Below are 121,896 nucleotides of genomic sequence, written 5' to 3'. Positions count from 1 at the left end.
GCACAACACAATAAAAAACATTAGGGACATACAAAGACAATAAAAGGAATGCACAACAACCTGTACCAAAAGCTGTGCCAATGTTACAAACGAAATCAAGCAAGGGATTTTCTGCTTTGCCATATATACCTAATAGAGCAGCCCATTTAATGGTGCATTACAATTGCCACTACTTTCCTTTGGAAGCCAGTGTGGCGATGTGGCAGGCAGAGCATTGGACTTGGACCAGGGAGATGTGGCTTCGTGCTCCTGCTTGGTTCATGAAGTTTGTGGGGCACAGCCTTTTCCAAGCTGGTGCCCTCCAAATCTTTTGGACTGTGGCTCCCATCAGGCCACGCCAGCAAAGTCGTATGATGCTGAGCTAGATGGGAGCTGCAGTCCATAACATCTGCAGGCCACCAGGTTTGAGAAGACTGCCATAGGTGGAACATGGTCCAATCGCTACCCCATGGATGCTTCCGTTCACTCCTTGGGGGAAGGGTGGGGTGCAAATGTGACTCAGGGTGAGACTTGCCACCACTAGGCTTATCCCAAGCCACAGAGGGGTTCTCTATTCTGAGAATCATTGGCATCGTTCCTAACACAATGCTGAATCTCCTTCTCTAGGGCTTCTTTGCCTGTTGCCCCATAGCAAAAGAACTTGGTGTCAGCCATGATGCAAATACGAGCTCTAAGCGTGCATAATGCAGTTTCAGAACTCAGGCAGCAGCTAAAGCCAAGAGCTTGCAATCTCCTAATGACAATTGGCTGGCTTTCTGGCAGGGACGAGTCTCCGCGAAGCCACAATTTCTCACTTTTATTGCTTTTGTGCATTTAGCAGATGCCTCTCATGAACCAAGTGCCCCTGTTTAATTACATTAATGTAATCTAGGACTTCATGCAGCAGAGTTGCCAGTTCATCAAAAGTTCTGCTGACTCGTTTCCACAGAAATAGCCATCCTCCCTCCACCGCCACTTCAGGCTGCCAAATATTCAGAGGCCGCTTCTGCGGCAAATAATCCATCACGGGGTATCCTGGCAAGAGAAGGATGTCAATGGAAGAATGGGGCAAGGAAGAATGGGTCAAAGTGTGCGTGTGAGAGAGAGAGACAGAGAGAGAGACAGAAAGCGAGATATAGTGAAACTATTTATTTATTTATAATTGAATTTATATCCCACCTTTCCTCCTAAGAGATCAAGGTTGCGGACATTGATCTCCTCATTCCAGTATTATATTCACAACAACTTTGTGAACTTTGGATTAGGCTGTGAACTGGTGACCGGCCCAAGATTACCCAGTCACCTTCATGAACGAACAGGGACTTGAACCCTGGTCTCTCAAGATTAAAATTTGTGAGCCCCTCACACATTTGCCTAAAATAAAATAAAATAAATTGTCCTGTTTTTTTTTCCATTTGGGCCAGCAAAGTGAAGTGAATAAATATATGTTTTTGGAGGCCAGAAGGCTGGATTTAAATTTCTGCTCAGTCATAAAGTGGATAAATGTGGTCAAGATTTGCAAAGTACTTTCTTCACTGAAAGCTGCTACTGAAATTATAAACCACAGTCTCACCAAGTTGGAAAAGTGCACCTCACCCGACACTCTGCTGCGACAAAACAGCACCCATGCAATCCAGGACAAAGCAAATCGCTTTTGAGAGAGTGAATACACGTCATGGAACAAGCGATGCAGTTCTACACGACTACAGAGTGATCAAATCCTACAGGAGGGAGAGGCAAATGGTCACCTTTCCCTGGGACTTGTTGGGAAATGTCCTTCCTATCTCTCCACTACCACAGTTAGACAGTAACCCACCCACTCAATAAATCCCTAGGTAGCAACTAAATTCTAAAAGGGACCACCAGACGGCCACTTTCCCCAAATCCGAACATTTGTTCCCCATTCCCTTCTACGTCCAGGCCCTGATTTCAGAGCTCTCCATGACCTCACTGCAACTTAAGTTTCTTTTTCCTTCTTTCTTTTATATAATTTTGCTACATTTTCTGTATTACAATTTTGAATACTCATTTAAACATATTTAAATTATCAGTGACTTCCCTTCTTCTCTTTCCATGGTTCATTTTACATATCCTAAATCCCTGCATATTTTACATAAACTAAACCATTCAGTGTTCCAATATTACATCCATCAAAACTTATTTAGACTTTTGAATTTATCTTAATGCTGCCAACATTTTCAAGTGTACACAATTCAATAAACATTTCCCAATCTTCTCTAAACGTTATGTTCTTCTTATTCTTATTCTATGTGTTAAGTCTGCAAGCTGCACATATTCCATCAGCTTAAGTTGCCATTCTTCTTTAGTTGGGACCTCGCTTGTTTTCCATTTTGGGGCTAACAAAACACAGGCCGCAGTAGTGGCAATGAAGCAATGATTCTTTAATATCAACTTTGTTGGACTGGTCATGTTGTGTGGATGCCTGATTATCATCTTCCAAAGCAACTACTCTATTCTGAACTTAAAAATGGAAAGTGTAATGCTGGTGGTCAACAGAAGAGGTTAAAGACTCACTCAAGGCAAATCTTTAAAAATGTAGTATAAACACCAACAATTGGGAAACGCTGGCCTGCAAGCGCTCCAATTGGAGAACAGCCTTTACCAAAGGTGCCCTGGGCTTTGAAGACACTTGAACTCAGGACGCAAGGGAGAAATGTGCTAAGAGGAAAGCACGCTTGGCTAATCCACACCGTGATCAACTCCCACCCGGAAACCAATGTGCCCACTGTGGAAGGACGTGTGGATCCAGAATTGGCCTCCACAGTCACTTATGGACTCATTGTTAAAACCATTATGGAAGACAATCTTACCCGGCTACGTTGTTGTTTAGTCGTTTAGTCGTGTCCGACTCGTGACCCCATGGACCAGAGCACGCCAGGCACTCCTGTCTTCCACCGCCTCCCGCAGTTTGGTCAGGCTCATGTTTGTAGCTTCGAGAACACTATCCAACCATCTCATCCTCTGTCATCCCCTTCTCCTTGTGCCCTCCATCTTTCCCAACATCAGGGTCTTTTCCAGGGAGTCTTCTCTTCTCATGAGGTGGCCAAAGTATTGGAGCCTCAGCTTCAGGATCTGTCCTTCCAGTGAGCACTCAGGGCTGATTTCCTTAAGAATGGATGCGTTTGATCTTCTTGCAGTCCATGGGACTCTCAAGAGTCTCCTCCAGCACCATAATTCAAAAGCATCAATTCTTTGGCGATCAGCCTTCTTTATGGTCCAGCTCTCACTTCCATACATCACTACTGGGAAAACCATGGCTTTAACTATACGGACCTTTGTTGGCAAGGTGATGTCTCTACAAGGTGATGTCTCTACTTGTACCCGGCTACGAGTGATCGCCAAAGAAGAAATACATAAATAACCAACTTACCTTTCTGCCCTTTATTCTTCCAAAGCTCCCAGGCAGTTATTCTAGTTTTGTTCCTGCAATTCTGCCCCCTTCAACTGGTCTCTTACATGTTGTAAACAAAATCTGCTCCTTTTCCCTTATGGGGTATCCAAGAGCCCGTATAGAGTCCTTAAGTGGGTTCCCTATTGGTAGGAGAAAATAACAGAGGCCAACCAGAGAATATTGAGAAGCAAAGCAGCTTGTAAACCTGATCTTTATTACACTGTTGCAACAGGGTGCTCATCACCACCCCGGGCAGGAGGGAGAAGGAACCCCGAACATTGGTGTGCAAGCCCTTATACAGTGATACCTTGGGTTAAGAACTTCGTTCAGGAGGTCTGTTCTTAACCTGAAACTGTTCTTAACCTGAAGCACCACTTTAGCTAATGGGGTCTCCTGCTGCCGCTGCACGATTTCTGTTCTCATCCTGAAGCAAAGTTCTTAACCTGAGGTAGTATTTCTGGGTTAGCGGAGTTTGTAACCTGAAGCGTCTGTAACCTGAAGCGTCTGTAACCTGAGGTACCACTGTATACCGTACTTTTGAAATTGCCACCCTGTAGCTCAAGGCCACCCCCCAATACATACATACATCACTGAAGGAGGCGGTCTACAGCAGAAATCCTGCCTGCCAGGATACCTGATAATGGTCACTGATTGCATTACCTGGGCAGCCTGGCCATTCTTTTGTGATGGTAAATACTTAGTTCCTGAATCCAGGTCACAGGCTCACCCTATTCATATACAGATACACCCTTAAGACAGGATTTGTGAGCAAAGAGACAATGGGGAGGCTTTCCCATTTCCTCCCTCCTTGCAGAGAAACATTTGAGGTCAATTTGGGAGAGTCAGAAATGGTTTCAGGACTGTCTTCCTGTACTGTTTCAGACATGTGGTTTATATATTTATGTATGTGTTTGCCTTGTACATTTATGAACTTTTAATTTATATACTGAACTGATTTTATAATGAATTGATTTTAGAATTTGTATTTTACTGTTGCTAGCTGCTCTGAGCCCAGCTTTGGCTGGGGAGGGCAGGATATAAATTATTATTATTATTATTATTATTATTATTATTATTATTATTATGAGACCTTAAATTCCTATAACATACGTAATTCTGAACATGCTCCCTTGCTGCTCCAAACGCTCTCTAGGTCCTCCCCTCTTCCTTCGGACCCCTCCTCAAAAGCCACCCCCTTTAAATCCTATGAAGGTTTACGTGTCTACTCAGAAGCCAGTCCTATTGGAATTCAGTGTAGAGCTTGCTCCCAGGTAAGGAGCTGCAGCCTTGGTCTTGCAGTGAGTCCGGCTGGAGAGCCATCGTGGTGCAATAGCGTCAGACTACCAGGACCTGGAGGAAGACCAGGGTTCGAATCCCCCACTCAGCCATTAAGCTCACTGGGGGTGACCTCCCTCAGCCCAACCTACCTCACAGGGCTGTTGTATGTGGATAACATGGGTGCAGGCCTTTTTGGGAAATGCCGCCGCCAAGCATACCCTGAAGCGAAGCCCCCCACCCCCAGAAAACCCTTTTTCTTTCTTTTTAAAGTAGTTTTTGTTGGGTTTTACATTTTTATCACAATCACATCATAACAAATACTACCAATTTGAATTCCCCAACCCCCCTGACTCCCCTTTCTAGGTTTCTTTTACGTCTAAACTTCCCCTGCTTGCAATACTTCAAAACTGTAAAACCCTTTTTTCCATGGTGTTGAGGACAATAAGCATTTAAAATAAAAATAAGAGTTCTTTTAGCTGTGGAATTTGTGCATTACAGTATTTGTATTATTAGGCTGTCTGTCAGTTTGTTTTTACAGTATTCTGCTTTTATTCTGTTTTTTTATCACCGATGTTCTGTAATGTAAAATTATATTTTAAAAAGTAAAAAAATTGCCCTGTAGCACCTTAGAGACCAACTAAGTTTGTTCTTGGTATGAGCTTTTGCGTGCATTGAAAAGCTCATACCAAGAACAAACTTAGTTGGTCTCTAAGGTGCAACTGGACGTTTAAAAATATTTTTTAATATATTTCTACTGCGTCAGACCAACACGGCCACCTACCTGGTTCTCTAATGTTTTTTTTTTTTAATGTTGTACACCACCCTGGGATCTTCTGATAAAGGGCGGTATATAAATTGAATTAATAATAAATAAATGATGATGATGATGATTGTTAATGATGATGTCAGGCAAGTTCTGCTTGCATTTTCAAGGCGAATGCAGAGTTGCAATTCTTGTGCTGTTTTCATTACTGCTTTTTACTTGCTGCTTTGAAAAGAAAAGAAAATACATATAATATATATATATAAATAATATAATGTAAACAAAGCGGCATTTCCCACGGAAGAGCAGCAAAGCCCTGAAGTTTTAACGGAGCCACTTTCGCTCTCAGGAGGGCCACCCGGTAGCGGGACGGTGCGGGGAAGCCGGCTACCGCCTCGCCCAGGGCCGGGGCCCCAAGGGCGGACCGGGGGGACTAGGAAAGGCGGCGGGCCGGGCCTAGCCGGGTTGCCATGGTGACCGCCCTCCTGGAGGCAGGCGAGGCGCCTGCGCGGAACGGCCTCCGACTAGGCCTCTCCTCCTCCTCCTCCTCCGCGCCGCGGCTCCCCTTCCCTCCGCGCCGCCATGGGCGAGCTGGAGCCGGACGTGGCGCTGCGGGTGCTGGCGGAGGTGGAGGAGCTGGCCGAGGAGGTGATGGGCGGGAGGCAGCAGGTAGGCCTCGGGGCGGGAGGAGGGAGGAGGAGGGAGCGGACGCCCCCTGCCCGCCCCAGACACCCCCCCCCATCTCAACCGCCCCCCTGAGAAGTATAGGGTTAAGCTCCCCTTCATGGCAATGTTAGTCTTCCTCAGCTTCCAGGTGGGCGGAGGATGCCTTAGCTGATTGTTTTATATGTATATATAAAATAATATATATATATATACACACACACAAACACACACAGCCCATGGGGGGTGTAATATATATATGTGTGTGTGTATATATATATATATATATATGTGTGTGTGTGTGTGTTTGTGTGTGTATGTGTATGTTGTTGTTTAGTTAGAGTGTGTGTGTAATATACACACACACACACACACACACACATACATTGTTTACTGCTTAAACAATATATATATATATATATGTGTGTGTGTGTGTGTGTGTGTGTGTGTGTGTGTATGTATGTTGTTGTTGTTTAGTTAGTCTGTGTAATACATATATATATATATATATATATATATATACACACACACATATTGTTTAAGCAGTAAACAATATAATACTAATAATACTAATACTAATAATAATAATAATAATAATAATTTTTATTTATACCCCACCCTCCCCAGCCAAGGCCGGGCTCAGAGCGGCTTACAAGCAATAATAAAAACAAGTTGAATGATTACAACTTAAAAACAAAATTAAAATACAACATTAAAACATGGAAACATTAAAATATTAAAATGTAGCCTCATCGCAGGAGGAGAAGGAAAGGAAAAAAGAAAGAGAGGGAGGGAGGGAGGGAGGGGTGTGTGTGTGTGTGTGTGTGTGTGTGTGTGTGTGTATAACACACACCATGGGTTTTGTGTGCATTCCCTTGTTGCAAACCTGTTCCCCCTCCTCCGCCCCAGATGCCTTCAGGGGTGGCTGGAGTTACAGTTCCACAACATTTGGACGACCAACTACTGTTATCATTTATTACATTTCTATTTCGGCCGAGGACCACAGTTACCCACCCACCCACCCACCCACCCACCCACGCATCATCATTATTATTATCAGTGCTGTTTTTCCTAGAAAAAGAGGTGCCAGAACTGACCATGAATGCCTCCCTTGTTCTCTTATTTAGGCAAGGCTGCCCAGGTGTTTAGAAAGTTGGTGCGTGTTGTTGTTTTTTAGTCTTATTGTTTTAACTTTTTGAAAACTTCAGATTACTGTTGTTAATTTCTCCCAGTGATAATTTTATTGCTTTACCTTTTTTTGTAAATTTCTTTGAGGGTGTGTCTTTTTTACGGTCATAATTTTTGCTGATTGCATTGATTTCTTACCTGCCCTTTTCTGTAAGGCCTTAGGAACAGTTAAAAGGTAAAGGTTAAGGACCCCTGATAGTTAAGTCCAGTTGCGAATGACTCTGGGGTTGCGGCGCTCATCTCGCTTTACTGGCCGATGGAGCTGGCGTTTGTCCGCAGACAGTTTTTCCGGGTCATGTGGCCAGCATGACTAAGCTGCTTCTGGTGAAACCAGAGCAGTGCACAGAAACGCCGTTTACCTTCCCACCAGAGGGGTACCTATTTATCTACAGTCATACCTCATGTTACGTCCGCTTCCTGTTACGTTCTTTCAGGTTATGTCCTGTGGCGACCTGGAAGTACTGGAAAGGGTTACTTCCGGGTTTCGCCGCTCGCACATGTGCAGACGCGCAAAATGACGTCACGCACATGCGCAGAAGCAGCGAATTGCAACCCGCGCATGCGCAGATGTGCCGCTGTGGGTTGCATTCTTTTCATGTTGTGAACGGACCTCTGGAATGGATTCCATTCGCAACCATAGGTACCACTGTACTTGCACTTTGACGTGCTTTCGAACTGCTAGGTGAGCAAGAGCTGGAACTGAGCAATGGGAGCTCATTCGAACTGCCAACCTTCTGATCAGCAAGCCCTAGGCTCTGTGGTTTAGACCACAGCGCCACCCGCGTCCCATTTAGGAACAGTTGGAACAACATAAAAATACAATACGGGGATCAGGGGAGTGCTTGTGAACTGGCCTTCACTGTAATCTTGTTGTGACACACCCTGAAGGTTTTTTTCCCCATTTCTCCCTTAGATTGTGGATCTGGGTATGAAACAAAATCAGAACCGGGAGGCCTTGAGGGCCCTGAGCAAGGACATGGAGACTTCAGGTGAGAGGTCTTTTCGAACATCACACATTGCAGTCCATTGTAATTGGCGACAGTTCTCCAGTGCCTTAGGCAGTCTGCCTTTCCCATCCTGCCACCTGAGATGCTTATAAAAGGAGATGCCATGGTCTGAACCTTGCAGTTCCTTTGTGCGCATATCATGTGTGCTGTTGTTGAGCTGATAGTCTCCTGTCCCTTTTCAGTCTGTCTACAGAAACCCATTGCTTCCCAGAAGCATATGGCACATGGCAGTTTGAGAGCTCTGAGGTCTGTCCAGGTCTTCCTGTGTACAGTGGTACCTCGGGTTAAGAGCTTAATTAGTTCTGGAGGTCTGTTCTTGACCTGAAACGGTTCTTAACCTGAAGAGCACTTTAGCTAATGGGGCCTCCTGCTGCCGCTGTGCCGTCGTCGTGCGATTTCTGTTCTCATCCTGAAGCAGAGTTCTTAACCCGAGGTAATATTTCTGTGTTAGCGGAGTCTGTAACCTGAAGCGTATGTAACCTGAAGCGTATGTAACCCGAGGTACCACTGTACCAGGGTTCCAATAATACCAATGTACCAAAGTATAGGGCAGGTATACCTTGTGCTGTGCTGCTTGCTTTGTAAGTTTTTTTGTTAAAGCAGAACATAAAGCAGAACATAAATGTAACTTTCTCCAAGGACCCCAGATTTAGCATGTTTTCCTTGCGACTATCCTGTAAATTACACAAGGCTGACAGCTAAGGAGTTCCCAAGACCTCTTGCTTGGAGAAGTGATTTGAACTTGGTACTCTGGCCAGACAGGCCTCTTTACTTGTGAATGAAGTTCACATTTGTTCCTGCAATTTCGATGTCCTATATGCCTCTATGCTGAATCTAGATTGTCTTGAGACGCCTGTAGATAGATAGATAGATAATTTATTACAGTCGGAGACTAGCTTATAAAACACACTTGGGGGTACAATCCCAGAAGGAAAACAAACATTTAAAATAATGTACAACAATAAATTTAAAATTTATAAATGCAATAAGCGTATAGACACTTAAAACTTTAAGATGAGCTGCCGCAGAGAGATGACTCAGAGTCACCCATGGAACCAAGTTTGGGGATTTTCTTAACAAACTAGTTTGGGTCGGGGCATGGTCTGCGCCTGCAGATCTGTACACAGAATCTGGCGACCATCTGGGTCGTCTTATGATCTTTGCCTAACAAGAAAAGGTCAATTTTTTTGCTTTTCCGGGAGGTCAGCGAGCCTCACCAGCAGGGGAATGGTCTCACTATGTGCCTCTTCATAAAAGGGACATCAAAAGAACAAGTGCTCTGGGCTTCCTACCTCCCCCAATGAACAGGCGCAAAGTCTCTGAGCATATGGGACTTCTTTAAAGGATCCTTCCAGGACCGGCGAGGGCAGAGCCAAGCTTTTGAGACTCCTGTATTTTCTCTGACCTCCGCCTATTTTATTATTTACTGCTGGAACTATAACTGTAGATGCCACTGTAGGCATCCCAGAGCTAAACCTAATAGAAACTGCCCCTTGCTAAGCCAGCATTATTTTGAAGGATGCGATAGAAAGAATTCAGATAACAGCAAGGGCAATTTTGTTATGTGGAATAACTCTTTCATTTCTTCTTGAGCATTTTGACTAGAGCAAGCTTATCAAATGCAGCTGTCTCCTTCATGCACTGTAAGAGAGCCTAAGATGGTCACCCCAGCATGAAGTGAGAAACAAGCTCATAATTGTAGAAATGAATAATTGGCTGCAGATGCCGCTGTAGAAGTTGAATGCACCGTGATTACAACAAGTTCCTGTAAGTAGCCCTATACAGCTCAGGACCAAGTTACTTGTTGACAGACAGCCTTACCTCTTCTGGAAATGTTACAACCGCTTTTTGATTTTGCCTTGGACTTCCTATATTTGTTAGGTTTTGTTTAAATTGCTTGCATTTGTATTGTTTTGGGATGTGGTACACTCAGGTGGAGAGGAAATCATCTGAACACCTAGAAATGTGATGCTTGGAAATTTGAAATATGTCTTCAGCTCTGTGTTGGGCTGTCTCTTAATAATTAGATCCTTTCCCTCCACACCTGTATAAATAAATCACTTTATAAGGTCAGAAGAATGGCAGTTTCTCTTCTTTTCTTGGTATCCGCTCAATAGAGCAGACAGCAGAAGTTTCATAATCCTGCTTAGTAGCAGGACAGGGAATCAGCCTGATCCCAGTCACGTCTTTTGCGTCATGAATTTTTGCAGTGCTGCTGGTAACTATAAATGCAGATGCCACTACGGGAAATAATGCAGTAACCGTAGTGTTTAGTGATAACTTATAATAGTTACTGTTACATTTCACAAATTGTGCTGGCTCCCCGCTCCCTTGCTGCCAGCCTTGAGCCTGCCCGTCCTATCCAAATGTTTTCTGGTGACACGTTAAGTTGGGTGACTAATGTCTGCCGCAAGTGGCAGCCGCGTCTCCTCTTCTCCCCAGGGAAAGATTGTGCTCAGCAAATTGCCTGGCTTCCCTCACACGCAGCAAGCCTTTTGCATTAATGAGGGCAAGGCGGAATAAACGCGCTGGGCCTGCGATGGTGCTTTGCTTCATGCGCGTCTTAGGCCAGGCCTTTGTGCTGTGTCTTTGTCCAACGACAGTGTCTGCTTTACCCCTCTTGTGGAATATTTCTCATTCTCAGGCAGCTTTTCCATTGACTTACTCCCATCCCAGCCCCACCAATGGGTTTGCATTCAAGTGTAGTGCTAAAGAGACCATTCTGTCAGCCCAGGAATTTCTGTTTGCCCAGTGGAACCATTTCCCCTCAGCACCACCACCACCCCATGTGCTGTTCTGGGGGTTCTCCCAGCCCTCTTGAGCAGAGTTGAGGAGGGCACAGAGGGAGGAAAGGGTGGGAGAAAGTCCTGTTGTGCTAGTGAGAATTCCCACGCTCATGTCCACTAGCACAACAAGTTAGTTGAATACGGCTTCCAGTTTGGTAAGGGGTAGGGCAGATCTGGGTATACAGTCATACCTCGGGTTAAATGTGCTTCAGGTTGAGCATTTTCAGGTTACGCTCTGCGGCAACTCGGCAAATCGCGACCAGCAGGTGCGGGTTGCGTTCGCTTCAGGATGCAAACGGGGCTCCAGAAGGGATCCCGTTTGCATTCCTCGGGTTACAGATGCTTCAGGTTACAGACGCTTCAGGTTACAGACTCCACTAACCCAGAAATAGTACCTCGGGTTAAAAACTTTGCTTCAGGATTAGAACAGAAATTGTGCTCTGGCGGTGCAGTGGCAGCGGGAGGCCCTATTAGCTAAAGTGGTACTTCAGGTTAAGAACCATTTCAGGTTAAGAACAGACCTCCAGAACGAATTAAGTTCTTAACCCGAGGTACCACTGTATTTATTTTGTTAGGTGGTTGTTCTAATGAGACTTAGAAAGAGACTTAGAAGGTGTTCATGAGCTTTAGGTCAGGCATGACCAAACTTGGCCCTCAAGCTGTTTGGGGACTGCAATTCCCATCATCCCTGACCACAGGTCCTGTTAGCTAGGGATGATGGAAGTTGTAGTCCCAAAACAGCTGGAGGGCCAATTTGGCTATGCCTGCTTTAGGTAATCACGTAGGACCCGAACCAATGGATTCAGATGACAAGCAGGGAGATTCCAGCTAAACATTAGGAAGAACTTTCTGACGGAAAGAGTTGTTTGGCAGTGGAAGGGACTCGCTCAGGAGGTTGTGGACTCTCCTTCGTTTCCTTGGAGGTTTTTAAGCAGAGATTGGATGATCATCTGCCATGGGTGTTTCAGTTGAGATTCTTGCATTGCATTGGGTGAGACTTGATGACTCTCGGGGTCCCTTCCCACTCCACAATTCTATGATTCTTTAATGCAGATTCGTTTTCTTGTTTTCAGATAAAGTCATGGTTTGCTTTGGGAACATGTTTATGCAGTTTGGGAAAGCAAAAACCAAGGACATGTTGCAGAGAGGTAAGAGCCCCGTTATGTTTTCTGTCCTCTGCTTGGAAAAATCTGTGGTTTCGAGAGCCAAGTCAATTTGCAGTTCATCATCTTGGTTCTCTTTTTCATAGTTTGTACCATCTTGGCAGCTTTGTGCTGATGTGGTAGATGCCGTCTGAGTGCATGCTAGCTTCTAAGGTTTTGTCACATGCTGTTAAACTTTTGCCCGCACCCTGCAGTTATGAGGCCTGTCAACCAGCTTGATATTATTTAAAATGAAAGGTGAGATTCTCAAGGTGCCGGTTGGGGGATAATTGTCCCCAGAGGCAGAGGTGGGAAGAAGCTGAGTAACTGGCCACAAGGGGAAAGAGGACATTGTCAAAAGCCTTACTGAAATCAAGATACACTATGTCCACAGCATTCCCCTGATCCCCCAAGCTTGTAACTCTACGAGAAATGAGATTAACATGCCATGACTTGTTTTTGAGAAACCCATGCTGCGTCTTAGTAATCACAGCATCCTTTTCTAACTGCTAACCGTTTAATTATCTGCTATGGGACCTTTCCTAGTATCGAGGTCAAGCTGACCAGTTGGTAGTTACCTGAGTCTTCTCTCCCCCCCCCCTTTGAAGATGGGGACAACGTCGTATTAACTGTGTGTGTTTCTAGAGAATCTAAATAATTTAAATAACAACAACTTTTGAGGCCTAAAGTGACTGAAGCAAATCAGCCAAATTGTACATTACACAGAGCCCCTGAACTGTTACCCAGCCAGCCTTGAGGGGAAATCCCATCCTCCTTTCAAATGCAACTGTATTATTTATTTGCATTTATTTATAAAAATATTTTTATACCGTTGTATCATAGAAATATATCTGCAGTTTACAACAGTGTATTAGTTTAGTATTCGTGTAATTAGTAGTAGTGAAGGTAAAGGTACCCCTGCCCGTACGGGCCAGTCTTGACAGACTCTAGGGTTGTGCACTCATCTCACTCTAGAGGCCGGCAGCCAGCGCTGTCCGCAGACACTTCCGGGTCACCGGCGAACCGGCACCAGAGCAGCACACGGAAACGCCGTTTACCTTCCCGCTATAAAGCAGTACCTATTTATCTACTTGCACTTAAGGGTGCTTTCGAACTGCTAGGTGGGCAGGAGCTGGGACCGAACGACGGGAGCTCACCCCGCCACGGGGATTCGAACCGCCGACCATGCAATCGGCAAGTCCTAGGCGCTGAGGTTTTACCCACAGCGCCACCCGCGTCCCCAATTAGTAGTAGTAGTGTACAGCAAAATCCATGTGTTGGAATTTTCTTGAAATTGTTGGTGTGCAAGAGCTGTCCCCAAATTGTTGTGTTTAGTTGCAGTAAATAAAAATCTTTGGCTTGTAGTCGCCAGTGAGATGTAATTCATACTGGTTTAAACTGAAGCTTAAATGGGAACTGCCAACCTAGCAGTTCGAAAGCACGTCAAAGTGCAAGTAGATAAATAGGTACTGCTCCGGCGGGAAGGTAAACGGCGTTTCCATGCGCTACTCTGGTTTGCCAGAAACGGCTTAGTCATGCTGGCCACATGACCCGGAAGCTGTACGCCAGCTCCCTCGGCCAATAAAGCAAGATGAGCGCCACAACCCCAGAGTCGGCCACGACTGGACCTAATGGTCAGGGGTCCCTTTACCTTTAACGAGTTGAAAGTTGGGGCAGCATCTTAATACAACACAACGGCAAGCTTTCCAGTGCGGAGAAAGAGTCCTTCTACCACAATGCTTGCAACCGAGAGACAAAGCAGGGTATAATAAGAGTTAATTCAGGTAGTGAGTCTTAAATCTTCCAGATGACATGTCACTGTTTTTTCTCTAGATCAAGAACTCCTAGATGAAGAAATAGCCAAGTTGCGGAAGGAGCTGAAAGTGAAGGTCAACCGTCTCTTGGAAGCTCAAGGTATTTGCCAGACAGGCTGGAATAAGGTGGCTGCGTTTGATGGGGAACAATGGGTTGGCTGGCTCTTGATCAAGTGCTCAGGGCTTAGAAGTTGCCTTCTTGCCTCCATTCTTCATGCCATCTCGATCAGTGATAGTGGTTTGGGATAACCATAGTGGTTTGGGGTGAGCAGGATTATTCTTTTAAGAGCAAGTGTACGCTTATAAATATCTGAGAATAGGCTGGTTCAAGTCTACTTATTGGGGTGTTCTCTATAAGCTAAGCAAGGGGCGGAGGAGGGTAATTTTATTGGTTTAGTATAGTTTAGTTTAGATCTTGCCCTTCCTCTCAAAGGACCTCAGGGCAGCAAACACATCAATAATCAAACAAAAGAAATACAACAACCACGCAACACTCTAAAAACAGCGATCTCAGGGACAATGTCTTTCAACCATCAAATGTCTGGGTGAACAGGAACCTTTTGAGATTTCCCCCAAAGTCAGTAATGAGGGAGACAAGTGCACCTCATCCGGGAGGTCATTCTACAAATGGGGAACTACCAGTGAAAAGGCCCTGTCACTGGTCAGTATCAACCAGGCAGCCATGAGACCTGGCAGAGACCCAGAAGAACTTGGAGCTTCCCTACTGCTGGGGAGTGCTCTGGAACAGCCTACTTTGTGGTCAAAGTGTTTCCTCCATGGAATGAGAAAATTGTAAGAAAAGGTTTCTGCGGAACAACAGCAACAACAAAATTTGTTGTACCATGTCTATCTGACTGGGTTGCCCCAGCCACTCTGGGCGGCTTCCAACAAAGTGTAAAGGAAAGCTATAAATGAGCTAAAAGTTTATAGCAGTTACAGTGGTGCCCCGCAAGACGAATGCCTCGCAAGACGGAAAACCCGCTAGACGAAAGGGTTTTCCGTTTGCGATGTGCTTCGCAAGACGAATTTCCCTATGGGCTTGCTTCGCAAGACGGAGACGTCTTGCGAGTCTCGCCATTTCCCCCCGCTTCCCCCCCTTTTTCTAAGCCGCTAAGCCGCTAATAGCCTTTTAGCAGCTAAGCTGCTAAGCCTGTAATAGCCGCTAAGCCGCTAATAGCGCTAAGCCGCTTAGCCGCTAATGGGGTTGCTTCGCAAGACGGAAAAACCGCTAGACGAAGAGAATCGCGGAACAGATTTTTTTCGTCTTGCGAGGCACCACTGTACAGGATTCTAGATCAGAATCCTAGCATGAGGTAGGGAGGTTTTCACCTTGGCCACCCCTGCAGCAGTCTTGACCTGAGATCAGGCCCCACACACCTACTATTTGCACTGGAGTAAACGCTCCCATTTCTGCCCATCAAAGCTTTTCTTTCAACGCAAATAGCAGGATTTCTTTTGGGGAGGGGAGATCCGATTTGGGATCGCAGCGTGGAGCAAAAGGTTTTGAACTTCCGTTTTGGGGAGGGGCGTGGGGTTCCCCCACCTGCCCTGTACCTTTTGAAATTCATCCACACAATGGTTAGCTGTGTGAAGGATGCCTCGTGTGTGAAGGTGTCCAAGCGAGGATGCATCATTAAGCAAAGCTTTAGCCGCATTGCCACAGTGGAATGTTTTTTTCTTCTTCATCCCTTATTGACAGTTCATAAAGCTGCAGGGCCTGAAGGTCGCCGAGTCCCTCGTGCTATTCCAGAGCAGGCTCCTTCTTTCCTTCCCCCGTCCCCCACCAATGGGGCTGTAGTCTTCTGAGCATCCTTTGGCAGAAACTGAATCAATTCAAACTGTATTTGCTCACCTCTGTCCCAGCTCTAAGCTTCATGGGCCAAATGTTTGTCCTTTACCGCTGAGCACTTCACAGCCAGTGATGGCACATCTGGTCCCCAGCAATCCAGGCAAGGGAGCCAAAGCCACACTTTGCAAAGGAAGCTGCAGTGGCTGGGCTGGTGCTTCTACTATGGCTCCTCCCAACCTTTTTAACACTCTTCATCTCCTTGCTCTTTCCTATTTTTTTTAAAAAATATATTTTTATTAAGAATTTCAACATAACAATTTATCAAAAATACATCACCCTCATCCCCCCCCCATTTTTCCCCTCCCCAAAAAAGAAAAAAAAACCCTCCCACACCCCAGACTTCCCTCAGCTCCTCTATCTGGTTTTTCAGCACATATTATTCTCTGCATATTATAAAATTGTAAAGATCCTTAATTTATCTGTCCATATGTTACCAATTAAAAAATTGTGTATGTTTATTCAAACCCTGCCAAGGAGTCCAGTTCATTTTGTTGTTTCTTTAAATACTTTGTAAAGTATTTCCCATTCGTCTTTAAAGTCACAGTTGTCCTTGTCACGTAGTTTGTGTGTCAATTTCGCCAATTCCGCATAGTCCATCAATTTCTCTTGCCACAGTTCTTTGGTCGGGATTTCCTCGTTCTTCCACCCTTGTGCTATTAAGACTCTTGCCGCCGTTGTTGCATACATGAAGATGCTTTTCAGTTTCCTTGGCAGGTCCCTAACAAAAATGATTCAGGCTTTTTTTACAAATGTTAATGGGAACATTTTCGTCAACTCGTTATATATCATTTCCCCAAATTTTTAAATTTTACTACAGTCCCACCACATATGGTAAAAAGTCCCTTCTTTTACCTTACATTTCCAACATGTCTTTGAGCCGGTTTTATACATTCTTCCTATCTGCACTGGTGTTATATACCATCTGTACATCATTTTCATGTAATCCTTGCTCTTTCCAAAGGTAAGCCAGAGCTGAAAGGCTACAGCCTGAAGCCTTTGAGCGCTGAAGAGATGCGGTTCATGAGAAACGTGGTGGACGGTTGAAGCGGCTTCCTGGTGTGGATTTAGCAGCCGCCTCCTGCACAGAAAAAACTCGAGAGAACTGCTCGCTTTTCAAAAGACAGCTTCGCGTATGCTTGAAGAAGGGGGTTTCCTGAGCTGTTGAGCATCGGGTCCCTGGCGTCCTTTGTTGGAGAGGTTTGGGCTTGGGTGAAGCAAAATGCTCAAGCTGGTGTCCTTCTGCGGTTTTGACAGCCTGACTGAAGCACAAGCATTGAAGCCCGAAGAGTAAGAGGTTGCAATGTTGTCGTCGTAAGATGGGTTGCTGAGTTCCGACTGCTGGAAAGGAAGCGGCAGGAACAGGACACGGAATGCACACGTCTTTGTACTAATAAATTGTATGCTCAAATCCAAAAGCAGTGTGGCGATGGAAAGTGTTCTTTTGTGCAGCTTGCTCGTGTTAAGATTCTTCGCCCGAGCTCATCAATTCCTATGTGTTGAAACTCTGGGCACAAAGCCCAGAAAGCGACACATGCCCCTTTTGCCCAACAGGCTGTCTTGCTGTGGGAAGGGGCTTGTGAGCCAGGTGTGCGAAAACGCCAAACGGCGCAGCTGGGAATGCTTGCCTCCTCCCTCAGCTCCTGCCAAACACCTGGCGCTTCTGCACAGCTTCTTCCAGCTTAAAATTGGGCGTGCGGTATGGAACTGTAGGCGCTGGTCATTGGTTTAAGTCAAGGTAATCAAGCCTGGGAATCCTGGCTTTGCCAGAGTAACAAAGTTGTGAGCTCTTGTCTCTTTCAACCTGCACCTTGTGTTACCAGTAGGTGGCAAACTTCTCCACTCCCAGCTTTCCAAAAGAAACTTCATCCTGTACGTTAAATGACCGCATTAACCAGTACAGTGGTACCTCGGTTTACTAACTTAATCCGTTCCGGAAGTCCGTTCTTAAACCGAAACCGTTCTTAAACCGAGGCGCCCTTTCCCTAACGAGGCCTCCTGCTGCCGGTGCCCTTCCACAGTTCGGATTCCGTTCTTAGACCGAGGTAAAGTTTGCAAACCAGGACACTACTTCCAGTTTTGCGGAGTTCATAAACCGAATAGTTCGTAAACAGGGCTGTTCTTAAACCAAGGTACCACTGTAGTTTCAATTTTTACACGGGGTGCTGAGGAGTCTAGTGGGGATGTACGTTTAGAGATAAGATTCTGTGAAGTCACTTGTAATCCTCCAGGTACATTTCTGCTTCTTTGACGATGGAATCACCAGAGCTTTATGGAATAGGCGCCATGGCAAGCTCACCCACATGTCCATCAACAGTAGGCAGATCCCTTAAGCTCCAGAGAAGACAAAGAGCTCGGCAGCAACGGAACAGAATGGAAGTTACTGTGGTGATTTGTCTTGGCGCTAGGGAGCAGCTACTGCAGGTGGCATTGCCTAAGCGAGTAGGGAAGCTACTGGTTCTTGCTTTTATTAGGTATTTTGTGTTTTTTTGCTCTTGTATTTTTCTCTTGTGACCCAGCCTGAGATCTACAGATGAAGGGCAGTTACAAATTTAGTAAATACATTTTTTAAAATTCAGAAAGAATGTCAAAGGGTTAAGCGGACGGACCTGTGTAGTTGGACAAAGGTCACTTGTGACCACAAACCCTGGAATGAGCCCTCAGCAGCAGTCATGCTGCCTGGGGCTGATAGGAGTAGCATGTGGAGGCCCACAGACTTCTTATCACTGCTGTTGTTTTCCTGTGTCTTGAAACTTTCAAAATGTCCATTGAGCCCAAACCTGTAGGCGAGCTGGACTCTTGGAGCATTCACAAGACCAGCCATCAAGTGGCAGCCCGTGATGCGGTGAAAGCTGATCGGTGCTGCCAGGGGACGGTAGCAATGCGCGCCCATCCTCAGAAATAGTGTCGAGATAGCTTATCTCACTGGCGGGGGTACAAACACTGCAAACCCAGAAGTGTGTGTTCCGGTTTGTGAACTTTTTTCGAAAGCCAAACATGCTGTTTTGAGTGTTATGCTTCCGATTTGAGTGCCACACTTCCATTTTGCGTGTCACACTTCCGTTTTGAGTGTTATGCTGAGGTCTGTGTGTTTTTGCTATTTATTTTGCTTTTTTCAGCTACTGATTGACTCAGCTACTGATCCAGTTCAGCTACTGATTGATTGTGTGACTGCAGTACATGGTTTATTGCTTTCATTTTATGGATCAATGGTCTCGTTAGATAGTAAAATTCATGTTAAACTGCTGTTTTAGGGGTGGTTTCTAAAATTCTGGAACGGAGAGATCCATTTTGCATTACTTTCTATGGGAAAGTGCACCTTGGTTTTGGAACGCTTTGGTTTTAGAACAGACTTCCGGAACGGATTAAGTTTGAGAACCAAGGTACCACTGCATGTATGTCCACCCTTTAAACTGGAACCGGAGCAAACCCATCCACCGAAGCCTTGTGCTTTGGTTATGAGATAGGTAAAGGGACTCCTGACCATTAGGTCCAGTCGTGACCGACTCTGGGGTTACAGCGCTTATCTCGCTTTATTGGCCAAGGGAGCCGGCGTACAGCTTTTGGGTCATGTGGCCAGAATGACTAAGCTGCTTCTGGCGAACCAGAGCAGCGCATGGAAACGCCGTTTACCTTCCCGCCGGAGCGGTACTTATTTATCTACTTGCACTTTGACGTGCTTTCGAACTGCTAGGCTGGCAGGAACAGGGACCGAGCAATGGGAGCTCACCCCATCGCGGGGTTTCGAACCGGCGACCTTCTGATCAGCAAGTCCTAGGCTCTGTAGTTTAACCCACAGCGCCACCCGCATCCATTTGCTTATGAGATAGTTATCTCCAAATAGTTAGATCCTATAACATGGCAGGCTTGTTCTAGACCTGTAAGCTTAGATTCTTTAGGTTCAACTTCATTCCTTATAGCAGTGAGTGTGCAAAAGGGAAGGAACAGATGCACTTCCAGGGAAACAGTTATTGAGGACCAGCAGGTGGTTCTGGTGTGCTCTGCCTCGCTGCCACCCCATAACATTATTCTCTAGTCAAGAACCAAAGGGACATGTTTCTGGGTCCTTAGCAGTACTAAGCCATTAATTTTTATTCATGCTTGCTGCAATGCATTTTAGTCAAGGCAGTGGGTCTTTGGGTGGGACGCATCACTCTTTTCAGCCTTGCATGTGGATGGTGCCAGTTGATTTGCTGCAATCAGTTGGCAGAGCAACAATTGTGTTCCTCCCCTGCCTCTCGCCCCCACAGATGCTGTCCATGTTAAGCACTGCTTGAACCTGGCCAGGTGAGTAGCGCACCATCTGCCTGCTCAAAAACACTGTGCAATAGATCCGACTTTGCAACACGCCCAGGTTAAAAGCTGTTCTGTGTCCAGTGCTTGGTCAGTCTGCTGGGAAAAGGAATCTTCTCAACAGCGCACCTGAAGCTCCCCAAAGTGGAGGAAATCCCCACAGACACATAATTGAGGCAGCAAAGCCGGCAAGGACCTCACTTCAGCTCCAGAGCCCGGAAACACACACACACACACCCGACCATTTCTCCGCTGCAATGTTTAAACTTTCTGCTGCGTCTGAAAAGACTTGAAAAGCTGCCTCAGCTGTTTCTTCCTGTCATTGTTGTAGCCTGAAATGAAAGCGATAACAAGGTGTTACATGTGACTTGTCCCCTCCACGGAGCGAGGAGATAATCTGCCTCTCTGGCTGAGCTGTGGTTCAGTCAGTTTGAAAATGTGCCCCCAGGAAACGCTGCAGGAGCTTCTCGCCCCCACCTTAGTACTACCTGACAGCCTGTGATAGGCGCTGAGACTGATGGAGTTGGAGGTGGGAAGAGAGAGCCGAGTCTCCTCAACTCAATATCAAGCAAAGAACGGACCACAACACCGTGATAATCTGTACTGTGCGCCTTTTGGGAAGCTATTCAAGTGAAATGGGTGGTGAAGTTGAGGGGCTTGCGGTGGCTTAAAGCAGCAATGCATAAGGGATTTTTGAAAAAGAAGTATGATAATATCAGTATCATCTCCAAGAATATTGAATGAATCGCCAGCAGCAACTTAAAAGAGCTAGGCCGGTTCAGAAACAACTACTCTGAATTAACCTGTCAAGATCTATTCCCATAATTCCTGCTCTGGACTTGAACCAATGGATTCAAGTTAGGGGTCGTACCTCGAGTTGAATGTGCTTCAGGTTGAGAGCTTTCGGGTTGCGCTCCGTGGCAACCCGGAAGTAACGGAGCACGTTACTTCCGGGTTTCGCTGCTTGCGCATGCGCAGATGCTCAAAATGATGTCACGCGCATGCACGGAAGCGGCAAAACGCGACCCGTGGCTTTTCAACATCTACATGCAGCCGCTGGGAGAGATCAACGGGGTTTGGGCTGGGTGTTCACCAATATGCGGATGATACCCAGCTCTACCTCTCTTTCAAATCAGAACCAGTGAAGGCGGTGAAGGTCCTGTGTGAGTGTATGGAGCCGGTTGGAGGATGGATGGCGGCTAACAGATTGAGGTTGAATCCTGACAAGACAGAAGTACTGTTTTGGGGGGACAGGAGGCGGGCTGGTGTGGAGGATTCCCTGGTCCTGAATGGGGTAACTGTTCCCCTGAAGGACCAGGTGCGCAGCCTGGGAGTCATTCTGGACTCACAGCTGTCCATGGAGGTGCAGGTCAATTTTGTGTCCAAGCCAGCTGTTTACCAGCTCCATCTGGTGCGCAGGCTGAGACCCTCCCTGCCCGCAGACTGTCTTGCCAGAGTGGTGCATGCTCTAGTTATCTCTCGCTTGGACTACTGCAATGCGCTCTATGTGGGGCTACCTTTGAAGGCGACCCAGAAACTACAACTAATTCAGAATGCAGCAGCTAGACTGGTGACTGGGAGCGGCCGGCAAGACCTACATTGGATCCCAGTACATTTACGAGCACAATTCAAAGTGTTGGTGCTGACCTTTAAAGCCCTAAACGGCCTCAGTCCAGTATACCTGAAGGAGCGTCTCCACCCCCATTGATCTACCCGGACACTGAGGTCCAGCGCCGAGGGCCTTCTGGCGGTTCCCTCACTGCGAGAAGCCAAGTTACAGGGAAGCAGGCAGAGGGCCTTCTCGGTAGTGGCACCCGCCCTGTGGAAGGCCCTCCCACCAGATGTCAGAGAGAACAACTCTCAGACTTTTAGAAGACATCTGAAGGCAGCCCTGTTTAGTGAAGCCTTTAATGTTTAACAGACCACTGTATTTTAATACTTTGTTGGAAGCCGCCCAGAGTGGCTGAGGAAACCCAGCCAGATGGGCGGGGTATAAATAATAAAGGATGCTGCTGCTGCTGATGATCCCAGCCACCCCTCTCCAGTGCTGAGATGGGTTTGACACATCTGGGGGTGGGGAAACAGCAACGCCTACAGCCCTCACCCTGCCTATGTCTCCTAAGAGCCACTTGGCTGAATACCTAGGTGGGTGTTTGCAACGAAGCCGTTCATGGGTGTGTCCAGATTCCCATCTTCTCTGCTGACTGGACCATCGTTCCAGATTAGGTCAAAGCCTCCGACACGCTTCTCCTTCCCCGTCAACCTGTAGGAGCAAAGGCTTGAGAGTCAATGGCAGGCCTGTATCCTTTGCTCTGCATCTCCCTTCCTGAGATGGATTTGCTCATCCAAGCTCCAACCTTGGAGGGGATGTCGAGATGGCAGCTTGGGAGGACAGAGACGAGTTTAGCACTTATCCATCTCCTGTACAAGGGATGCATGCCACTGAGAATTCAGAAAACTGAGAAAGGAATGTAAGCTCTTTTTACATGCAATAACAGCAGCTAGAATATTACTGGCCCAAAAATGGAAGCAAGAAAAATTACCGACGATTGAAGAATGGAGGATGAAGTTAATGGAATAGATAAACTAACAGGAAGGATTCGAAACAGGCAGGACCAGAAATTCACGGAAGACTGGAGTAAATTTACGGACTATTTGAAAAGTATTTGTGAAGATCAGATGACGTTTGTAGGTTTGCAAGAATTTTTGTGAGGAGTAATATTGGAAATATTGCAAAAATGGAGAAGGGGAAGGGTGATTTGTTAAGAGATGTAAAAGCAATATAAAGTTAAGAAATGCATAAGAAGTTAAAATGGTGGATCATCAGAGGTGCTGATGGAAGTCTAAAAAGATTGTATAAGTGATAAGTTTTGTGGTACGTTTTATAATTTATATGTTAAAATATATATATATATATATATATATATATATATATATATATATATATATATAAAAGAATTCAGAGAACTGCTTCTGATGATCACCCTAGAACAGAGCGATCCACCTGGTTTATTGACCCAGTGCTTTCCTGGCAAGGTGTGTTGGCATATATCGTCTTCCTTAATTGCCCCGAGTCTTTTAAAGGGAGTGGATTAGGAACACAAATAAACTTTGCTTCGGCTGCCCGATTATTAATTGCATCAAACTGGAAAGGGGGGAAAGTACCAACAGTAAGGGAATGGCAGAATAAGTTATTAGACCATGCAGAATTGGCCCAATTGACAGATAGATTAAGGGGAAATACAAAACAATCATTCACGCAAAAATGGGATATGTTTAAGAAATACCTACAAAAATATAACAACGACATAACATCTATAGCAGCGTTTGAATGACCCTTGTGTAAATTAAATACTACTAAGCAAGGAAAAACAGTATGGTATGTTATAAGAAAGTACTAGAAACTATAGTAAGAGTAAGTATAAGTAGATACAATGTTGTAAATGTAATTTACATCGGGAAATGATGGGAGGTCTGTTTTCATATAATTTAGTTTACTGGATTTTTATTTTGGTTTATTTGTTTAGTTAGAAATTATAAGAAAAGAGCACGTACAAATACAAGTTTAAATCAATATTTACCGTAATGGTGTAATTATGTAAGGCTGTACATGTACCTAAGATTGTGTATGGGTGTCAATTAATAATAATAAAAAAATATTTAAAAACAAATAAGCTTTACTTCAAGAGGAATCCAGGAAGAAGTTCCTGCAAAAGGAGGTTGGAGAGACCAAGGAGGACTGGGTGGTTTTGCAGAAAGATGGTCGACACAGGAAAACAAGTGGTTTGAAACATCTCCCATGAACTTGCACTTGGCTTTGGTGCACTGCATAAGATTAAGGGTTGCAGCACTTGAGAATGCAGGAAAACTGGGGGAGTCATAAGCAGTGCACATGTCTTGTTGCTTATTTCCATAGGGCAAAGACTCCTGCTGCACCCTAAGGGGGATTGACAGTGCGGAAGGCACACTATAAAGGTTAGTAGAGCCAACTGAGAGTCCCATGGACTGTAAGAAGATCCAACCTCTCCATTCTGAAGGAAATCAGCCCTGAGTGCTCACTGGAAGGACAGATCCTGAAGCTGAGGCTCCAAGACTTTGGCCACCTCAGGAGAAGAGAAGACTCCCTGGAAAAGACCCTGATGTTGGGAAAGATGGAGGGCACAAGGAAAAGGGGACGACGGAGGACAAGATAGTTGGACAGTGTTCTCGAAGCTACCAGCATGAGTTTGACCAAACTGCATTGGAAGACAGGAGTGCCTGGCGTGCTCTGGTCCAGGGGGTCACGAAGAGTCGGACACGACTAAATGACTATACAACAACAACAAGAAGAAGCGGAGTCCTGGGAGTCCTGAGAGTTGGACACGACTAAACGACTAAACAACAACATTGTGCTTTAATTGCTGTAACCCATTGTGGGGCTTTGATGTGGTTTTATAATTATTAACAACTGATTTGTCATCACCTTGCTGACAAAGGTCCGTATAGTTAAAGCTATGGTTTTCCCAGTAGTGATGTGTGGAAATGAGAGCTGGACCATAAAGAAGGCTGATCGCCGAAGAATAGATGCTTTTGAATTCTGGTGCTGGAGGAGACTCTTGAGAGTCCCATGGACTGCAAGAAGATCCAACCTCTCCATTCTGAAGGAAATCAGCCCTGAGTGCTCACTGGAAGGACAGATCCTGAAGCTGAGGCTCCAAGACTTTAGCCACCTCAGGAGAAGAGAAGACTCCCTGGAAAAGACCCTGATGTTGGGAAAGATGGAGGGCACAAGGAGAAGGGGACGACAGAGGACGAGATGGTGGGACAGTGTTCTTGAAGCTACCAGCATGAGTTTGACCAAACTGCGGGAGGCAGTGGAAGACAGGAGTGCCTGGCGTGCTCTGGTCCAGGGGGTCACAAAGAGGCGGACACGACTAAACGACTAAACTCATCTGCTCTACTCACCTGCCCTCCATGTCCACTATGTTCAGGGTATCCTCCAGAAGATGGGTCTTGAGTTCATAGTCCTCTTGGCTGCTGGCCGTGAGGGAGGGGGAAGCATTAACTTCGAGAAGCCACCTGCCAAAGACAGCAAAAGAGAGCAGTGGGAGCTGGAAGGGGCTGCTTTGTGTGCTTAATGCACCCGGAGCTAAGGAGATCGGGCTTTGGCTTGTCTTTTCATTGTGGGTCCGTGCGGTTTGGTGATGGGGAGGCAGTTCACCGATGCAAACCTGCCCTGTGGAGGCTGACTGGTTGATACGGGTGCGAGAGGTGCATTCCTTTCTCCTCCTGTGATGAGGCTGCATTTTAATGTTTCAATGTTTTAATGTTGTATTTTAATCTTGTTTTTAAGTTGTACAGTGGTGCCCCGCAAGATGAATGCCTCGCAAGACGAAAAACTCGCTAGACGAAAGCGTTTTCCGTTTTTTGAGTCATTCCGCAAGACGAATTTCCCTATGGGCTTGCTTTGCAAGACAAAACGTTTTGCGAGTTCTTGCGAGTTTGTTTCCTTTTTCTTAAAGCCGCTAAGCCGTTAATAGCCGCTAAGCCGCTAATAGCCGTGCTTCGCAAGACGAAGAAACCGCAAGACGAAGACACTCGCGGAACGGATTAATTTCGTCTTGCAAGGCACCACTGTATTCATTCAACTTGTTTTTATTTTTGCTTGTTAGCTGCCCTGGGCCCGGCCTTGGCTGGGGAGGGCGGGGTGTAAATAAAATTATTATTATTATTATTATTATTAGATGAAGCATGCAGAATCCTGCTTCATTCATTGGCCAGCCTACTCTCTTTGAGGAAGTGTCCCCACAGGTGAGGAGAAAGTAAAGGGGTGTATCTGAGCACGCTACCAGACTGTGCTCTTAGTGCCATCAGTGGCTTGTAGGGGAAGCAAGTTTGGGGCTCTCCCCAAGAACCTTGGCAACTGCTTCAACCCATAGGGCTTATTGGGACTACGGAGAATTCAGCCCCTTCTAACCTCCATAGACCCTCCCTTCTTCTGCTTGGTCACAGAAGGAAAAGTGTTTGGGCTTGATATCCCGCCTTTCACTCTCCTTAAGGAGTCTCAAAGCGGCTTACAATCTCCTTTCCCTTCCTCCCCCACAGCAAACACTCTGTATACCTGAAGGAGCGTCTCCACCCCCATCATTCTGCCCGGACGCTGAGGTCCAGCACCGAGGGCCTTCTGGCGGTTCCCTCACTGTGAGAAGCCAAGTTACAGGGAACCAGGCAGAGGGCCTTCTTGGTGGTGGCGCCCGCCCTGTGGAACACCCTCCCAGCAGATGTCAAAGAGATAAACAACTACCTGACATTTAAAAGACATCTGAAGACCGCCCTGTTCAGGGAAGATTTTAATGTGTGACATTTTAATGTATTTTTTATCTTTGTTGGAAGCCGCCCAGAGTGGCTGGGGAAGCTCAGCCAGATGGGTGGGGTACAAATAATAAATTATTATTATTATTATTATTAGTGAGGTGAGTGAGGCTGAGAGACTTCAGAGAAGTGTGATGAGCCCAAGGCCACCCAGCAGCTGCATGTGGAGGAGCGGGGAAGCGAACCCGGTTCACCAGATTACGAGTCCACTGCTCTTAACCACTCCACCATGCCAACACTCATACTACAGTGGGCACAATGTACATGCTGTCGAGATGGGCAGAAAAGACTGGCCCGCTCTCCTCCTCCAAGCCAGAACCTATCTCAGCCTTCGCCAACTTGGTGCCCTCCAGACGTTTTGGGCTACAGCTCATCCGTGGCGGTCCCAAACATCTGGGTGGTACCAGGTTAGTGACGTCTGCCCAATCCCAGTGGACTGGCCCTGGGTTCCATTCCCTAGTCTATGCTAACTGCCTTTGGAAGGTGGCTGGCACCCATCTCTCTAGAGAGGCAAGTGAGTGCACCTCCTCTCCTGGGTGCAAGGCTGGGCAGGGTACATATGGAGGTCCTGGGCTGCCCAGGCAAGACTCCCCTCTCAGCCTCGCTGATGCAATACATCTGGCACCAGCCTGGCTGCAGTTGCAGCAAGGTGCCATTGAACCATGGCCACAGTCAGGATTTTTTTTTGGGGGGGAGGACTTTTGTTAGGGGGGCAGAACTGACCTGATTGGTCAGTTAATTAATTATTTCTATGGTTTTACTTGGTCTAGGGGAGGAGCAGCAGTAATAATAATAATTATAATTATAATTATACCCCGCCCTTCTGGCTGGGTTTCCCCAGCCACTCTGGGCGGCTCCTAACAGAATACAGTGGTACCATTGGTTGCGAATGGGATCCGTTCCGGAGTCCCGTTCACAACATGAGCAGAACGCAACCCGCATCTGCGGGTCGCGATTCGCCACGTCTGCGCATGCGTGTGACATCATTTTGCGCACCTGCACCTGCGCAAGTGGTGAAACCCGGAAGTAACCCTTTCCAGTACTTCCGGGTCGCCGCGGGACGCAACCTAAAAAAACATATCACGAAGCAAACACAACACGAGGTACGACTGTATTAAAAGCACAATCAAACGTCAAACATTAAAAACTTCCCAAAACAGAGCTACCCTGGTGTGGAACACCCTCCCACCAGAGGTCAAAGAGAAAAACAACTACCAAACTTTTAGAAGACATCTGAAGGCAGCCCTGTTTAGGGAAGCTTTTAATGTTTAATAGGTTATTGTATTTTAGTGTTCTGTTGGAAGCCGCCCAGAGTGGCTGGGGAAACCCAGCCAGATGGGAGGGGTATAAATAAATTATTATTATTATTATTATTATTATTATTATTATTATTATTATGCCCGTTCTCATGAATCCTGGGAGGTTTAGGACCAGAGTCTTCCTTCTCCTAGATGGGCTACCTTCCTAGGTAAGCAAGCCCCATCTGCCCCAGACTTTTGAAGACCTGGGTGCAAATTTCCACCCAAAGGCTTTGGGGAAGAGCCAGATAAATAATGCGAAGAAGCTGGGCTGCAGTCCTCTCCTGCAAGGCCCCGGGATTTGCTACTCGGTCTCTGTCGAGTGCCGAGGGAGGCAGGCTCCATGTTCCTCTGAGCGCGTCAGACAATGCAGAGTCACTGCTCCAGACGGTGGCTGCCTGGCGTCTGCTTATCGGCTCCTTTTAAATAGAGCTGTCCCCAGGGTTGTGGCAGAGGCACCGGAGCAATGCTGACAAGCCACCAAGGCGCTAATTGAACCAGCAGCCACAGCAGAGGGAGGGGGGGGGCAAGGCCAAGAGGGCAGAGCTCGAAAGCAGAGTGGCAGGTCTGAAATTGATTGTGCCAGATTTCCTTGCCAAGGGCGGAGGGGAAATAGGGGTGGGCAGGCGAGAGGATGGCTGGAGGCTAGAATGGCGAGAAAAGGCACAATCCTGCCTTGCTGACCTCTTCTCCCTTTGGACAATGTAAGGGAATGGCAAGAAGCAAAGGTTCCCCTCCAACGACATTTGCCCCTGCAAACGAAAATTGGATTTAAACCAGTTTCAATTTCCCCAACCCCCTGAGACTTACTGCATTGTGAGAAAACTGAGAATTCTGTTAAAGAGTCCTATTCCCTACGGATCTACGCTTTCCCCTCGGAATACAGCAGTTAAGACAGCCAACAGCCATAATTCAATATCCACCTACGTGGGGGAACTCCCCCCCCCCCCCGCGAAACCCATAGGGACTTCCTTCCGAGTATGCATGGATAGGATTGTGCTGAAAACTCTGTAGTGCTCCGAATATGCCTTCCCCAACTTGGACTTTATATGTAGGTTGGGGGTGGGGGTTGCCCCTCCAGCAGATATCCTGCACGTGCAGCCCACTACCAAAACCAGCACAATCACTTTTGTGACTTTTGTGATTTGTCCCCTGTTACGGAAGGGGGGGGGGGCATGTCTTCACTACAAATATTTGCTCAATTTCTCTAGGACTCCATCACCCCTCCCCTGTCCTCCATAATCTCTCAAGTGTGTCAAAATCACTCTGCCAAACCTTTCCTCCGGGCAATGCCAGGTGACAGACTACGCATACATGGACCATTGTCTTCTCAGGATGTGCTTATCTGCGCATATCTCCAGCTCTGCATATTCCCCCCTCCCTCCTCTATATCTCCAGCTCTCTGCATATTCCCCCCTCCCTCCTCCATATGTTAATCCAGTGTAACCCAACCTTTCCTTAATGTATTCATGATGTAACTGGGATGTATTTTGCACTGTATTCTGGGACATGGAGGGAGTTTCAAAAGTTCATGCCACCCCTTTCTCGCTGTTCAATCTCGTCTTGAACCTGTTGCGCAATAAACTTGGATCTTCTGCAGTTTGCTCCTGTCCGGCTGAGCTCATTTTCTTCCGCAGGGACGCGCGGACACTTAGTCCGACGAGTTGGGTGGCAGAATAGCCCCGCACCCAGATTTTAGCCGTAACACCCCGCAAAACACTTCATCACAGTTTCTTCCTATCTATTCAAAGGACCTCTGCTGCACAATACCAAGTGTAAGAATTCACTGATAAATGTATCTATGTACTGGCTCACTGGGGAAACTTCAGAAATTCATATACAGTGGTGCCTCGCAAGACGAAATTAATCCGTTCCGCGAGTCTCTTCGTCTTGCGGTTTTTTCGTCTTGCGAAGCACGGCTATTAGCGGCTTAGCGGCTTTAAGAAAAAGGAAACAAACTCGCAAGAACTCGCAAGACGTTTCGTCTTGCGAAGCAAGCCCATAGGGAAATTCGTCTTGTGGAACGACTCAAAAAACGGAAAAGTCTTTCGTCTAGCAAGTTTTTCGTCTTGCGAGGCATTCGTCTTGCGGGGCACCACTGTAGACATGTGAGATCAGCTCCTCAGCAGCCCCTCTGCCTGAGTGATAATCCCTGGCATCCTGCTACCTGAGTGCCATTCCAGAAATAACAAACCCAGATGAAGACAAAAGGATGTGATTAACTTGGCTGGGAAACAGGGAAATGTAAATATCTTTTTTGTTACACTCCATGGGTGTTTGGTGGAGGGCAAGGAGAACCATGGGGCAGGGTCCAGGATGCTCAGATTACTGCCACCAGACCTCCCCTTTCATGATGTAACCGCGATGTATAAGTGGTGTAGTTTGGGGGGGGTGTAACATGGGGATTAGCAGCTAATAAAAGTTGGGGTTCTCTTTTGTTCGGGGCTTCCATCTTGTTCCACCTTGTGGCAGGTGGGAGTCCTGTCGCGACAGTCTTCAACAAAGACCAAGCCTACTGGCTGCTGTTTTGCTCTGGTATTCCTGGCTGGTGTCCTTGTTTTTTGTCCAAGGGAGCCCTCAGATTTCTCCATTAGCAGTCGGTACTCCCAGCTCCCAGCAGCCAATGGTCAGGCATGATGGGAGTTGTAGTCTAGAGCATCTGGAGGGCACCAGGTCGCAGAAGGCTGTTCTTAACCCTCCTTCTACTTTGGTTATCTGAATCCACTATGTGGCGGCCCTGTTGTGTGATATTGGAAAGAGCCACATAACTGGATATTGGGAGCAGGCGAGATACCTATGAACCCTTAAAAAATCTCCTGTTCCCAACGCCTTGCAATCTTTCCTTCCTTCCCTTGAACTGTCTGCTGCCCAGCTAGCCCTTCCAGTTCCTGCTGTCTCTCCTCTTCCTCCTCCTCCTCCTCTTCTGATCCAGAGCAACTGAGCTATCTCCCTTCCCTTGGGAGTATCCTCTGACCCTCTCCCCCCCCTTACGGCTTGAGGTCTTGGTCGATCAGGATATCGTAGCCGTAGAGCTCAAAGCAGTGCTTGTCGCTGATGATGACTTTCTGGACGCTCTGCAGGCTCTTGATGAAAATGTTGTCCATCTCGGCGAAGAGGTTCTCCACGGCTTCCGCCCCGTGCTTGGCGGTCAGGTAGAGTCGGAACTTCTGGATCATCCACTTGCAGCCCTGCCAACAAAGAAGTTGCACAACACAAATGAAATACAGTGGGACCTCGGGTTAAGTACTTAATTTGTTCCGGAGGTCCGTTCTTAACCTGAAACTGTTCTTAACCTGAAGCACCACTTTAGCTAATGGGGCTTCCAGCTGCCGCCGCGCTGCCGGAGCCCGATTTCTGTTCTCATCCTGAAGCAAAGTTCTTAACCTGAAGCACTATTTCTGGGTTAGCGGAGTACGTAACCTGAAGCGTATGTAACCTGAAGCGTCTGTAACCCGAGGTACCACTGTACCGTGAAAATCCCTGAAACGAGAAGTAATCGACTAGAAATATTATCTTATGAAAATAAACTAAATAATAAGAATCAAAGAGTTTAAGGGGGAAAATCTAAAACAGCTTATCTTGTATTCCTTTCTTTGAATTTGTGCCATTTAGGTTTTTTAAACATTTTTGTAAAGGCAACACTAGAATTTTCACAGCTGAGTCCCCAACTCTTTACTACTGGGCTTTGCTTCCTCTAAATTGGCTTTGTTTAAAACTTGCCATTTAGGTTTTCAAACCTTTTTTGTAAATTCAATATTAGAAATTGTACCTTTGAGTCCTCAGTCCTTTATTGCTACGCTGTGCTTCACCTAGGTCGGCCCAGGATTATAAATATTTCAGAATTTTTGGGAGTTCTAGCCCCTTCTTGTGAATTTTGGTCATTTAAGGTTTATGATTTTTCTATTTCCTTCTGAGGAAACTGAATAGTTCAGGGAAACGAGGTTTGTAGCCGGCATCCCGTTAAGGCTTCGTTCAATTTGAGGTTTTTCTCATTTTCCCCTTAAACTCTTTGATTTTTATTACTGAGTTTATTTTCATAAGATAATATTTCTAGCCGATTACTTCTCGTTTCAGGGGTTTTCGCGGTATTTCATTTGTTTTGTGCAATTTCTCGGTTCTGTGACTGTCTTTTTTCTACTGACTGCCAACAAAGAGGTGGGTTTGGGCTGGGGAGACTCGAGTTCAAATCTCCACTCATCCCCCGCCTCTCAGTTTACTCTACCTCTCAAGATTGCTAACAGACCAAAAGAGATCAACTGTTGCTCTGAGCTCTGTGGGAAAAGGGTGAGCCATAAACGAGATCGATAGAATGGACACAGGCCAAAACAGCCAAGAGTGACAGTGGCAGCTGCTGATAAAAACCCAACTGGACATCTAGAGTTGTTGGGTTTTTTAAACAGATGGGGTACTCCATTTATATCACAAGAATGTTTCCATGAGGCTGGTAGCCCAGCAGCTGGTGGGACGGCAGTAATGTCAATTACCTTACAGGAACAGCATGGTACTGAGGCAATCCCCGCACCTAAAGTATTGCGCTCGGAGTGGGGAACCTCAGGCCCAGAAGCAGAGTGTGTCTCCTCAGGCCTCTTCAACTAGCCTTGCGCAGGGCTGGGCAATCTCTGGTTTTCAACATTGCGATACAGTGGTACCTCTGGTTGCGAACGAGCATCATGAGCAGAACATGTGCGTCTGCACATGTCACGATTCACTGCTTCTGCGCACGCGCGTGACGTTAAACCAAAGAGCCTAGGACTTGCCGATCAGAAGGTTGGTGGTTCGAATTCCCACGATGGGGTAAGCTCCCGTTGCTCAGTCCCTGCTCTTGCCAACCTAGCAGTTCGAAAGCACGTCAAAGTGCAAGTAGATAAAGAGGTACCGCTCCAGCGGGAAGGTAAACGGCGTTTCCGTGCGCTGCTCTGGTTTGCCAGAAGCAGCTTAGTCATGCTGGCCACATGACCCAGAAGCTGTACGCTGGCTCCCTCGGCCAATAAAGCAAGATGAGTGCTGCAAGCGACTGGACCTAATGGTCAGGGGTCCCTTTACCTTTACCTATGTGCAGGGCAAGTTGTAAAAACAGGGTGAAGTGGCACCCCCAAAATGCAGAGCCCAAAGGGGCTACAGTTAACATGTTTCCTCTATCTTGACTCTTAACCCATTGGTCTTCCTGCTACAGCCACTCCTTGGGTGAGGATTTGAACTGTGGCCTCTCTCATCCCCCAGCCAAACCACCCCGGCCCCTGAAACAGAAGGGTTTGGGTACCTGGGCCCTCATTCCTCACCTTTTCGGGGTCATAGTCAGGGGCTGTCTTCTGCACGGCTACATTTGTCAGGTGAACATCTGGCAGGAGGCGGGAGATAAGGATGATATGAAAGGAAAGAGATGCTCCCAGAATCCAAAATATGAACCTGGCATCCAAAACGGCTTCCCTTTGCCCTGGCTACTCAGTTCATCTATCCTCCTGCCCATGGGGTTGCCATGGGGATTAAATGGGGAAGGGGAGCACCTTGCATGCCACCTTGAGCTCCTTGGAGGAGAAGTTGTTGTTGTTGTTGTTTAGTCGTTTAGTCGTGTCCGACTCTTCGTGACCCCATGGACCAGAGCACGCCAGGCACCTCTGTCCTCCACTACCTCCCGCAGTTTGGTCAACCTCATGCTGGTAACCTCGAAAACACTATCCAACCATCTCGTCCTCTGTCGCCCCCTTCTCCTTGTGCCCTCCATCTTTCCCAGCATCAGTGTCTTCTCCAGGGAGTCTTCTCTTCTCATGAGGTGGCCAAAGTATTGGAGCCTCAGCTTCACGATCTGTCCTTCCAGTGAGCACTCAGGGCTGATTTCCTTAAGAATGGATGAGTTTGATCTTCTTGCAGTCCATGGGACTCTCAAGAGTCTCCTCCAGCACCATAATTCAAAAGCATCAATTCTTCGGCGATCAGCCTTCTTTATGGTCCAGCTCTCACTTCCATACATCACTACTGGGAAGACCATGGCTTTAACTATACGGACCTTTGTTGGCAAGGTGACATCTCTACTTCTCAAGATGCTGTCTAGGCCTGTCATTGCCCTTCTCCCAAGAAGCAGGCGTCTTTTAATTTCGTGGCTGCTGTCACCAGGAGGAGAAGTTAGGACTCGGCTACATCAGCCATGTTGCAACGCTATAACTTCGTTATAAACATGCGACACCAGAGGGCGATATAGAGCACAAAACTTTGCCCATGTGGTTTTACATACAGTTTTTTTCTTTCGTTATAACAATTTAATTTATGACTTATTTATAGCGGGTTTTTCTTGTGTGTAGATCCAGTCTTAGTGACTGAATGGGTTAAGATCACTGAGTTAAATTCCTACACTCAGTTACGTAAGTCACGCCCACTCCTCTCCAATGAGGGAGGAAGTGAAGACTTCTTTTCCTGTTCCCTCACTCTCTCTGCGTCATGTGACTGACCAAGGAAGACATGCTTAAGCAAGCAACAAGCTTAGAGCACGTGTTTGGCACTATCTTTCCATTTTCTACCCAAGATTATTCTGCCTGTGTTCTCTTTGCTGCTGCTTGGATAAATGCATGAATCTGACCTATGGAATGTTTTGTAAGTAAATCATTTTAAACAGTGTGTGGTCTGTTCATTGCAAACGCGGTAGAAAGAGAGAGGCGCTGTTCGCATGCAGACTAAAAAGTTCTAACAACCTGCCCTCCTAACGCTATATTGCTGCTTGACTTTTGTGTGTTTAAACTCTGCTAGTGAGGTCTCATTCCTGCTGGAGCGTGAGTTTAGCCCTGCATTTTGAATCCAGGCACCCAGCCAATTCACCCCACACATGTGGGTCACAGGGATTAATATTTTCCTCCCACATAAAAGGCATATTGTATAAACGCAATAAATAGAACATATAGAAACAGATATGAAGTAGCTTCCTAAGCAGTGATGCATTTAGCATCACACACAGTTTGGTGCTCAGTGGTCCCAAAATGGTCTGGAAAGGCTGTTTCAGTGCTTGCAGCTGCCTCAATCTGCCAGGGACTTCAGGCAAGGCTGCTCACCTTGGCTGCCAGACCTGCTCAGCGTGAGTGGGCTCTGCAATCTTCCTGCACCAAGCACACAAGCATCTTATTGCAAATGTCCCTCTCCACCCCCACCCAACAGCTGACAAAAAGTTGTTCTGTCCTAAAGCAGCTCATGCAATGTGCGGACAGGTCAGGATACAGTGGTCATCGATGGTGTTCAGGGTGAAGCGGGTATTGGAGAAGCGAGCAAAGCCGTCCCGGTAAAGCCAGGCTTTGAGTGGGATATACTGGGAGGAAGAGAAAGCGGTGGTGAGCAGCAGCAGCAGCAGCAACAACAACAATTTATCATTTGTACCCTGCCCATGCAGGGATGCGGGTGGCACTGTGGGTTAAACCACAGAGCCTAGGACTTCCCGATCAGAAGGTCAGCGGTTCGAATCCCTGCGACAGGGTGAGCTCCCATTGCTCAGTCCCTGCTCCTGCCCACCTAGCAGTTCGAAAGCACGTCAAAGTGCAATTAGATAAATAGGTTTCGCTCTGGCGGGAAGGTAAACGGCGTTTCCGTGCGCTGCTCTGGTTCTCCAGAAGCGGCTTCATCATGCTGGCCACATGACCCGGAAGCTATACGCTGGCTCCCTCGGCCAATAAAGCGAGATGAGCGCCGCAACCCCAGAGTCGGCCATGACTGGACCTAATGGTCAGGGGTCCCTTTACCCTTTACCCTGCCCATCTGGCTGGGTTTCCCTAGTCACTCTGGGCGGCTTCCAACAAAGACCAAAAACACATCAAAATGTCACCCATAAAAAACTTCCCTAAACAGGGCTGCCTTCAGATGTTTTCTAAATGTCAGGTAGTTGTTTATCTCTTTGACATCTGATGGGAGGGCATTCCACAGGGCGGGTGCCACCACCAAGAAGGCCCTCTGCCTGGTTCCCTGTAGCTTTGCTTCTTGCAGTGAGGGAACCGCCAGAAGGCCCTCGGCACTGGACCTTGGTGTCCAGGCAGAATGATGGGGGTGGAGACGCTCCTTCAGGTATAAGTCCCTCCCAGCTGGCTATCACGTCAATTTAGGGGACGGGCTAGGCACTGCAGGGGCGAGGGCCTGTTTACTCACCGACATGACTAGGACGTACACTCTCAAGTCAAACTTCCGGCCTGTGAACCCAAGAGAAATAGCTTTATGAATTACTGCTCCACCTGTGCTATTTATTCCTCATTCTCAGGACTGAAGGATGGCATTACATTTGAGCTAGTTCCCTCCATATGTCCTTTCGTTTGGGCTCTCATGGTGATTTGTGCTCCTGGCAGTATCAGGGCGGTTATACACAATCCCACGTTCAATACTGTTTGTGTCTGCAAAGGTTTTGGGGGCAAACAAAGCGCTTCACTTCCAATCAGTGCTTGCCCCGTTACTTCCTCCTGAAGTCTTGTAACTTTTATACCACAAATATTCCGGGGTGGGTGGGTTGTCCACTTTTGTTGTGCTGGGACGCGGGTGGCGCTGTGGGTTAAACCACAGAGCCTAGGACTTGCTGATCAGAACGTCGGTGGTTCGAATCCCCGCGACGGGGTGAGCTCCCATTGTTCGGTCCCTGCTCCTGCCAACCTAGTAGTTCGAAAGCACGTCAAAGTGCAAGTAGATAAATAGGTACCACTCTGGCGGGAAGGTAAACGGCGTTTCCGTGCGCTGCTATGGTTTGCCAGAAGCGGCTTAGTCATGCTGGCCACATGACCCGGAAGCTGTACACCAGCTCCCTCGGCCAATAAAGTGAGATGAGCGCCGCAACCCCAGAGTCGGCCACGACTCGAATTAACGGTCAGGGGTCCCTTTATCTTTACTATCACAATAGTGCCCCTCCAGGCAGCACTAATGCAGCAGCATTGGGGAAGCATTGGAGAACAACTGAGAGGGTTGTGTGGGTGGTCTGGTACAAATCCACCACTAGCACACTCTTACTGCATCAATGACATGTTGCAGAATACACCCGTACTCCCAGTCTGGAGGTACTCTTAGACTGTAAGCACCTTGGGGCAGCAAACTGTCTTTTTTGCTTATGTAAGGACTATTATGTACATGCAGGTCCCACTTACAGAACAGAATGTATTCCCTGGATATCATCGGTTAGGTGAGCGTTCACATAACGAGTTGGTGATTTTCACTGATTCCTATGGGGAGATTTCTAATGCGTTCCCAAGCACAGAATGTTGACCTCCAAAGGGCAAAAAGAGAGAGGAAAACCCAGGAAAAAATCGCTCTCACCACTCCCTCCCTCCCCTGTTCTTCAGTCAACCAGCAAAAGGCCAACAAGAAAGTAAAAATGCCCTCTGTTTGAATATCTGAATCTGCAGTGTGTATAGCGAGGTTTGGGTACTAACTCATGTTTGGATAAGTGAATTTTCTCATAGCAAATGTTTTTAAAGCAGGACCTGTGTGAATATTTACCGCATAGAATCATACATAGAATTTTAGGTTTTGAAGGGACCATGATGATGATGATAGATGAAAGAATTGAAACATGGGAACCCAAAGCCCTGCTGGGATGTTTTAGCCTCATCAGCGAAGCGGCTGAAAGGTAAACAGAGGAACTGAAGGTTTTATCGCCCAAGGCTGTGCAATTGCTACCAATAGCTGTCACGGCTAAGCAACAAAAACCACAGAAACAGATACTTGTAGAAAAGTCAAAGTCAATCAGAAACAATAGAAGTGCCTTATCCGCTACAGAACAAATCACCGGATAGTTTACTGAGCGAGCCGCAAACATCATTCACCTCCGTCGGAGCACACAGTATCAATTGCAGGCAGCTGGAACTAGTGGGAATTAGAGCTTCTCTCTGACTTCCCAAAGAGACAAGTTATCTGCTGATCTACATGCAGAGGGCAAGCGTGGGAACTAACCATTCATGACACACGCACATGCACATTTAGACTAGTACAAATGGTCATCTTAAGTCTGATGTAGGAAATGCAATCTCCATTGGGCAGCCTATCCCAAAAAGGGGGCTGTGTGTGCATATGCCCCACCTTATTAATGAGGCTGTGGCGGTCAGGGAAATTCACTCCAAATTTGGGATGGAGGCGCAGGATTGTGTGTCTGTGTGTGCACACATATTCTGGGCTGATAAGCAGGCAACTCACCACCGACTAAATACGGGTTCTCGATGTAGCGCTGCGCTACATAATTCTCTACCGGAATTTCATCTTTCTGGTCATCCACGCGGACACCGTCCTGTGAAGGAGATCGGGTGATTTGCTTAGGTCAGGAAGAATGGAAGCACTGTTTAACATTCTCCTGTGGGTTAAACCACAGAGCCTAGGACTTGCCAATCAGAAGGTCGGCGGTTCGAATCCCCGCGACGGGGTTAGCTCCCGTTGCTCGGTCCCTGCTCCTGCCAACCTAGCAGTTCGAAAGCACGTCAAAGTGCAAGTAGGTAAATAGGTACCGCTCCGGCGGGAAGGTAAATGCCGTTTCCGTGCGCTGCTCTGGTTTGCCAGAAACGGCTTAGTCCTGCTGGCCACATGACCCGGAAGCTGTACGCCGGCTCCCTCGGCCAGTAAAGCGAGATGAGCGCCGCAACCCCAGAGTCGGCCACGACTGGACCTAATGGTCAGGGGTCCCTTTACCTTTGCTCTTGTCTACCTGTGGGGTCAGGTTGGCATGTGCACTGGGGGCCTGGGAAGGACGTTTCCCCTGAGGTCAGATTCAGCCTTAAATATGGGAAGTGTTTTTGCCTTCGCTCAGGGCTGCTTGCCTGCTATTGTACAAAGCAGAGAAATACAGAGACACAGGAAGGGCCAGAATGGCCTTTAGACCAAATTGCCTCTCACACGTTGACCCAGACATCCAGGCCTCAGTGGGCTGTAAAGAGGAGCCAGAAGCTGAATCACCAAAGTCCATTTGTGTCTGTTTGCATTTTGTTTCCGTGACACTTCATTTTTGTATAAAGCGACTAACAGATGCAACAATAAGAAGAACAATGGCAGTAACAGGCTGCCCACAATATGCTTTGGATGACAGCTCCAGCCAGCAAGGCCGATGGTCAGGGGCGATGGGGGTTGTTGGCCAAAACATCTGGGGAACATCACATTTGGTAAATCTGATATAGCAGGAGGTATATCCCACCTAACATTGGTAGGTTTCTAGACCTGGAGGAAAATTCGTTTCAAAAGTCAAATATGGAGATAGCTATGGTCTGAATTCGGGACGCAGGTGGCACTGTGGGTTAAACCACAGAGCCTAGGACTTGCCGATCAGAAGATCGGCGGTTCGAATCCCCACAATGGGGTGAGCTCCCGTTGCTCTGTCCCTGCTCCTGCCAACCTAGCAGTTTGAACACAGGCCAGTGCAAGTAGATAAATAGGTACCACTTGGGCGGGAAGGCAAACGGCGTTTCCATGCGTTGCTCTGGTTCGCCAGAAGCGGCTTAGTCATGCTGGCCACATGACCCAGAAGCTGTACGCCGGCTCCCTCGGCTAATAAAGCAAGATGAGCGCCGCAACCCCAGAGTCGGTCACGACTGGACCTAATGGTCAGGGGTCCCTTTACCTTTATGGCCTGAATAAGAGGAAGAGGGAGACCCCATACACCTAAATTTGGGCGCTCTAATCTAACACACTAGGGCACCCCAAGACACCTCCTTCAGCACCAGCAAGTCCCCTTAACCCTCCCTAATTTTGAATAAAATGTTATTTACCAGGCAGGCAGTTTGTGCTGCTACGCCAAGCCCTGACCTTCAGCTGCCATCTCTGTTTCCCCAGACTACATCTGGGCATGCCTAGAGGCATTCTCAGGAAACAAAGATGGTTCCTCTTATTTTCCACCATATGAACCTGACCAATAAGAATGTCTAAGCTGGATGCTCCAAGCTCAGACCGTGTGGCTTTAGTAAGTCATCTTTGTGTTTCTATAAAAATGATTTAGAAACATTTACCACTTTTTGAAACTAAGTTGTTCTGCCTGTCTTTTATTGCTGCTGTATGGAAAAGCACATGAACCTGACCTTTAAAGAGTTTGTAAGTAAACCATTTTTAACTTAACAAACATGCTCTCTTTCAATGCTGAAGGAAGTGGGAAACTTGGAAGCAGCTTACAAGGGAATGTTTTAAAGGTCTAACAGCCTATGTTTCCACACTTCACTTTGCTGCATGGCTTGCAATTTTAAATCTCTGCTGTGGCTCTCTCACCAAAGAATATTTGCCCCAAACCTGGATCTAGACTTTCAGGGAGTTCTCCTTTTATATTTTAACCATATTACAAAAACCAACAAAAAGGACCAAAGTGTGCAGCTGCACATCATGGCAATTAGAAGAGTCTGGTTGGTTTTAAACTGAAGTAAGATTCTGGGTGTGCTGTCCAGAGTGAATACAGTGGTGCCTCACAAGACGAAATTAATTCGTTCCGCGAGTTTTGTCGTCTTGCGATTTTTTTCGTCTTGCGAAGCACGGTGTCGGAATAGTTTCGGAAAAGCTTCAAAAATCACCTTCAAAAACCTCAAAAAAGGCTACCACACCGTGTGCTATGAGTTGCTCCTCGAAGTCAAGTCGCAACTGTATTAACGTTGTTAAGAAAAAGGAAACAAACTTGCAAGACGTTTCCGTCTTGCGAAGCAAGCCCATAGGGAAAATCGTCTTGCGAAGCAGCTCAAAAAACCAAAAACCCTTTCGTCTTGTGGGTTTTTTGTCTTGCGAGGCATTCGTCTTGCGAGGTACCACTGTAGTATTATCGTCAGCCCACTCGTCGTACTAGAGCTCTTGTGTTTTTCTGGTGTGAGCCAAGTTACATCTGAAAATCTCCCAGGGCTCAAAGAAACCAGAAGCTTCCAGGGTCACCCATGATCTCCATACACAAGCCACCCTAAACAGTAGAGGGCAGGAAGAAATATATGGGGCCCCAACCCCTAAGCAGCTGATGCAAAGGTGCTGCTCACCGGGCAAAACTGTATGGTAGGCTGTTCCCAACTAATCCCTTCCTGAGAGGTGAGAAGAAGGAGGCATCTCACCTTCCTCCAATCAATTACATCCTTCAGCTTCCGGAAGAGAAAAATGCCTCTCCCTTGAGACCGGGCAACCTGCAAAAGAGAGGGAAAACGTTACTAGCCCTTCACCCGCCCGGCATTTTCCTCTCTCTCGGCCTGCAAAAAAAAGGAAGCTGTGAAGTGACTGTTTTGCACTCTGTCCTTCGCAGAGAAATAAAACAACAACTTTCCCAATAAATTCTACTCCAAAGCAATCCACACGACGCACCAAGAGGAAACGGATTCTGAAAACCTGCCCCAGTTAAGCAAATATCGGAAGCTGATCATTTTGCATCGTTTTATCCTACAATTGGGGGACGCAGGTGGTGCTGTGGGTTAAACCACTGAGCCTAGGGCTTGCCGATCAGAAGGTCAGCGGTTCGAATCCCCGCGACGGGGTGAGCGCCCGTTGCTCGGTCCCTGCTCCTGCCAACCTAGAAGTTCGAAAGCACGTCAAAGTGCAAGTAAATAAATAGGTACCGCTCTGAGGGGAAGGTAAACGGCGTTTCCGTGCGCTGCTCTGGTTCGCCAGAAGCGGCTTCGTCATGCTGGCCACATGACCCAGAAGTTGTACACCAGTAAAGCGAGATGAGCACCGCAACCCCAGAGTCGGTCATGACTGGACCTAATGGTCAGGGTTCCCTTTACCTTTTATCCTACAATTATTTGGCTAACTTGGCTGTTCAGAGTTCAGAATCCAAAGCCACTTGCTGGGTGACCCCTGGCCAGTGGCGTAGCGTGGGTTGTCAGCACCCGGGGCAAGGCAAGTAATTTGCACCCCCTAACCCGTGGATTTGCGCCCCCTAACCCGTGGATTTGTGCCCCCTAACCCGTGGATTTGTGCCCCCTAACCTGTGGATTTGCCCTAACCCCAGGTGTTGCGCCCGGTGCGGCTGGCCCCCCCTGCACCCCCCACGCTACGCCACTGCCCCTGGCCAGTCATCATCCCTCAACGTTTACAGGTTTCTTGTTAAGAAAAAAAAAGCATAACCTCATGCACTTTGCCTTGAGCTCCTTGGAGAAAAGATGGAATGCGGACGTGATAAATATTACTACGGTCCCTTTGCTAACACTGCCCATGAAAAACTGCAAACATTGCCCGTGGAAGAAAACGACGCATTCAATGCTATAAAGTTATTTTCTGCAAAATAAGCATGTGGATATACATGACCGAATTGAACCATTTGAACAGGTTTTTCATTTGTTTGTGTTTTAGTGCAGAACCTGAATCCATTTCTTGCTGTGTGGACGGGAATCGCACTTCGGCTTAGGGGCCCCTGTGTCCCTTATCACGTAACAGGCACCTTCTGGGACCCAGCAATTAAGATATTTGTGGAAAGCCTTAAGTCGTTTGGGAGGAAGGCTACAAAGAGGCGCCCGGTTTGTCTTAAAACCAGCCACCCACAAATTTTCCAGCTGCAGCTCAGCGGAACAGCTCTCCGCCTCCTCCCTGCTGTGTTTCTCAAGCTGACGATGCTATTTTATTTAGCAATATAAAAGGGAATGCTTGATGGTGTGCCATGATATAAAGGTTTTACGGGCACAAATTTGGGATGGTGGCATTACTCATGAGTGGTGGTGCCACGGGTGAGTTATGCCGGCCATCCCAGAGGAGAGCTGGTAAAATCTTTATGGTTCTGCATGTTGCTATGCAGCCTGTCTCTCCAGCGGTGCAGGCAGAAAGTTTCCCTTGCTCTTGCAACTATGGGGGGGGGGGCGGTTTTAAATAGGACTGCTTCCACCCCCACAGATGTTTTGGTTGTAAATCAAGGACAGCTAAAGTTATGCTTGCAGTCCATGCTGATGAGAAAACCACCTTGGAGGTAGGAATTGATTCTGTACATTGAAGTTCCCCTCTATGTGGCGCTGCCCTTGAGACTGACCCAGAAACTCCAGCGGGTGCAGAATGCCGCGGCGAGACTCCTTACGGGGTCCTCGCCACGGGATCACATTCACCCGGTGCTATACCAGCTGCATTGGCTCCCGGAGGAGTACAGGATCAGGTTTAAGGTGCTGGTTTTAACCTTTAAAGCCCTATACGGCGAGGACCCTCGTACCTACGGGACCGCCTCTCCTGGTACGTCCCACAGAGGACCTTACAGTCTTCAAACAAAAACATCTTGGAGATCCCGGGCCACAGAGAGGTTAGGATGGCCTCAACCAGAGCCAGGGCCTTTTTGGCTGTGGCTCCAATCTGGTGGAACGCTCTGTCCCAAGAGACTAGGGCCCTGAGGGACTTGACATCTTTCCACAGGGCCTGCAAGATGGAGCTGTTCCGCCTGGCCTTTGGGCCAAGGCACAGCCTGACCCCCTCCTTCTGTAATCCTCACAGAACTCTAGCCCAATGGTTGCCATGAATTTGATTCTGAATTGATTTTAGATGGAATTGATTTGGGTTCTTCAGGTCAGCACTGTGGGGTTGGTGGGTGTTAACCTTCCCCTCCTGTGGCAACATCCCTTGTGAAACAACCACTTGAGGCTATTGAGAGGAAATTTACAGGGTCATTTCAACGAGGAAAGGGTTAAACCTTTCTCCCAGATGCTTTGGCCCAGCCAACAGCTGGATTATATGCCAATCAGATGGGTGGCATATATATTTATTTTTGTTATCACCACCGCCACCATCATCGGCCACAGGAGATCCAATCACAGATCTCACACCTTCTTGCCTAATCTGACTCTCCATCTTGGAAGAGAAATGCGTGGTAAGGCCAAAACGAAAGTTGGGGGCTGGAATTTGCCCACCCTCCCCCATTTCTCTCAACCCCTTTATTGCCACAAACATTCCTACCCAAAAACTGTGGAATCACCTGGGACTACAGTGGTACCTCAGGTTAAGAACTTAATTCGTTCCGGAGGTCCGTTCTTGACCTGAAACTGTTCTTAACCTAAACAAAAAAATTCCTTCCAGTAGCACCTTAAAGACCAACTAAGTTAGTTCTAACTAACTTAGTTGGTCTTTAAGGTGCTACTGGAAGGAATTTTTTTGTTTTGACTATGGCAGACCAACACGGCTACCTATCTGTAACTGTTCTTAACCTGAAGCACCACTTTAGCTAATGGGGCCTCCTGCTGCCGCCATGCGGTGATTTCTGTTCTCATCCTGAAGCAAAGTTGTTAACCCGAGGTACAGTGGTGCCTCGCAAGACGAAAAGAATCCGTTCTGCGATTCTCTTCGTCTTGCGGTTTTTTCGTCTTGCGAAGCAAGCCCATTAGTGGCTTAGCGGATTAGCGCTATTAGCAGCTTAGCGGGCTTAGCGGATCAGCTGATAAGCGGTTTAGCGGCTTAGCGGATTAGCTGATAAGCGACTTAGCGGCTTAGCGGATCAGCTGATAAGCGGCTTAGCGGCTTAGCGGATCAGCTGTTAAGCGGCTTAGCGGATCAGCTGATAAGCGGCTTAGCGGATCAGCTGATAAGCGGCTTAGCGGCTTGGGGAAAAGGGGGGGGGGGAAACCTGCAGGAACTCACAAGACATTTTCGTCTTGCGAAGCAAGCCCATAGGAAATTCGTTTTGCGAAGCACCTCCAAAACGGAAAACCCTTTCGTCTAGCGGGTTTTCCGTCTTGCGAGGCATTCGTCTTGCGGGGCACCACTGTACTATTTCTAGGGTAGCAGAGTCTGTAACCTGAAGTGTCTGTAACCCGAGGTACCACTGTACATGCAGCTCTCAGGCTCCTTGGATGTCAGTGGCCAATCCTGTAAGTGGGCAGCCTGATCCTTACCACCTGAGCCCCTGGCTGTGTACGGAATCATCTAGAGCCACACACAGCCCCCCTGGATTTCTGGGGCTGTGCCCTCCTCGAAACCAGCTCTGAAATCCCGGAATCCCAGCTCCCCCAGGTGATAAAGCAAGCTTTCTGAGCCTTGCAGGAAGTGAGATATTGGGCTGTTAAAACGTCCCTGTCTCGGTCTCGTATATTACCTTCCTAGTTTTAAGGCCCGTGTATTCCCCCCCGCCCCCCCAAGCAGAACATTTTGTAAGGCAAAGAAAGAAATATTTTTATTGCCAGCTCTTTTCACGAGATTCTCCCCACCTCCCACCCCTCGTTTAAGCGGCAGCTGCTTAAATCAGAACAGAGCTGAGCAAGGCATGGAGCCTTCTGTGCCGAGATGGTCAGACTTCGGGGGCCTGGGAGAGGACTGACAGCAAAGGAAGGTGGTTCATGCACTCTGGGCTGGGCTGACACTGCAGAGAACTGTGCTATCTACTGCAGTATTCATTACTGTTTAGGGAAGCTTTCAATGTCTGATGTATTGTTTAGTCGTCTTGGTGGTCCCAAGGATCACACTTCAAAACGACCTTGACAGATTAGAGAACTGGGCCAAAACAAACAAGATGAACTTTAACAGGGAGAAATGTAAAAAATTGCACTTGGGCAAGAAAAATGAGAGGCACAAATACAAGATGGGCGACACCTGGCTTGAGAGCAGTACATGTGAAAAGGATCTAGGAGTCTTGGTTGACCACAAACTTGACATGAGCCAACAGTGTGACGCGGCAGCTAAAAAAGCCAATGCAATTCTGGGCTGCATCAATAGGAGTATAGCATCTAGATCAGGGGAAGTAATAGTGCCACTGTATTCTGCTCTGGTCAGACCTCACCTGGAGTACTGTGTCCAGTTCTGGGCACCACAGTTCAAGAAGGACACTGACAAACTGGAACGTGTCCAGAGGAGGGCAACCAAAATGGTCAAAGGCCTGGAAACGATGCCTTATGAGGAAAGGCTAAGGGAGCTGGGCATGTTTAGCCTGGAGAAGAGGAGGTTAAGGGGTGATATGATAGCCATGTTCAAATATATAAAAGGATGTCATATAGAGGAGGGAGAAAGGTTGTTTTCTGCTGCTCCAGAGAAGCGGACATGGAGCAATGGATCCAAACTACAAGAAAGAAGATTCCACCTAAACATGAGGAAGAACTTCCTGACAGTAAGAGCTGTTCGACAGTGGAATTTGCTGCCAAGGAGTGTGGTGGAGTCTCCTTCTTTGGAGGTCTTTAAGCAGAGGCTTGACAACCATATGTCAGGAGTGCTCTGATGGTGTTTCCTGCTTGGCAGGGGGTTGGACTCGATGGCCCTTGTGGTTTATTCCAACTCTATGATTCTATGATTCTATGGTGGGACGACGGAGAAGGAGAAGACTGGGAGAAGGAGGTGTCAGAAGCTGAAGAGGCAACAGGGCTTAGTGAGCGGGGAGAGTCTGTGGCAGAGAGAAGTTCAGACTCAGAGGCAGAAGCTGAAGCGGGATAGAGGCCAAGAGACAGAGATGGGTCAGGCTGGTGAAGACGCACGGGTGGGTGTCTCCCACTCTTGCTGCGACAAGCCCCCCACCAGTCTCCCAGACAGGGCCGTCTTACCCATAGGCACTAGGGGGGCGGGGCACCCGGGCGCCGGGTTTTCAGGGGCGCCAGGCCGAGAGTCTGGGGCCAGATACTTGAGTCTGGGGAAGAGCCCGCCCGTCAGTTGGAGTGCCGTGGTGGGCTCTTCTGTTGCGGGCAGCTCTGCGCTGTGAGTTCAGGGGTGAACGAGCCAGCAAAATGTTGAGGTGGCCAGCTGGCTCCGCCCTCCTGTGTGCCTAGGACTGGACAATCTTGGGGGGGTGCCAGGTAGATCTTTGCACCCCGGTGCTGCATGTGCTTAAGACAGCCCTGCACCCAGAACCAGAAGAGGCATGAAGAGGGCGAAGGAGAAGTTATCTTCATGCAGGCGTAGTGTGCTGGTCCCAGGAGGTTACCGTGCGGTGTGGTCCGAGTCCAGTCCGAGGTCGAGGGTGTGGTATGGAGGCTGTCCATCAAGGCTGAAGCGGGGTCCAAGGCAAGGAGTCGGGTGTGGTCAGGAACTCTGGCAGCAGAGCAGGACAGGGTCCGGCAGGAACAGGTTACCACCAATGTTGCTCCCGCAACCTGGGACTGGGGCTTGCTGGCTTTTATCTGCCCCGAGGCATAGGGTGGCCCCGGTCCACAGGTGACTCGCCTCTCCTGGCCTGGAGGTGAGCACTCCTCCTGCGGGAACTTAGTTCCCTCCGCCTCTCTGCCCTGAGCCTCTGCAGCTCAGGAGAGGCTGGAGGGCTACCGGACCCAGAGGCAACCTCACCTTCCCCTGACGGGGCTGAGAGTGGAGCACCTGCAGGCAATGGGTCCTTGATCACCTCCGGAGCCAGAGCGGATTCAGCTGGTGTCTGCTCCTGAGGATCCGGCACAGGTGAGGGCCCTTCAGGTTCAAGCCCCAGCCCCGGCTCAGCTGGATCTGGAGGCGGGGACTCCTGTGCAGGCTGGGATTCCTCAGGTTCAGCCTCTGAATCCGATTCCCAAGCCATCACACGCAGTCTCAGATTGCTTGGGGAAAACCCTGGAGAGGTGGGGACTTGGGGAGGTGGGGACCTTCAGTCTGAGCAACTGCTTCATGGGGGCAAGACCTATTGGAGTGAGTTGCCGTGCTCATTAGGCACTCCTGTGTTGATTGTGTTTTTGCTAATTAAGAGTTAACTTCAACTTGCAGGGTGTGATTTACTGCTGGCTGGCTCCTGACACCGGAAAAGCAGGCCACTGGGTTAGCAACCAGGTTGGCTAGCGAAGTGAGCAGGTTGGCTGCTCCTTGTTCCCGTCCTTCTTTTCCAGACCCTCTTCCTGTTCCAGACCCTTTGCCTAATTATTTCCTAGATCCCAGGGCTGCCAACACTACAAAAGCTCTCTTTTGTGTCTCCATCTGTTCTGCTCTTCTGCATCCCATTCTCTAACGACGAAGCGACAGTGAGATATTCCGCCTTGATACATCGCAGGCATAAAACTCCGGGTTTCAGCTCGCAGAATTTGCAGCGCAGAACTCCCAGGTCCTTCTCATTAGGCACCACTCAAATCCAACCCCTCTGAGGAAGCACCAACTTCGCCTGCTATTCCAAGTCCTTTCTAGAATACGCACCGTGAACGAGGTATTTAAGCGAATATTGACTTTTAACTTAATTTTCCTCTCCCCCTTCGAAAGGGAGAGGGTAGTAAAAAACGGATCTATTAACCTGAGGAGAACTGAACTCCTGCCTCCACCTCCAGAGCCTTCTTCAACCCGCGTCTTTCCACTTGTCGGCGCAACGTTGGTAATTGCAACCTTTTTAATACAGTCTCTTCCGCGTATCCCGCTTTTCCCTCCCCAATGTTAATTGAGGATGTGGGCCCAAATCAGCTTAATGCAAGGTTTCTTGCTGGCAATTAACACAAATTATCATTTGTAGACTTAGATAATCGCTGGCTGTTATCCTCCTGGCAGTAATTCACACGCTCGTTTGCATAATTGCCTCCCATTCCCCCACTCGGAGGCCTGCCCCTCATTTGCAGGCGGGAGGTGAAAAGCGGCTGGTGCCAGCTTTTATCGGCTGGCAAACGACCTGCCCCACTGCGAGCCTCGCAGATGGGTGTGGATGTAATTATGCGCGGAGGGGCCCGTATCCATGATGCTAAAACGTCTCTCATCATCTGGCAGCGATGGCATGCCTTGCCTCGCCTCCTCTCGGCTTCTTTGCTAGCCTCCCAAAGAGGCAGAATTCCTCCCCTGCTCCCTTGGGGAAGCGAGTGAGCAGAATCAATTATTACATCCAGGAAAAGCTTGTTTCTCTTAAGGTCTGCGAAAGGGGCAATCGGAGCTCCGGGGGATGGAAGGCGACAGAGACCCGTTGAAGAAAATTCAGAGTGTTTCATTTATTATATATATCTACGCGGGTGGTGCTGTGGGTAAAAGCCTCAGCGCCTAGGGCTTGCCGATCGAAAGGTCGGTGGTTCGAATCCCCGCGGCGGGGTGCGCTCCTGTTGCTCGGTCCCAGCGCCTGCCAACCTAGCAGTTCGAAAGCACCCCTATTGTTACATACGCTTCAGGTTACAGACTCTGCTAACCCAGAAATAGTACCTCGTGTTAAGAACTTTGCTTCAAGATGAGAACAGAAATCGCGTGGTGGCTGCACAGCAGCAGCGGGAGGCCCCATTAGCTAAAGTGGTGCTTCAGGTTAAGAACAGTTTCAGGTCAAGAATGGACCTCCAGAACGAATTACGTACTTAACCCGAGGTACCACTGTACTAGCATAGAAAAAATGTGTTGCTTTCTTCTTTCTAAAACTGAATGTTGGGTAAAATTATTGCATGCAAAACTGTGTATATTAGGAGAAATTAGGTTTGCATAGGTGGGCCCTGCTTGGGTGCAACGTTCCTGAGCTAAGAGCAGCGGCGGAGGGAGTCTCTCAGGCACCTGGAATGGTGCACTCATCGGGGCGGGGCAAACCGCCCATTGGGAGGAACGGGGTGGGGCACACGATGCCCATAGGGACAGCCCGGCCCATCCTCTGTCCACCCACTGCTGCCCCCCCAGCTGTAGGGCGGCTGAGGCCCCGCGGTGCCCCTCTTCCCTATGGGCGCCGTGCGTCCCGTCCCTATGGGCACAGTGGCGATCTGCACACGGGGGATTTTGTCACACACACCCCACAGGGATGACACCCGTAGCATGCCGCCCCACTGCACCCCCCCCTTCTCCACAACTGGCTAAGAGAACACAGCAAAGTCAGCTTGCCTCCCTTGCACACAACCAGAGTTGAAAACACTGCCCCACCTGTTTAAGACGCATGTGATTTGGAGCAGCTGCCGAGACCACATAACACCAGTCCTGCAAGACCTACACTGGCTCCCAGTATGTTTCCGAGCACAATTCAAAGTGTTGGTGCTGACCTTTAAAGCCCTAAACAGCCTTGGTCCAGAATACCTGAAGGAGCGTCTCCACCTCCATCGTTCTGCCCGGACACTGAGGTCCAGCGCCGAGGGCCTTCTGGCGGTTCCCTCGCTGCGAAAAGCCAAGTTACAGGGAAACAGGCAGAGGGCCTTCTCGGTGGTGGCACCCGCCCTGTGGAACACCCTCCCACCAGATGTCAAAGAGAACAACAACTACAGTGGCACCTCGGGTTACATATGCTTCAGGCTACATACGCTTCAGGTTACAGACTCCGCTAACCCCCTCGGGTTAAGAAATTTGCTTCAGGATGAGAACAGAAATCGTGCGACGGCAGCGTGGCGGCAGCAGGAGGCCCCATTAGCTAAAGTGGTGCTTCAGGTTAAGAACAGTTTCAGATTAAGAACGGACCTCTGGAAGGAATTAAGTACGTAACCAGAGGTACCACTGTATCAGACTTTTAGAAGACATCTGAAGGCAGCCCTGTTTAGGGAAGCCTTTAATGTTTAATAGATTATTGTACAGTGGTACCTCACAAGACGAATGCCTCGCAAGACAAAAAACTCACTAGACGAAAGGGTTTTTTGTTTTTTGAGCTGCTTCGCAAGACGATTTTCCCTATGGGCTTGCTTCGCAAGACGAAAACGTCTTGCAAGTTTGTTTCCTTTTTCTTAACACTGTTAATACAGTTGCGACTTCGAGGAGCAACTCATAGAACGCGGTGTGGTAGCCTTTTTTGAGGTTTTTAAAGACTTTGGTGATTTTTGAAGCTTTTCCAAAACTTTCCCGACACCGTGCTTCGCAAGACGAAAAAAATCGCAAGACGACAAAACTCGTGGAACGAATTAATTTCGTCTTGCAAGGCACCACTGTATTTTAATATTTTGTTGGAAGCCGCCCAGAGTGGCTGGGGAAACCCAGCCAGATGGGCGGGGTATAAATAATAAATTATTATTATTACATTATTATAAGCACCACACACCCCTCCCTACCTGAGATCCTCTCCCTAAATCAGAGGCTCCCCCCAGGCGAAGCGTGCTTTCTGCGCCTTAACTGTAACCTTCCTCGCCACAGCCGCCTTTTCTCGCCCGCCTGCCTGGAGCTTGGGAGCAGCAGCACCATGGACCCTGCCCTAATCTCCTCCAGAGAAGGCGTGTGCTTAATTTGTGCCAGGACGATGGTGGAGCCACCTGGGTGTCTAGCAGCCGCCCCCCTCCAGGGCCCGGAGGGGGGAGAGTGCGGTCTCCAAAGGCTGATCGATCGCCAAATGACTGATATTTGTGGAATACAGTTTATCTATATTGCAATATTGCAAACAGTTTTGCCTAACAATTTGACTTGGAAGGTCCTGGTTCAATAAAGCTCAAAAGGAAGGTTTGGACAATTATCAGTGGTATCTGAAGAAGTGTGCATGCACACGAAAGCTCATACCAAGAACTAACTTAGTTGGTCTTTAAGGTGCTACTGGAAGGAATTTTTTTGTTTTGACTATGGCAGACCAACACGGCTACCTATCTGTAACTTGGACAATTAATGTTTGGGAGTTGCTGCTTCAGATAACAGACTTGGACAACATCCCAGATTGGAATGGAGTCAGAAGAAGCTGCGCTGATAAAAAGGCAGTTGGAAAAATATATACTAATAAAGCTGTATTCGACGGTTGAAAGTATATGATGTTTGACATGACTGAGAATTGTGGACTCAGGGATGGAGAATTATAAAGCGTCAAAATTGAGATGTGCAAAATGTGGAAACAATGAGGAAAGGCAGGACTGAGATGTGGAGATATGCTTCAGAGATCCAGACCGTGGGGAGCTCCAAAAAATAAATAATTATAACTCTGACTATGATTTGGTCTCTTTTATTTTAGTTTTTTATTTTAATTGGAGTACAGTCATACCTCGGGTTGAATGTGCTTCAGGTTGAGCGCTTTCGGGTTGCGCTCTGCAGCAACCTGAAAGTAACGGAGCGTGTTACTTCCGGGTTTTGCCGCTCACGCATGCGCAGACGCTCAAAATGACATCACACGCATGCGCAGAAGCGGCAAAATGCGACTCGTGCACGCGCAGACATGCAGTCGCATCTTACGTTCTATTCAGGATGCGAACAGGGCTCCTGAACGGATCCCTTTTGCATCCCGAGTATTATGATTGGATATATTAATCGGATGTTTTTTATTGGAAAATCAATAAAAATGATTAAAAATAAATAAATGGTGGCGCCACCTCGTCCCGTTTCCCCTCGGCCATAAGCCATCTTACCGGCTTCATAATCCAGGTGATTCCAGGGTTCTTGCGGAACTCCTCCACAAACAAGTGGTACTCCGAGGGCATCTCAAAGGTCTTGGGGAAGAAGTCGCATTTCATGGCTTCCAGCTTCCCAGAGTCCCTCTCCAGTTGCTTCCGAAACCGCTTCAGGTTCTTCACGATGTAGTTCTTCCGAGTCAGCTGCAGGGGCACGCAGGATGAGAAAAAACCAGCTCATATACTATACAGTCATAAAGGTAAAGATAAAGGTAAAGGGACCCCTGACCATTAGGTCCAGTCGTGGCCGACTCTGGGGTTGTGGCGCTCATCTTGCTTTCTTGGCCAAGGGAGCCGGCGTACAGCTTCCGGGTCATGTGGCCAGCATGACTAAGCTGCTTCTGGCGAACCAGAGCAGCGCACGGAAACGCCATTTACCTTCCCGCTGGAGCGGTACCTATTTATCTACTTGCACTTTGACCTGGTTTCGAACTGCTAGGTTGGCAGAAGCAGGGACCGAGCAACGGGAGCTCACCCCGTCACGGGGATTCGAACCGCCGACCTTCTGATCAGCAAGTCCTAGGCTCTGTGGTTTAACCCACAGCGCCACCCGCGTCCCAAGAGCAGTTCCCACTACCCTGCCCTATAATAATAATAATAATAATAATAATAATAATAATAATAATAATAATTTATTTATACCTCGCCCATCTGGCTGGGTTTCCCCAGCCACTCTGGGCGGCTTCCAACTGAATATTATAAACAATACAGCATCAGACATTAAAAACTTCCCTAAACAGGGCCGCCTTCAGTTGTCTTTTAAAAGTAAAAAACTAATTTACTTTGCATCGTTCAGAACAGCCGTTTGCACAACCCGCTGAGGAAGACAGCAACACAACACAGTTCAAAACAGTAACAATTAGCTGCGCATTTATTCAAAACCCAATTAAAACCACTTTGTTTGATTAATTCAGCAAAACAGATGATTCACTGATCACAGACACTGCGTGAAAAATGTTTTTATGCCTTCTTCCTAATGAAAACAGAAGGGCGAGAGAAATTTGTAGCCTCTTTATATAGAACGACTTACCTAACATGCACAGACCTTCACCTATCGCAGATGTACTGTAAGTAATTTATAAGAAAAGAAATAGCTATTACTAATAATTGGCTATTCTTCGGCTTGTGACAACTCAGAATAGTAAAAGGGGGGGGGGAGTGTCCAAAGGAAATAGGTTTGAAATCAATGAGAGCTGAAAATGCGAAGGGGTTTTGCTCTAACCTTGTCAACTTCAAATAACAACAACAACAACAACAACAATAATAGTAATAAATGTTATTTATATCCCGCCCTCTCCGGCCAGAGCTGGGCTCAGGGCGGCTAACACCAGTAAAATTCAAAAAATAAAATAAAATAATAATAAGAAAGAAACCCCCAATATAAAATACAGGTTAAAATGCAATTTAAAATGCAGCCTCATTTTAAAAGTAGCCCATAGATCAAAACCAGAAGGGGAGGGAAGCATAAGGGTCAGACTGAGTCCAAACCAAAGGCCAGGCGGGACAGCTCTGTCTTGCAGACCCTGTGGAAAGATGTCAAGTCCCGCAGGGCCCTAGTCTCTTGTGACAGAGCCAGTACTTAAAGTTGGGGCCAGTACTTAAAAGGCCCTGGCCCTAGTTGAGACCAATCTCACCACCTTGAGACCTGGGACGTCCAAAATGTTGTCCTTTGTGGACCTTAAGGTCCTCCGCAGGGCATACCAGGAGAGGCGGTCCCGTAGGTACGTGCGTCCTAGGCTGCATAGGGCTTTAAAGATCAAAACCAGCACCTTAAACCTGACCCTGTACTCCACCGGGAGCTAGTGCAGTTGGTAAAGCACTGGATGAATGTGATCCCGTGGCAAGGACCCCGTAAGAGTCTCGCTGCAGCATTCTGCACCCGCTGGAGTTTCTGGGTCAGCTTCAAGGGCAGCCCCACGTAGAGCGAGTTACAATAAATAAGCGATCAATGTACTTGTAGGGGCCCACCTTCAGTGCTCCCATGGCAGCCTCTTGCCTCTCTCTCTCCCCCCCCCCCCCCGGCCTAGAGGGGATGCATGGTGTTATGTACTGAAGTTCTCACCCTGGGCCAGCAGGGGGATACTGTGGATAGTTTTCACTCAGGTCCACATATGCAAATAAGGGATTGAAAGTGACGTTCATTGATTGGATATTTACAGAAAGTGGTTACTGTTGTGTTGTACTGGAGCTCTATATAAGCAGGCTGGCTGAACCCTTCAGTTCAGTTCTGTTCTGGCCTGTGAATAAACAAAAGCTGTTTGAAGAATCGCTGTGTCGTCTGATATGTTCACCCACAACTTAACACATGTGGCTCTGGTCTAAACCACCGAGCCTCTTGGGCTTGCCGATCGTGAGGTCAGCAGTTCGAATCAGCGTGACGGGGTGAGCTCCAGTTGCTTTGCAGGCTTCGCACTGGGGGATCTGGTAGGTCACCGAGAGACTAAGTGGACTGATGGCCTGATCCCAGCAGGCCCTTCTTATGTTCTTATAAAGATGCACAGCTCAAGGCTGTTTGCATAAAATGGTTAATCGACACAATAGACACTGCCCCCTACTGGAGGAGGAAGAGGAGTGCGGGGGAGCAGACTGCCCGTGGGAGCACAATCCAGGCAGGGTGCCATCGCAGCCCCACCTGTTCTCTGCCCGCCCCCACCTGTTCTCTGCCCCCCCCCCCGGTGCTGGAGTATGAAGCTCCGCCACTGCTGCCCCCATCTCTACAACCGTGAAGGCCAAACTCACGGCAGAGGGCCCTGTGGAACGCCCTCCCATAAGATGTCAAGGAAATAAACAACTATCTGACTTTTAGAAGACATCTGAAGGCAGCCCTGTTTAGGGAAGCTTTTAATGTTTGATGGTTTATTGTGCTTTTAATTCTGTTGAGAGCCACCCAGAGTGGCTGGGGAAACCCATTACATTATTATTATTATTATTATTATTATTATTATTATTATTACTCTTGTTTTTAAGGAAGACACTCTGATTCTCAGAACAATGGATGGGTTTTGAGGAAGAGGTTGTGAGCTGAGCCCCAAACCTGGTGATTCCATGGGGGACCATGTTATCCAAGTTGCTTTCAATTCAAACCAGGGTTGGGTGATATATTGATACATCAACCCAAACCGGTTTGAAGTCCGTATTGTGATATCAGTTTCATAGTTTTTGACCTGGCGATATATTGTGAATTGTGGTCTGTATGTTCTATGTAAAAAAATCCCAATGTGGGTGAAACCGTGAAGCCAGACTTTGCATAAAGGTAAAGGTAAAGGGACCCCTGACCATTAGGTCCAGTCGTGGCTGACTCTGGGGTTGCAGCGTTCATCTCGCTTTACTGGCCGAGGGAGCCGGCGTACAGCTTCCGGGTCATGTGGCCAGCATGACTAAGCCACTTCTGGTGAACCAGAGCAGTGCACGGAAACGCCGTTTACCTTCCCACCGGAGCGGTACCTATTTATCTACTTGCACTTTGACGTGCTTTCGAACTGCTAGGTGGGCAGGAGCAGGGACCAAGCAACGGGAGCTCACCCCGTCACGGGGATTCGAACTGCCAACCTTCTGATCATCAAGTTCTAGGCTCTGTGGTTTAACCCACAGCGCCACCCGCGTCCCTTTAGCTTTTGCATAGTCCATCCTTATTTCACAATGTATATCACGATGTTTAGGGATGCGGGTGGCGCTGTGGGTTAAACCACAGAGTCTAGGACTTGCCGATCAGAAGGTCGGCGGTTTGAACCCCCGTGATGGGGTGAGCTCCCGTTGCTCGGTCCCTGCTCCTGCTCGGTCCCTGCTATGTTCAGCTGGTGATATATTGCGATGTTGAAAACCAGGTATCGCCCAGCCCTACTCCGTTCTAGTGTGACCCAGCTGGCACCAAGGCACCAAGTTCCTCTCACCTCGTAGTGATTGCGGAAGTGGCTGATGCGCACATGCTCATCCATATAAGTGTGGTCAAAGTTCTCCTGGAGCCAGCGGACGTCGCACCAGTAGAAGTCCCACTCCCCTTCGCTGTCGGGAAAAGGTCAAAGAACATCGAGTTGGGCACAAAAAACAGCACATCAAGGTCCCTTTCGCTCCTTCGCTGCGCCGCTTTTATGGATCCGTTAACTGGCTGGCTTAAAATGCCATAAACATCCTGGGCCTTTAATTTAAGAGCATATGTCGCTCCCAGGACTGCTTTCATCCGAGCATATCAATTTTCTAGAACTATGAATAAAGAGGCATTTTATGTCAGTGTGTTTATTGCAAACTGTCACATGAGAGCCTATCAGTCGCTCTTGGAACAAAAATCATTTCAGTTAAGACTTAAAGGTGCAACCTGAGCCCTTTTAATATATGTTAAATAAAGACTCGACGTGGCTTCCTTGACTGCCAAATGAGGCGGCTATCAGGTAACATGTTGTGTTTCTGATATTCCGCACTGTTTCATCTCCCAAGACTTGCAATGGAAACAAGGAGTCGCAGAAAACTTCTCATCTTCCTGCCCAGAAAAAACACATCCAAGGAGCTCTCCTCATTTTTAACTGGCAGCAAAAGCATATTATGGAATGGCCCTCTGAAGATTGTTCTTAGGGGACATCTCACTGACAGGAACAATTTTAGCAAAAGCTTTGCCAATTCTCATCTCGTTTTATAAGAACTATAACTTTGAAGAACTGATGCCTGAGCTTGCTTTCCCCCTTCTCCTCTGCTTTTCCTCATGTGTCACGTATTTTTAGATTGTATGCCTGAGGGCAGGGAACTATCTTATTACGGATGATTGTTAAGTTGCTAGGGGAGCCTTTCCCACTAAAGAGCGGGGTATAAATATTTCAAATAAATAACCAAAAAATGTCAATGCAATATGAAGCATAGGATTAACATGGAGAGCAGCACTAGAAATCAATGGGAGGGCTTCAAGGTGAGCTGTGGACCCCAGAGCTGACTTTTATGGCCACAAAGACCAACAGGAAATGGTCCCCTGCAGAAACAAAGCACCCACTTTCTGTTAGGACATAGTTCTGTTCCACCTTAAAAGGGTACAGGCATGACTGTTGTGCCTGTTTACTTCCAGCACAGTCTCGCTGGGAACTTCCGTTTGTATATAGCTTTTGCTTTGTGCTGTTTTGCTGGAGACGAAGGGAAGCAGACATGTTTTTCTTTGTTCCTGAACTATACTAAATAAAATGCTGTACATTATGCTTACACATTTCTCTGTCCGCCTCTTCTGATGCAAAAGAGGTCTTATCTCTGCTGGTTTGCGTGCTCAGAGTCTCTAAAGGAAACTGAGGCTTGAGTCGCAGTTTTGATGCTGTTCTGAGAACTGGAGTATCGCCCGGCTACCGGCTGGTGGCTGGAGCCTTCTGGGGGCCTTCCAATTGCCCCCAACTCCCAGCAGCATCCCAACACTTTCAACAGGTGTGGGTAGAAAAAAAGTTGACCCATCTACTCACTGAGAACCTTTACGCCCCATCATTCAAACCCCAGACCCCAACAAGGCCAGAATCAGGGTCTCCACATATTTAAGCAAGCAGATTGTGTGTGTGCAAAAGGGGATGAAATAATAATAGTAACGAGCAGCAATAGTTGAAATCATCATTGCGGAAATTACATCTAGGAAAAGGGTGTTCCTCTGCTGTGCCGTCTCTGCAAGTTTTCTATACAGCTGCAAATAAAACGTTTTAAGTGTGTTGTAAAGTGCAATATGCAAATCTGACACTAGATGGTGATGGTGAACTACGGCAAGTTCAATATATTTTTCAAAACGTTTATTATAAAAGCATTTTCACAGCGTTGTGTTTTTTTTACGTGTTTAGATTCCACCATAGTTCCTCTTTTTAAAGAAGGAAATGGCCACAGGTCTCTTCACCCATCACCCAATCACAGGTGGTTTGATTTTAAGTAGTTCTGCAGAAAGGACCATTTGCTGGGGGAGACGAAAGTCCCTCTTTACATGGCTGTTCCAGGACTCCATTCTGGAAATGTAAATACAGCAAGCATACGCAGCACAAAGACATCCATTTATCTGCGCCTAGGGAGGCATCGCTGCTCAGGCATGTATGATCTCCAGCCTGAATGGATCCCACACATTTTTCATTTCCGAGGAGTAATCCTGGGACTGGAGAAGAATATAGCTAGCGACTGATGTTTGGGAAAGGCCAGAGAGTGGGAAGAGAGAAGCGTGTTTGCATTTATATCCAGGACTTGAGGAGAAATAGGGTGTGTTTAGTGAGGAAAGGAGATGCAGCTTTGAATGTGGGGCTTTGAGGAAAGATATGGAGAACACAGAGGCTTGAAAAAAGAAGCCCTTGCCTTGCTGGGAATCAGGGCTGGATTTAGGTTTGATGAGGCCCTAAGCCTTGGGTAGGCAACCTAAGGCCCGGGGGCCGGATCCGGCCCAATCGCCTTCCACATCCAGCCTGTGGACAGTCCAGGAATCAGTGTGTTTTTACATGAGGTAGAATGTGTCCTTTTATTTAAAATGCATCTCTGGGTTATTTGTGGGGCATAGGAATTCGTTCCCCCCCCCCCGGCCATATAGTCAGGTCCCCCACATGGTCTGAGGGACAGTGGACCGGCCCCCTGCTGAAAAAGTTTGCTGACCCCTGCCCTAAGCCACCAAACGTAATGGGGCCCTCTATATGCCCAGCTGTCCTTTGTGGAATATATGCCATATGGCAGGCGTGTCCAAAGTCCATTTTGGGGGCAGTTTATTTATTGGAGTCAAATCCTTAAAAAAGCTCAACAAGTTCAATCCTTAAAAAGAGCTCAATAAGTTCAATCCTAAAAACGTTCACCCCTGCTTTATGGTAACTGATGGACCTAACAGGTATCTAAAGCCATTTGCACATGTTGCCCTGCAACCAGTCCATGCAGAATGTAGGCACCCTATAAATAGAAAGGAGCAAACCAGTGATAGTTTAGGGAGCAGGCTAGCAGGAAGGGCCCATGACTTACATCATAGGAGCCTACGCAACACAAAACACTGTTGCTGTATGTAGGTTTTATTTTGCTTCGTTTTTATCTTATATTTTGGAAATGTACATCCAGGGTTTTTTTTCCTTTAATTTTTTTTGGGGGCCCCCCAAGAGAGTGGGGAAGGGACGCGGGTGGCGCTGTGGGTTAAACCACAGAGCCTAGAATTTGCTGATCAGAAGGTCAGCGGTTCGAATCCCCGCGACGGGGTGAGCTCCCATTGCTCGGTCCCTGCTCCTGCCAACCTAGCAGTTCGAAAGCACGTCAAAGTGCAAGTAGATCAATAGGTACCGCTCCGGCGGGAAGGCAAACGGTGTTTCCGTGCGCTGCTCTGGTTCGCCAGAAGCGGCTTAGTCATGCTGGCCACATGACCCGGAAGCTGTACGCCGGCTCCCTCGTCCAGTAAAGCGAGATGAGCGCCGCAGCCCCAGAGTCGGTCACGACTGGACCTAATGGTCAGGGGTCCCTTTACCTTTACCTTTAAGAGAGTGGGCCCTAAGCTACAGCTTGTTTAGCTTATACGCAAATCCGGAACTGTTGGGAATACAAACCCCTTGCAAACATCCATATAGGATGATCACCTGCAGCTGCTTTGATGGACAATACAGAATGAATCTGTCCCGCTGGCTGACCTCTAAGCTGCAGCAGGCAGACAGAGGAAGCAAAATTAACTCCAAACTCCACAATTTGGGATCCCCATCATTCCCATTTCTTCCTTCCACGTACTCAAATCTCTACATGAGCCCAGAGGTGGTTGCGCTCCCTGCCCTTAGTAACAGTGTGCAGTGAAGACAATGTATTTCTCTGGGACTGAAGCCAGAAGAAGGGGCTGCTGGGAGCGATGAGAGAATCCCAGTGAACTAGGACTCTTTTGTTTAGTGCTGACTGTGTGCATTGTTCTCTGAGCATGTGCAAATGTCTGAAAACTGTGTGTGTGTGCAATCTCCTTCCTGAAAGCTATCCCTGGTAGGAATTTCAGAATCCATTTTTCCCCCAGCACACAAAAAAGAGGAGGAAGCTTCATCTTGGCTGGGGTGAAATCAACACACATATTAAAAAAAATCGTTGTGAAAATGCTTTTAAAAAAATGTTTTGAAAAATATATTGAATTTACCATAGCTCACCGTCGCCATCTAGTGTAACGTTTGAATAATGCACATTACAACCCACTTAAAACGTTTTATTTGCAGCTGATGTTGGGAAAGATGGAGGGCACAAGGAGAAGGGGACGATAGAGGACGAGATGGTGGGACAGTGTTCTCAAAGCCATGAACATGAGTTTGACCAAACCGCGGGAGGTAGTGGAAGACAGGAGTGCCTGGCGTGCTCTGGTCCAGGGGGTCACAAAGAGTCAGACACGACTAAACAACAACAAATAGTGGAGTCCTGGAAGACCTGCTTCCTCCTGCCCTGCAGACCTTTTGCCACCCATCATGCCCTTAAGAAGAAAACCGCAAGCCTTACTCTTTCACTTCAACCCATCCTGGTCGCTGTCGAAGGACGTCTAAAATGGTGTTTGTAAGAGCACACTTGAACCGGATGCAAGCTCGGGGTTCTCTGGGTATAAGCAAGACACATGGATCCCGTTAGATGATGATGATGATGATGACGATGATGATAATAATAATAATAATAATAATAAATAATTGTATTTATATCCCACCCTCCCCAGCTGAAGCCGGGCTCAGAGCAGCTAACAACAATAAAAGTAACACAGTTTACATAAAACCACAATCAATTAATTGAAATGCATTCAATTCAATAAAACATTATGCTATAATAAAATCTGTTGGCATTTTAAGGTTTAAGCTATAGTTTTCTTTTTGTGTATATATTTTGTGGGTGTATTCATGCAACCTGTTAACAGTTCTAGTTGCTGTCTTGACTCAGCTCCAGGGCAGCGGTGCATTGCATTGCAAATAAGTCATCTGAGGAGACTCTTGAGAGTCCCATGGACTGCAAGAAGACCAAACCTCTCCATCCTGAAGGAAATCAGCCCTGAGTGCTCACTGGAAGGACAGATCCTGAAGCTGAGGCTCCAAGACTTTGGCCACCTCATGAGAAGAGAAGACTCCCTGGAAAAGACCCTGATGTTGGGAAAGATGGAGGGCACAAGGAGAAGGGGACGACAGAGGACGAGGTGGTGGGACAGTGTTCTCGAGGCGACCAACATGAGTTTGACCAAACTGCAGGAGGCAGTGGAAGACAGGAGTGCCTGGCGTGCTCTGGTCCAGGGGGTCACGAAGAGGTGGACACGACTAAACAACAACAACAAAATCTCTCTCTCACCTAGCAAATTACACAACAAATGCAATTAAGATGCATTTAAAGGGCGATGGTGGCTCTGGCAGGGAGGAAGATGCAAAGCGCTCACTCTCCAGACCTTCTCCAGCCTGGAGCTCTGCAGATTTTTTGGAGTACAACTCCCATCAGCCCCTGCCAGCCTGGCCACGATGGCTGAGGGTCATGGGCTTTCTAGTCTAAGTTATGCAGCTGCAGCAGAACTGTAAAGGACCTTCTAAGTCAGTCTTGTTTCGTAAGTTGCTTAGTGGCTCCATGACTATTAAGCGGTATATAAACGCCATGAAATAAACAATAAATAAAATACACTACTGGCCTGTAGCAATAGCAATTTACCCATCACAGCTTTCCACCAAAGAATTATCGGACTCCTACAAAAGCCTGCTATGGATTGTTTATGCAGCGCTTCTCATTTCTTTTTATTTATTTCTTTTATTTTTTATTCACGATTTTCAATAGTTTTACAATCATTCTAACATATCAAAACTCGACTTCCTTCCTCCTCTTTCTGTGGTCCCTTAAATTAATTTTTTTACAAATTAATCTAACTTATTCTTTTATTCATCTGCTTTAAATATATGCTCTTACGAAACTGCAGGTCATTACAGTAATCCTGCCAATATCTTTATCTGTTTACAGTTTGTAAATATTCAATAAACCATTTCCATTCTTTTACAAAAAGTTTGTTATCTTGATTTCTTATTTTTCCAGTAAGTTTCACTATTTCTGCATATTCTGACTGACTCCAGCTACAAAAGCTGAGGCTGTTGAACAGATTCTTAGGCTGAAGTATTGTTTACAGAGGATTGAGAGAGCTGCTGCTGTTATTGATATTATTGTTGTATCTTTCGTTTTAGATCTTATGATTTATGTGGAAATTGTTTCCATTTGGTTGTGTACGTTTTGTTGTGTTTTATTTATTGTTTATGACTGCTGTTATGTTTGTAATTATGTAAATCTTGTCATGTTGTAAGCCGCTTTGAGCATAGTTTCAACTATGGAAAGGCGGCATACATATAAAATGATGATGATGACGATATTCCATAAGTTTTTGTATCCATTCTTCTTTTGCTGGTTCTTCTCAATTCTCAGCCACCATCCTGAACGTACTCTGTCACACCTTTGTGGTTTGTTTGCAAGGCACATGAGACTCAAATGGAAATAGGAAACGTGAGTTTTCCACTCCATGTGGCAGAAAAAGGGCTTGTGTGATATAATAATAATAATAATAATAATAATAATAATAATAATAATAATAATAATATATTTTATTTATACCCTGCTCTCCCCAGCCAGAGCTGGGCTCAGGGCAGCTAACACCAATAAAATCACAGTAAAAACACAGGGGGGAGGGGAATCTCCAATTTAAAATAGAGGTTAAAATGCAATTTAATATGCAGCCTCATTTTAAAATAGCCGATAGATCAAGACCATAAGGGGAAGGAAACATAAGGGTCAGACTGAGTCCAAACCAAAGGCCAGGTGGAACAGCTCTGTCTTGCAGCCCTGCGGAAAGATGTCAAGTCCTGCAGGGCCCTGGTCTCTTGGGACAGAGCGTTCCACCAAGTCAGGGCCAGGGCTGAAAAGGCCCTGGCCCTAGTTGAGACCAATCTAACCACCTTGCGACCTGGGACCTCCAAGGTGTTGTCATTTGTGGACCTTAAGGTCCTCCGTGGGGCATACCAGGAGAGGCGGTCCCGTAGGTACAAGGGTCCTAGGCCGCTTAGGGCTTTAAAGGTCAAAACCGGCACCTTAAACCTGACCCTGTACTCCACTGGGAGCCAGCGCAGTTGGTAAAGCACTAGGCTCAGGAGCCAAAGCAGCCACACAGCCGGGAGATTGGGCATTCCTGGAGGTGGGGCAGTGAATGCAAAGCCCCCACCCTGACCCCCGCTTTTAAGTCGCCTCTCTGTCTCCAAAGAAGTGCTCCATGCAGATGAGAAGATTTGATGAACGCCCCAGCCGTGGGAACAGAGAAGCTCTTTGGATCCAGGCAATATCTGCTAATTATAAGGCATCTCCTTCCTTTTGCTTAACCATCCTTTCATTTTGAACATGACAAACTATCCCTGGCAGAAGGGACTTTCACAATTGTTATCAAAATAATGCGAGACGACTGAGCCTCGTCATATGGGGCATGTTTGGAGGAGTCCCAGCTCAAATTATACACCGCCTACCTGAAATGCATTTCAATGCAGATTCCAGCTGCCTGGGTTTGAGGCCATGAATGGCAAGTAGGCAGTGCAAATTAAGAGGCAGCAATGGCCAGACTTGGTTTAAGGCAGATTCCTATCCCGTTTTTTATTATCTGCCGGCCTTCCACAGCATTTCTGTTGACAGATGTCCTTCATTTTACTGCCAGACTTGCCAGTACGTCAGGTTGGCGCGTGAAAACTGTCTCCTTTTTTTGTCCCCCTTTTAGGTAACAAACTTGCCAGGATAGGTTTGCGTACACAGTGGCAACTGGTGCGCCTTGGGACTGGTAGGGCAGAAGGCAGGGAGGCCAACAGTAGGTGGCGCCAGAGCCAACGAGAGGAAGAGCCAACTAATTCTGGTTTCGTTCCCGTCCTCCTCCCTGTTGACTTCTACAAAGACAAAGCGGAGACTAAATAGGAGGACGCTGACAGCTCCCTGGAATTAGCTGTAAGTAAGAAGTAATCTTTCTTGCTGATCAGAAGGTCGGCGGTTCGAATCCCCGTGACGGGGTGAGCTCCCGTTGTTCGGTCCCTGCTCCTGCCAACCTAGCAGCTCCGGTGGGAAGGTAAACGGCGTTTCCGTGCGCTGCTCTGGTTCGCCAGAAGCGGCTTAGTCATGCTGGCCACATGACCTGGAAGCTGTACGCCGGCTCCCTCGGCCAGGAAAGCGAGATGAGCGCCGCAACCCCAGAATCGGCCATGACTGGACCTAATGGTCAGGGGTCCCTTTACCTTTAAGAAGAAATCAGGCAGGTAGGGGCTGGCTGAGAGCAGGCCGAGGTTGGTGGGGTAGGGCCCCCTTCGCCCTAGTGAACCAGCCTCCACTGTGTGTGCAGGAAGATGGAATCATAGAATTGTAGAGCTGAAAGAGACCCCAAAGGTCATCCATCCCAACCCCCTGCAATGCAGTTATCCTGCCCACAGCCGTCCCTGAGTGGCCTCGAACCGCCAACCTTCTGGTAAACATAGAGATCTCCACAGGCAAGATAGGCAAGTTGTAGTTTTGTGGGAAACTTTGGCGGAGTTTGCTGCAGACGAGTTTGTGGTTTACCCCTGAGAAATATGTACCCACCATTGTGGAGAAATGCCTAAAAATGACCTCACCACGTGTTTCGGCTTTTCAAAGCGATGGAAAAATCTACACTTTTCTTGCATCAAAAATCTTAACGCCGGTTTCTGTTTGGAATGCAACTCCCTGCACTCTGCCCATTACAGCGGAGGGTCCATAAAAATACACCAGGCCCCCCCATTCATGCAAAAAATGATTTTTAAATGATTTGATCAGATGTGGGAGATGGGGACAACCAACCACTCACCGTTCTTTCAGTTTTTGGTAACCGTAAGGCCCTTTGTAGTTTACGTTCTGCAATGAGATAAAAAGAAAAGCAAATGAAATTGGAATGTGAAATAATGAACATCCTAAAAAACACACTAAACCACTCCTCTGTTATGATGAGGTACCATCAAATATAATGCAAGACATCAGAAATATTTTTTTTTGTTTTGTTCTATGTAGAACTTGGGACGCGGGTGGCGCTGTGGGTTAAACCACAGAGCCTAGGACTTGCTGATCAGAAGGTCGGCGGTTCGAATCCCCGCAACGGGGTGAGCTCCCATTCCTTGGTCCCAGCTCCTGCCAACCTAGCAGTTCGAAAGCACATCAAAGTGCAAGTAGATAAATAGGTACCGCTCCAGCGGGAAGGTAAACGGTGTTTCCATGCGCTGCTCTGGTTAGCCAGAAGCGGTTTAGTCATGCTGGCCACATGACCCGGAAGCTGTCTGCGGACAAACACTGGCTCCCTCGGCCTATAGAGCGAGATGAGCGCCGCAACCCCAGAGTCGGTCACGACTGGACTTAATGGTCAGGGGTCCCTTTACCTTTTTTATGTAGAACTGGCGACTAAAAATGAGATGCTAGCTCCTAAAAACGTGATACCGTGACCCAGAAATTTGAAATATTCTACTTGGCTCTGTCTCTTATATCATTCAGTCTATAAAAGAAAGTATACTAGTGATACAATATTTTACACTTTCTCTCTCCTTCCAAAAGAAGCCAGGGGTCTGGCAAGCCCGGCTGCAAATTCTTGCAGAACAACTCACGGCTTGTTTTTGCTTTTCTCTCTCCCTCCCTTGTGGAAGATAAAATGGTGTTGGGTGGGGTGGGGACATGGAGTGAAGGGATAAATTGTTTTACAGTAAATTGTAAATTACAACGTACATATTGCCATCTTCATTTGGGTGGCCTCAAAAAAAGCAGTTAATAACTTTAATCAGTTAATTTACCAATTAGCTAAAGGTAAAGGTAAAGGGACGCGGGTGGCGCTGTGGGTAAAACCTCAGCGCCTAGGGCTTGCCGATCGCATGGGCGGCGGTTCGAATCCCCGCGGTGGGGTGTGCTCCTGTCGTTCGGTCCCAGTGCCTGCCAACCTAGCAGTTCGAAAGCACCCCCGGGTGCAAGTAGATAAATAGGGACCGCTTACCAGCGGGAAGGTAAACGGCGTTCCGTGTGCTGCGCTGGCTCGCCAGGTGCAGCTTGTCACACTGGCCACATGACCCGGAAGTGTCTGCGGACAGCGCTGGCTCCCGGCCTCTTAAGCGAGATGAGCACGCAACCCCAGAGTCGGTCACGACTGGCCCGTACGGGCAGGTGTACCTTTACCTTTACCTTAAAGGTAAAGGGACCCCTGACCGTTAGGTCCAGTCGCGGACGACTCTGGGGTGGTGGTGCTCATCTCGCTTTATTGGCCGAGGGAGCCGGCGTCTGTCCGCAGACAGCTTCCGGATCATGTGGCCAGCATGACTAAGCCACTTCTGCCGAACCAGAGCAGCGCACGGAAACGCTGTTTATCTTCCTGCCGGAGCGGTACCTATTTATCTACTTGCACTTTGATGTGCTTTCGAACTGCTAGGTTGGCAGGAGCTGGAACTGAGCAACGGGAGCTCACCCTGTCACAGGGATTCGAACTGCCGACCTTCCAATCAGCACGGTTTGGTCTTTCTATGCCAATAAAATGACGCCTTTATGATACCTCCAGAATCAGAGGCACCATGCCTTCTTTGAGTACCAGTCACTGTGGCACAAAAGTGGGCGAGGCCCTGGCTTGTGGGATTCCCATAAGGCATCGGTTTGGCCACTGTGGGGGTATGGGATACTAGACAAGACATGCCAAGGAGGAATAAGAAAAAGGGGAAAGTCCCGCCATCTCTACATTCTGCCCTTGGCACACACGTAATTTTACCAGGCCCTTGTTTTGCCCTTAAGAACAGGGATATTCTGCTCCAGCAGAGCTGAACAAGACACAGTCATTTTAATAGTGAGAACCGCAACTATTGTGTGCCATGAACATCAACAGGAGTCTTCTTGCAGGACCACTTTTGCACAATGAGCACCCAATGCTTGCCCCCAGAACTAGCATGGGCTGCTTAATGGTCTAAGCCAGGGGTCTGCAACCCGCGGCTCCGGAGCCGCATGCGGCTCTTTTACACCTTTGCCGCGGCTTCAGGGCGGATACTAGCGAGGGGAGGAGGCGCATTGTGCACTCCAACACTCTCCACTGTGATGGGCGCTGTACTGGCTGTGATGTTGCATGGGGGCGGTACGTGCGTTAGTCACGCACCGTCCCGACGTCACCTTCCCGCCCGCTGTCAGATTGCGGCTCCGGAGATATATTTGTTTTAAATGTCGCAATGGTTTTGCGGCTCCCAGGGTTTTTTTTCTTCAGAAACGGGTCCAAGTGGCTCTTTTTGTCTTAAAGGTTGCAGACCCCTGGTCTAAGCAATCAACATCTCGTCTGGGAAGAAGGAACAGGGCGCTACTCCCAGTGACTGCAAGGCGTCTGGATCACAAGGTAGCAAGCCAGCTCCCAGGTATGCCTTGAAAGCTTCCATGAACGGTGTCTCCAAAAATTTTTACACATCACTTGGGAAGACGGGTGAACTAATGCCAGTGTACTGGAAGAAGCAAAGATCACCAGTGTTGAAGCAATGATTCTCCAACATCAACTTCGTTGGACTGGTCATGTTGTGTGGATACCTGATTATCATCTTCCAAGGCAACTACTCTATTCCGAACTTAAAAATGGAAAGTGTAATGCCGGTGGTCAACAAAAGAGGTTTAAAGACTGCCTCAAGGCAAATCTAAAAAAAGTAGTATAAACACCGACAACTGGGAAACACTGGTCTGCAAGCGCTCCAATTGGAGAACAGCCTTTACCAAAGGTGTCGTGGACTTTGAAGACACTTGAACTCAGGACAAAAGGGAGAAACGTGCCAAGAGGAAGGCATGTTTGGAAACCCTCACCATAATCAACTTCCGCCCAGAAACCTATGTCCCCACTGTGGAAGGACGTGTGGATCTAGAATTGGCCTCCACAGTCGCTTACGGACACACTGTTAAGACCATGTTCATGGAAGACAATCTTATTTGGCTACGAGTGATCGCGAAAGAAGAAGAAGAATCCTTGTCTTGTCAGGCACCTGACTGCCTTGACTGGCATGTGGGGCAGGGCGTCGCATCACATCAACTGAGCGCATCTCTAAGATCACATTCTGAACACGTATTTGTCTTCCTGTTTGTCATGCACAGCCCATACTTCTCTTCCCTCATGGTAATGTTTTCGTTGTGCTGACGATACCACATTCTCCGAGCACTGAAGCTGCGATACTCTGTGGTTGGGGAACATATGATACCTCTTTCTCCGCCAGATCGCGCATTCACTGCAATTGAGACTGCTGAATGAGACGTGATTGTCACAGACACCCACTCAGTGTTTGTTTGCTCATATGGGCAGCATTTTGAAATATTGTACTGAATAATTCTGAGGCTGACAAAAAAGATGCAATGAGACGGATGACATCCACAGACGACCCAGCTGTCCTTGTTTACCAGCGACAGTTCCTGGTCAAAGCACTGCCCCAGTTTTTTTAGGGTGGGTGGGATGCCATGGTAAAAATTTATTTGCGCAAGTGGCTAAGAGCTAGCTGCTGCCATGTTGCAGGGTTAAGCTCTCTCCCCAGGGTCTCTGGTGGCGAAATCACAGAGTGCGCTAAATCTTGGCTCTAGCGAAGGTCAATGGCTGCATGTGAACAATTAAGGGCCAAACCAGACACAGAAAGTCTTTGCTCTTCACTGCCACAAGGTTTGAAATACAGTATTAACAGAAGCCATGGGGATCGTATGGATCATAGAATCAGAGATTGGTAGAGCTGATCACCTCATCTATCTCCAGAGAAATCTCTATGTGGGACAAGAAGCTACAGTTAGAACTGGATATGGAACAACTGATTGGTTCAAAATTGGGAAAGGAGTACGACAAGGCAGTATATTGTCTCCCTGCTTATTTAACTTATATGCAGAATTCATCATGCGAAAGGCTGGGCTGGATGAATCCCAAGCCAGAATTAAGATCGCCGGAAGAAATATCAACAACCTCAGATATGCAGATGACACAACCTTGATGGCAGAAAGTGAGGAGGAATTAAAGAACCTATTAATGAGGGTGAAAGAGGAGAGCGCAAAATATGGTCTGAAGCTCAACATCAAAAAAACCAAGATCATGGCCACTGGGCCCATCACCTCCTGGCAAATAGAAGGGGAAGAAATGGAGGTAGTGAGAGATTTTACTTTCTTGGGCTCCATGATCACTGCAGATGGTGACAGCAGTCACAAAATTAAAAGACGCCTGCTCCTTGGGAGAAAAGCAATGACAAACCTAGACAGCATCTTAAAAAGCAGAGTCATCACCTTACCAACAAAGGTCCGTATAGTTAAAGCCATGGTTTTCCCAGTACAGTAGTGATGTATGGAAGTGAGAGCTGGACCATAAAGAAGGCTGATCGCTGAAGAATGGATGTTTTTGAATTCTGGTGCTGGAGGAGACTCTTGAGAGTCCCATGGACTGCAAGAAGATCAAACCTATCCATTCTTATGGAAATCAGCCCTGAGTGCTCACTGGAAGGACAGATCCTGAAGCTGAGGCTCCAATGCTTTGGCCACCCCATGAGAAGAGAAGACTCCCTGGAAAAGACCCTGATGTTGGGAAAGATGGAGGGCACAAGGAGAAGGGGACGACAGAGGACGAGATGGTTGGACAATGTTCTCGAAGCTACAAACATGAGTTTGACCAAACTGCAGGAGGCAGTGGAAGACAGGAGGGCCTGGCCTCCTCTGGTCCAGGGGGCCACGAAGAGTCGGACATGACTAAATGACTAAACAACAACAACAAGAGCTGGAAGGGACTCAAAGGGACTCCAGAGCCACAATGCTGGTGAAGGAGAGATTCAACTTTCCCCACTAAACCATTTTCCTTTTGCAAACTACCCTCCCCCTCAAATATGCTGTCTGGCCTGTGGGGGGAAACTTGCAGGAATATTTTGGGGCAAACAGCAGGTTGGGGGTGGTAGTGTAATCTGAGCTGAGAAAAGAGCATAGGAGAACCATGGCTCCTCGCCCCCCCCCCCCTTCTCGGTATGGCTGCCATTAATATTTTAAGAAAAACTGCAGGAGGTCCTGACCGCCGGCCTCCCATGGCTTGTCTGATTTGATGCTAAGAAGGCGCCACGCAGCAGGCTGCCTGCTGTTTTGGACACTACAGCTGCTGCTAAGGCATATTCTCTGAGAACCCCTGAGGACACATTATTATGGGATATTGTAGGCCACCCCTGCTTTTCCCAGGAGGTTTTTCTCTTGTAGCTGTTAAAGAAGTGGACTAAAGTAAGGTTACCAGATTTTTTTCAATGAATCCGGGGACACTTATTGTTTGCTATGTGCATGTGAATGCTGAGAAAGCTGTAAATACGGGGACTGTGCCCGGGAAACGGGGACATCTGGTAACCTTAGACTAAAAGGTATTTGCACTAAAATAATCGTGCAGGGAAGCGGGTGGCGCTGTGGGTTAAACCACAGAGCCTAGGGCTTGCCGATCAGAAGGTCGGCGGTTCGAATCCCCACCATGGGGTGAGCTCCCGTTGCTCAGTCCCTGCTCCTGCCAACCTAGCAGTTCGAAAGCACGTCAAAGTAAATGGCGTTTCCGTGCGCTGCTCTGGTTCGCCAGAAGCGGCTTAGTCATGCTGGCCACATGACCCGGAAGCTGTACACCGGCTCCCTTGGCCAATAAAGCGAGATGAGCGCCGCAACCCCAGAGTCGACCACGACTGGACCTAACAGTCAGGGGTCCCTTTACCTTTAATTGTGCAGGAGGAGAGCCTACAGCAAAGCACTGGGCTCCACAATATGCTCTTATATGTAACAACTGGGGTGTCAGAATCAGGTCCCGATTTACACTTGTGCAAAGCTGGAGGGCGCATACCTAAATGTGAAAAGTTACTTCCTTGGAAATGTCACAAGACCATATGGAGGTACCCCACCCATCTACTCCCCTACCCCACCCTAATGCCCCGCTCCCCCACCCAGTGTCCCCCCCTTGCACCCTCCCATTCATCCTCCCCGCCGCCCACCTTGTTCTTGGCCATGGCGCTCCTCTTTCTGCTCCGGAGCGGGAATCAGCCCAGAGCCGCCTCCGCCGCCATCCGGCGCGTCCCGTTTCCACGGCAACCGGGGCGGGGCTCGAGGCTGGTGGGCGGGGCCTGAGCTGGGATGGGCGAGGCATGAATGGAGAGGAGGGGGAGGCGCGGAGTCCTTGCTTTGTGTTACTACTAATCGCAGGCAGGGCTGAGCCCAGGAACGTGCCTTGCAACTGGGCAGAGCTCGGCACCTGGTGGAGCGCAGCGGGGCAAGAGTGCCTCTGAGCATGCCTGGAGTGCTTTTCGCCTCGCGGCTGCAGCCACCCCGCCTGCCTACGCGGCATACCTGGGGGAGATCCGAGAGGCGACGGGATGGAGGCAGGATTGAGCCCCGAACAAGGCATCTGTTCCTCCTCCTGTTTTTGTTTTTGGGTTATTGCTATTGTTTTGCATATTGCCGAGCTGGAAATAAAATCCCTAAGCGGTTTGCAGAAGCACAAGAGGTTTGCGTTGGAAGAGTGCCTAAAAGCCAACGCTGGAAACAAGGTGCCTTAGTCACCGTTTCTCAGCTAAGCCTGACTGACTGGGTCATCGTAGGGACAAAATAGGATGTCCTTTCCGAGATAATATGCAATGAATAAATGCCAAGCAAGTTGGGCACCTTTAGGCTCCTGGAAGTTGTTGCAGGAATTTATGTATAGGTTGGGGGGGGGGTTTCCCCCTCCAGCAGATATCATGCACGTGCAGCCCACTGCCAAAACCAGCACAATCACTTTGGTGACTTGTCCCCACAAAACACTTCATCACAGTTTCTTCCTATCTATTCAAAGGGCCTTTGCTGCACAATACCAAACGTAAGAATTCACTGATAAATGTATCTATGTACTGGCTCACTGGGAAAACTTCAGAAATTCATATAGACATGTGAGCTCAGCTCCTCAGCAGCCCCTCTGCCTGAGTGATAATCCCTGGCATCCTGATACCTGAGTGCCATTCCAGAAATAACAAACCCAGATGAAGACAAAAGGATGTGATTAACTTGGCTGGGAAACAGGGAAATGTAAATATCTTTTTGGTTCCACTTGATGGGTGTTTGGTGGAGGGCAAGGAGAACCATGGGGCAGGGTCCAGGATGCTCAGATTACTGCCACCAGACCTCCCCTTTCATGATGTAAGAGTGATGTATTACCAGTGGCGTAGCGTGGGGGGTGCAGAGGGTGCCGGCCGCACCGGGCGCAACATCTGGGGTTAGGGCAAATCCACAGGTTAGGGGGCGCAAATCCACGGGTTAGGGGGCGCAAATCCATCGGTTAGGGGGCGCAAATTACTTGCCTTGCCCCAGGTGCTGACAACCCACGCTACGCCACTGTGTATTACTGATGTAGTTTGGGGGGGTGTAACATGGGGATTAGCTGCTAATAAAAGTTTGGGTTCTCTTTTGTTCGGGGCTTCCATCTTGCTTCGTCTTGTTGTGAGTTGGAGTCCTGTTGCGACAGTCTTCAATAAAGACCAAGCCTACTGGCTGCCGTTTTGCTCTAATATTCCTGGTTGGTGTCTTTGCTTTTTGTCCAAGGGAACCCTCGGATTTCTCCGTTAACGATGTCTACACAAACTTACCTGAGAGGAAGCTCTACTTCCTTGATAGGGCTTTGTTGTTGTTGTTGTTGTTGTTTAGTCGTGACCCCCTGGACCAGAACACGCCAGGCACTCCTGTCTTCCACTGCCTCATGCTGGTAGCTTCGAGAACACTGTCCAACCATCTCGTCCTCTGTCATCCCCTTCTCCTTGTGCCCTCCATCTTTCCCAACATCAGGGTCTTTTCCAGGGAGTCTTCTCTTCTCATGAGGTGGCCAAAGTCTTGGAGCCTCAGCTTCAGGATCTGTCCTTCCAGCGAACACTCAGGGCTGATTTCCTTCAGAATGGAGAGGTTTGATCTTCTTGCAGTCCATGGGACTCTCAATAGTCTCCTCCAGCACCAGAATTCCAAAGCATCCATTCTTCGGCGATCAGCCTTCTTTATGGTCCAGCTCTCACTTCCATACATCACTACTGGGAAAACCATGGCTTTAACTATACGGACCTTTGTCAGCAAGGTGATGTCTCTGCTTTTTAAGATGCTGTCTAGTTTATCATTGCTTTTCTCCCAAGAAGCAGGCATCTTTGCTTCTGAGTAAACAGGCAGAGCGTCAGGTTGCAGAGATGACAGGTCATCTAGTCCAACCCCCTGAAATGCAGGAATCTTTTGCCCAACATGGGACTCGAGTTCAGGATCCTGAGATTATGAGTCTCCTGCTCTACCGACTGAGCTATGAGGAAAAGTTAAAGAACGCTTAATTTGGATGCTTGTGCATCACAAGCGCTGACAACCACAACCTTGGCAACTCCTTAAAGGAGCCGTGTAGTCCAGTATTGTCAGCTGCATATTGGAGATGGCAGTTCATGACTGATGTTGTTGTTGTTGTTGTTGTTGTTATATTTTTAGGGGACGCGGGTTGCGCTGTGGGTTAAAGCCTCAGCGCCTAGGACTTGCCAATCGAAAGGTCGGCGGTTCGAATTCCCGCAGCGGGGTGCGCTCCTGTTGCTTGGTCCCAGCGCCTGCCAACCTAGCAGTTCGAAAGCACCCCCGGGTGCAAGTAGATAAATAGGGACCGCTTTATAGCGGGAAGGTAAACGGCGTTTCCGTGTGCTGTGCTGGCTCACCAGATGCAGCTTTGTCACGCTGGCCACATGACCCGGAAGTGTCTCCGGACAGCGCTGGCCCCCGGCCTCTTGAGTGAGATGGGCGCACAACCCCAGAGTCTGTCAAGACTGGCCCGTACGGGCAGGGGTACCTTTACCTTTACCTTATTATTATATTTATACCAAGGCCATCTGGGCAGCTTCGAACACACATAAAAATAAAAAAATAAAAACTTCACACATTAATAGTAACAATCTAATCCAATATAAGAAGTCACAATAATTTTAAAATAAACAATTTATATCAAATAAAGCAATAATCCATTAGAATCTAGTAGTAAACAGTAAAATTAGGTAAAGGTGAAGGTACCCCTGCCCGTACGGGCCAGTCGTGTCCGACTCTAGGGTTGTGCGCCCATCTCACTTAAGAGGCCGGGGGCCAGCGCTGTCCGCAGACACTTCTGGGTCACGTGGCCAGCGTGACGAAGCTGCTCTGGCGAGCTGGCACCAGCGCAGCACACGGAAACGCTGTTTACCTTCCCGCTATAAAGCGGTACCTATTTATCTACTTGCACTTAAGAGTGCTTTCGAACTGCTAGGTGGGCAGGAGCAGGGACCGAACGACGGGAGCGCACCCCGCCGCGGGGATTCGAACCGCCGACCATACAATCGGCAAGTCCTAGGCGCTGAGGTTTTACCCACAGCGCCACCCGCGTCCCCTAAACAGTAAAATTAAACACCAGCAAATAACAATTAAACACTTATCAATTACAATAAAGAATTGTTAATCTATAATCAATAAAAATAACAACAAATCACAATGCATAAAATACCACAAAACATACAAAACCACGTAAAAGGATCAGACTGAGAAACAAGGGCACACAATTTATAGAATTATTTTTTAAAAAAAGAAAAAGTTTTGACTCAGCAAGGCCTTCCAAGTGAACCACTGGGGTTTTTAGCCTTTGCGTGCCTACAAAACCAAGGATGATGAAGGACACCTAGAAACCAAAAGATGGATGCTGGAGAGAGGAACAACAAATGGCAGAGTTATCCAACCATCCAAGCTGGAAGAGCAGGAAAGGATGAGGCTTGGCTGGGTCAGGCAGCCAGACAAGGGCAAGAACCGGTCTCCAGGGCCGCTGACAGTGAAGATGTTGGCTCCTTGCATGGCTCCTTGGTGAGGCAATTGCCAAGGGAGGCACCCAGGTGAACACCAGGTCAGCAAGATCAAGATTTCTTGGTTAGGCCACAGGAGAAGCCACACCCTGTCATCTTCAGACACCCAAACTTGTCCACAAACGAGAGCAGATTGTGGATTTGCACCGAATTACCTCCCCATTAATGCAGAGATTTCCACACTGCGCCCTCCCAACCCCAGTGGCATCCAGGGCCTTTTTTTCATGGTTTCCCCATCCTTGGATAATCCAAAATAATCAGTATTTTTAAAGAGCATGCATTTAAAGTGGTAGGGGGCAGGTAGGGAGGTTTTGGTGCTGGAGGAGACTCTTGAGAGTCCCGTGGACTGCAAGAAGATCAAACGTATCCATTCTTAAGGAAATCAGCCCTGAGTGCTCACTGGAAGGACAGATCCTGAAGCTGAGGCTCCAAGACTTTGGCCACCTCATGAGAAGAGAAGACTCCCTGGAAAAGACCCTGATGTTGGGAAAGATGGAGGGCACAAGGAGAAGGGGACCACAGAGGACGAGATGGTGGGACAGTGTTCTCGAAGCTACAAACATGAGTCTGACCAAATTGCAGGAGTCAGTGGAAGACAGGAGTGCCTGGCATGCTCTGGTCCAGGGGGTCACGAAGAGTCGGACACGACTAAAAGACTAAACAACAACAACAGGGAGGTTCAGGATGACATTGGGAAGAGATCCAGTGTGGACAAGCCCTTTGGGGTGTTTTTATTTTATTTTAAATATTGTGTTATTTTATGGATTTGCCTGTTGTGAACTGCCCTGTGGCTCGTGCAAAGGGTAGTACGTACATTATCTAAAAAAGTAAATGAAGAGTGATAAGGAAGCATAGCCAGCAGAGAATTGGCTCCTCTTTAACCAGGACTTTGGCTGATTAACATCTTTATGTTGAATGGTCTCTTTAAATTTGAAGGTTCATTATTGTTCCACAAGATGTGCATTTCTTTAAAGGCCAGAGCAAATAACATGACCTAGTTTTACAGCCGTGAAGCAGTATAGCAGGTGCTGCTAAGTTGTAGTAATTAAGCTGTTGGGTATGGTATATAAAGAGCAGCATGTAGCTCTCTCAGTACCCTGGTGAATGGGTCATGCTTATTGATATACAGTGGTACCTCGGGTTAAGTACTTAATTCGTTCCAGAGGTCCATTCTTAACCTGAAACTGTTCTTAACATGAAGCACCACTTTAGCTAATGGGGCCTCCTGCTGCTGCCGCGCCGCCGGAGCACGATTTCTGTTCTCATCCTCAAGCAAAGTTCTTAACCCGAGGTAATATTTCTAGGTTAGCAGAGTCTGTAACCTGAAGCGTATGTAACCTGAAGCATATGTAATCCGAGGTACCACTGTATTGTAATTTAGTGTAAAAGGGGTTTTTGTTTTTGTTATTAAAACCTAGCAAAAGTCATTTTGCATTTCTTGAATGTGTGGTTTCCCCAGCACGCCTTCTGCAGCGCAGCTAATCTGCAAATAGCCACCATCTTTGGTTATGGGCCCAGCTGCTGAGTGGATGACTGCACATTTTTGGACTTTGAGAAAGGTTTGAGAACTCCTTCTCCTGTTGGTGTGGGTCTGGAAGTGTTCCAGAATGGTTGACCGGGTTCCAGAAGCTGAGAAAGCTCTGACCTTCCCACAGCTGACAGGTGAGAACTACAGTTTATGGTCGTTTTGGGTGGAGGCACTTTTGACTTCTCGAGAAGTGTGAACTTATGTAACTGATGACCCTCCTGACCCTGTGACTAATGCTTGGTCAAAAGGAGATGCGAAAGCCAGGGCGATAATTAATTTGGCTGTCTGCAGAGCAACTAATCTGCAAATTTTGTTGTTGTTTAGTCGTTTAGTCATGTCCGACTCTTTGTGACCCCATCCCATGGACCAAGGCACGCCAGGCACTCCTGTCTTCCACTGCCTCCCACAGTTTGGTCAGACTCATGCTGGTAGCTTCGAGAACACTGTCCAACCATCTCGTCCTCTGCTGTCCCCTTCTCTTTGTGCCCTCCATCTTTCCCAACATCAGGGTCTTTTCCAGGGAGTCTTCTCTTCTCATGAGGTGGCCAAAGTCTTGGAGCCTCAGCTTCAGGATCTGTCCTTCCAGTGGGCACTCAGGGCTGATTTCCTTCAGAATGGAGAGGTTTGATCTTCTTGCAGTCCATGGGACTCTCAAGAGTCTCCTCCAGCACCAGAATTCAAAAGCATCAATTCTTCGGCGACCAGCCTTCTTTATGGTCCAGCTCTCACTTCCCTACATCACTACTGGGAAAACCATAGCTTTAACTATAGGGCCCTTTGTTGGCAAGGTGATGTCTCTGCTTTTTAAGATGCTGTCTAGGTTTGTCATTGCCCTTCTCCCAAGAAGCAGGCGTCTTCTAATTTTGTGACTGCTGTCACCATCTGCAGTGATCATGGAGCCCAAGAAAGTAAAATCTCTCACTGCCTCCATTTCTTCCCGTCTATGCAAATAGTCAACACTTTATAGAATCATGGAATCTTGGAGCTGGAAGCCACCCTCAGGGTGATCTAGTCCAACCCCCTGCGGTGCAGGAATCTCAGCAAAAACATCCATGGCGGTTGGCCATCTGACCTCTGTTTAAAAATCTCCCAAGAAGGAGAGTCCACAAACTCCAGATGGAGACCGTTCCAATGTTGAACAGTTCTTGCTGTCAGAAAGTTCTTCCTGATGTTTTAGTTGTAATTTCCTCTCTTGTAACTTCAAGTCCTATCCTCCAGAGCAGGAGAAAACAAGCTTGCTCCATCTCCCATGTGTCGCCCTTGAGATATTGGGAAATGGCTCTCATATCTCTTCTCAGTCTCCTTTTTTCTGGGCTAAATATGCCCAGCTCCTTCAACCACTCCTCATCAGGCTTGGTTTCCAAACCTCTGATGATCTTGGTCCCCCTCCTCTGCACACCTTCCAGCTTGTCAACATCCTTCCTAAATTGTGGCGCCCAGAACTGGACACAGGGCTCCCCTGTGTGGTCTGACCATGGCTGAATGGAGTGATGCTATTACTTCCCTTGGACTGGACACTGGACTTATGGACATAATGGACAGCAGTATAATGCTGCTGTTGCACTCCGGTCCTGTTTGCAGGCTTCCCATTTGAGGACATCTGGTTTTGGCCACTGTGAGAATAGAATCACAGAGTTGTAGAGTTGGGAGGGACCCAGAGGGTCATCTAGTCCAACCCCCTGTGAGGCAGGAATATGCAGGTGGCCTGCATAGGAACTGAACCCTGGACCTTGGCATTATCAGCACCACGCTCTAACCACCTGAGCTAACTTTGGGGCAGCAGGCTCTTCTGATGCGATTACTCGCTCCCATCAATACGATTCATGAGGATGGTGTCGTTCTGCAGCTTTAGAGGCAGAGCCAGCCAGCCTATAAGGATTGGAGAATCTTTAAAGAATCTTTAGAAAACTATGGAATAAAAGGAAACATCTTGGCAGAATTAGACTGATCCCTGTATTGTATAAATATAAGTTTGTAGGGAGGTAAAAAGAAATTATCTAAGAAATATGTAACTGTGCGGTATAAAGTAATGGATAGACAAAGTACAGTGAGATTCATTGGAAGTCAGTTTTAAATTTCTTTCCTATAAATTTTATAATTGTGTTCAATACCAGGAGTGTATATGATGATAATTATATTAATCTTCTTATATCTTAGTGTGGTGGTTTGATTTTTCTGTTATTTGTTTGATTGTATGTTTGTTTACTTGTATGTACGTCTGTTTTTCATAAATGTATTTATTTTAAATTAATAAAGATAGAATTAAAAAAAATAAAAATAAAGGCAGAGCCAGCCACACGCGATCCCATTTTACTCCGTTGCTGCTCTTCCTCCTCCTAAACCAATAGGAAGCACCGGCGATCGCTCCGGAGAGGTCTCTCTCTCCGCCCAGCTAAGGTGGCCTCGTGCTTTGCCGATTCTATTTTCGTAAAGAGACATGTAACTGGATCTGCGGCAGGCAGGCGGCCCTGCGCTCGTACATTCCGCGCCGGGAACATTGCATTCTGCCGGCCTCCCACACTCTCTCCTGCTGGAGTGAAGCACAGATTTCGAGTTGCAGATCCCAAGCAGCCTTCTGCCTGCCTTAACTGCGCAACATTACACTAGAGGAGGCCTGCCATGTTCACCCATGATCCAGAGGCCTGTGTGCTGCTGGGACAGCTCCCCAGAAAGCGTTGTGGTTTTTTTGCAGGGATGTCCCGGGAACTGAGCAGAGAAGTGGCAGGCTGCTGCGTAATTGCGCACCGTTCTTCTCCCCTGCATGCCCCAACAGCCCTGGCTTGTCACCGAGCCAGGGAGACTAAAGGTTTTGTTCTCTCTGAACACTGGAGCTTTGTCCCGGCGGTGGAGCAGGAGCAGCAGCAGCACCGCCTGCCCTTGGCACACACAAACACACCCCCACGATTACGAAAGAGGTGGAGTTTATCCTCTACTGTCAGCCTGCCAGCCACAGGAGGCGGCCAGGAAAAGGGCATTTCCAGGAGTAGCGTCTTTGCCATCTTGGAGGAAAGGAGCTTTCTCCAGAGCAGGAGAAAGAGGCCGGGCGTTTGCAGCAGGTCTGCAGCTGATTTATCGGCTCCCCAAGGGGCAAGCAGAGCTACTACCTTGGAGAGATCCTTTCCACCTCCCGCCTGGTCCTAAGAAGTGAAGGGAGGCAGTGGGAAACTCTGCCAGGCCTAGGGAGAGAAACCTCGCCCCCTGCTCCATCCCTCTTGCTGGGGGTTTTGTGGAAGAGAATCACACACACACACACCAGGACAACTTCTGCTCTCTGCCTAGAGTGTGATTTGGACCATGGGCAATGGCATGAACAAGGTATGACTAATGATGTGTAGAGGAAACTTTATCTGTGAATGCGATTGGACAAAGCTGCTACGGAGTGTGCCTTTGTGGCTGGCAAGGCCTGATGGGGGTTCTAGGCTCTGGAGGGCACAAGCCTGGGGGGGGGAGGCTGAGAAAGAGGGGTTTTTTCCCAAGCAGGGATGGGTGGGTGGGGGAAACAAGTATGCTGTCCAAGTATTTATTTACTTATTTGAATGTTTTAAATAGTTGTTTTTAACTGGGATTTTTAAACGGATAATTTTATGGTTTAATTATTTTTGTAAACCGCTTTGAGATTTTGTATGCAAGGGGTTTATAAATCTTGGGAAATGGAATAAACAAGTACAGTATAGCTAGGGTCCAGCTCTTACCAGCCCCTGTCAGGGATGATAAAAGTTCAGCAATATCCATAGGGCCTCCAGCTCCACGTCCGAGAGATGTTCCACAAAGCTTTTAATTTATTGGAAGCCACCCAGAGTGGCAGGGGTCACCCAGTCAGATGAGCGGCATAAAATATATTATTATTATTGCCACAATGAACCTCCTCTGATTTAAGGGACACACCCCAGTCCTCAGGGTGGGGCCCAGACATTTTTGCCACTTGAAAGGGAGGACCCCCCTCCCCGCAGCAGACACAGATGCCAGCTGGTCTAGCAGTTGGATCTTTGAATTTGACAAACCTAGCGATGGTGCAGCTCTCTCCCACCGCGTGATTAGAGGGGGAAAGAGAATGAAACAATAAACTTATCACTAGAAACAGTCAAAAGATTAAAAAGAGCAATAAACTAAAAGTAGATTAAAACATACACCTTCGTGTCTGTGTAGGCTTAGCCAAGCAAGAATGTTTTATCAGGCACTGGAAAGAGTGCAGAGTAGGTGCCTGATTTATGTCATGAGGCAGGGAGTTCCAAAGTGTAGGGAGAATTAATTTCTTAAACATAATAATAATAATTAATAAATTAATAATAAATTTTATTTATACCCAGCCCTCCCCGGCCAGAGCCGGGCTCAGGGCGGCTAACACCAGTAAAATTACAGTAAAAACATAATGGGGGGGGGGATTTAAAAGACAGGTTAAAATGCAGTTTAAAATGCAGCCTCATTTTAAAAGTAGCCCATAGATAAAAGCTGTAAGGGGAGGGAAACATAAGGGTCAGACTGAGTCCAAACCAAAGGCCAGGTGGAACAGCTCTGTCTTGCAGGCCCTGTGGAAAGATGTCAAGTCCCACAGGGCTCTAGTCTCTTGTGACAGAGCGTTCCACCAAGTCGGGGCCAGTACTGAAAATGCCCTGGCCCTAGTTGAGACCAATCTAACCACCTTGCAACCTGGGACCTCCAAAATGTTGTCATTTGTGGACCTTAAGGTCCTCTGCGGGGCATACCAGGAGAGGCGGTCCCGTAGGTACGTGGTCTTAGGTGGTGGCTATAATAGTGCCTGTTCACCCGTTAGTTTGGGGAGGGCACAGTAGTCTATGTCGCCCAGTGGCGTAGCGTGGGGGGTGCAGGGGGGGCCGGCCGCACCGGGCGCAACATCTGGAGTTAGGGCAAATCCACAGGTTAGGGGGCGCAAATCCACGGGTTAGGGGGCGCAAATCCACGGGTTAGGGGGCGCAAATTACTTGCCTTGCCCCGGGTGCTGACAACCCACGCTACGCCACTGATGTCGCCTGCACAGCTCTGTCCCCCACAATGACCAGGGGGCTTAGGATGGGCAGCTAGGGGCTGCAGCTGTGATCCCCTCACATTGTCCAATGGTAGGGCTGGGACCAGCAACTTCTCTTCTGGTACAAAGTTAGCAGTGCACAGGTGACGGTGGCAAGGATGTGGCTTGGAAGGAAAGGTTGCAGGTAGCTCACAAGCCCAAACTGCTCACCAGGTGTCTTTTGGCACTGTTTCCTTCAGGGAGGAGGGGGCTGTTGATGGCTGCTGGCCAGCAGTGCCTCTGAATGCCAGCTGCTGGAAACTGCAGAAGGAGAGAGCCGCTCTTGTGTTCGAATCCTGCATGCCAGTAGTTTCCCACAGCCAACTGCTCAGCCAACCACCGTGAGAACAGGATGCTGGACTAGATGGGCTATTGGCCTGATCCAGCGGGCTCTTCTTCTGTCCCCCTGGGAATCCAACAGCAAGGAGAGGTCAAAGAGCATTCCCAACATGCAGAGGTTCTTTTTTGTGCTTCTGTCTAAAGCAAGCAACCACCTTAACGCCCAACCACCCAGCTTGCCAACTATCTCTGTCTTGAGAATGCGACAGAATTCTGCCTCCGTTGCAGAACTAAACTGGTTCAACGGATATGCCTTCCTACTCTCCAGGAAGCTGACATCCCACAAGGAGCCTTAGTGGGGTGATTCCACAGCCCTTCCTCCCAGGATTCATTGAGAACGGGTATAATAATAATAATAATAATAATAATAATAATAATAATTTTATTATTTATACCCCACCCATCTGGCTGGGTTTCCCCAGCCACTCTGGGCGGCTTCCAACAGCATATTAAAATACAATAACCTATTAAACATTAAAAGCTTCCCTAAGCAGGGCTGCCTTCAGATGTCTTCTAAAAGTCTGGTAGTTATTCTTCTCTTTGACATCTGGTGGGAGGGCATTCCACAGGGCAGGCGCCACCACTGAGAAGGCCCTCTGCCTGGTTCCCTGTAGCCTCACTTCTCGCAGTGAGGGAACCACCAGAAGGCCCTCAGAGCTGGACCTCAATGTCCGGGCAGAACGATGGAGGTGGAGACGCTCCTTCAGGTATACTGGACCTTTGAGGCCGTTTAGGGCTTTAAAGGTCAGCACCAACACTTTGAATTGTGCTCGGAAACGTACTGGGAGCCAGTGTAGGTATTTCAAGACATGTGTCACATGGTCTCGGTGGCTGCTTCCAGTCACCAGTCTAGCTGCCGCATTCTGGATTAGTTGTAGTTTCCGGGTCACCTTCAAAGGTAGCCCCACGTAGAGCGCATTGCAGTAGTCCAAGCAGGAGATAACTAGAGCATGCACCACTCTGGCGAGGCAGTCCGCAGGCAGTTATGAAACCAATATACCGTAGCTTTGAGGTTTCCCTTTAATGCTATTATTGGGCAAACATCCCCAAGAGGAATAGATGGTGTTATGGATGACTCTCATCTTCAAAGAGGTGCTGGAGCTTACAGAATAGGGGGCACCTTATCTGGACCTTATCTGAAAGGTGGGCGAGGCTGCTCCTTTACCAACCACCCGGTGTCACAATGTCAAGTTACTTTGTGCTTTGACGTCCTTAAATTGGGACGTCAAAGGGCCGCCCAGCGCTTGCAAAGGATCCAGCAGGGTGCTTCGGCGTTTGCTGCCCATCAATGGTGGTCTTGGTCTGTGGTCAGTGGTGATGGAGGTAGCAACTGCGACAGGTTTGCAAAGGGGCATTGGCCAAACCCAGCAAACACCAGGAAATCAGAATTATTCCAGCGGAGCCGATAGGAGGCTCCCGATTTCTCAGATCTTTCAACCCCTCACACTTCCTAAGAGCTTGCCAGGCCCGGCAGCTTTCCTAAAATCTCAGTTCAGCACTTTGGCAGCACAGCAAACAGAGAAGCACAGCTGTCAACCGTCCCTTATTTGGCGAGAAACTCCCTTATCCCAGTGCGGGCCCCCGCTGCTGTCCCTTATTGATGATGTCCCTTAAATTTCCCGGGTTTCAAAGGAAGCAGCTCCTCTACCACCATCCCTGCTGGCCAGGGAGGAGGGAGGCTCCAACAGTGTTGCTTGGCTGCGTTGCTCACCCAATAAGGAGTCTAAGAATGACTGGGGGGTGGAGCTTGCATGCCTTGTGCCGATCAAATTGGCTGCATTGCCTGGGGACTCGCCTTTGCTCAGCGCTTCCCAGCGGAGAGGTGACGGTGGTTTTCCTTGCTGCATCCCCTTTGCCGGGTTGCTGCGCTGTGGGAACCACCGCTTGAGGCTTTGTTTGGCTGCTGGCTGGGCTTTCTGCCTTTGGCTCGGAGGGGCTCAGAAGTTGAACATACCTGTGCTTGGAAAATCCCTTATTTTGGCTGCTGATCTCTTATTTTCGAGGCTGCTGGTCCCTTATTTTCAAATCTGTAAGTTGACAGCTATGCAGAGATGTGTGAAACCAACAGCCCTGGAGAGGTCAGGTGCCTTTGAACCACAGAGAAAGGAAAAGGAAGAGTCATGTGTGCTTGTGTTTCAGGGCACTCACACGCTGAATGAAGCCCCACAGAGCCTGAATGTTGTCAGAGTTGCCAGATCCAGAGCATCCCAGGCACTGAAATTTCAGGGCTCAAACCTGAGACTTAAGGGCGGGTTCTGGCAATGTCACGGGAGTGGCCTCTGGAGATGGAGGTTAATTGGGACAGGGGCGGGGAGGAACGCAGGACTACCCCCCACCCAAGTGTCTATGGTATATTTTGCAGCCAGCTCCTAGGCTAAAGCTTCAAAGTTGCATGCAAAGTTAATAAGTTTCGTTTTAAATTAAAAGCACACTTGCTGACACGGATGTTCAAGTCCTCCACTTGCCTGCTGGAGAGGGCCAGGTTAACCGGAACTTCAGGTTGGACCTGGAGGTCTGGCAACCCTAGTCAGAATTCAGAGAAACCTCCAACAGCCTGGGGAGAGCCTCTGTACCATGAAAATAAATAAATGAGGAAGAAGAAGACGATGACGACAAATAAGTTCTGTGTTTGCATTGCTTCACTTTGCCTATGCGCACTGTAGTTTGCCCCTCACAGAGCTACAATTCCCAGCACCCTTAACAAACTATCGCCCCCAGGAGTCTGTAGGGGAAGTCATGTGCTTTAAATGTTTATGGTTTGCACTTAGAGCATTTCCGTTGCAAGCAGAAGGTCTCAGGTTCAAAATGTACTGAGTTGAATAGGATTCAGAATGCAGCAGTCTGATTGGCCCTAGAACAATAGGATCCAAAATGCAGCAGTCTGATTGGTCCTAGAACAATAGGATTCAGAATGCAGCAGTCTGATTGGTCCACAGGAGCCACCCAATCCAGCTCCAGGTGGAAGTGAATCCGCAGCCTGATTGGCCTACAGGTGAATCCCGGAATTAGCCAATCACGTGGGGCCCATTGTGTAAATAATGTATATAAAGCAGACATTTCAGGGGAACTTGCATTCCTCCTCACCACTAGGAACTGAATAAAGAGCATGAAATCCACACTCGACTCTGAGTATATTTCACCCCTCCAGGAAGGGTTGGGAGAAACTCCTGCCAGAAATCCTTCAGAGCTCCTGCAACTGACAGCGACTTTTCTTTTTGTGTCCAACAGATTCTCCCTGGGCTTTTCCTCGGCAACTTCATAGGTGAGTCGTCTGAACCTGGGAGGAATAATAGAGGCCTATGTTTCTTTTGGATTCATCTGTGAACCTTGGCGGCGATCCTGTGCTTGTCTTAGCCCAAAGAGGCCAGCTGTGGCTTTCCCTGTGGCTGCATTTTCAGGGCAGGAAGACTTCGCCATTTGCATCTCTGCCTGTTGTCCTGGCCTTTGAAGCTCTGGAAACATGCTGGGACAGCGGGGAGAGAAGCAAATACTTATTCTAGATTGGTGTTTCCTTTAGCGTGTCAGCAGGAAAAACTGCTGAGTAAAATGTTCGACAGGTAATAGAATCGTGGAATTTTAGAGTTGGAAGGGACCCGTGGGTCATCTAGTCTAACCCCCTGCAATGTAGGAATCTCAGCTAAAGCTTCCATGACAGATGGCTTCATTGGATAGAGTGCGGTGCTCATACCACCAAGGTTGCAGGTTCGATCCTCGTAAGGGAGAGCTGCATATTCCTTCATTGCAGGGGGTTGGACTAGATGATCCCCCGGTGTCCCTCTCAACTCTGTGATTTTCTGATTCTGTGGTACAGGGGTAGGGAATCTTGAGTCTGTGGGCCAAATGCCCACAGGCCTCTCTGCCAGGTGAGAACTTTCCGGGCCCTGTTCAGTACCTCCCTCGGGTACTTTATATATATAATAATAATAATTTTTTATTGGTTTTTCCACATATTTTCCAGCATATCATCCTTTTAAACATCATTTCAAAATCTTTGGCTATCACAGCCTAAGACTTCCTTCAGCCTCAACTGGTGGTTTTCTAAAATCCTTCCTAATTACGCATTTTGTTATAAATTCAAATCTTAATACCTATTCTTAATTCTTTTCACAATAATTCCTTTTTTAAAAATAATATTTTTTATTTATTTTAACATATAAATTATAAAATGTACCACAAAACTTATCACTTATACAATCTTTTTGGACTTCCATCAGCACCTCTGATGATCCACCGTTTTCACCACTTCTTATGCATTTCTTAACTTTATATTGCCTTTACATGTTAAATCATCCTCCCCCTTATCCATTTTTACAATACTTCCAATAATACTCCTCACAAAACTTCTTGCAACCCTACCAACGTCGTCTGTTCTTCACAATTACTTTTCAAATAGTCCGTTAATTTACTCCAGTCTTCCGTGAATTTCTGGTCTCGCCGGTTTCGAATCCTTCCTGTTAGTTTATCTAGTTCTGCATAGTCCATTAAATTCATCCTCCATTCTTCAATTGACGGTAACTCTTCTTGCTTCCATTTTTGGGCCAATAATATTCTTGCTGCTGTTATTGCATATAAAAAGAGCTTACATTCCTTTCTATTTATATCACTCCCCACAATGCCCAATAGAAATGCTTCTGGTTTCTTTATAAATGTATATTTCAACATTTTTTTCAACTCATTATACATCATCTCCCAGAAGCATTTCACCTTTTTACATTCCTACCATATGTGATAAAATTTCACAATAATTCCTATATTACTCCTTACAAAACTTACAAAACTTCTTACAAAACTTCTTTTAACCCTACAAGCGATGTCAATTGATTGCAATTGCTTTCCAAATACAGTGGTATCTTGGGTTAAGTACTTAATTCGTTCCGGAGGTCTGTTCTTAACCTGAAGCACCACTTCAGCTAATGGGGCCTCCTGCTGCCGCCGCGCCACCAGAGCACGATTTCTGTTCTCATCCTGAAGCAAAGTTCTTAACCCGAGGTAATATTTCTGGGTTAGCGGAGTCTGTAACCTGAAGCGTCTGTAACCTGAGGTGCCACTGTATAACTTTCAATAGTGGGAGTGGTCCCTACTCGCAAATCAATAGTCAATTGTAACAAAAACTAATCCGTTCAAAAGTATGTATTCTGACAAGGATTACAAACTCATATAGAGATTGCAAACTCAAACAGAGTTTACAAACTCAAACTCATAAGGATATGTCTATCCAATTATGGATCAGAAACCAGTAACTTCATGTTAGTCCATAGTCAGATTTGACATGAAAGTCTTAGTTTAAATCACTGAGCAGAAGTCAGAAGTCAATGACGAATCAGAAACCAGGACAGGACCCTGTTTTGATGTATTCACCTTCATCAGCTGGAAGTATCAAATATTACATGAAAATACAATTATATTCTAAATTTACATAAATTGTAAAACAGTCTGAGTTCTTGGTGTGCTCTTTTTTCTCTCTTGGTATATTTAATAACAAGAACTCCAACATGTATTTCTCGCCTGTTTGGAATTCCAGGAACTTCTGGAGAAAGTTGCATTTTCCTGTGTTTGCGTTGTGAAAAGGCACTCGTTCCAAAGGAGCTAGCTGGGAATGCGCAGCCAGGCAGTTGTGGGCCCTTGGGTGTGTTAGTTCAAAACCTGTAAGCCACATGGCTCCCAAGGACTCTGTTGAACTGCCTGTTCACTTATAGATTCCTGGAACTGTAGCGTTGGAAGGGGTTCCCCTGTGGTCATCTAGTCCAACCCCCTGCAATGCAGGAATCTCAGCTGAAGAGCTCGCTCTCTGACAGAGGGCCACCCAACCTCTGCTTCAAAGCCTCCATCACCTTCTGAGAGAGTCCGTTCCACTGTCAAATAGCTCTTTCCATCAGAAAGTTCTTCCTGATGTTTAGTTGGAATCTCCTTCCTTGTCCTTTAAAAAAAAAATTATTAAGAATTTCAATGTAACAAATTATCAAAACATATCATCTTCTTTGTTTCCCCCCCTTTTCCCCCTTCCGCAACCCCAGGAAGAAACCCCAAGACTTCCCTCAGCTCCTCTCTCTGATTTTTCAACACATGTTATTCTCTGCATATTGTGAAATTGTAACAATCCTTAAATTATCTGCCTATTATGTTAACAATCAATAAATTTGTGTATGTTTATTCAAAACCTGCCAAGGAGTCCAATTCATTTTGGGTTTTTTTTTAAGTAGTTTGTATGGTGCTGGAGAAGACTCTTGAGAGTCCCATGGACTGCAAGAAGATCAAACCTATCCATTCTTAAGGAAATCAGCCCTGAGTGCTCACTGGATGGACAGATCCTGAAGCTGAGTCTCCAAGACTTTGGCCACCTCATGAGAAGAGAAGACTCCCTGGAAAAGACCCTGATGTTGGGAAAGATGGAGGGCAGAAGGAGAAGGGGACGAGAGAGGGCGAGATGGTTGGATAGTGTTCTCGAAGCTACAAACATGAGTCTGACCAAACTGTGGGAGGCAGTGGAAGACAGGAGTGCCTGGTGTGCTCTGATCCAGGGGGTCACGAAGAGTCGGACACGACTAAACGACTAAATAACAACAACAACAAAAAGTTCCCATTCTTCTTTAAAATCACAGTTGTCCTTGTCTCGCAATTTGTTTGTCAGTTTTGCCAGTTTTGCATAGTTCATCAATTTCTCTTGCCACTGTTCTTTTGTCGGGATTTCCTCATTCTTCCATCCTTGTGCTATCAAGACTCTTGCCGCCATTGTCGCATACATAAATAAATTCTATATTTTCCTTGGCAGGTCTTTTCCTATGATCCCTAACAAAAATGCTTCTGGTTTTTTTTTACAAATGTTAATTTAAACATTTTCTTCAACTCATTATATATCATTTCCCATTTTTTAAAAAAATTCTCTACATTCCCACCACATATGGTAAAAGTTCCCTTCTTTTTCTTTACACTTCCAGCATACATTTGATCCGGTTTTATACATTATTGCAATCTGTACTGCTGTTATATACCATCTATACATCATTTTCATATAATTTTCTTTCAGAAGAGAACAGTCTGTAAATTTTAAACCTATTCTCCACAATTTTTCCCAATCTTCCAATTGTATATTATGTCCTATATCTTGTGCCCATTTGATCATGACCGATTGCACCTCCTCATCTTTTGTTTCCCATTCTAGCAGAATACTATATGCACCTTTCAGAATCTCCTTCCTTGTCCTTTGAATCCATTGGTTCAGGTCCTCCCCTTCAGAACAGCAGAAAAACAAGCTCTCTCCATCTTCCATGCAACAGCCTTCCAGATGTCTGAAGATGTCTATCATATCAGCTCTCGGTCTTCAGATGGCCAACCATCATGGATGCTTTAGATGAGATTCCTGTGTTGCGGTAGTTAGACTACAGGATCCTTGGGGTTCCCTTCCAATTCTATGATTCTGTGATTCTCCTCTGCGGGCTAAACACACCCAGCTCCCTCAACCGTTCCTGCTAAGGCTTGTCTTCCTTGATCATCTTGGTCACCCTCCTCTGCCCACCTTCCAGCTTTTCAATATCCCTATTGTCTCATGTTAGGGCTTATCCACACTTATGTTTTGCTTTCCGGCAGATGCCTGTGCTTTTTAGTGCTCCATGTCCAAGCTTTTGCCTGAAATTTCCCCACAAAACCCGCTCTTTAAAGCTGCATCGGAACAAACGTCAGTTCAGGTTTTCCACAGTCTGGTGTTTGCACCAATTGGGCTTTAAAGAGCAGGTTTTTGTGGGGAAAGTTCCGGAGCCCCCAAAAAAAGTGTGTTCAGACCATGCCTGGAAAGAGCAGAGGAAAGCAAAGTTTGGATAAGCCCTTAAATGCAGTGCTATTTGTCTAGAAAAAGAGGACTGGGCCTCACCATGAATATCTCCCTTGTTCTCTTAGAATGGCAATGGCGTCCACTTGAGAGGCCTGCCTAAACATAACTGCATGTTTAATGCTCTGAGATTATTTCTGGCAAAAGCATGAGATGGCCATTGTTCAGAGGAGGTGTGGGAATATTTGGACTTCCACTTGGAAGGGACCCTGAGGGTCATCTAGTCCAACCCACTGCAATTCAGAAATCTTTTGCCCAACGTGGGGCTCAAACCCACGACCCTGAGATGAAGAATCTCATGCTCTACAGACTGTGCTATCCCTCAGGTGTTGCTGGACTGCAGCTCACATCGTCCCTGAGCATGAACGGGTTTAGAGGTTACAATGAATGTTCTCCTTGTTTCAGGATCCAAGAATTTGTTAGACTGAGCATTTGTTCTTTTGCTGTCGTCTGGCACTGAAGCGAGGGCACATGATTTCAGCATGCGATTCTGCATATTCTGGTTTGCCAGGCAATCAGCAGTTTGTACATTCACATCCCTAAGTTGCTTGGGTAATAAATAAGGACGACTGAAACAATCGCACTGTGTTCCTCCTCCACTTTCTCCTAGATGCCAAAGACTTCGACCAGCTGAGCAGGCACAATATCACCCACATCGTCTCCATCCATGAATCCGCACAGCCATATATTCCGGTATGAGTGAGTTGGGTTTTTATTGAGGGCAGGGAGGGGGTTTCAGTGCGCTACTCTGAGACAATGCCAGGCAGTGGCCTCCGACAGTGGATTTTGGACATCACTGGGGGTGGTAAAGCAGCAGACAGAGCTAATCCTTGGGTCCCAATCCGCTGCAAATTCCTCCTCCTTTGGGAGCTGTATAAAGGTAAAGGGACCCCTGACCATTAGGTCCAGTCGTGATCGACTCTGGGGTTGCGGCGCTCATCTCGCTTTATTGGCCGAGGGAGCCGGCGTACAGCTTCCGGGTCAAGTGGCCAGCAGGACTAAGCCGCTTCTGGCGAACCAGAGCAGCGCACGGAAACGCCATTTACCTTCCCACCAGAGCGGTACCTATTGATCTACTTGCACTTTGACATGCTTTCGAACTGCTAGGTTGGCAGGAGCAGGGACCGAGCAATGGGAGCTCACCCCGTCGCGGGGATTCGAATCATCAACCTTCTGATCAGCAAGTCCTAGCCTCTGTGGTTTAACCCACAGCGCCACCCGCGTCCCATGGGAGCTGTATGGGAGCACACTATTGAGATCAAGCAGGCACGTTCCCTGTACTCTTTTGGGCACCTGCTAAAAACATTCTTATTTAGACAAGCCTAAAGTTTAGAATTTGGGACGCGGGTGGCGCTGTGGTCTAAACCACAGAGCCTAGGGCTTGCCGATCAGAAGGTCGGCAGTTCAAAAGCACATCAAAGTGCAAGTAGATAATTAGGTACCGCTCTGGCGGGAAGGTAAACGGCGTTTCCGTGCACTGCTCTGGTTCGCCAGAAGTGGCTTTGTCATGCTGGCAACATGACCCAGAAGCTGTATACCGGCTCCCTCGGCTAATAAAGCAAGATGAGTGCCGCAACCCCAGAGTCGGCCACGACTGGACCTAATGGTCAGGGATCCCTTTACCTTTAAAGCTTAGAATCTGGGGTGCGGGTGGCGCTCTGGTCTAAACCACAGAGCCTAGGACTTGTCGATCAGAAGGTTGGCGGTTCAAATCCCTGAGACGGGGTGAGCTCCTGTTGCTCGGTCCCTGCTCCTGCCAACCTAGCAGTTCGAAAGCGCGTCAAAGTGCAAGTAGTTAAATAGGTACCGCTCCGGCGGGAAGGTAAATGGCATTTCCGTGCGCTGCTCTGGTTCGCCAGAAGCGGCTTAGTGGCCACATGACCCAGAAGCTGTCTGTGGACAAATGCCGGCTCCCTTGGCCTATAGAGCAAGATGAGCGTGCAACCCCAGAGTCATCTGTGACGGGACCTAACGGTCAGGGGTACAGTTTCCCTTTACCTTTAAAGTTTAGAAAGTTGGTGTGAGTTTTAATCTGCATTTCAAGGAAAGAGAGCCCACAACCTCCTGAGAGAGACGGTCCCACTGTTGAGCAGCCCTTACCTTCAGAAAGTTCTTCCTGCTGTTTAGCCGGAATCTCCTTTCATGTAACATGAATCCTTTGGTCTAGGTTTTAACCTCGAGAGCAGAAAACAAGCTTGTTCCCTCTTGCATGTGACAGCCCTTCAGATATTTGCAGATGGCTGTCATATCTCCTTGCAGTCTCCTCTTACCCAGGCTCAATCCACCTGCTAGGGCTGGAGTTATAGCATGGTGGTAACGCTTCTGCCTTGAAAGCAGAAAGGTCCCAAATTCAATTCCCGGCATCTCCTGACAGATTCCCTGTCTGAAATCCTCTTAGGAATTTTAAAAGATGATTTTCCAAAAGATAAAACTAAATTTTTCTTATACGCAACATCTGCAGCAAGAATCCTGGTGGCTAAGTACTGGAAAGGGAATCAGCTACCCACTAGGGGAGAGCGGTTATGTAAGCTTTCAGAATACAGTGGTGCCTCGCAAGACGAAATTAATCCGTTCCGCGAGTCTCTTCGTCTTGCGGTTTTTTCGTCTTGCGAAGCACGGCTATTAGCGGCTTAGCGGCTATTAGAGGCTTAGCGGCTATTAACGGCTTAGCAGCTTTAAGAAAAAGGAAACAAACCCGCAAGAACTTGCAAGACGTTTTGTCTTGCGAAGCAAGCCCATAGGGAAATTCGTCTTGCGAAACACCTCAAAAAACAAAAAACCCTTTCGTCTAGCGGGTTTTTCGTCTTGCGAGGCATTTGTCTTGCGGGGCACCACTGTATTTAGAATTAGCCAAATTGACAGATATAATAAGACAAAAACCAAAAAGTGAATGAAAAAGGAACGGGAGTGCCTAAATGAATTCCTTAAAAGCCAAGGTTCGAGGACAGAAATCTGGCTGTGTCTGGAATAACCTTGGGAAGTGAAAGGATAAGAAAGAGGGATTTTTATCTAGATGCTAGGATAGAGACGATAAGGAAAACAGGAAGACACAATGAGAGGTAAAGGAGATGCTGTGGGACTGGTGGAAACCAATGTTTGTTTTTCTTTTAGTGTTTATATTATTATTTTGTAAGATTTGGATATATTTTTGTATGCTTGTTTTTGTGTATTGTTATTTTTCATTTGTTGTTGTTGTTGTGTAGAGAATACTAATAAAATTAATAATTAAAAAAGGGAAATAAAGAAATTCTAGATAGCTGCTACCAGTCAGTGTAGACAATATAGAGCCAAGTGGACCAATGAGCTGACTTTGTATAACTCAACTTCTACAGCTTCTGTGTTCCTCTACCATGGATCTATGGCCCCTCCCAATCAGCCTTATAAGAAAAAAGTAAGGACAGTTAAATTGGGCAGAAGGAGATCTGGGGTGCAATGCAAAAGACCCAAAGTTTAACCCGCCTTGGATCTCCTCCAGCTCCGCAGAGCAAGAAATAAAGAAAATGTTTGGAATTCCTCCTGAACTCAGCTCAGATGCAAGATGTCTTTTAATGAGTCAAGTCATTGGTCTATTCAGGTCAGTATTGTCTGCACGGACTGGCAGCAGCTCCCCAGATTTCAGGGAGGGGACTTTCCCAGTCCTACCTGGAGATGCCTTGCGGGATTGAACCTGGGACTTTATGGCAGGCGCTGCACCTGTTGAACTGCTGCCTTTCCTCCTGTGAGCCTCATCTCAGTCATTGGGTGTTTGTTTTTCCAGGGAATCATCTACCTCCGCATTGCTCTGCCAGACACACCAGAGGCCAACATGTAAGTAACGGTATTAATAATGATGATGATGATGTTGTTGTCCCAGCCACTCTGGGCAGCGTCCAGCACATGTAAAACATAATAGAACAGCAGACATTTTAAAACTTCCCTAAACAGCGCTGCCTTCAGATGTCTTCTAAAAGTTATTTTTCGCTCTGTAAGACGCACCAGACCACAAGACGCACCTAGTTTTTGGAGGAGGAAAACAAGAAGGAAAAAAATCTGAATCTCAGAAGCCAGAACAGCAAGAGGGATCGCTGCGCAGTGAAAGCAGCAATCCCTCTTGCTGTTCTGGCTTCTGGGATAGCTGCGCAGCCTGCATTCGCTCCATAAGACTCACACACATTTCCCCTTACTTTTTAGGAGGGAAAAAGTGAGTCTTATAGAGCAAAAAATGCGGTACTTATCTCCTTGACATCTGATGGGAGGGCATTCCTCAGGGAGGGCGCCACTGTTGAGAAAAGAAGGGGAGAAATAGTGTTTCAGCAAACGAATGAATCAACTGAAACTGAATCTTGATGAGACAGAAGTTGGAGATATTGGGAATCTGGGTTGGGGTCTGCCACATGTTTTGCACAATCGCGGCCAGGCTTGTGTTCTCTTCCTCCGCCACCACTTGCAAAACTGAAACTGGTGCACTGAGGAACGCGCATGTAACACACCGCAGACCTGACACTCAGCCACGTGCAGAGTCCCAGTAAACACGATCACTTATATAATCCCATGGCCTGGAGGAAGATCTTGACGGTATCGCTTCACTCCAGTCCTGCAACTTTTGAGTTTGCGCAAGAAGCAAAAACCAGGTCAGGAAGTTTTGGTTCTATTATGACTGAAAGTGCGGCTTCAAGCTGAAACGCTTTAGCTCCAAACCCTATGGGGAGGAGAGGGGCAGAGAAGAAGTTCCATGTGGGGTGATGGGGCATAGTAAGAGTTATTTTTTGAGAGCTTGTTGTTGTTTAGTTGTTTAGTCGTGTCCGACGCTTCGTGACCCCCTGGACCAGAGCACGCCAGGCACTTCTGTCTTCCACTGCCTCCCGCAGTTTGGTCAAACTCATGCAGGTAGCTTTGAGAACACTGTCCCACCACCTCGTCCTCTGTCGTCCCCTTCTCCTTGTGCCCTCCATTTTTCCCAACATCAGGGTCTTTTCCAGGGAGTCTTCTCTTCTCATGAGGGGGCCCAAGTATTGGAGCCTCAGCTTCAGGATCTGTCCTTCCAGTGAGCACTCAGGGCTGATTTCCTTCAGAATGGATAAGTTTGATCTTCTTGCAGCCCATGGGACTCTCAAGAGTCTCCTCCAGCACCAGCACCAGAATTCAAAAGCATCCATTCTTCCATGATCAGCCTTCTATATGGTCCAGCTCTCACTTCCATACATCACTATGTGATATGATAGCCATGTTCAAATATATAAAAGGATGTCATATAGAGGAGGGAGAAAGGTTGTTTTCTGCTGCTCCAGAGAAGCGGACACGGAGCAATGGATCCAAACTACAAGAAAGAAGATTCCACCTAAACATTAGGAAGAACTTCCTGACAGTAAGAGCTGTTCGACAGTGGAATTTGCTGCCAAGGAGTGTGGTGGAGTCTCCTTCTTTGGAGGTCTTTAAGCAGAGGCTTGACAACCATATGTCAGGAGTGCTCTGATGGTGTTTCCTGCTTGGCAGGGGGTTGGACTCGATGGCCCTTGTGGTCTATTCCAACTCTAGGATTCTATGATTCTACTGGGAAAACCATAGCTTTAACTTTTGAGAACTAGTCAGAGTTATTCCTGCACTGCAGGAAGTTGGACTAGAAGATCCATGGGGACAGTTCTCTGATTCTATTCCATCCCATGGTCTTTTGGGGCTAAGGTTGTACAGAGTCTGCTCTTGAAATCTGGTACCCTGGCATTGAACCCTGTTTTGGCTTTGTTTTTGTCCTTCCAGCAAGAAGCACTTCAAGAAATGCATCCATTTCATCCATTCCTGTCGCCTGCATGGAGGGAACTGCCTCGTTCACTGGTAGGTTGACTTTTGGGGGGTTGTTTCACTCGGCTCTTGTGGGCTTTCTGGGGGTGGGTACCTGGTGGGTCCCTGGGAGAAACAGGACGCCTGCAGAGCCCACTATGGTCTGCCAGATGTTGCTGGACTACAACTCCCATCATCCCTGAGCACTGTGTTATGTTGGCTGGGGCTGATGGGACTTGGAGTCCAAACCACCTGGAGGGAGGCTCAGCACTTTCTGCACTTTTTGAAACATTTGGCAAATGGGAATAATAGCCATCCTTTGAAACGGATGCTTCTCCAGATTTTGCACATTTCAGCGATGTGTACTAAAATTGCACACACAGTAAATGGTGCATATAACTGCATATATTAGTGAAAAAAATATAATACAAGAATGCATATTGGGGAAATTTTATTTGCCAAAAAAAAAAAATGCATGTTGGGGGAAATTGCATTTAAAAACTGCATATTAGAAGAATTTGCATTGAAACGCTGGAGAATTTCCATGAGGATTAAAAAAATAAAATAAAGAAAGAATCACAGTCATACCTCAGGTTAGAGAAGCTTCAGGATGCCTTTTTTTGGGTTATGGACCCGCCGAAACCCGGAAGAACTGGAACGGGTTACTTCTGGGTTTCAGTGGTCGTGCATGTGCAGAAGCGCTAAATTGCGCTATGTGCAGAAGTGCCGAATCACAGTGGCGTAGCGTGGGTTGTCAGCACCCGGGGCAAGGCAAGTAATTTGTGCCCCCTAACCTGTGGATTTGCGCCCCCTAACCCTAACCCCCAGATGTTGCACCCGGTGCGGCCGGCCCCCCCTGCACCCCCCACGCTACGCCACTGCCGAATCACAACCCACGCATGTGCAGATGCGGCGCTGTGGGTTGCGAACACTGCAGGTTGCGAACATGCATCCCGCACGGATCATGTTTGCAACCCGAGCGTTCACTGTATAAACCGATATGGAAATGTGGGGATGTAACTTGTCCCAAAAGATTAGAAAGCAAAATTGATGTATTTGCTCACCTGGAGGATAAAGGCTTCTGGGGGGGGGGGCGGGTAACAGAGCCATTCTGTCTTGCCCCGCTGCAGCACATGTACAGGTCCTTGCCCTTCTGCTTCCCTGCCCCACTCCTTCTGTCCCACTGGGTCTCTTCTTATGTTCTTCAGAAAGGGTGTCCCTCACCATTTGCCTTCCGTCACACTGAGCCATATCCCTGCCAGGGATCCTCTAGTGCTGCCTCGAGGTCCAGGGCTTTTCTAGAAGTGAGGTTCATGCTCCATAAATTTTGGCTGGCAAGGAAAAATAGGTTTTAAAAGCCTGGACGCCAAGATCCAGGCTTTAGGGAAGTACTCTTTGGCCAGAGAACCCCAGCAGAGATTTAAAATCCCAAATCATGCAGCAAGTAAAGTGTGGAAATCTAGGCTGTCACAACATTCAAATATGTGACTGCCAAAACAGTCCCCTCTTCCCCCATTGTAGGAAAAGACCAGACGTTTGGTAAGTTAAAAACGGTATACTTACAAACTCTCCAAAGGTCAGATTCATGTGCTTTCCCACACAGCAGTCAGAAAACACAGGTGGTCAAACTTGGCTTTGTTACAGTGGTGAAAGTCCCTAAATTATTGGTATAGGAACGCAAGGATGGCTTGTAAGAACCATGTGGCTGAGCTGCAGCAACCAGCTTAGCCTCTTCACATGCTGAGCTTCTCAGGTAGATGGGAAGGGGAACAACAGGCTTGATTACTTTCCTCCCAAGGAGAGGGAGAGTGACCTAGCTAAACCTGGCAGGACAGCTGACTCTATGGCTTTAACCCCTTCATGCACTGATCAGACTTAAGCATGTTGGTTCTAGGAGGCTGGTTGTCCCCCAATAACAACCCCATGAGAAGGTCCCAAGCGTGGCTTCGCGTTTGTTGGTGGGTGGGAATGCAGGCAGAGGGCCTTGCGACAGGCTGGGAGGGGAGGCAGAGGTTTCTGATGGCTTCTCCGTCTGCCCACAGCCTCGCAGGGATCTCCCGCAGCACCACCATCGTCCTCGCGTACGTCATGGCCGTGACACAGATGAACTGGCACGACGCCCTGGAGGCCGTCAAGGCAGCCCGGCCAGTCGCCAATCCCAACCCAGGTTTCCGTCAACAGCTGGAGGAGTACGGGGGCAGCCGGTCTGTGAAGAAGGTGAGAGCAGGAGACACAATGTGATGTGGTGTGCCTGCGAAAGGTTTGGGCATAGCCGGAGACGGTTTAACACTTGGATGCTGCGTTAATCTTAATATTTTGATGGTTTTATCACCTGTCATTTGCACAAACCCTGGGGTCCTATAGAATGAAGGGTGGTCCAAACATGCCATCAATCCTTCTGATGCAGTTTGCCTGTTACTGTTCTGTCTTGGCACTGTCTGTGCTGATTGGCAGGTGGCAGTGATGGGAGGGATGAGAATACTATACAGTGGTACCTTGGTTCTCAAACTTAATCTGTTCCGGAAGTCTGTTCCAAAACCGAAGCGTTCCAAAACCAAGGCACGCTTTCCCATAGAAAGTAATGCAAAATGGATTATTCCGTTCCAGACTTTTAAAAACAACCCCTAAAACAGCAATTTAACATGAATTTTACTATCTAACGAGACCATTCATCCATAAAATGAAAGCAATAATCAATGTACTGTAAGGTAAAGGTAAAGGGACCCCTGACCATTAGGTCCAGTTGTGAACAACTCTGGGGTTGCAGCGCTCATCTCGCTTTATTGGCCGAGGGAGCCGGTGTACAGCTTCCGGGTCATGTGGCCAGCATGACTAAGCCGCTTCTGGCGAACCAGAACAGCGCACAGAAACGCCGTTTACCTTCCCACCGGAGCGGTACCTATTTATCTACTTGCACTTTGACGTGCTTTTGAACTGCTAGGTTGGCAGGAGCAGGGACCGAGCAACGGGAGCTCACCCCGCCACGGGGATTCGAACCGCTGACCTTCTGATCGGCAAGTCCTAGGCTCTGTGGTTTAACCCACAGTGCCACCCGCGTCTATAAAATAAATAAAACAATATGGTAGATGATAAAAATTTAAATTATTTTTTCCCCCTTACCTGCACTGATGATAGTCATTGTCTGAATGGGGGGCTTTCCACAGTCACACAATCAATCAATCAATCAATCAATCAATCAATGAGTAGCTGAACTGGGATCCACACAGTCACAAAAAACAAATTAACTGAAAAAGCCTCAAAACAAAAAACACATAATAAATAGCAAAAACAAAAGCACCAAATATAAGCTCCAAATATCACCTTAGAGCACTGCAATCGGAAACGGATGGTTTGAATTAGAATGGGGGGACGCAAATTGGCAGCGCAACAGGAAACACAGCACGTCCAGCTTCTGAAAAAATGTTCGGAAACCAGAACACCGACTTCCAGTTTTGCAGCGTTCAGGTTCCAAGTTGTTTGTGAACTAAGCTGTTCAGAAACCACTGTACAGAGTGCAGCGAATAGGAGCCCAACATTTGAGTCAGGCTCAAGGAGTCCAGGTCAGGGGTTTCTCTCAGGTGTACCTGGACATACTGCCAGAGATTTAACCTGGCACCTTCTGCGTGCAAAGCTACCAGGTGTTCTACCTCTGTGCTGCGACCATAGCTGTCTAGTGTCCCTTATTTGAAGGGACAGTCCCTTATTCCACCGCCATGTCCCGCTGCTGTCCCTTATTGATGGATGTCCCTTAAATGATGTCCCTTAAATTTCAAAGGAAGCAGCTCCTCTCCCTCCCTCCCTGCCGGCCAGGGAGGAGGGAGGCTCCAACTGTGTTGCTTGGCTGTGTTGCTCACCCAATAAGAAGTCTAAGAACGACTAGGAGCTTGCATGCCTTGTGTGTGGCTAGTTAATGCAAGCTGAGGGGTTTTTTGAATGCTGGACGCCATTTTGTTGCACTTGCTGCTGCAAACTTTGCAGTGCAAAGCCAGGCCAGGGAGCCATCTTAAGTTGAGGCTGCATAGGCCTTGTGGTGCATGTGATTCAGATTCTATTCAGTTGAACCTCTGGTTACAAAGTTGGTTGGACAGTGTTCTCGAAGCTACCAGCATGAGTTTGAGCAGACTGCAGGAGGACAGGAAGACTGGAGTGCCTGGAACAGGTGAGGCTGCAGGTCCCTTATTTTGGCTGCTGGTCCCTTATTTTCAAGGCTGCTGGTCCCTTATTTTCAAACCTGTAAGTTGACAGCTATGGCTGCGACCCTTCCCTTAAGACATAGGAACCTACTTCGTACCAGGTCAGATCATAGCTCCATCCAGCCGACTGGCTCCCTGGGCACTCAGGTGGCGTCTCTGCCCTCCATGCCGGGGATTTGAACCTGGAACCTTGTGTGTGCCAAGCAGGTGCCGTGCCACCGGCCTGCATCCCGCTGAACAGGCAAGGACAGCTTTATGTTGGGGAAGGGCATATTTGAAATAAAGGATTCTGAGCAGGAGACGGAAATAGGATGCTTGCAATCATCTGCTTTTTGTCTTAAGTGCTGGAGACAGAAAATGACAGATGACAGGGGTGGAGAGCGGTCCAGTTCACACTTGTTTACAAAGTTTGCATGATGATGTCATATCTCTGACTTGTCATTACGCAAAGCCCTCGCCTCTCAGTCTCTGCAATGTTGGTGGCTGTTGTTGATGTTGTCGTTCTTCCAGCTTTTATTATAGAGCCATGACTGATGGGTCTGCTAATTTATTGTCAATAATAATAATAATAATAATGTTATTATTCATATTCCGCCCATCTGACTGGGCTGTCCAAGCTACTCTGGGCAGCTTCCATCAAAATACAAAAACATAATAAAACATCAAACATTTAAAAATTCCTTATACAGGGCTGGCTAAAGTCAGATAGTTGTTTATTTCCTTGACATCTGAAGGGATGTTGGTGGCGTTGTGGGTTAAACCACAGAGCCTAGGACTTGCCGATCAGAAGGTTGGCGGTTCGAATCCCTGCGACGGGGTGAGCTCCCGTTGCTTGGTCCCTGCTCCTGCCAACCTAGCAGTTCAAAAGCATGTCAAAGTGCAAGTAGATAAATAGGTACCGCTCCGGCGGGAAGGTAAATGGCGTTTCCATGCACTGCTCTGGTTTGCCAGAAGAGGCTTAGTCATGCTGGCCACATGACCCGGAAGCTGTACGCCGGCTCCCTCAGCCAATAAAGGAAGATGAGCGCCGCAGCCCCAGAGTCGGTCATGACTGGACCTAATTGTCAGGGGTCCCTTTACCTTTAAGGTGCTACTAGTCAAATTTTTTTAATTTTATATATATTTCTACTGCATCAGACCACCATGGCTACCTACCTGAATCTGAAGGGAGGGCCTTCCACAGGGAGGGCGCCACCACCAAGAAGGCCCTCTGCCAGGTTCTCTGTAGTTTCACTTCTTGCAGTGAGGGAACCTCCAGAAAGCCCTCAGAGTTGGACTGCTTACCTTTGTACCCCACCTTTCTTTTTTCAATGTGGCACAGATGGGGTTCCCTGGTGGCCACCTATACAATGCCAGGCGATACCCGAAGATTAACTGGCATGTGTTCCAAGATTACCTTCGTAGTCAAAAGGGCTAGTAACTTGCTGGGCTTTTTTGAAAGGCAAATTCTATGTTTGCACGGTGTAATTGTAATTGCAAGCATGCTCACTGCCCTCTTCTTTGCGAGACATGCATCTGTGGCCTGAACGGCAAAGGGAGTCTTGCAAACTGTCCTGTTTTTAAATAGGTTTTTATTTTATTTTTTATTGGTATTGTTTTACTACTCTCTTGTTTGCTGGCCCCAGTTCCTTTGGGAGGAACGCTCGCTCACCACTCCCCGCCCCTTTTTCTCGTTGACAGATCCACCGGAGACTTGAGCACAAGTATGGAGCATCTCCTTTTAGTGACGAAGAGGACATCAGAGCCCTGCTCCCACCTGGGAAAAGGCACCTGGTCCCCAGGAGAGATGGGCCTCCGCAGACCCTGGTGCCAAGGGAGAGAGGAGCCAAGCACACGGACCCCTTTCTGCTGCGGATGAAGCAGACATTCTCCTGCCTCCCTGGGTGTTTGAAATGACCCCTCTTCCGGGCATTTTTTGGGGGGAAAGCACAGAAGCTTAGCACATCGGACTGGTTGGAGTCAAAACCTGGCAAGGGCTGTTCCATTCTCCTGGCACCACGAAATGCGCTTGGCTGAGAAACCGGCAGCACCCACGAGTAGCTACCCAGATCCATGTGGTCCACCCACCGCAGTCCCTTCCACTTGCTGCAACCGAGGAAACTGTTAGGAGAGCAGGCCACAAGGGACTTCTCTGCAGGTTCAGATGGTACTGAGGAGTAAGAGCCAGGGCTTCCCAGAAACAGATGATTCTTTGGGGATATTTTTTTTTCATTGCACGGGGTTCAACTAGATGACCCTTTAGGATCTCTTCCAACCCTACATTTCTATGATTCTATTATCCCGAGGAAGAACAATTCAGGGACTTCAGCCGTTCCAGAAATCACAACCAAGTGGTTGCCTTTTTCTTTATTTTTTAGCCAAATGGAGGTGGTTCTTGCACAACAAACGCTCCCTCGCCCAGATGGCGCGCCAGGTCTCTCAGTTGCGAGTGTAGGTGGGTGCGATCGAGAGAAGCGAAAATAGCAGGATGGAGTGGAACAAAGCAGTCGTTCGTAGATGAGCAGAGACGCCAACAGTTGGACCGAAGGAAGGGTTTTGGCCGGCGCGGTTTGTCCCGTTGCTCCCAGACGACGACGAGAGAAGCTGCGCTTTGCCAAAATTCTCTTCTGCACAACTACTATTGCAGCAGGAGCACAGAGGGCCTTTGCAAACCCTTCCTTTACCGAATGAACGTTACACCCAGTGGCCTCTTTCCCGACAGCGCAGGAAGCTGGCTGCCAGCGATAAACAGAGGTGGGTGGGTTTTCTCTCCCCCCTCCCCGCCCTTTGACCTAAGCCTGCCCTCTGTTGCGCTCTTAGACCAAACAGCTTTCCAGACTGAGGAGGAGAGTCAGAGCTGGCGCAATCCCCCAGGCCAGAGAGCTGATGCGCTCTGATTATTTCCTGCCCGCCAGCTGCGGGAATGTGAGCTTTCAAAAGGCTTCTTAGCGAAGGTCCTTCCGTTTGGCAGAATGCAAAAAGGCAGGCGTCGTATCATCACCGCCATCATCATCACCGTCCCCAGCGGGACAAAAATGATGAATTTGCCAGCGACTCAGCAGTCCAAATTGCACTCCCCATGGGAGCGATCGTAAAGGATACGCCGCACTAATGATCAGGGTAAAAAATGATGCCGTTCACGCCTTGCAATGCAGCCACACACACACACACACACACACACACACACACACACACCAACCCCACCAGCCTGCTAAGCCCCATTCTCTCAGGCTGCTAAATCCCTTCCTGTGTACTGGGGTCTGGGGGACCCCCCAAAGCAGATCTGGCTGGGCAGGGGGGCTGCAAGGGGGCGCAGAGGAAGGAGAAGTCACATCAGCACGCAGGCAGAAGTTTGCTTGCTCGACATCAGATATCTGTGGCCACAACATCAAGACAGCTTTTTTCTGGGCTCACCCACACCTCCTTCTCCTCCTCCTTTTTAACATTGCAACTTAGGAAAAGTTCTGGGAAACTTGAAGGCTTGCTTCCTATTGTGACACTTTGCTGGGTCCTAATAAAGGCGAGGCCCAGTTGTGGATGTGGGAATTTTTCTTAAGGGCTGGCAAACTTCCTTTAATTTTTGTTTAGCGGAGAGACTGATATTGTACACACACACACACACACACACACACACACACACACACACGGATGAGTATGGGTAGAGTTAGGGAACAGTTTCTTCTGGCATTTGTTATCCCAGGGATAACCAAACAGTTATACCTTTTTAAAAATAATAATAATAAATTAAATAAAACATACATAAGTATTTAAAAACAATGTTCTGTCTTTATTTATTTGACGTGGAGGGGAACGACATGGCGTTATATGTGTGCATATATGCAAATAGACCTCACCCTAAAAACCCTCATGTTCTCTTTGCATGTGTGCACACAAGCGCATTATTATTATTATTAAAATTGATATATTGCCCTTCATTCAAAGGGCTGTTTACAACATAAAAACACAAAATACCTAACATAATACTACTACTAATAAAATAACCCCGAGAGACACATTTAAAAGGGCAGCAATTGTTTAATCAGCCAGAGGCCTGGGAGAAGAGGAATGTTTTTGCCTGGTGGAGCCTAATGATGGCGCCATGTGAGCCTCCCTGGGGAGAGCATTCCACAAACGGGGAGCTACCACTGAAAAGGCCCTGTTCCCATGTCGCCACCCTCCAGAGCTCTCATGGAGGAGGCACATGAAGAAGGACCTCAGAAGATGATCTCAGGGTCTGGGTAGAGTCATATGGAAAGAGGTGGTCCTTGAGGTATTGCAGTCCTGTGCCGTTTAAGGCTTTATAGGTAAAAACCAGCACTTTGAGTTGGACCCAGAAAGCAACTGGAAACCTGGCTGCCAAATTCTGTACCAGCTGAAGTTTCCGAACCACCTTCAGAGGCAGACCCACATATAATGCACTGCAGTAATCTAACCTAAAGGTTATAGATACACGCCCTCACACACATGTAAATGTTTTTTAAAAAACAAGGTTAAACATATATATTAGTCCTCTTTTTAAGCAAACACAGGGACTCTGGGCTTCCTAGAATATTTGAGTGTTTGGCCACGGCAAAATAAGAGGCAATCAAGCCACAATGGACACATCTGCACAGAACAATAAGTCCAGCCACAGAAATTTGCTGGCTACTTTCTGGAGAGTAGAGCACAGTGACTTTTGCTCCCCTCTGGTCCTTTTAGCTAAGTGTGGCATGACAGCCAAGCCAAGGTTTGGCTCGGTGTGTCGTCCAAACCAGAGCTGTGCTTAAACACCTTCCCCAGCCACTCAGTAGAAGATGGCGAGGATCCAGGGAGACGCACCATCTTTCCACCTATGTTTCATTTCCAGAGATGAAACTTGAGGTCCTGTTTGTTGGGATGCGTCCGGGGAGACGGGGGCAATTGGCAGGCCCCCAGCTGGCTCCAGCCCACCGGCCAGCAGCTGGGCAAACTCTGGTTCTCGGAACAGCATCAAAACTGTGACTCAAGCCTCAGAGACCTTTAGAGACTGAGCACGCAAGCTAGCAGAGGTAAGAACTCTTTGCAACGGAAGGGCAGACAAAGGCATATGTAAGCATATTTCCAAGCATTTATTCAGCATCAGAACAAAGGAAAAACATGGCTGCTTCCCTTCGTATCCAAGCAAAAAGCGTAGGCAAAAGCTATATACAACGGAAGTTCCCAGCAGACTGTGCTGGAAGTAAACAGACATGTGACATACAGCAAAACTCCACATGCCTGTTCTAAAGGTGGAACGGAACTATAACACTTTTTGATGCTCCTACTTCAAACCCTGGAATGGAAGCAATGCGTTCATCTCCCAGAGGCCTCTTGGGCTTTTCAACGCCAAGACTTTCTGATCTGCTGCAGCAAATGCGGTTGAACGGATATATAGCAAAAAAGCAAGGGAGCAGATGTGTTTTATTTCAAATACTCTGGGATAGCTCAGTCGGTAGAGCATGAGACTCTTAATCTTAATCTCAGGTCAGGGTTGTTGTGGGTTCAAGATCTATGTTGGGCAAAAGATTCCTGCAGTGCAGGGGGTTGGACTAGATGACCCTCAGGTCCCAACTCTAGGGTTCTGTGTTTTTTTTCTTAGCAGTATGCAAAAAGCCTAGAATGACATGGGCACCCCCTAGTGGGAAATTCTGTCCTCATTGGCAAATGCTCCCCTAAGGAGATCTGCATGGGAGTTTCAGCGATCACTCTCTGAGCTCTGATTTCAGGCTCATTATTATCCTGCTACCTTTGCGGGTGGCGCTGTGGGTTAAACCACAGAGCCTAGGACTTGCCGATCAGAAGGTTGGCGGTTCAAATCACCGCAACGATGGGGTGAGCTCCCTTTGCTCGGTCCCAGCTCCTGCCAACCTAGCAGTTCGAAAGCACATCAAAGTGCAAGTAGATAAATAGGTACCGCTCCGGCGGGAAGGTAAACGGCGTTTACATGCGCTTCTCTGGTTCACCAGAAGTGGCTTTGTCATGCTGGCCACATGACCCGGAAGCTATACGCTGGCTCCCTCAGCCAGTAAAGCGAGATGAGCGCTCCAACCCCAGAGTCGGTCACGACTGGACCTAATGGTCAGGGGTCCCTTTACCTTTGGAAGACATGCCCAGAAGGACAGCATGTATAGCAAATGGGTAAATGGTTGCACAGGAGGTTTTCAGTAGGAAACTGGAATGGGTCACTGATCCCGATTGAAGCCCCACTGTCTCCCTTAAGGAAAAAAAAGGAGGTAAGGAGATGGTGCAAAATTAGATACTTGTGTGTGTAATCAAAATAAAATTGTGCTTTGCTCGAGGGCCCACAACTTCGATGAGAACCAGCCCTCTGTATGAATTTATTTGCCATGGCTTGTACACCACCTATCTACAAACTGCAGTCAAGGCATCTTAAGAAAGAGCACAACGCCATGGTGTAAAACACAAAAATGTGTCAGTTATTTGTTTGCACATTTTTCTATACCGCTCCACGAAATGCTCTCTCTGTTGAAGAAGAGCATAGAATCAGATAATTGTAGAGCTGGAAGGGACCCACAGAGGTATCTAGTCCAACCCCAGGCAAGGCAGGAATCGCAGCCCTGTGTGTGCATGTGCGCCCCCCGCTGTTCAGCAATAAATGAAGGTAAGGGATATATTAAAAAAGGTCCAGTATCAGAGGCCACAGAGGGATGTGAGTGGCGCTGTGGGTTAAACCACAGAGCCTAGAATTTGCTGATCAGAAGGTCGGCGGTTTGAATCTCCACGACAGGGTGAGCTCCCGTTGCTCGGTCCCTGCTCCTGCCAACCTAGCAGTTCGAAAGCATGCCAGTGCAAGTAGATAAATAGGTACTGCTCCAGCGGGAAGGTAAACGGCGTTTCCGTGCGCTGCTCTGGTTCGCCAGAAGCGGCTTAGTCATGCTGGCCACATGACCCGGAAGCTGTACGCCGGCTCCCTTGGCCAGTAAAACGAGATGAGCACCGCAACCCCAGAGTTGGCCACAACTGGACCTAATGGTCAGGGGTCCCTTTATCTTTATCAGAGGCCCCATGTATCAGAGTACCAACTTGTGGGAATCACTAGAGGGAAGAGTGCTGTTGCGTTTGGATTCTACTTGCAGGCTTTCCGGGGGCATTGGGCTGGCCACTGTGAGAACAGGATTAGGGGCTAGGTGGGCAATTGGCCGGTTCAAACAGGTAAAAAAGGTAAAGGTAAAGAACCCCTGGATCATTAAATCCAGTCAAGGGCGAATATGGGGTTGCGGCGCTCATCTTGCTTTCAGGCCGAGGGAGCCGGCATTTGTCCATGACAGCTTTCTGGGTCATGTGGCCAGCAGGAATCAACCACTTCTGGTGCAACGGGACACTGACTGAAGCCAGAGCACACAGAAATGTCGTTTCCCTTCCCGCTACAGTGGTACCTATTTATCTACTTGCACTGGTGTGCTTTCGAACTGCTAAGTTGGCAGGAGCTGGGACAGAGCAACGGGAGCTCACCCCGTCATGGGGATTCGAACCGCCAACCTTCTGATTGGCAAGCCCAGGAGGCTCAGTAGTTTAGACCACAGTGCCACCCACGTCTTTTGGTTCAAACATGGTCTGGGTAATGGCAACACTATTGGCTTGTCTTATTTTAAAGATGTAAGCACAAATTGTGGTTCTGTAATGACGACGCTTTAGCTGTGATTCCTGCATTGCAGGGGGTTGAACTAGATGACAGTTCTATGAGTCTATGAACGTACAAATCTGTTCCTTTTAATTTTTTTCAAAAGGCAGATCAGTCAAAAGTACAGACTTATCTAATGCGCAGCGTGGTTTTCACCCTCTGGCAGATGGATAACTGACAAAGTACTTTGACTGCACTGAAAGTCACAGAGCGTTCCTTATTTTGAAACACTGAAATGTAATATTTGAACACACACACGCCCCCAAAATGTGGGATGAATGAACGATTGCCAGGAAGACGTGTCAATGTGCAAGCAAATTGGGATGAATGCACAGTCATGCAACCTCCTTGCAAAGCGCCGGGGCTCAAAGAAAGCCCCACACAGACTGAGCAGGATCTAGCCTCCATGTCAGATTTGTACAAGCCAGTCAGGATGGCTGATCAATACACAGGCCGTCCCATAGCCTAAGGTAGGATTCTGACCACCAGGCCACTACGACAAGGCCCACATCAACAGCCATGCAACGTATACCCCCCCCCCCAAGTGTAGAGGGGCTTCTTGCCTCCCCACGATCCAAGCGGGAGAGTCAGAGACATTTGTATTCCAAAGTCATCATGCAAAAAGTGTTCAATTATTCATTCCGGCTAATTGCCGCACGGAGCCTGAAATGCACATTAATCGCCTCATCAGCCTGAGAGCCGTTAGATGAGGTCATCCCTTTGACGAGCTCGGCAAATTGGTTCTCCCTCACCTGTCCTGATCTTGCAGCAGCTGAGCTTCTACCTCTAACAATAAATAAGTTGGAGTTCTTGTTATTAAATATACCAAGAAAAAAGCACACCAAGAACTCAGGCCAATAACGAATCATTGTTAGACATATCCTTATGAGTTTGAGTTTGTAATCTCTGTTTGAGTTTGTAATCTCTATTTGCATTTGCAATCCTTGTCAGAATACATACTTTTGAACGGATTAGTTTTTGCTACAGTTGACTATTGATTTGCGAGTAGGGACCACTCCCACTATACAAACTTATATTGGCCAGAGTTCTTGGGTGATTTTTCCTGAGCTTCTACTTCTGACACCCACGCAAATAACCCAAGGAGGTTTAGGAGAGCAGGCAGTGCTTTTAAGGGTGCTTCCCAATGGCAAAGTATCTGCACAATACTGTGTCCCAATTGCACCTTTGTGATAGGAATTTTGAGGTCTTAGATATATGGCAATGTTCATAACTGCACGTACATAGATCAGCACAGGAAGACCGACCTGAAGCCATTTTGATTCCTAAACTGAGCAAATGTTTTCTCTGCAAGGTCAAAGTGAAAAAGCCTCCCCATTGTCTTTTCCTTCACAAATCCTGTCTTAAGGGTATGTCTGTGTTTGAATAGGGTGGGCCTGTGACCTGGCTCAGGAACTAAGTATTTTTCATTACAAAAGATTGGCCAGGCTCCCTAGGGTATCCAATCAAGTAACCTGCCAGACAGGAGATAAACAAGGACAGGAGAAAAACAACATTCAAATTTCTGTTTAGACCGCCTTTTCTGTGATGTAGGTATGATGTATCTGAGGGGTGGTCTTAGGTAATAATAATAATAATAATAATAATAATAATAATAATAATAATTTATTTGTACCCCACCCATCTGGCTGGGTTTCCCCAGCCACTCTGGGCGGCTTCCATAGAAACCAAAGATACAGTAAAATATCACAGATTAAAAACTTCCCTGAACAGGGCTGCCTTAAGATGTCTTCTGAATGTCAGGTAGTTATTTATCGCTTTGACATCTGATGGGAGGGCGTTCCACAGGGCGGGCGCCACTACCGAGAAGGCCCTGTGCCTGGTTCCCTGTAGCTTTGCTTCTCGCAATGAGGGAACCGCCAGAAGGCCCTCGGCGCTTGACCTCAGTGTCCAGGCAGAACGATGGGGGTGGAGACGCTCCTTCAGGTCTACTGGACCAAGGCCATTTAGGGCTTTAAAGGTCAACACCAGCACTTTGAATTGCGCTCGGAAACGTACTGGGAGCCAATGTAGGTCTTTCAAGACCGGTGTTATGTGGTCTCGGCGGCCACCCCCAGTCACCAGTCTAGCTGCCGCATTCTGGATTAGTTGTAGTTTCCGAGTCACCTTCAAAGGTAGCCCCACGTAGAGCGCATTGCAGTAGTCCAAGCGGGAGATAACTCCCCTTCTGTGATGTATGTATGATGTTTGTGGGGTTGGTCTTGATCTACAGGGTGGGCATTTCAAAAGTCTTTATAAGGCCTTGCACACCATTTTTCTGGGTTCCTCCTCCTTTCCTGCGTGTGAGGGGAGGACCCTGTTGCAACAGATCAATAAAGATCAAGCTTACTAGCTGCTTTGCTTCTCAATATTCTCTGGATGGCCTCTGTTATTCTCTCCTACCAATAGGGAACCTACGTAAGGACTCTATATGGGCTCTTGGATACCCCATAAGGGAAAAGGGCAATTTTTATTTACAACACCTTACAGGACCCAGACAGGAGCATAAGAGCCTAGGATGAGGACAGCTGCTGGATCAGGCCAAAGGGAGCCCATCTACTGCAGCATCCTGCTCTCACAGAGGCCAACCACATGCCTGCAAAAGCCCACAAGCAGGATCTTGTGATTCCCAAGCACACTGCCTCCAGCAATGGAGCTGTAGCACAGCTAGTACATGGTTTGCCTGTTGGATTAGGACCTGGGAGAGCAGGGTGTTCGAATCCCCACATAGCAATGAAGCTCACCTTGGGCCAGCCACTATCCACAGGAGCCAAGTCCTAGGGGGCGAGGCCCCTTCGCCCCACAATAAAATATTTGAGGAGGTTGGGGCTCCCCAAAGTAGATGGGCATTGCCATTCAAATGATGTGTGTGTGTGTGCCGTGCCCTGTAATCGATTACGCGGGGCGAGGCTTGTTATATTCCAAGTATTTCGTTCAAGTTGGCACCCCGTCACCATCTCTTAGCCCAACCTACCTCACAGGGTTGTTGGGAGGATGAAATGGGGTGTTTCCTGCTTGGCATGGGGTTGGACTCGATGGCCCTTGTGGTCTCTTCCAACTCTATGATTCTATGATTCTATGATTCTATGAAGAGAAACATGGCCACTACCTTGAGAAGAAAGGTGGCATATATATGTAATAAATATGAATGAGTTACAGGTAGGTAGCCGTGTTGGTCTGCCATGGTCGAAACAAAATAAAAAAAATTTCTTCCAGTAGCACCTTTGCTGCTGTTTAGTCGTTTAGTCGTGTCCGACTCTTCGTGACCCCATGGACCAGAGCACGCCAGGCACTCCTGTCTTCCACCGCCTCCCGCAGTTTGGTCAGACTCATGTTTGTAGCTTCGAGAACACTATCCAACCATCTCGTCCTCTGTCGTCCCCTTCTCCTTGTGCCCTCCATCTTTCCCAACATCAGGGTCTTTTCCAGGGAGTCTTCCCTTCTCCTGAGGTGGCCAAAGTCTTGGAGTCTCAGCTTCAGGATCTGTCCTTCCAGTGAGCACTCAGGGCTGATTTCCTTCAGAATGGATGGGTTTGATCTACTTGCAGTCCATGGGACTCTCAAGAGTCTCCTCCAGCACCATAATTCAAAAGCATCCATTCTTTGGCAATCAGCCTTCTTTATGGTCCAGCTCTCACTTCCTAGCACCTTAGAGACCAACTAAGTTTGTTCTTGGTATGAGCTTTTGTGGTATCTGAAGAAGTGTGCATGCACACGAAAGCTCATACCAATGACAAACTTAGTTGGTCTCTAAGGTGCTACTGGAAGGAATTTTTTAAATTTTGTTTCAAATATGAATGAAAAGTTGCCACTGACAGCCTTATGCTAAGAACCTGCTACCCAAATGCAACATGGCAAGCTGCCTCCCACCAAGTCAGACCTGGTCCATTTAGCCCAGTATTGTCTGCACTGACTGACAGCAGCTCTCCGTGCAGAGAGATCCCTCCCTGGAAGCTGCCAAGGCGATTGCTCTGCATGCACTTTACTACTAAGTTCTGGACGCACCCCTGCATGGCCACAGGACTGATGTCTTTTTGTGGGCACTGTGCCTTTCACAGTGGATGTTCACCAGGTGCAGCTTTCCTGGGCGTCTGTGCTAGGGAAGACTTTCCCATTTAGTTTCTTCCTGTTAGGCAGCTGCTGGAGACAGCAAAAGAGCTAAGTCTCAGCTCACCAAGTGAGCAAGCCTGTTCATGCCGAAGGGTTGCCTGTTGCCGCTGTTCAGTTCGTGCGCCGCTTGCAACATTCTGCATTTGGAGCTTGGAAGGCTCACCTCACTTCCCTGGAAAAGGCGGCAGCGGCAGGACTTTCCTGGCACAGAGACACCCCACGCCAACATCCCAACACCACATGCTACCTGCTCTGAGCTGCCACCAGGTGGAACAGGTAGCTTTGGAACGCTTTCGATTCCATTCTGATTTATTAGGCATTTTAGACTTAAAAGTCTCAAAATGTGATTTGCAATGCAGTATAACATAATAAAACACACATTGAAAGACGCAGAGTGAATACAGCAACAACTAGTGTACAGTAACAGCACATACACCCTGGAACTCCCTGCCGATTGATATCAGGCAGGAGCCTACACCATATTCTTTTCAGCACCTGCTAAAAACATTTGTATAAAAACAATGTATTTTCATATTTTTGAAACATTAATATTTCATTTGATTTTTTAATTGCATTGGCATTTTTATTGTTTGTGAGCTGCCTTGGGGTGTGGTTTTTTTTTGGCCAAAAGGTGGTATATTACCGTAATTGTTACGGAAATTACGGGCGGGGGGGGGGGGACATCTTTAAAGTTGTTAAATGTTTCAAATATTATGCCTGAATGTATCCTTTCAACTTGACAGCTCAGGGAAGTTACCTAGCTTTAAAAATCATATAGAATCCTCTCCTTTGCCAGTTTCCTCCATTCCAACACTATTTTGCGCTTGGAAAAGGGACTCCAGGAAGTGCCCAGAGGTGACAATTGCTGAGCTGATTGTTTGCCAAGGAAAGCCTAATCCCATGCAAAGGAAGTTCTATTGCACTTTGGGTGGTGGGACTTCAGAAGGTGATTGCTTCAGTTGCTTGAAACCACAGAAGGGGAGAGTTGCTCTTCTGCTCAGATCTTGCCTACAGGTTTTCCCCTGGGACATCTGGTTGCCCCTGTGAGAACAGGATGCTGGACTGGACGGGCCTCATCCAGCCAGCTCTCTTCTTATGTTCATCAGCAAAGGAAAGTCCAGGTGCTTTTGCTGAAGAAGATGGTTGCAGTGCACTCCGCCTGTATGGGGTGGGTGTGGGTGGGAGAATGGTCTGACTTGCATTGCTTTAATACGCACAAACTGAAATAAAAGAGGGTTGATTCGCTTTAAGTCCAACAGAGCTTCCAGACAGCCGCTATTTTCTCGGGTGGGGTGCAATCCCAAATTAAGTTTGCATGTTTCCTGTTGATTCGGAAGCAGGGCTGGATTGAGGTTCGATGTGGCCTGAAGCTACTGAAGGTAATGGTGCCCTTTATATGCCCAGCTGTCCTTTGTCAACAACAAATTGTTGCTGTTTTTTGTGTTGAATATACACTCTATGGTAATTTATGGACCTAAAATGTATCTAAAGCCATTTGCACATAACAAATAGGAGCCTACACAACACAAAACACTGTTGCTGTATGTAGGTTTTATTTTATTTGTTTGTTATCTTATATTATGGTAATGTACGTTACGGTTTTTTTCCCTTTAAATTTGGGGCCCCCAAGAGAGTGTGGCCCCAAGCTATAGCATGTTTAGCTTATACGCAAAACCGGCACTGATTCGGAAGCCTTATCAGGCTTGCTGTAAGGACAGCGAACGGAGAATGCGCAGGGTCCACGTTTGCTCGACGACGCAGCACCATCTAACCTTCCGGATGAGGCCGGATACTCGTGCAATAGGGGCCTCTGGAAGCGCCCCGCGTGGCTTGCCACGAATCCGAACCTATTTATGGGAGCCTAGAAATGTTTTTTCCCTTGGTGATCTGCACAGAAAAGGAATATGGGGAAGGCTACAAGCTTTCGGCGCACCCAAATTCTAGGTCGACGACACCCCAACCCCCGCCCCGCTTTGCCATCCTTCTCCGCCTCCCCGAGGGAGGGACCGCTCCCTTTTGGCAGCCGGGCCGGAGCGAAAGTGAAACCGACGCGGCACAGTTTCGCTTTCCCGTCGCCTGCGCAGCTCGGCGTGGCGTAGCAGCCGCCCGCGCAGATCCGTCCGCGATTCTTGCACAGCAGGGCTCTCTCTCCACCGGCCCTGGGGGAAAGGAATCGGGGAGCAGAGAGCAGGGTCGAGAGGGGGATCGGGGTGAGCAGCCCCGACGGTGCGGCGGCGGCTCTTGCCGGCTGGAGCGCACGAGCTGCGTCGCAGGAGGCGCGCATGGTGGGGAGAGCGCGGCTCCCCGAAGCCTGGGCGCAGCAGCACATGGCGGAGCCGAGGCCGCCCCCGATGCGCCTGAAGGAGTGGCTCGTCGCGCAGGTGGACAGCGGGCGCTACCCGGGGCTGCGCTGGGAGAACGGCGAGAAGACGCTGTTCCGCATCCCTTGGAAACACGCGGCCAAGCAGGACTACCGGCAGCAAGAAGACGCGGCGCTCTTCAAGGTATCGGCGCCCTCGAGGGGCAGCCCCCCGCGGGGGTGCCTTCCCAAGCATCACTTTATCCCATTCCCAAATTCTTGCGGGACCTTGGACGGCTCCTGCCTCTTGCGCTCACTTTGCGCCCTCGCCGTCACCCCGAGTTCTTTGCGCATCCCGCCCCGTTCCAACCTCCCCGACGCGCTCCTGGCAAGCGGGCTCTGCGCCCTGCGATGCTGGGGAGTTTCTTGGGACTCGGCTCCAGGGGCGCGTCCTTGAGCGCCCTTGGGAATCCCGCGCCCTCGTTAGTTTCGTGGTGACCCGTCTCCCCGCTCTTCCTCGTTGCAGGCCTGGGCCGTCTACAAAGGCAAGTACCACGAAGGGCTGGACAAAGCCGACCCCTCCGCTTGGAAGACCCGCCTGCGCTGCGCCTTGAACAAAAGCACCGACTTCAAGGAGGTCCCCGAGAGGAGCCATCTGGACATCTCGGAGCCCTACAAGGTGTACCAGATCCTCTCGGATGCGTCCCAAGAAACAGGTGTGTCTGGCGACCTGAAGCCCCAGGAGTTGGTGGAGAGGTGGTCCTCTCTTGCTGTGAAAAACAGACCCACCCCCCTCAATCCCCTTAACTCTTGTCACCAGCCCTGGACCAAATCCTACCAGCCAGAGGGCCATAGCTGTCAACGTTTCCCTTTTTTTAAGGGAAATTCCCTTATTCCGAATAGGATTTCTCGCAAGAAAAGGGAAAAGTTGACAGCTATGCAGTGGGCTAGGGAAGTGTTCCCAGTGGTTCCATTACATTTCATGAAGGCCAGTCACTTCCACTGGCCGCCCCTGATTTTAAGCCTCTCCTGATCTCTCTCTCTTCACAAACACTCCAGGTTCGTATACAAAGCAGCTTTGCACGGAATCAAACCACTGGTCCAGAAAGTTCAGTGTTGTCTACATCAGGGTGGTCCAGCGTTTCTCCTGCTTTCATCAGCTGATAGAATGATAAAATCGTAGAGATGGAAGGGTCATTTCATCCTATAATAATAATTTATTATTTGTACCCAGCCACTCTGGGCGGCTTCCAACAAAGATTAAAAATACATTAAAATGTCACACATTAAAAACTTCCCTGAACAGGGCTGCCTTCAGATGTCTTCTGAATGTCAGGTAGTTGTTTATCTCTTTGACATCTGATGGGAGGGCGTTCCACAGTGCGGGTGCCACCACCAAGAAGGCCCTCTGCCTGGTTCCCTGTGGCTTTGTTTCTCGCAGTGAGGGAACCGCCAGAAGGCCCTCGGCGCTGGACCTCAGCGTCCGGGCAGAATGATGGGGGTGGAGACGCTCCTTCATCCACCCCCCTGCAATGCAGGAATCTCAACTTGTGGGGCAAGGAGAGGGCTCAGGCACCAGCTCCCAAAAGGTCTGGGTGGGGCCCCTCATTCCTGTCCCTAAACCTTGCCATTATTTTCTGTGTAGGTGGCTTTGCATTTCCCGGTCCTTTCTCCCAGCATCTGAATTTGGTTCTTGGGTCCCATTCCTTAAAGCCCAAAGAAGGAACCTAACTTTGGTCCCCTCTGTGCTCCCCAAATTTGGGGGCACCCATAGGCGTAGGCAAGGGGGACAGCTGCCCCCGAAATCAAGTAAATAAATACAAATACTTAACTGCAAGTAGAAATTGTAGAAAGGTTTTGACAGGTTTTTCTGAGCTCTTGGAGTCAAAAGGAAGTAATTTAAAGCAACTGTTGTTGAGACATTTCGTTCTGAATCTGCTGGACCAGAGCCGGACAGGATGGTGAAAGTTGGGTGTCTGGCCCCCACTAACATAAATCCTGGCTGTGCCCATGGGGGCACCCCAACTATCTCTCCCCCCAGCTGCCCAGAGGCTGATCTCTGCAAGATTCCTCCACCTGGTCAAAAGGCGATTTTCTGTTCAAGGCAAGACCACATGCTAAACCTCTCCTGATATTCTCCTAGTGCATCTGAGCCAGGACTTTGGGGGAGAAGCGATGTGCAGAGGATTCAGACTTGTGAGGCGATTCCTCTTTGGACTGCCACACTCCTCAGCTCCTGCCAAACCATCTGGAGGGCAAAGTAGGGAGCGGAGACCCTCGCCCTCCTAAACCTGCTGTGCCAGTGTCGCTTCACATAGCTCAGTAATAGAGGCCCCGGTTGATTTGCTTGCAAAACGCATTTTAAAAGGTAGCAGGTGCTGGCGTGGACTTTGCTCTCCAGAGAGCTGCTTCTGCTGCCAGCCAAGATAACACTGTTAGGCTAGATCAGGGGTCAACAACGTTTTTGGACCTGGGGCTACAGCGGCTCATGAAAAAATGGGACAGAGCACACTCCTCAAAGGGGAGATGGTTACTGAAGGTGCTTTGCACCTTCAGTTTTAATTCAAGAAAGAAAGTGTGCCTTGGCAATCAGCCATTGGGGGGAAATTGCCCTGGAGACAGACCCTAAGAACCTAAGCAGTGCTCTGCTGGATCAGGCCCATCCAGTATCCTGTTCTCCCAGTGGGAAACCTACAAGCAGGATCCGTGCACAAGAGCCCTCTCCCCTCCTGGACTTTCCTGCAACTGGGATTCCCAAGAGAGTTTCCTTAAGAAAGGTTCTGTCCCTCTGTAGCCTCAGCTGAATACATATTGGTATTGGGTCCCCACTGGTCAATCTTCACTGGATCTGTCTATATCTATTCACACAGATAGATCAGTGACATCTGTGTAGGTGGCACAGAAAAGGGAGAGAGACTAGGTCCCTGCCCTGAGGACCTTACAATCTTAAGTAGTGACACAGCAGAGAGGAATGGAGGCCTCGTGGCGATTTGCGCAGGTATGGCACAGTTTCCACGATCTGTGCTGTAATGATTCCAGAAATATCTAGTAGACCAGGCACTGAGATCTCTTTTAGAGCTACGTCAACATTTTTTGCCTGAGCGCAGCAGGGTTATCTGAGCAGCACAGCTATTAATGGGAAGAAAGGAAAGTGAAACTGAATTAAAGCAACTGGTCAGAATTACCAACTGATCAAGGAGCAGATATAGGTGGCAGTGCTAATATGAGTAGTGCATAAGGGGCAGCTGGGACTCAAATAAATGTTATCTGGGATTAAACAGATTTTCTCTCTCTGCCTTTCAGATAAGGAAAATAGCAAAGAGCCCCTTTTGCAGGCAAGGCAGCCCCCAACGTCGGCACACCAAGAGACCAGAGAAAATGGAAAGCCAAACAAGGTATAAGGGTGTTGCTGGCACAATCCTGGGGCTTGGACACTGTCATGCATATAAAAATAAATAAACCCAGCTAATTTGACGCCACTCAGGAATCCAACCGCTGAGCATTGGCATGGGGGGGGGGGGCAGAATAAGCAGCCTCCTTAGCTTTCAAGCTGCATGCCACTGTTGTTGCCAACCTAGACGGAGCAAGTTTTGCAGCAGAAATGGGTTGCTGGGCTTTGCAAATGTTTCCCTTTTTCTTTCTTAAATATAATTTTTAGGTTTGTTTTCAGTTACTATTAACATTGCAGGCTAAGGTAAAGGTAAAGGTACCCCTGCCCGTACGGGCCAGTCTTGCCAGACTCTAGGGTTGTGCGCCCATCTCACTCAAGAGGCCGGGGGCCAGCGCTGTCCAGAGACACTTCCGGGTCACGTGGCCAGCGTGACATCGCTGCTCTGGCGAGCCAGAGCCGCACACGGAAACGCCGTTTACCTTCCCGCTAGTAAGCGGTCCCTATTTATCTACTTGCACCAGGAGGTGCTTTCGAACTGCTAGGTTGGCAGGCGCTGGGCCTGAGCAACGGGAGCGCACCCCGCCACGGGGATTCGAACCGCCGACCTTTCGATCGGCAAGCCCTAGTTGCTGAGGCTTTTACCCACAGCGCCACCCGCGTCCCATAACATTGCAGGCTAGGCTTCTCTGAACCTGACGCCGTCCAGCTCTTTTGGCTGAGGCTGATGAGAGTTGTGGTCCAAATCAGCTGGAGGGCACCAGGTTGGGAAAGCCTCTTGGCAGGCAACGCAGCGCATCTAAAGTATTCTGTGTCTCCTTACCTGTCATCTTGCTGCTCCATTGGAAATCCATCCCAGTGATTTCCTTCATTCGTATAACCAATATATAGACGTGACGCAGCAGCTAAAAAAGCCAATGCAATTCTGGGCTGCATCAATAGGAGTATAGCATCTAGATCAAGGGAAGTAATAGTGCCTCTGTATTCTGCTCTGGTCAGACCTCACCTGGAGTACTGTGTCCAGTTCTGGGCACCACAGTTCAAGAAGGACACTGACAAACTGGAACGTGTCCAGAGGAGGGCAACCAAAATGGTCAAAGGCCTGGAAACGATGCCTTATGAGGAACGGCTAAGGGAGCTGGGCATGTTTAGCCTGGAGAAGAGGAGGTTAAGGGGTGATATGATAGCCATGTTCAAATATATAAAAGGATGTCATATACAGGCGGGAGAAAGGTTGTTTTCTGCTGCTCCAGAGAAGCGGACACGGAGCAATGGATCCAAACTACAAGAAAGAAGATTCCACCTAAACATGAGGAAGAACCTCCTGACAGTAAGAGCTGTTTGACAGTGGAATTTGCTGCCAAGGAGTGTGGTGGAGTCTCCTTCTTTGGAGGTCTTTAAGCAGAGGCTTGACAACCATATGTCAGGAGTGCTCTGATGGTGTTTCCTGCTTGGCAGGGGGTTGGACTCGATGGCCCTTGTGGTCTCTTCCAACTCTATGATTCTATGACGTCTTAATGCATAGAAACAACCCCTCTAAGCTGTTTGCAAAGTGAAAACCATAGAATCAGAATGTGAAATATGAATACAGTGGTACCTCAGGTTACATATGCCTCAGGTTACAGACTCCGCTAACCCAGAAATAGTGCTTCAGGTTAAGAACTTTGCTTCAGCATGAGAACAGAAATCGTGCTCCGGCGGTGCGGCAGCAGCAGGAGGCCCCATTAGCTAAAGTGGCACTTCAGGTTAAGAACAGTTTCAGGTTAAGTACGGACCTCCGGAACGAATTAAGTACTTAACCCGAGGTACCACTGTAAAATGAAAATGCATGCTATCAATCAAAATCCAGGCTACAAATACTAAAATACTATTCATGTCAGGGTTTGGGCGTTGGCAGTAGGAATTATAATAATTATATCTGCAATGTGCTGTGGGGGTTTTTTTTTTAAAAAGAAGAAGAAGAAGAAAGGGGAAGAGTGGGTTTATGAAGCAGAAATAATATAAGAAGAGCCTGCTGGTTCAGGCCAGGGCCTGTCTAGGCCAGCATTCTGTTCCCATGGGGCCAACCAGACGTCTATGGAAAGCACACAAGCAGCATGCAAGCAGCAGAGCCCTCTCCCTTCCTGTGGTTTTCAGCAACTGGTACCGTATTTTTTGCCCTATAGGACGCACTTTTCCCCCTCCAAAAATGAAGGGGAAATGTGTGTGCGTCCTATGGGGCGAATGCAGGCTTTCGCTGAGGCCTGGAGAGCGAGAGGGGTCGGTGCGCACCGACCCCTCACGCTCTCCAGGCTTCGCACACCTCTCCGCAAGCAGCGGAAGCCCAGCGCTGGGCTCCCACTGCTTGCGGAGAGTTGCCTGCATGCTGAAGCCTGCGCGCGCTCAGCTCAGCGCACCTCTCAGCAAGCAGTGGGAGCGCTCCCACGGCTTGCAGAGAGCTGCCTGTTTGGGGGCTGGGGTCGGGGGAAGCTCGAGCTTCCCCCGCCCCAGCCCCGCGCCTGGGGGAAAGTAATTGTTTTCCCTTTATTTCCCCCCCAAAAAACTAGGTGCGCCTTATGGGACGGTGCATCCTATAGGACAAAAAATACGGTACTCAGAAGCATTGCTGCCTCCAACCCTGGAATCCTAGACTTGTAGAGTTGGAAGAGGTCTCCGAAAGGCCATCTAGTCCAACCCTCTGCAATGCAGGAATCTCAGCTAAAGCACCCATGGCAGACGGCCACCCAGCCTCTGCTTAGAAACCTCCAAGGAAGGAGAGTTCACCGCCTCCTGAGGAAGACTGTTCCACTGTCAAACAGCTCTGTGGAGGCTGCGCATCGCCATCATGTGGGAATGTTAAGGAAGGTAGGAGAGGATATGCAGTGGTACTCTAGTTGCGGACATGATCCATTCCGGGGTGCCGTTTGCACCCCAAATGTTGCGTTTGCAAAGTAAAGGAAGGAGTGAACTCTGATTAATAAGAATGCACACAGAGGCTTGAACCAGCAAGACTCTGGGAAGGGTGCGTATAATCGTGTCTCTCCGTGCCTGTCTCCCCACAGCCCCTGGCCCAAGTCGTTTTATTCACAAAAGAACTTTTACAGAGTGTTCGAAAGAACCAATCAGATTTCTTCTGAGCATTTCAACAAACCCACGTGGGGAGAAAGTTAAACTACCAAAACTAATTAGGCACGGGGTAAACAAAGAACATCTTAAAAAGTAGAGACATCACCTTGCCAACAAAGGTCCGTATAGTAAAAGCTATGGTTTTCCCAGTAGTGATGTATGGAAGTGAGAGCTGGACCATAAAGAAGGCTGATCGCCAAAGAATTGATGCTTTTGAATTCTGGTGCTGGAGGAGACTCTTGAGAGTCCCATGGACTGCAAGAAGATCCAACCTCTCCATTCTGAAGGAAATCAGCCCTGAGTGCTCACTGGAAGGACAGATCCTGAAGCTGAGGCTCCAATACTTTGGCCATCTCATGAGAAGAGAAGACTCCCTGGAAAAGACCCTGGTGTTGGGAAAGATGGAGGGCACAAGGAGAAGGGGACGGCAGAGGACGAGATGGTTGGATAGTGTCTTCGAAGCTACCAGCATGAGTTTGACCAAACTGCGGGAGGCAGTAGAAGACAGGAGTGCCTGGCGTGGTCTGGTCCAAGAACAGAACTACAAAGAAGAGAATTTGGCAACCCTGGAGGTGATAAACAAGCAATATACATGATAAGAAGGATGGCCAGGAGGACAGCGATCATTATCACCTTCATGTGAGATCTGTTTCCTGGCCCTAAGATTAACATATTAGAAAGCTAGTTCAAAAAAGCTGCCCACTGTCTTTAATGACCCAGGAGCCTGCCTGGCGAAGCAACTGGGCTGTGTACGTGACTTTTGAAGCAATAGAGATGGAATAGGGATGCAGAGGTGTGGATTGATCAAAAATCGTATCAAAATTGTTTAAACCCAGTCAACGCAATGCTTTCATTGCTGACACAGATGGCTTACTCTATATAGTGGTACCTCGCAAGACGAATGCCTCGCAAGAAGGAAAACTCGCAAGACGAAAGGGTTTTTTGTTTTTTGAGCTGCTTCGCAAGACGATTTTCCCTATGGGCTTGCTTCGCAAGACAGAAACGTCTTGCAAGTTTGTTTCCTTTTTCTTAACACCGTTAATACAGTTGCGACTTGACTTCGAGGAGCAACTCATAGCACGTGCTGTGGTAGCCTTTTTTTAGGTTTTTGAAGACTTTGGTGATTTTTGAAGCTTTTCCGAAACTTTTCCGACACCGTGCTTCGCAAGACGGAAAAAATCGCAAGACGACAAAACTCACGGAACGAATTAATTTCGTCTTGCGAGGCACCACTGTATTTGTTATAATTCCTCATAGCAATCCCACCTGATCACTACACAGACACCATCCAACCCACCAAATTTCTGCAGTTCCAAAGTCGCCAGCCATGTCAGCGGCAGCTTGCAACTGACCTTGCCTGCAACGTGACTGGCATCGTGGGCACATGCTCTCTGTTTGTGGTGCCAGACCCCAGTGCCACCCGGAACAACAAACACACACAAGTTCCTGGTGTTGCCGGAAGCAGACATCTTTGAAAGCTCGCCTCTAGCAGTCGGAACAGCCACGCAGCTGCAAATCGCACACATACCTCTTGCATTGCTCAGATGGGAGGCTTTTGAAGCGAGAGATGTCGCGATGGGAAAGTTTTCTGCTGAGATGCACTGAGCCTACCTTTGAAGGTCAGGATGTGGTAAATCTGTCAACGCTTAGAAATTCCCTTCTCCTCCTCCTCCTGAGCAGTTTGATCTGGCTTCGTGCCTTGAGGCCGCTCTATCTTCTGGCTGCAATGCCTGAACTATTAATCAGTTAGAGTGATTAATTGGAAACATTTAATCGACTCAAAGGGTGCTCCTGGTTCATGATGCTTAAAAGAGGCGTTTTCCCTTTTCTCGCACCCTGGAGGAAATGCAGGCTCCCAGAACGACTCCTGCTATGACAAATCTGTCTAAAAACGAGGAAACCAAAACTAGGCTTTTTGCTTCAGGGACACAGTTGGAGGGAATCATGTTTCTGAATACCAGTTGCAGGAAACCACAAGAAGGGAGAGAGGGCTCTTGGATCCTGCTTTGACATTGTGGCATCTGGTTGGCTGCTGTAAGAACAGGATGCTTGACAAGATGGGCCATTGGCCTGATCCTGCAGGCTCTCCTTATGTCTTACATTATTATTATCCTCCACCA

At 47.9% G+C, this 121,896-nt stretch overlaps 4 protein-coding genes across 5 annotated transcripts in view; 3 read left to right on the top strand and 1 right to left on the bottom strand.

Moving 5' to 3' along the window:
• The first annotated feature begins 5,954 nt into the window (after positions 1-5,954).
• On the top strand, positions 5,955-17,296 carry PDRG1 (p53 and DNA damage regulated 1). The gene is made up of 5 exons (XM_028735590.2): positions 5,955-6,101; positions 8,197-8,272; positions 12,150-12,224; positions 14,052-14,132; positions 16,843-17,296. Exons 1-5 carry the CDS (start codon positions 6,015-6,017, stop codon positions 16,923-16,925), a joined length of 402 nt encoding a protein of 133 aa, XP_028591423.2. The 5' UTR covers positions 5,955-6,014; the 3' UTR covers positions 16,926-17,296.
• A 2,638-nt stretch (positions 17,297-19,934) lies between these two features.
• TTLL9 (tubulin tyrosine ligase like 9) lies at positions 19,935-70,825 on the bottom strand. 2 transcript variants are annotated; one of them, XM_028735587.2, is made up of 14 exons: positions 70,734-70,825; positions 64,595-64,641; positions 60,247-60,339; positions 55,725-55,836; positions 51,793-51,978; positions 40,747-40,887; positions 37,958-38,048; positions 35,936-35,976; positions 35,021-35,108; positions 33,100-33,158; positions 30,812-31,008; positions 25,116-25,229; positions 22,313-22,434; positions 19,935-20,503 (listed from the first exon to the last, which is right to left on the bottom strand). In XM_028735587.2, exons 1-14 carry the CDS (start codon positions 70,746-70,748, stop codon positions 20,433-20,435), a joined length of 1,377 nt encoding a protein of 458 aa, XP_028591420.2. In that variant the 5' UTR covers positions 70,749-70,825; the 3' UTR covers positions 19,935-20,432. The 2 variants fall into 2 exon arrangements, with proteins under 2 accessions (XP_028591420.2, XP_028591421.2); XM_028735588.2 differs by having other exon boundaries at positions 40,819-40,887.
• An 8,179-nt stretch (positions 70,826-79,004) lies between these two features.
• On the top strand, positions 79,005-101,408 carry DUSP15 (dual specificity phosphatase 15). Its single transcript, XM_028735586.2, has 7 exons — positions 79,005-79,443; positions 84,719-84,752; positions 89,923-90,005; positions 93,070-93,119; positions 95,046-95,120; positions 97,109-97,283; positions 100,940-101,408. Exons 1-7 carry the CDS (start codon positions 79,423-79,425, stop codon positions 101,153-101,155), a joined length of 654 nt encoding a protein of 217 aa, XP_028591419.2. The 5' UTR covers positions 79,005-79,422; the 3' UTR covers positions 101,156-101,408.
• An 11,376-nt stretch (positions 101,409-112,784) lies between these two features.
• The window catches only part of LOC114599830 (interferon regulatory factor 4-like), a 21,658-nt gene continuing 12,546 nt past the window's right edge, over positions 112,785-121,896 (top strand). The window contains exons 1-3 of the mRNA XM_028735584.2: positions 112,785-113,488; positions 113,810-113,999; positions 116,587-116,678. Coding sequence (XP_028591417.2) covers positions 113,267-113,488; positions 113,810-113,999; positions 116,587-116,678 — 504 coding nt within the window. The 5' untranslated portion in view covers positions 112,785-113,266. The remainder of the gene's footprint in view (positions 113,489-113,809; positions 114,000-116,586; positions 116,679-121,896) is intronic.

Source organism: Podarcis muralis, chromosome 5 (assembly GCF_964188315.1).
Source record: "Podarcis muralis chromosome 5, rPodMur119.hap1.1, whole genome shotgun sequence".
NCBI classification, from domain to species: Eukaryota; Metazoa; Chordata; class Lepidosauria; order Squamata; family Lacertidae; genus Podarcis; species Podarcis muralis.
Note: the sequence above shows the minus strand (reverse complement) of the source record. Positions and strands in the feature narration are given on the sequence as shown.

Bases quoted from the DNA above. Each gene is read 5' to 3' on its own strand.
- DUSP15 (XM_028735586.2), top strand. From the start codon at position 79,423: ATGGGCAATGGCATGAACAAG. The intron at 84,753-89,922 runs GTGAGTCGTCTG...ACTTTCTCCTAG, and splicing joins TTTCCTCGGCAACTTCATAG to ATGCCAAAGACTTCGACCAG. The intron at 95,121-97,108 runs GTAGGTTGACTT...GTCTGCCCACAG, and splicing joins GGGAACTGCCTCGTTCACTG to CCTCGCAGGGATCTCCCGCA.
- TTLL9 (XM_028735587.2), bottom strand. The intron at 60,340-64,594 runs GTGAGTGGTTGG...GCTTATACCCAG, and splicing joins TACCAAAAACTGAAAGAACG to AGAACCCCGAGCTTGCATCC. The intron at 35,977-37,957 runs GTGAGTTGCCTG...TTGGGTTCACAG, and splicing joins GAACCCGTATTTAGTCGGTG to GCCGGAAGTTTGACTTGAGA.
- PDRG1 (XM_028735590.2), top strand. From the start codon at position 6,015: ATGGGCGAGCTGGAGCCGGACGTGGCGCTGCGGGTGCTGGCGGAGGTG. The intron at 12,225-14,051 runs GTAAGAGCCCCG...TTTTTTCTCTAG, and splicing joins CAAGGACATGTTGCAGAGAG to ATCAAGAACTCCTAGATGAA. The intron at 14,133-16,842 runs GTATTTGCCAGA...CTCTTTCCAAAG, and splicing joins CCGTCTCTTGGAAGCTCAAG to GTAAGCCAGAGCTGAAAGGC.